General features: G+C 46.0%; 4 protein-coding genes and 1 long non-coding RNA gene across 5 annotated transcripts; 2 read left to right on the forward strand and 3 right to left on the reverse strand.

Moving 5' to 3' along the window:
* Nucleotides 1–14885: 14885 nt before the first annotated feature.
* TSEN15 (tRNA splicing endonuclease subunit 15) lies at nucleotides 14886–25716 on the reverse strand. Its single transcript, XM_080348502.1, has 4 exons — nucleotides 25660–25716; nucleotides 23924–24005; nucleotides 22848–22983; nucleotides 14886–15308 (listed from the first exon to the last, which is right to left on the reverse strand). Exons 1-4 carry the CDS (start codon nucleotides 25675–25677, stop codon nucleotides 15104–15106), a joined length of 441 nt encoding a protein of 146 aa, XP_080204628.1. The 5' UTR covers nucleotides 25678–25716; the 3' UTR covers nucleotides 14886–15103.
* A 5263-nt stretch (nucleotides 25717–30979) lies between these two features.
* COLGALT2 (collagen beta(1-O)galactosyltransferase 2) lies at nucleotides 30980–78283 on the forward strand (the record flags this gene model as incomplete). Its single annotated transcript, XM_080349109.1, has 12 exons — nucleotides 30980–31236; nucleotides 61417–61527; nucleotides 63071–63188; nucleotides 63867–64001; nucleotides 67390–67594; nucleotides 71260–71379; nucleotides 71823–71899; nucleotides 73739–73845; nucleotides 74859–74991; nucleotides 76162–76289; nucleotides 76769–76975; nucleotides 78007–78283. 12 exons carry the CDS (start codon nucleotides 30980–30982, stop codon nucleotides 78281–78283), a joined length of 1875 nt encoding a protein of 624 aa, XP_080205235.1.
* Nucleotides 78284–82643: 4360 nt separating this feature from the next.
* On the reverse strand, nucleotides 82644–84747 carry LOC308042923. Its single transcript, XR_013922432.1, has 3 exons — nucleotides 84700–84747; nucleotides 84062–84211; nucleotides 82644–83417 (listed from the first exon to the last, which is right to left on the reverse strand). It is a non-coding gene; the product is annotated as an uncharacterized lncRNA (long non-coding RNA).
* Nucleotides 84748–84762: 15 nt separating this feature from the next.
* On the reverse strand, nucleotides 84763–93571 carry LOC308042906 (ral guanine nucleotide dissociation stimulator-like 1; the record flags this gene model as incomplete). Its single annotated transcript, XM_080348675.1, has 14 exons — nucleotides 84763–84838; nucleotides 85120–85209; nucleotides 86039–86071; nucleotides 86372–86458; nucleotides 86848–86932; nucleotides 87083–87186; nucleotides 87414–87629; nucleotides 88284–88408; nucleotides 88693–88877; nucleotides 89321–89398; nucleotides 89985–90193; nucleotides 91096–91206; nucleotides 91838–92377; nucleotides 93536–93571. 13 exons carry the CDS (start codon nucleotides 93569–93571, stop codon nucleotides 85192–85194), a joined length of 1827 nt encoding a protein of 608 aa, XP_080204801.1. The 3' UTR covers nucleotides 84763–84838; nucleotides 85120–85191.
* Nucleotides 93572–95647: 2076 nt separating this feature from the next.
* LOC308042907 (ral guanine nucleotide dissociation stimulator-like 1) lies at nucleotides 95648–101001 on the forward strand (the record flags this gene model as incomplete). Its single annotated transcript, XM_080348676.1, is given in 13 exon segments — nucleotides 95648–95749; nucleotides 96034–96158; nucleotides 96759–96974; nucleotides 97202–97305; nucleotides 97456–97540; nucleotides 97934–98020; nucleotides 98321–98335; nucleotides 98337–98353; nucleotides 98794–98883; nucleotides 99165–99303; nucleotides 99791–99943; nucleotides 100588–100702; nucleotides 100883–101001. Coding segments are annotated over 13 exon segments (1341 nt in total). The 5' UTR covers nucleotides 95648–95673.
* Between the last annotated feature and the right edge of the window lie 7816 nt (nucleotides 101002–108817).

Consider the following 108817-nt stretch of genomic DNA (forward strand, 5'->3'; position numbering starts at 1 on the left):
TAAACTACCCAGCAGTAGGATGATCACTCCATTTGGATGCAGAGCACAGACTTCTTCTCACCAGACTTTTAATCCCAGCAAGAGTTTTCAGGGTTACTCATGCAAAAATAGCTTGTCTGCTCGAGTGAGTGTACAAGGGCTGTTCATCGGCATCACACAGAGAGCATGAGTGTTCGCCATCGTGAGCTGGGGAGCAGGTTGAGGAAAATCTGTCTTTTTGGAGCCGTACAAACCCATCTCACAGGGAACAGCTCATGGAGATCCGAGCGATGCGAATGAGCCCAAGCGTCGGCCCCATCTCCCATCGGCAGCGCTGGCTCGGCTTGCTCAGACCCAATAGATACTCAGATTTGCTGCTTTTGATAAAGCCACCCAGCAAATTTAAGGCTGGTTTAGTATTTTAAGGAGTTTTGACTCTCGTAGCAGGACTGTGCAGGTGAGACGTGAAGATGTTGCTTAATGGGGTTCAGTCTCTCTTTAAAAGGGTCTCCTGCAAAATTTGGGCAGCTCTATTCTATGATACCTGTTGCCTTTCCTATGCCAGCTATCCATGCGCAGGCATTGTAGGGAGCTGATTTTAGCAAAGCTTCTGGGCAAAAATATACAGAAAGTGGGTAAAAAGCGCAGGAATATCCCTCACAGGGAGAGCAGCCATGCAAAAAATAGGGAGCACAAAGAGTAAAACTGAATGATGAGAAGCAAGCCAAGAGCCCATGTTGGGAAGCTGCAGAAGCAGATAGCAGAGCTATAACATAATCGTGTCTTTTTCCCCTTAAAGAATTTGCCTTGCTCTCCAAGGGAGAGCATAAAAGCCTTTTCTCATCTTACTATGACAAGTTACAAATGGAGGTTAAGAAGCAGATTATGAAACCTGGCCTCTCACGTCTGCTTGAGGAATACGAAAAACCTTCAAAACCAAATTATTTCATGTAAGTAGGACGGTCCAACCTTTATTCTTTCCCAGAGGCTTTGTTAAACAAATTGTTTTCTCGGGGTGAAAAAATGAACTTTACAGTAAAATCTGCCAGCCAAAAATCACTTCCAATGGGCAAGCCATGGAGCAGCCATAGAGAAACATCCACGCATACTCAAGTACAGGGCTTTTTTCCTTATTAAAAGTCTGGTTTTGATATAAATAGCCCCCTCTCTCATCTATACCTGTGTGGTTTTATGCACACCCCCACACAGATGTATGTATAAATATCAGACTATTTATTCTTAAAACTTAAAGCAGCTTTTAAATCCCATTATGAGATGTAAATACTCATCGCACAGGCTGAAATATCAGGTCTGCTCCCACCTGTGTGGATGTGAATACTGAAATACACCTGGCTTGGAGCTGGTGCTGAACCTACCAGATCGCAAGCAGGGATGGTATAGATCTTGGTCCTATACATTTCCAAGTCACTCTAGCTAAGTCATGTTTCCTTGGGAGCTGAGAAGTGGGAGAATAAGGTTTCTACTCCAGAGCACCAGGCCTTTAATTACGCAAAGAACTAGAGCCAGCTTCCTCCTGCTTTTCCTGATAAGTGTTTTCACCCAGAGATTACAACCAGCAGAATCTGGCACCTGGTCCCTTGGCACAAAGGGGCTTTTAAAATATGTTATATTTCTTCCCACAAAGACTCCTGCCATGGAAATCGGTGCTTATCAAAGGATCCACCCCAGTGGATCCAGTTGCCGTGTCGGCAGATTAACGCCTACATTCAGCATCTCCCAAAGCCCGTGAGCCGAACCCTAAGGATGCTCATTCATCCTCTTCATCCCGAGTGGGAAAAGTTGGCTCAAGCCCCATTTTGCTCCAGTCCCTCCGGCTCCGGGAGCTGGAAAAGCATCGAGCAAACCCTCTTCCTCCTCCTCCTGAGCTGGGTGTTGCTGGTGGCTCTTTTCCTGAAGAACAAACTGGTTTTGTGCCTGTGAGTGATACCTGGGCTGTAGCAAATTGCAGAAACCACCAGAAATTCAGCAGGGTCTCTAATACTGGCTTGGCAGCCTCAGAATAACTTTCACTGTCTGGTAATTAGACAAAAACACAGTCGTGTTTTCCTCCTTTGCAATCTGGTTGTAGCAGGGCAGCCGGTAATTGAGGAGACGGGACCTTATCCATGGAGAATCGGGACACAGCTGCCTCCAGACACAGTTTCATATCCAGAGGGCTGAATTTAGCTGAAATCAGATCTATTAAAAATGTCTTTTAAGTTCTTATGGATACAGTGAATCACTGCACTTGCATGAAACACGTAGAAAACGTCTTCAGGGACTTCAGGAGAAGGAAACCCTGATTGTAGAAACTTGGGTGGAGGCTTTGGAAGTGGCCTCAGTGTTGGGTTAATGCTGCTAATTGAAGTGAACGCCGAAGCTAATTCAGACTTCAAGGGGAGCAGTTACCCCAAGGGTAAATCTTGAAGATAACTAGGATACTTTCTCCATATTTCAATGTTTACACGGAGGAAAGACTTCATAGCTGTGTATTTACTGTGACTGTACGGGAGGGAGAGTGACATCTGAAGAAACATACACAGGCTTTCTTCTCCAAAGAGAAAATTGGATCGAGACAAAAATGACCTAAATAAACATTGGAAGATCATAGGAAACTATTCCTTGGAGGCAGAGAGGAGGAATATATACATGCAGATAAGGGTTGTGTGCGAAAGTTGAGTATTGTTCTTTGGGGAATTGCAGTGCATCAAAGGAGCCTGATATCGGTTGGAATAACATCAGAAGAAACGTTGTCTGAGGAGAAGGAGTAGAGGGAGTAGAAGAAATTTATCTGGGCAGGGGAAGGTACAATGGGGTCTCCAGTGTTAAATTCTGAGGTGGTTTCTGGTTTTTCTGTGTTTTGCTCATTGGGCTCCAGAGAGTGTAATGCTTGTGAGCAATGGAGAGATGCATGAGTAGACTTTGTGGTGTGGCCAGGAAATTTGACAATAATTTATTGGGTCTGTATGTGTTCAGTCTTCTATTAAAAGTATAAGGTAACTGCGCTCATATCTGCTTTATCCCTATATTAGAAAGGTCTGTGTTGGTTGTCACTCAGGCACGGTGACAGACAAAACCCCAGCTTTGGGGAGAAATGGGGGTATTGATACGGCTTCTCCAGCCAGCACTAGGGAGAGGTGCATAGCTCTGCACTGTAAATATACGTTACGGATGGGGACACATTCTACCTTTCTGCACCCAGGAGCGCGTAGGGTCTATTTTAAGGTTGGAAATTAATATTTTAGCTGCTTTGCAGCTGAAACATGAGGGTTTGTGGACGTCTTTAACTGTCAAGGTACCAGGTGGTATCTGCAGGCTCTTTGCTTGAGATCCCAGATGGAATGACAGCCCTGAGCAAGGAAAACCCAAATGTGGCTACATCAGATAAGGGAACTGGTTGTCTGCCACGAGCCAGGGGGTTGTGGGTATACTGGGAAGCACTGGAAATGGGGTGTTCGTTCACCCTGTGGTCGGTCTGTGTACGTATCCTGTGTCCTGCAAGGAATATGAGACAACAGAAACAACCAAAAATCCAGAGGACAACCTAGGAAGGAAAAAAACATTGAAGCAAATAAGTGATGGAATTTGGGAATACTGCAAGAGGGTATACACCACCGGGCACTGATCTCAGGGTGCAGTTGAAAAGGATATCATAACAGGGCAGTTTTGGGGCAGGATTTAGGGTTTATTGTAAAGAGGAAAGGAAAATCCAGGGAAGAATTTGCTTGCCTCTCCCCACCTTTGTTTTTTTTTAACTGCAGGCAAGCCAAACTACAAGAGGGAACGTGCAGCTTCTAAAACTATTGCAAACCATCTGTGAACCACTGGAAAGCTGGTGATGCCCTTGTGGCTGAATTGAGCAGAAAAAGGAGGGTATCTGGAGCAAACCGCTGGCTCTCACGAGCAAATTCCCTTGTAAAAAGAGCGTAAGAACTAAACACGGCTTCACAACACCACCAAGTTGGATATATCATCTTCAGAGGCACCAGCACGCTTTCTATGTGAATGAATTTACAAGTTACAGAGAGCGAATTAGCTTTTAAAAATAGACTGGTGCGCCTCAGTTCAGCTCGGGTGCTTTTCCCCCTGGGCTGGGCTGGATGCTAATGGTGTGTCAGGCGGTGGCTTGTCCGTCTGTCCCGGCCCCATCCGCCCAAGAGGGCTCGGAGTAATTGCTGAGTTGTATTTTTAGCTTCAGGTTCCTCCGGTGCTTGTGCCAGCACTGCTCTGTTCACATATTTTGGGTGAGTCACTCGCTCATAGGGCTGAATTGCCCTGCTGGGGGCCAGCAGTTGTGCCAGGGAAGGTTCAGATTTGATATTAGGAACAATTTCTTCCCCAAAGGGCTGTGGGGCATTGGAACAGGCTGCCCAGGGCAGTGCTGGAGTCACCATCCCTGGAGGGTTGGACAGACCTGAGATGAGGTTCTGAGGAATGTGGTTTAGTGCCAGGGGTGGGTTATGGTTGGACTCGATGGCCTTAAGTGACCTTAAGGGTCTCTTCCAAACAAAATGATTCTATGATTCTATTCTATGATTCTTCAGACATTCAGAAAAAAACAAGAGCAAAACCAGTTTGGCTGGCAAAGGGGTTTGAGTGGCCCAAAGTGTTTGAATGGCCCTTTTTTGTGCAACTGCAGCTCCTGCTGGGCCAACCCAAGTCACTGAGCATCTCTCTAAAAATGTCCACCTCTTTCTTCAATCTGATCACTTGTGCTGGCATAAGCGAATATTTTGGAATATTCAGGAATACCTCTGACAGAGGGACCTATGAGAAAGATGGGGACAGACTTTTGAGCAGGGCTTGTTGCGACAGGACAAGGGGTGATGGTTTTAAACTAAAGGAGAGAGATTCAGGCTGGACATGAGGAAGGAATTGTTGTCCCTGAGGGTGGTGAGAGCCTGGCCCAGGTTGGCCAGAGAGGTGGTGGCTGAACCATCCCTGGAGACATCCCAGGCCAGGCTGGACGGGGCTCTGAGCAACCTGAGCTGGTGAAGATGTCCCTGTCATGGCAGGGGGGCACTGGGGGTGCTGGGAAGGTCCCTCCAACCCAAACCATTCTGCGATTCTGTGATTAAAAGAGGAGGGAATGGGTTGTGCATTGGTATCACACTGGTGGAGCTGCAGGCACCAGGTGGACCAGCACTGACACTGGGACCAGCACTGGTGTGCCAAGCTGTGCCCAGGGCAGGAGAAATCACCGCAGTCTCTGCTCAGCAGCACGGGTGCCGCCATCCACACACACAGCAAAAAACACAGCTCCCGCCTCCCGGTGCTCACACAGATCGGAGGCGGCTCAGCCTCTTTCCCAGGAAATGGCATTTACAAAAATAGAAAGCTGGAAATGCCGCTGCACGGCAGCTAAATATAGATATCCTCACCGGCTGAGGAGCCCTGGCAGGGCCATGGTGAAAACCACGGCAGCGAGAGGATTCCTGGCTCCTGCCGGGGAGAGGGGGATGCGGGGATGTGGGAATGCTGGGATGCCGGGATACAGGGATGCGGGGATACAGGGATGCAGCAACACAGGGATGCAGGGATACAGGGATACAGGGACGTGGGGATACAGGGATACAGGGATGTGGGGATATAGGGATACAGGGATGTGGGGATACAGGGATGCAGCAACACAGGGATGCGGGGATACAGGGATGTGGGGATACAGGGATACAGGGACGTGGGGATATAGGGATACAGGGACGTGGGGATACAGGGACGTGGGGATACAGGGATACAGGGACGTGGGGATATAGTGATACAGGGATGCGAGGATGCAGGGATGCAGGGATACAGGGATGTGGGGATACAGGGATACAGGGACGTGGGGATATAGGGATACAGGGATGCCGGGATACAGGGATGCGGGGATACAGGGATACAGGGACGTGGGGATATAGGGATACAGGGATGTGGGGATACAGGGATGCAGCAACACAGGGATGCGGGGATACAGGGATGTGGGGATACAGGGATACAGGGACGTGGGGATATAGGGATACAGGGATGCGGGGATACAGGGATGCAGGGATACAGGGATGCGGGGATATAGGGATGCAGGGATACAGGGATGTGGGAATACAAGGATGCAGGGAGAGGTGGCAGAGACTGGGCCGGGAGGACGTGAGCTGCGAGCGTAAGATGCACCGGCAAGGGAAGTGCTTGGAGATGGAACCCTGGCTCAGGGTGAAAAATGCACTATGAAATGTCTCAGCTTTCCACTAAAATAATGTCTTCTTCCCTAATGCGTTATACAATGTGATTAGAAGCCCTAGTTGTTGCTTTTTTTTTCCCCCCAAGACTGACATTTGTAATAAAATATTAACCTTTTGCCAAGTTAGGCATTTCTTTTTGCCAGCCCTGAAGTGGGGCAGCACCATCGCATCCCAGAGGAAGGGTTTCTGGGGCTTCCCGTGGTAACTGCTCCTCGATGCTGGGAGCACACCGGGATTTGCCGGGGCCAGGGCGCTGCTGGGTCTGCTTATCAGGAACACCAGACACAGGTTGCTTGTCCATAGGGCTGATAATTTTGCCATCGTTGGAGATGCCAGGCATTCCCCCTCCCAAAAAAACATTCAGTATTACAGTTATATTTTTGCCAAAACGCTGATTTGGGGGGCTAATTCTCCAAAGGCACAGAAGCCGAGGAGGGTGGATGCAGTGACCCCCCAATGCCAGTGGTGGGGCTGGGGGTCCCCACGTTTGGGAGCGATGTCCCCTCAAGCAACATCCACCTCGGGATCCGTGTGTCCACCCCAAGAGGGAATTTGTGTCTGTTATGGGAAGTTTTAGGGTTGCAAAGTCTGGCACCGGGAGATGCCAGAATTCAGGCTGCCTGTGCCACCTGGGCTGGATCTTCTTATCATCCTGTGCTTGATCTTCTTGTAGGTAAGTGTTAAAATAGTCTTTTGTTATACGTGTCAATACTATTTTTTTCCGTTCAGTAAATGGGGAGTCAATCTATAGTCCTCCTTATCCTTCTCATCAGCATGTTACTTCATCAGTTATTAATCAGAGAGCGTCAGGACACAGCACTGAATACAGAACTCTTACCTTCGGGGTGTTTCACCAAAATGATGCACAAGCATTAGTGAGCTGTAAGCATTGTAATCCTATATAATTAGATGAGGAAATTAGGCAGGGGTGGTGCTGTTCCCTTTTGCAGCTAGAGATCTGAAGAACAGAGTTTAAGGCCATAAGTGTCTATTAATTTCCAGTGCTCAGTTTCAGATAATGAAAGCTTAACTTTTTAATTTCATTTGATTTAATTGCTCATGCCTAGCAAGTCAACTGCACTTTATTGGTTCAACCCGGTGTGGAAGCAATAACCAAACCAAAACCACTCCACACCTTGAAGTAATCCTCATTTTAGGGGGCTGAACTGGGATCTAAAGATAAGGGACCTGTTCACGGCTCATACGTGCTCCCATCGCTTCGGGATACAATGTGGTTCTTCTCCTGAAAAGTCAAGACTCCCTAAGTCCACCTTGAAATAAATTCATCACAACGATAAAGCCCCACACCTCCTTATATTTCTTTTCATCTCAGAGACAAACCATGTGCATTAAGCAATGTAAAGATAGCTACAGGTCAAGGTCTCCACATGGGGCTTGGTGGAGCTCCTAACACTTGGTGTTTCTGGGATGGGGAGCTGAACAATTGGCACCTCAGCTCAGCAAACTGGCAAAAACACCTTTCCTGTTATTTTTTTAACTCATAGGATTGTCTTTCTGCCAATACACTCAAATCTCGTTGGATTTTTCAAGACCGTTCCAGCTCTGGTTGTTTTCTGCTGGATTTTCTGTACCCTTCTCAGATGGTGGCTGCTCAGTTTTGCTTGGCTCCGTTATTGCTTCTGGTCCAAAAGATCCACGCTAAATCACCTTATAATGTCCCACTGGGGTAAATTCCACTTTTTTCCCCTTTTCTTTCCATAAAACTTGCCCGATGTAATGACCATATGAGGGCATGGGACATGAGCAACAAGCAAGGCCGAGGCTGGAGCAGAAACCAAACAAAATATCCCAAACCCCAGCCCCCATCCTACTAAACTGTAATTTCAGACATCTTCAGCTGGATTCGACTTCAGAGCCTTGGCCTCACCTCTGTTGGTGATGTGCGTTGCTTTGATATACATCTCCATACATCTATTCGTGTATGTATATATATATTTATAAACCCTGCTCTTTAATACCTCCCACAGCACAAGCTGCTTTGCTTTTCCCAGAGTTTCCAGATGGTGCTGAAATCTTCAGAGCTTTGGGGGGTTTATTTGCTTATTTTTAGATAACTTCCCACACTTGGGCCCTCAGCAGGACGCCTCAGCACTCCCATTTACCAAACAACCTCACTTTTAGCTCGATTTTGTCCTCATCACCAGCCCCCTTCCCAAGTGGGTCTGCGACAAATCGTCGTGGTTTATTATTAGTCCCAGTGCTGAAGTTCATTTTCTAAATCTCTGTTGCTCTTCCCCAAATAATCTGCAATTTCCTCGGCGTTGTGATCTCAGTTATTTACTTACCTCCGCAATGGATTGAGACCGAGTTTCCCAATGCCGCTTGGCTGTTAAAAAATAGAGAGAACCACTCGTCCCATGTGCTGCTGGAAGAGTCCTGCGTAAATACATATGATACATATATTTCTCTATTTTCTTTTAGGCTCCTTCTTCGTTTGTTTGCATGTTTTCTCAAAATTCTGTGATTTTGTGGAACGGGAGGGAAATCTTGCTTTGACGCATGCCAACAAAATTAATGTCCCTGAAGCCCGCAATAGAAGCGCAGCACAATGCAACCACCCTTCCTCCAGCCCAGTTGTCCCTTCTACCAACCCACTAGAACAAAATGATTTGACTAAATAATAACTGTAGAAAAGGCCGGTCCCCGCAGACTCACAACAAAGGTGAGAAAAACACGAGGCTAATGATTATCTTCCTTTCTTCAAGCAGGTCTTTCTGCGAGGCTCTAGCAATTAAAGGCGATGCTGGGGAACACGCTCGACAGGAATCAGTCTCACTTGGGGAAATTACCACCCAGAGGTTTTCAGGATTTTTATGTTGCTATGTAAATTCCCTTTGCTCAGCTTAAATTCTTTTAAACAGATGCATCACTTTGGCAACACATTTTAATAGGCAGTAAAAATAAATATATATACACTTTAAAAATGTTTCCAGCTAGCTCAGATCCCAGCTTGTGTTTCTCCTGGTGGTCTTGAAACCAGGTTCCTGGAGGCAGATGCTCTCCTGACCCTCTCTCAGCTCGCTCAGCAAACCTCCCTTGCCAGTCACACAGAGCTCCAAGCCAGACGGACAAGCCAAGCAGGTAAATCTCCGCTCATTTCCCTTCCTGTGAAACAAACCCGTCATCCCAACATGAAAGGAGGTTGAAGCATGGAGGGTGTTGGTCTCTGCTCCCCAGGAACAAGCGCCAGGAGCAGAGGAAACGGCCTCAAGTTGCGCCAGGGGAGGTTGAGGTTGGATGTGGGGAACAGTTTCTTCCCCAAGGGCTGTGGGGCATTGGAACAGGCTGCCCAGGGCAGTGCTGGAGTCACCATCCCTGGAGGGTTGGACAGACAGACATGAGATTCTCAGGACATGGGGCAGTGCCAGGGGTGGGGTATGGGTGGAATCAATGATCCTGAGGGTCTCTTCCAACTAAAATGATTCTGTGATTCTAACACGACATCCCTGCTGTAGGAAGCACCCTGCATGCAGCAACTGTTTGTTCCTGCTCCAACCACGGTGAAGGTTTGTTTGTGTGTCCTGCAAGTCACTGTCTACTCCTCCAGCGGCACGAGGGGCCAGCTGAGTGTTGACCGTCATGATGTTCCTTGCTACGGTGTTGCCCAACATCTGTACTTAGATTTCCATGAGAATTTGCTTCAGTCAAACGGTGAGGAAGCCTTTGAGCATGTTCAGCTCTCTCCCAGAGGGCACCCAGCCCTACCCAGCCTGGTAATGGCACCTGGATGCCCAACATGGCCCAGGGTGTCCTCGAGACAGGGCAGGCTCCTTATTCAGTGCTGGCACCTCTTGGATTACCCATCTCTGCTGGAAGTATTTTGCCGCCGAGAGGTCCTAGAAATTGCATTTGTCTTTTCACGCCCATGTTATTTGGTGGCATTTCACTGCTACATCCAAAACCTGGTTTCTACCCCTCCCAACCAGCACACCAAAGTTTCCAGCATGAAGTTTGTACCTGGATGTGCTACACGGGGGTATTTCCCTCCACTTCTCAGTGCCATTTGCTTCTTCTCACGTGATTTTCTCTTCCCCTTTCATATTTTTTGCTGCTTTGACACTTAATTAACTTTGTGCTTGTGTTTAGTCTAACACCATCAATTAAAATAGTGATCAATAAGAGACCAAACATTAACCCTTGAACAAACCCCTGAGTAACCTCCTTCCACCTTGATACTTCCCTTGATTTGTACAACTCATTATTTCTTTCCTAAACAGTTTCTCATCTATCCCAAAACTGAAAGTAGAAGGTAAATGAAGATTTCCTGGGAGAATGACTGCTTTCTCTTCTGCCCTACTGTTTTCTGCAGAATGTACCATATTTTTAAGCACAGCAAGTATTTCTAGTCTCTCTCGGCCACTTCTTTTGTATGACATGGTATTATTGATGTCATCCTATCTTCTTCTATGTTAAATATGATCTTTTATGGCTGGTTTCCAGCTGGATTTTCCCCTCTAGGTGTTTATTTTAAGCTTTCAAAGAACGCATGTATGAATCTAGGAGGTTCTGTGCAGGAGGTGGGAAGCGGGGATTGACATCGTGCTGGAGTCAACTTCCTAAACACTGTGGATATAACTTTATATCTTATATGGGGGAATTAGATGGGAAAGAGTGAGGACTGGGGCAGGTTTGGAGAAACCTGCCGTGTAACAATCAGTGTCCTGAACACCCTACCAGCCTAATTAAGTCATGTAGTGCTGTTAATAAGTAAGGGGGGCTTAACAAAGCCTCTGGGGATTGCCAAAATCATGTTCTCTTTTTTATTTCTTTAAATAAGTCCATCGCGATGGAAAATCACATCCACCAAGCGGTGGTATCATAAAACGGTCAGATCAGAGCAGCTTGCAGAAGGGATGCTCATCTGTCGTGACAAGGGGGACATCAGGGTAAACCCAGTCTGAGCTGGCTGTTCTGGGCTATACTGGGCTTGGCTTGTCTATACGGGGCTTGGCTGGGCTATACTGGGCTTGGCTGGGCTGTACTAGGAGCATCCAGCAAGGATGAGGAGAGGGGGTGCTCAGGTCCACAGAAAGATTCTGTACCCCCTGCCTGTGGAAATCAGCGGCACAGCCAGACAAACACCTTCGGATGCTTTTAGTTTCCAACGAGTCCCTTTGTGAGAATCCAAAATTACTACAGCAGAGTCGCTTGCAGACCCCTAAATCAATGAGAATAACCGAGTTATTGCGGCCTGTGTTTTGCTTTCTCTCTCCTCTTGTTCACAAGAAGCAGGCAGTGGAGTTAGAGGAGAGTTTTGCAAAGCTCGGGCTTTCGCAGAAGCGAAAAGCTCCCAGCGCCCTCTGGTGCGGACGCAGCCGGCTCTGCCCTGCACATTTATCCAGCAAACAGCCCGAATGGGTGTTAATTTGAGTGTTTCGGGTGATGGAAAAGGTGGGCGACAGCCACGCTGCACCATGAAGGGAGAGCAGGTTGGGCATGATGCTCGTGAGACCTTGCTGAGGATTGTAGCTGGATTTTTGGTGGGATATGGGCTTGGTCTGGTGGGATCAAGACGCCCAGTTGACAAGCACAGAGAAGGGCATAGATGGCTTCTTAGAGACCATCTCAGCACCCTGGCAGAAGATTGGGTGGTAGCAGGATGGTTGGAAATAAAGGGGAGGTTCCAAGTAGCATGGAGAGAGAAATTTGAGGGTGATTAAGGGATGGGGTGCTCCCCATGGAAGTAGTCATGGCCCCAAAAGTGCCAATATTCAAGAAGCATTTGGACAATGTCCTCAGACACGTAGTGTGAATTTTGAGGTTGTCCTGGGCAGGGACAGGAGTCTGACTCGAGACCTTATTGCACCCTTTCCATACTTAAAAGGGATTGGTAAGAAAGATGGGGACAGACTTTAGCAGAGCATGTTGTGATAGGACAAGGGGTGATGGTTTAAACTCAAGGAGGGAGATTCAGGCTGGACATGAGGAGGAATTGTTGGCCCTGAGGGTGGTGCGAGCCTGGCCCAGGTTGGCCAGAGAGGTGGTGGATGAACCATCCCTGGAGACATCCCAGGCCAGGCTGGACGGGGCTCTGAGCAACCTGAGCTGGTGAAGATGTCCCTGTCATGGCAGGGGGAACTGGGGGAGCTGGGAAGGTCCCTCCAACCCAAAATATTCTGTGATTCTATGATTCTAAGAAAAGGCTGAAGCGTTCAACGCTACTGCTGCAGCCTTGCAAAGCACCATTTATCAGCAGGATGATTAAAATGAAAGTAAACTAAGGAAAGTGGAGGTGAAGGGCTATTGGGTTTGAGTCAGTAGGGCCTGAATTTATCTCAGTTTATTTACTTTGGCTTTATGACTTAAGGAAATTTTAAACTCTTGGGTTATAAGGGAGAACTGAAACATCCCCAGAGGACTGGGAGAGATTAACTGTAAAGCCCGTTTATGTAAAGCGGGACCTACAGCCTCGTTGGTGGAGTTCAGACTCTTGAAAACTACCAGGACACCTACATTAAACATCCAATTCCTATAGACCTGTAGTACTCACAGGATGATTAATAAATTCATGCATACTCTTTATTAGAACAAAAAAAATGATTTAAATAAAGCAAAAAAGCTTATTTGGGTTGCTGACCCAGAAATGATAAAGAATAAGATCGCTTGGCTTTAGTGATGTTACTGAAATTTCAATGTTGTGTCCAAGCAAAAGATGCTGTGGAAAACCTTGCCCAGCTTGAGAACGGGTGACAAGAGGAGACGGTGTCATTCTTCTAGTAATTTCTGAAGGACAGAGCAAGGCTTCCTGCTTCTTGACTGGTGTTTTTGCTGCATCAAAGGTTCTGTGTGCGTTACAAACAGTCAGGCTGAATATAGGACAGTTGGGGTGACGGTGCCAGTAGCGCTCAAAGGGAACAGTTTACATAAAGCAAAGTGGACGCGTGTTTATGTAACTGGGCATTGAGTCTCGCCCTCAAATCCTTGCCAAAATATCACTTTGCTTCTCTGTCATTCTTGACTCAGTGGGGAAGCTTCAATGCAAATATCTCTCTGAAGACAGAAAAGACTTGAAACAATAATCTACTGGACAAAGATATTCTTAAGGTTTTAAAATAACACCTTCTGTTGGTCAAGGGTGAGCAGTCAAACAAATCAAACTGTGCATGACAAATAAAACTTGAGAAAATCAAAAAGATGGCAAGATGTAAAATCTCCCAGACTGAAATAAGAGGTGGATTTGCAAAGGTGTCACGGCTGACGCTTCCACAGAGGCCTCACAAACATGTAAAGCACAGGAACATTTGGATGCTTTAGGCTGAGCACCAAGACGCTGTGGATTGAGGAATTTCAATGCGTTACCGTGCTGGACATTTCGTCTCTCTCCATCTTTATTCAGCACGCAAAGGGCCGGCACAGCTGGCTTCCCACTTATTTAACATACCCTTGTTTGCACTGCAATACATATGGGACAAACAGTGCAGGGATATTATTTATTATTCTTTTCTTTTTTCCTCAGAAATAAAGAACCAGCACAACCCAACAAGGCTGGAAAAAGGTCTGTATAATAACTATTCCTCAGTGGGACACATGGCAGAAGTCAAAGGCTCCGGGGACAGTCTCTCCAGCCCCTGGGTAAGCAGTTTGCAGTATATAGAACAGGAGGCTCATGTTATGTGCCGCTTTGCGTGCCTAGAAACAACAAAACGAAGGAGAAAAGCCAAGTTAGCATCAGCCACGCAGCAAACTGCACAATGGCAGCATTTCCCTGAAACTGAAGCAAATGCAAAAGCACTTGCTTCTGGGGTTGTGTGTCACTTAGGTATAAATTCTGCAATATGTAGTATTTCTCATAGCCTTCTTCACATATTTTCCCTGCACACACTGGGGCTGAGGCATCTAACACAATTTACCTGGAGGTTTGTAGCCCAGCAAAGTGCAAGGTTTACTTTCTAGAATAAGCTGTAGAGTGTATGACATTTTGATGTTAAAGTCAAGCCCAGCACAGCAGGAGGCAGCACACAGGTACCTTTTTAAGGCCGTATGGCATCGGACCAAAATAAGGTTACGTTTTTCCTCCATGAGGGGACGAAGACTGAGAATGAGAGGATTTTTCTTTGCCCTTCTCCATGACCAAAGCCCACAGACCCACGGTCTCGCCTTACTGTACAGGAAAGAAAAGCAACCAAAAAAGCATCCCAATGTACACAGCCTCACGTAGGGCTCGTTCGGTTCCTCCAGCAGCTCAGCGTTCACATCCACGGAGTGTGGACAGTAAAGCTTAACTGGTCTTTCATTTCCAACTTGTTTTTTTGGATTCCCTCCCGTTCTCATACCCAAGCACAAAAAAAAAAAGAGCTCTTGTGCTTCAAATTTTGAATGTGTGGTCCTTGGCCACACAAATGTCATACGGACCTTTTTGTACTCAAGAAACTGCTTCTGGGATGGTATTTGATTGCCAAGAAACTCTAAGTTTAACCTGAAGAAGATTTCTATGTTAAAGCCATGGAAAATTCCCATAGAAAAACTAAAAGTCAGGCTTTTTCCTCTTAATTTGCTCCTAGCTGAAGCACCTCTTGGGCAGCCAGTTTAAGGAGCAGAACTATGGCCAGTATTAAGGACAGAGTTAAGACAAAGACACTCTGTGAGCTACTTTAACCAATATTTACAATATGGGTAAGGATGTGTTTATTGTGTTAGATGCAAAGGAGACCAGCTTTGGAAACATCTCACAGGTATATTTATTAGTTGGGAATAATCTGTCTCAAAGCGCAACCCACTTCATATTTTAAATAGCATTTCATTACAGCACAGCTGCACAAGCCTTTCTTCTCCCGGACCAGATGTTTGATATGCAGAAGGCAGACTTCAGCACACTACTTATGCACATGCATAAGTTCCTGGATTTGTTTAGCTTTGAGGACAGTAGCTGAAGAAAAGTCCGTTTGTCTTAATCATTTGAAAAGCTTCTTTCTTTTCTTTCTCCACTGTTTATCGTCCACATCTTCAGCATCGGCAGGAGGATCTGGCATCACGAGGCCATCAGTCACTTTATAGTAGACCACTGTGGAATCTGTCTCAACTATGGCCAAGGTAACCGACAGCGGGGTGTCGGGATTGTCCGCTGGGAGAGACGCTTTTGTCAGGATTTCTCTTATCCTGGAAGAGGAAACAGGCGGTTAGAAAGGAGTCCAGAACCACCTAACAACGGCACAAAGGTAGAAATGCGGCATTGCTATTTTTATTCAGCCTAGTTTTGCTTTGCATGTTTGTCTTCACTAAAGAAAGTATAATATAAAAGAAAAATACCAAGTCCAAAAATCCAAATCTACTAAAAATCCAAAGGTATAGAATCAAGCAACAAAACCAAACAAATAATTTAATAAAACTAGAATCAGTTATATCCATCTCTGTTGGAAATGGCTCAACACACACTTCTAAGGTTTGCTTAGGTGTACGACTATGCACATGGCTCGACCATCCTTCCACTACCACGATCATAGCATGGCAATCTCTAATGGCCTTGTTTTCATCAGATTAAAAAAAAAAAAATATATATATATATATATATATCTAATTGAATAACACACGGTGTCCAATTAGAGAACAAAATAATTAAAGCTTGTTCCATTTGTAGAGATAAATCCTCCAGTCTCTGCGCTGCAGTTCTCTGCCAGGCTGTGATGACCCAGGAACCAACGCCAGGCTTCTCTACCTCCCCGTCTAGACTAGAAGCCACAAGACTAATGTTCTTCAAGACAGTTGGCATAAATAACATCTTCCTTAAAAATTCAAGACAAAGTTATGCAATTTTTCCTGTTCGGCTTATTTGAAGAATAACATGCCAGTTACTTTTCAGTTCAGAGCTGAAGACAACATTCATTTCTGGAGTCCTTGCGTTACTGTTCTGAGCGGGGAGGAAGTTCTGAAGCAGCACAGAGCAGTAACTCCCCATAGCAGCGTTTCATGGGGAGCTTTCTCCTTCACCCAAACCTTGGGTGCAAGAGGCCTTGTGTGGGATTGCCCGGCCAGGTTACAGCCTGTGGAGAGGTCAGCTGTGCAGTGGCAAAAACCGCCCCTCGCTTCGTGTGCCCCTGAGATCTCACTCATCAGAAAATGTCCATTTCTGAAGCTAGGCACTGTAGCTGAAAATAAGGTTCTTTGTAAATGCATCAGCTTTCAAACTTTAATCATCATCTTCCTTCCAAAGCTCTTTGATCTCTTAACAAAAGCCAAATGGGAAGTGGCAGAGAATAAGCAGCGGCCTGGAAAGCGTACGCTATTAAGCCCATGACCCTCTTAAGTATCCATCTGTGTCCTGAGCTGGTCATAATTCAACTGGGCTGAACTCAGTAGTGCCTTTTCTTCTGCTTTCACCACTGGCCCATATGTAATGCAATACAATAGAGTGAGAGAGATCCTAAGGCTGTGAAAAGCCATATTCTGCTCCTCCTGCTATCAGCACATTTCATAACAAGAGAACAAGTAAGCAAAGAGATACTGTATTGGCCACCAACAGGAGACACCTGCAAAAGACTCGTACTTCAAGCAATGTGACATTTTTTGTCGTCTTCAGCCTGCAGAAGAGAAGCTCTGGGGAGACCTTAGTGTGGCCTTTTTGGACTTAAAAGAGGCCGATAAGAAAGATGGGGACAGGATTTTTAGCAGGGCCTGTTGCGATAGGACAAGGAGTGATGGTTTTAAACTAAAGGAGGGAGATTCAGGCTGGACATGAGGAAGACATTTTTTACAATGAGGGTGGTGAAACCCTGGCATACCACAACCAGCCCTAACGCAGTGCAGCACATCTGCGGGTTCGTGAGAGGGGATCTTTTGAAAGAACAAGCTTCGGAATTCAGGAAGTCTGTATCAGGCGCCTGCGTTTCCTCTCCTCCCCTGAAGGCATCACTGTGAGCCTCTGCATCCTGCATGTTCACAAGGTTGCTCTGCAGCAGCGGAGATTTCAAAGGAGCCAGAGAACAACTGGGTTTGTGCCGATTTCACTGCACTTGCTACCTGCCATGAACAGGAAGATGAAATACTGCAGGAAAGGTGGAGGGTTTTTTAATCCTTTTGACATATCTAACACCCTATATGGAAAAGAAAAAAAAAAAGCAATAATTGTTCTTGGCCTTCTAAAACTCAAAGGAATGCACATCTGACCTCCTAAACAAGGTAAGAAGCCTTTACTTCAAGAGACACAGCCCTCTAGGCTGCCCATCTCACTCAAAGTGAAGTCCTAAACAAGAAGCCCACACGTAATGCCTCCCCCAACAGAGCTAGTGGACTTTGTTTACTGTTAATGGTTACAGATAAGCTCCTTAATGACCAGTACATCTGCTACACCATACGAGTGATGTCAGTAATAAAAGATGGCTTTTGCTTAAGTAGAAGTGGATTTAATGCTTCTGCAAGTGTCAAATATTAGAAGACTCTGGAACAGGAGAATTCAATACATCCAGTACTTTGGCATATGTGGAGTCTTGACAACCTCCAGTCACCAGCATCCAGACCAGCCTTTTCCTCAAGAGTCACAACTTCATTAGGACATATTCTGCAAACACTGATCCCAGAGATACCAAGGGGTCCACAATGACTCTGGGTTTGGTTCTCCAGCATTCACAGGCCATGCTCCAACAACATGAACCTCAAAGAAGCCCTGGTGTCAAGCGTTTGGCATGGACTAGCTCTACGTGGCTCCTCCTTTCCAACAGGCATCAGGTTTTAAGCAGAGCATAGAGATTTAACATGATAAAAGGTGCAGCTGAGTTCTGCAGTGTCTGAATAAAAGTTTAGCGAGTTTTCAGGCCAGCCTCAAGTAAAGCCTGCACTGGAAGAAGGCACTGTTTCACTTTGTCATCTCCTGAAGGACACTGTACAACACAATACTCAAATCACTTCAGTACATCTTCATCCACAGGCTCAGCCTTGTTCCTCACCTCAGACTTGCCCATCCACAGGCTCAGCCTTGTTAATACACAGGCTCAGCCTGGCGAAGAAGAGCACGGACAGTCAGCCCTGTACATGCAGCCTTCTCAGGGCTTATGCCACTACCTGATAAAAAATAAAAAGCATCTCAAGCCCCAAGAGAGCGAACAGAACAATCAGGTGTGCTGCATGCACAGCAGGAAGGCTGGGAGTTAAAATATCCTGCAACCACTCTTCTCCCTTCTCTCCTTCTCATCAAGAAAAGCCACTGAATGTTATAATTGGCTTTAGGTTTCCTACACAAAAAGGTACATTTCAAACAAAGGCACTATGAAAGGAAAACATACAGCAGCTAGGGGAACACATACATCACAAAAAACACTGGGAAGTTTTATTTAAGTCCCATAAATAGAAAAAAAAAATTAAATAATAATTCTCTTCTGTTACAGATCATACAGTCCAAAGTTTTCAAAATAGCTTGAAAATCTATCTATAATAACTGATGTTGTCTGCATGTTCGCTGCCAGCTAGGATCTGCTCCCACCATAAGAAACACAGTTTCAACCCAGGAAGCAACCTCACATACACCTCATTGCTGGAGATGAAAGGGATTTAACCTCAAATATGTGAAGGAGATGCACAAAAGTAAGACCTGGAATTTCTAAAGCATCACAGGAAGGACTTTAGAAAAGGCTTTCTAGATACCTATAAACTACGGTGAGTAGGGATTGCTTTTTTTTAACCAGAGAATTAGTCATAAGAGCAGGTTTAATTTATTTAACATCATGCAAGGACAACTGCAGCTAAGGTAACTGCACTATGAATGTCATCCTGCATCTGCCTTTACTGCTGCATTCGAACTAAATGGCAATGGTCTTATATTATTGTTGCAATTAATAGCTTAAAAACAAAAGAAAACCCAACAACAAAACAAAACCAAGAATCCATGCAAATCCATTCAAAGAAAATAATTTTCCATCTTTCCCCCATTTTACTTCTTTTTAACTAACAAAAGACTTTAATTCTAGGTAGGCCTTCAACACACATCAGAAATCTTAATGATCTGTTCCCAACAAAATAACATTGCCCTTTTCACTCCAGAGAAAGAAACTGGTATATCAAAATTCAGCCAAGTTCTACAAGACACACCAACTATAGGACGTTCCCTCTTAGTACTGCACAACCAACTCAAATAATGCTCATAGCAGAACAGCTGGGACAAAACTGTGAAGGGGATGCAAGATAAGGCACATGTGACACTTCCAGTGCATGTATGATAACAGTGCTTCTTAGAAGTAAAACACCTTTAGATTAGACTAAGGTCTACTTCAGACTACACATTTAAAAGAGGATAAATAATTTCCAGTCCTCAGATTTACTTCTAAGCATGCTTCTTGGCTTTATAATGAAACATTTCTGGAGTCTTCTTCCAAATTAGATTACCATTTTAACAAAATAATGCTTTCACTCTTCACCTAAAATAAACTTCACTTTCTTTTACTCCGTAACTTCATGCAGGGGACTTCATCCTTCATACCCAGCACTTGCATACAAAAAGCAAACAGGGCAGCGATGTATCATTTAATCTGATTATTTATTAGTAACATTTTGCTTGGACGATGTTCTATGTCTAGGACAGAGAGCATGTAATTCCACTAAATCCAGCATCTAATTCCCTGGTCCTTGGAAGGATGAAGGCTTTCAACAGTATCTAGAAAATCCAGCTGTCATAGAATCAACCTACAAATTCCTCCTGCAAGTGTGAATCAGTGCTAAATTCAAAGGGGAACAAACACAAGGTTCTCCTGACTTCTGCCAGCTGTGTGTGGTTCAGAGAGCAGTCCAAGACAGACATAAGCTGCATGTTATTCTCCAGATCTTTACTTGCAGAAGATTCAGCAATCTTCATTTTAAGAGCACGCTCACACAGCATGAAGCCACTTTTCAGACTGTACGAGGCTACACTGGTGATCCCTTTGCTCCAGAATTTTGCAATTCAGTGAGTTACTACACAGCCTTACACCAGTAGGGCAGGACAATCAGCTTCCATCAAGCCGTTTGTACAAGTGGACAGCGAGCTCAGTGAGCGCAACAGCTTCTGCCTCAAGCAATTAACTGTCACGCTTAAACTGGACATGATGAAATCTTCTAACAGGCTAAAAACCACTGAGCAGATTGGGGTTTTTTTTGGTAGGGCTCTTGTATTTATCATCTGCTCAGGTGTCTTGCTGGTAATTTCCACAGCAACTTTACTCTGGCCTTTTAAGGACACACTCCTCTGAGTGTCAGCCAGGACAGAACCTTGATGAGACACCTGGGAAGCCCGAGCCTGGCAGAAATGGCTTCAAGATGAAAACCACCCCTGCAGCCCCTCCCCAGGCAATCCTGCTTATACACGCTGCTGTTTGCCAGCTGCTTTTGCACTGAGCACATTTCCAGGCCCAGCAACGAGGACAGGAGGTTTTCACCTTCCCAACCCTTTCCAACGGCTTGTTTTCAACACTCAGGGAGCTGTGTTCACTCCTACTCATACCTGTTCCTCCACCTTTAATAGGTAACATGAAAAGCCAACGCATTGCTTTGAACAAAACGGCAAAGTAGCGCAAAGTACAGAAGCTTTCCTGTCAAGTCAAGTGAGAAAATATCATTTAAGACCTCAGATACCTAACAAGCCTCCTGCTATCAAGAATCACAACAACAAATATGTATCACTGTCAGAACAAAGAGGCAGCAGTACTGTAATACTGGTTCCAACTCCTTCTGCGGGATCCCTTTTTAATGGCCTCCCTCTGCGCAACATAACCTCAAGCGACAATTATTGTCTATACTACGTGTTTTCCACTTTCAGCAAAGGAGTCAAGCTGATGCTGTCCTTTCTCTACAAAAACAGACCAGGCCCTTCTGATCAGCGGTGAACTGCTAACAGAATTCCAAGCATGCATACGCACATTTAATAACACCAATACAAGCATATACAATCTTCCTGCCTGACAACATCTATGGGTGTTGAGCACCTACAGGCTTTAATGGACTCACCTGGCATTACAGCCCGGTATTCAGCTCATTTTAGCGACAATACACTCTGTGTAGTTGCCCCGTAGCAAAACTTAGTCACAAACTGTACTTTTAATCAATGTGACGCATTCACTCTTTGCCTCTCTAACACACATCCTTCCAGTAATGGATTCCATCCGTGCTGGTGCCAGCAGCAGAGCAAACAGTATCACCACAGTACAAACAAATTCAGAGGCTCCAAGTGAAAAGCTCCAATGAAACAGTACAAGATGGGACATACATGCAGTGCAATATCTCCCCGTCATTAAAAGCTAATTAGAACATACTTGCTGGCATTGATCCATAGCCAGGAATCAAAGTTTCCAGCCTAGGTGGAAATCTACTGCACTAAACAAGCACCACAACTCAGCACGTAGGCTGAGTTCTCAAAGATCCCATATCCTAATTTTCTGCCTTCTATTCCCACCTAAAAATCAAGTCCAAAACACAAATAGCAGTGTGTCCCATCACACACAAACAGCGCTTCTTGCAAAGAAGCCAAATGACACTCGGCATTGCATCTTGCAAGACCTCTCAGCAGCTTTCCTCTGTTGAGATCACACCATATTTCTCTGGAAGACTGAGACCACAACAGTGATCGACCAATATTTGCAAACGGAAGATTTTTCAGCAAGTGCTCAAATCCAGCAACACCTTGGAAGTCATTTGCTTCCCCCTCACAAGTTAATTTCCTCTGAAGATATCCTAAAAGGGGAAAACACATGGCAGAGAGACTGCAAGAGACTGATCTGTCACTTCCAAAACCTAAAAAACAAAAAAGGCAAAACCCATAGTATGTCTAAACCACCACTCCTGAAGTGCACAAATGCTCACAATGTCTGCAAGCGTAATATATCAGCTATCTGCTACTGTGTCAGGCTGCTGCCCACAGAGCAAGAGGGGACAGTAAACACTAATAAGATCTGTAAAGCCAGCCCTGAGCACAATCTCCTTGCGGGAGTAGGAACAGAACAAATTGGAAAACATACTACCAATATGCTGCAGCTGAAATAGTTCAGGTCTCCAGAGAGATCATAGGGGAGAAAGGCAAAAACCAACAAGAAAAGATGGCCAGGATCAGAGAGTAAATAACTCTGTGTTTGAGGCTGCTTGAAGCTTCCAGCCATTTAAAATATACTGTAAAATTACTGAAGCGGAATTTCTCTAAGCTGCAAATATCTGTAATATTACAAAGTCATAGCTGTGTTGTCCTCTGCTTGAGAATTATTTAGTCTTGCACGTGCAAAGAGAGTCAGGCAAGCTCAAAGGACAGTCACACATTAGATTCTAGATAAGAAAGAGGAATTTCCAGTTGAAAGTAGCCAAATTATACTTTCAGAGCAAAAAACAAACCAAACCAAACCCACCATGCTTATCCGTAAGATTAAACAATTTTTAGAAAGAGAACTTCTAAACAACTCAAAGCATTAATGAGCAGGAGGAGTCAGTTGCTGTGGGAAGCTGACACCAAAGGCATTACCATTTTCAAGGAGGAAGAAGCAGAGACAGCTGAAGCTCAGAAAATTAAAGAAAATGCAACTTTGCATGTATGTTTGCAGGCCAAAATAACTCTGCTCACAGGCTGAGATATTGCTTTCCTCTGATACTCCTTTGTTTCCTTCCCCTCATGACCAGGGCATCAGCAGCCCGTTAAATATATCTGTTCTTCATCTTATCTCATTGGTAACGCGAGCCAAACACCGACCACATCCTCACCTCTCGTGGCTTAACGATATGTGCGCAGGTATCGGCACCATCACCTGGAACCCATCCTGTTCTTTTTCACGTGCGTGTAAACAGATGAGCTGCAGTTCCGCTACTCCAACATGCTTCACTTCGTGCCAGTTTCTCCCTAGAAAGGTTCATCATCAATGAGAAGGATCAGAACACAAAACTCAAGTTTTAATCATTCAAATATTAAATTTGGTATTTAAGTTAATGTCTTAGGTCCTGTTTACCCTCCCTCTCCTCACAGATCATTTCCCATGAGGGGAAACTACCCCATTCAAATGTCAAGTTCCCCTTCTGAGAATCAATCCTGTTAAAGAAACTCATGGAATGGTAGCGGTCTGCTGACTCCAGAGCTGCACTGACAGTGAATAGGGATCTGTCTGACAAAGCTTTGTTCCAAAAATTAACTTAAAAAAAGAGGTAAAAAGAAGATAAAACACATGCAGCTTTAGTCATGTGCAGCATAGAAGTATAATCCAAATCAGTACCCTAAACTGTGAAGGAGCAGGTGCTAAAACCACGATTAATGATAATACACACTTCTTCTGTTCTGCTTGAAGGGATAAGGCTAAATGTTTTTGTTGCAGAACTATAGGAGACTTAACGCCTATTAAGGCATTTTCTTCAGATGTGTAACAATAACAGATACGGTGCTTTCTGGCTTGTAAAACCTGCCCTGACCTTGAGAATCACCAGCCTCCAAGAGAAATTCAAGTATTTTCATTAAGCTGCCTGCCTACAGACTGTCCCTTTTCAATAACACCAACACAGGAAAATCCCAGACAGCTTATAAATCTTATAACTCTGCTCGCTCCTACTCTCTACAATGCATTTGTCATAATTATTGCCACCACACTTCCAAATCATCGTTTTTCCTACAGAAATTCTTGCTCTTCCCAGAAAACAGCCATTTGCTAAATGGTAACCTTAGCGAAATGCTGTGATTTCGTAACTTTGAGATAAAGCTAAAAATGAGGACTCTATTGCCAGCACAAACTTTAACAGCAGCTAAAGGCAAACGGATTTGTTGAGATGTCTATCCGGTCGCTTCATTGAATTACCTTCCAAGAGGTCCAGATATACCAGAAATGCAACATAGATTTGAGTACTGTCAGATATATCGAGAGACATCATTTCTGTGAACTGAAACCAAAAAAGTAACGTTGGTGAAGCAAAGCCGAATTTATATTAAGAAGGCACAGATCAAACCCAGAATCTGTAAAGCTATCTAAGCCACTCAAGTCTGAAACCAGTTTTAAGGTCTAACAGGCAATTAAAAAGCAGGACTTGTTTTCTGACGGTATCTTGAAAGCTCTTTTTTCCACATTCCCCCTATTTTGGTGCTTCGGCAAGCAAGCCAAATAAACAAAAAACTGAGGAATCGCAACTATTTCTGGAACAGCTCTAGCTTTGTGGAGAAGGGCTATGAATTTTACCTATTTTCGCAGCAGTACATCAACATAAGATGACAGCCAAATTAAATACCTCTATGTTTTCGGTGTACTAAAAATTAAGACAGGGTTAAAGTTCAAAACAGTGGTGTTTTCCAGCTGTGATGTCAGCATTTACAACCTCGTGCCCTACTAATAGAGACATTCACAGGATCATAGAACAGTTTGGGTTGGAAGGGACCTTCAAATGCCATCTAGCCCAGCCCCACTCCAATGAAAAGGGAGCTCATGTAATTCTATACACACAGATTAAAAAATTACTTCACTGAAAAGCTGAAAATCTAATGTATTTGCTGCTGAAGGCCATGAGACGGCTTCCTGTTACAGATTAAAATGCATCAATGAGCAAGTGCCATACAATATTATACTTAGAGAAATTAGTTTTATATGTTGTTATATTTTAAATAGAAAATGTATTGTTTCTTTAGACTACTAAATAAAATCATCGTTTGTAGCAGAATGACAGCCTGAGGTGTCCAGGTAACTTATATAAGTGCTCATTAGCCAGCACAGCTGGTGTGGTAACACTGGTGCCTACGTTAAATGCTTTATGCGCACTAATGAACTTCTTAACTCTGTTTTGCAGATATAGCTTTTGGTACAAAATGAGAATCTGCCTTTCTGTTAAACATTGAGTAACATGCAGAAAAAATTGACTGTCAAGCTGTAACTGCAATAGTTCCAGACAGGTACGTTCCCCCAGCAACCTCCCAGCCTCTCAACAGCCCCAATAAAAAGACACATATTAAAATCTCCCCCCATTTCCCCAGCCCCTCAGCCTCGGGGTGACCACCAATGTGCACCCCCGGCCCGAGATGTTCCTCAGCGCCAAGGTGGGGGGATCCTGTCAGGGGCTGGGGCAAGGGTGGGGACTGGGACCCCGAGGGGCTGAGGGGACCCCAGGGTGACTGAGTCACCCCCGAGGGGGCTGAGGGGACCCCAGAGCGACTGGGTCATCCCCCGAGGGGCTGAGGGGACCCCAGAGCGACTGAGTCACCCCCGAGCGGGCTGAGGGGACCCCAGAGCGACTGGGTCATCCCCCGAGGGGCTGAGGGGACCCCAGGGTGACTGAGTCACCCCCGAGGGGCTGAGGGGACCCCAGAGCGACTGAGTCACCCCCGAGGGGCTGAGGGGACCCCAGAGCGACTGGGTCATCCCCCGAGGGTACCCCAGAGTGACTGAGTCGCCCCCGAGGGGCTGAGGGGACCCCGGCGGGAGTGAGTCACCCCTCGAGGGGCTGAGGGGACCCCGGCGTGGCTGAGGGACCCTCCTCAGCGCCGAGCCCCTGAGGAAGCCGCCTCGGCGCCCGGGCGCTGGCGGGCCGCGCCGCTCCCGCCCACACCTACCGTAGGGTGAACCGCCATCCAGTTGCCGCCGGCCGCCCCCGCCCAGTCCCCCCGACCCCCCGGCTCCCGCCCGCCCGCGGCGGTGCCCTCGGCGGGGCCGCTGTCCCCATCCTCCCCATCCTCCCCCTCCTCCCCCGGGCGGGCCGCCGGCTCCATGCGCTCCCGGTGTGACGCAGCGCAGCGCTCCCCGGAAACGGCGGCGGCGCCGCTCGCGTTCCGCCTCCGCGCCGTTCCCGCCGGGCCGGGGCTGGGGCTGGGCTGCTCCCCGCGCTAAACCCGGCTTAGCTCGTCACACCGCATCCCTCCGCAGTCACTTTAAGGTCTCATTTCGCAAGGAAGCTTGCAGATTTCAAGTAACTCCCTCGAGCAGGAAGCCCGGAGAGCAGCGCCCTGGGGCTGCCATGTCTGTGTGGAGACCGGGCAGCAGAGAGGAGCCTGGCAGAGAGATGTGGAGCTCGGACAGGAGGCGTTCCAGACCAGCAAGGCGGGCTTCATAACCCAGGCACAAATTTCAGCATGTTCGGGCTTAGAATGTTTTCTATGAGAGACGAGGAGCACTTCAAAAATACTCTATGTTACAAGAGCATCTCCACGTACTGAACATACCGTGTGCAGTTTTGGGCCCCTCACACCAAGAAAGGCCTTGAGGTGCTGGAGGGAGTTGGGAGAAGGGACTGGAGCTGGTGAGGGGCTGGAGCACAATGTGATGGAGCGGCTGAGGGACCTGGGGGTTCAGCTGGAGAACAGGAGCTGAGGGGAGACCTTCTGATCTCTGAACTGCCTGAAAGGAGCTTGGAGCCAGGGGGGTCGGGCTCTGCTCCCCAGGAACAAGCGCCAGGAGCAGAGCAAACGGCCTCAAGTTGCGCCAGGGGAGGGTGAGGTTGGATTTAGGAACAATTTCTTCCCCAAAGGGCTGTGGGGCATTGGAACAGGCTGCCCAGGGCAGTGCTGGAGTCACCAGCCCTGGAGGGCTGGACAGACAGACATGAGGTTCTCAGGACATGGCGTAGCACCAGTGTTGGGTTAATGGTTGGACTCCATGATCTTGAGGGCCTCTTCCAACCAAAGTAACTCTATGATTCTATGACTTAATGTGTTTCTTTACCACCTGCAGGTGCCACGCAGACACTTGTCCATCATTCCCTGGGTGTGGTGGCTTTGCCATTCTTACCACCAGGCCAGTGGAGCAGCCAGCGACGCCATCCTGCTGTTGTCCCAAAAAGCGGGATTGTTACCCAGCGTGCAGACACCAGTTCACACACAGGGTCGACGTATTTGTTTTATTTGCAATTCTGCACAGAAAAGGGTGCTGGCGATCTTTCACGAAGCTAGCACACTAGAAGCAGGTTAAGTTACATATTTATACATTTCAACTTTTAACCACTCCTAGCATCTTCTACATATTTATACCTATTCAAAGTCTGTTGGTCTAAACTTTTCTCGCCTTGGTTTAAAACATACAGTAAACAACATTTTCTACGTATGCTCAGTGAGTAGGGGTGTTGTGGAGGCAGGCAGCCTTCAGCGAGAAGGTGTGTGTTTGTATTAAAATGAGTGTATAATGAGCATAGTTCACCCAAGTTCATAACATGCCACCTGTCCTTGCCAAATGTAATAGTTTATTGCTATGTGCATATACTTCAAGCTTTATCACCAGGTTTGTCTTTCAGGTTCCTCTGGTAAGTAACCAATTCCTGTTCTGTTTGAATCGTGTTCTTTGTTTTATAGTCTGCTTTGACCTTCTGTAAAACTCCATTAAACTTAATAGAGACATGACTGAGGTGGGTGGGCCTGGGGAGCCCTGAGGTGGGAGAAAACCCGTGGATCGCAGGGTAAACGGGCAAGAGGCAGGCAGCGAGGTGTTCGTGTAAAAAAGGGAAGATTTTAATCTGTAGGGAAAGAGGGAAAAATAATTGTGGGGAGAATCAACTGCAGACGAACATAACAAACCTAATCTGAGTGAAAGTCCCTTTGGAAAGAGAGAGAAATGCCTGGAGGGGAAGTATGATGGGAGAAGAAGAGTAAAACAGAAACAAAAGCAAATGATGTGTTGTTAATATACAGTATCCAAAACTTTTATAGACTGGTTAGGAGATTTAGATTCAAGGTATTGTTATTTAATCATCTGGGACTGCTTTACTTAGGAATATCCCTGCCTTCCAGTGCGAGCATAGTTTGCCTAATGCAAAGTCTCCCAGGTCTGGCTTAGCAGCTCCATCTGTCTTGGCATCTCTTTGGATGAGTTTAAAAGACTGACTTAAATGAAGTCAGGCCTGTCTGTTACAGCACTTTGAATAGCTTCAAGCTGGCGTCCATGCACAAACAAAAAAGCTATGTGGTGTTTTAAACAGATACACAGAGCGTATTGTAACATGAGATGAGAAAGAGACTTCAAAGCCCTCGCTTGTACACGCTTGATCAGGCTACACCAGGAAAATGATGTTGGAAATGCCAAACAACACTGATGAGAGGAAACACCAAGTGTGATCTTGAGACTATGAGACTGATGCAGGGCCTAGTGAAAAATGAACAGTGTTGTCTTTAGCTCTTCCTATTATATAATCATTAAGCTCATAAACAAAGCATCAATGAAACTTAATCTGTATGTACTGAGTACGTAAATTGGTGTGTGGTTTGTAGCCACAGAAACTCATCTTTGGGGTCAATCTTATTCAAGCAATTTTGAGGAGGTTGGCTGGTTTTAAAAACCATTGTTTTAGCCAGCACTTCTATTCTCTGGGCTCAAAATAAAAATAAAAATAGGAAAAAAGAATCCAGTCTCTGAGACTTTCACAGAAGAATTGACAACAGAAGTTCACTTGGCTGATGGGAAGAGAACTGGATAGATTTGAGTCCTCAGAGGTGAAGTAGTATTACAAATGAAAGGAAATGGGCTTGTCTGTAGTTTCTTATAAGTCTGTGTGTATTATATGCTTTAGCAGAAGGACGGATCCTCTGTTTTTGGCTGCATGGGAAACAAGTCTAAATTAGAAGCAAGCTGCCTCTGAGAGAATTCATTACCTGCCAAACTGAGGGAGAATGTCACTGCCAGAGGCAGTTCTCTCAGCTAGACTGCTCTTGTTTGGTGCGGATATTTAGAGGAAGCTGAAACAAATGGCCTAAATTTATCTCTGTGGAACTTATGTCTGCAAAAAGCTGTTTCTTCCTCAAAGCTAGAATATTTCACCACAGGGTGGTTAGTTGTTCTGTTACAGCAGGATTGGGGCTGGGCTTAAAAAAACACAGGGTATAATTTTGGCCACTAATAAAGAAGTCAAAATGTAGGCAGACCTCTTTGTATATGCACATAAAGGTACATGCATTTATAGATGTAAGAATGACTTGAAATGAGAGGGTTGACCTCAGCTTTCCGAACTTTGACCTGTGCTTTGTGTCTTGGAGTAAGAAACTGAGTTGACGCCTTTCTGTTATGCATGAAGAAACATTTCATATTTCAGGCATCTGCTGTTCCCTCTCCAGGGCAAGGCCAGCAAAGTGAGTTGTTTGAGTGAGGGGAATGTCATTTTGAAGAGAAAATTAAGATTTGTGGGATGCTGCTGGAGGAATCACGTTTGCCCCCAGCAAATTTTTATGGTTCTGCTGCTGTTCACAAAACAAAAAGAAGGGAAGAACTGAAGGTACTTTGAATTTCACTGAAAACAGCAAGAACTGCACAAGCTCCTGCAAAACCCTAATCACTTCATACAGGCTACAAAGCTGCTCCTTCTATTTGATTAATGAATCCAAGCAGGAAATCAACATGTGGCAAACTAACCATGAAGTAAAAGCCTCATTAACGTATCATTCTGGAAGGACAATTATAAAGGTGTTGTGAAGGGCAAACAGGAGGGATATATTTTCACTAATTATTGAGGAAGATGCTTACAAATCATAGAAGCTTCTCAAATTTTAGTGCGATGATTTGACCTCTGGAGATTCTTTATTGAAGTTTACTCTTTTCCTAGGATGTTTCTTTTCGTGTTAGTTTTTTTTGGAGTCATCTGATCAGGAAACGGAGACAATAGAATTTGGTGTGGGTGATAAATTATATTCTATAGACAAAGAATGGTAATGGCAATGGGGCTGTTTGCTTGCAGCAGGTCTGTTCAAACTGGAGGAGCTACTGACCCACAGTAAAAACCAGATACGGCGGGATAAGGCCCTTAGAGTTAATTAGAGATTTCATCTTGAAAAGGCTTTAACACGCACAAATCCTATTAACTTCCAAGAGACCTGTGATTATTATGCCCCCTTTAAGCTCATGACACAATAATTTTAATTGCTGTAATATGTTTTATTTATGGTGTTGTTAAATTGTCATCAGTCCATTCATGGGAATGTTTCTGTGGTGGGTGGCTCAGTGACATACAGGTAACATCTTCATCTCCAAGCCATGTTCCAGCTGAAGACACTGCACCCAGTGCATCCCGGGGATTTTTGCAAGAGACTTTTTGACATAAAAGCACAAAGCAACTTCCACTCCTTAACAGGGGGGAAGGCTGAGGGCATCATGGTGGTGAAGCTGGTGAGGGGCTGGAGCACAAGTGTGCTGGGAGCAGCTGAGGGGCCTGAGGGGTGTCAGCCTGGAGAACAGGAGCTGAGGGGAGACCTTCTGATCTCTGAACTGCCTGAAAGGAGCTTGGAGCCAGGGGGGTCGGGCTCTGCTCCCCAGGAACAAGTGATGAGAGGAAACAGCCTCAAGTTGTGCCAGGGGAGGTTGAGGTTGGATCTGGGGAACAGTTTCTTCCCCAAAGGGCTGTGGGGCATTGGAACAGGCTGCCCAGGGCAGTGCTGGAGTCACCATCCCTGCAGGGGTTGAACAGACACGGAGATGAGGTTCTCAGGACATGAGGCAGTGCCAGGTGTGGGTTAACGGTTGGACTTGATGACCTTGAGGGTCTCTTCCAACCAAAATGATTCTGTGATTCTAAGATCTCCATGTAAGGAGCAAACTATGAGATCTCTGCGTTAGCATGTGCACTTAGAGGGCAGGCTGTAATGGGAACTGCCAAACGCCTCTTTCCAACCTAAACCTCGCTGGATAAATGTAGTTTTTTAGTACCTTTTACCGGGGCCGGACTCACGCAGGTGTGTGCAGCCTGCGCTAAGCGCAGCCATCCAGGTGCTGAGCCGATCCAACTTGGCTCACCCCGCCTGATGCGCAGGGGAAGGCCGGGGGGCGCGGGGTTGGGCAGGCGGCAGCGCTGCTCCTCCTCCTCCATCATCATCCACCTCCCCTTCTCCCCTCCGCGGCGCCGGGCGCGCTGCAGCGGCCGTCCCGCACCGCCGGCGCGGCTCCCGCGGCCGCCCCGCGCCCATCATGGCTGCGAGCGCCGGGCCCCGAGCCCCCCGGCCCCTTCTCCTCCTCCTTCTCCTGGGCGGCTGCGGGGCCAGCCTGCCCCCGGAGCCGCCTCCACCCCCGCCGCCGAGCCCCGAGCCGCAGCCCCTGCCCGAGTCGGCTGTGCTGCAGCCCACCGTGCTGCTGGCCATCATCGCCCGCAACGCCGCGCACACGCTGCCCCATTTCCTCGGCTGCATCGAGCGGCTGCGCTACCCCAAGAGCAGGATCGCCCTCTGGTAAGGTGATACGAGGCCGCCGGGTGCCCTCAGACCCCCGCGTTCCCTCCTGCTTGTGCCTGGCGGGGTGGCTCCGGCGGGGAGAGCGGGTGTTTTGGGGAGCGGAGAGTGAGGCTGTGCTGGGGAAGGGGGTGTCTCCGCTCCTCCGGCCGCCCCGTCCCGTCCCGTCCCGCTCTGCGGGGGCAGCACCGGGAGCCGGGGCTCGGGCACCGCTGCCCGGCCGAGCCCGGGGGGAGGCGGCGGCAACACTCGGTTGCAGCCCCCGCTGGTGGAGCCGAAGAGCCGGAGTTTGGGTCTCTGTGAAGGAGCTCGCCCACCCGGTGAGGGTCCCCCCGACCCGCGTGTTCGGGGAAAGGGGTCCCACGGCAGCCAGAGGACTTTGCAGTGTGGGAGGGAGAGGAGTTTTCGGAGCGAAGCTGGCCCGAAGCCTGGGAACATTCACCGCCTTAGTATTTGTCCAAATCCACAGACACGAAGGGCTCGGTGCGGCGAGCCGGGCTTTGCTCCCAGGCTGGTAAATACCGGGCTTTGTGGGGAGATGGTCGGGCTCTGGCAAGGCTGGAGAGCAGACGGGCCGGGGAGGTGCGGATGGGCATTGAAAAGGAGCATTGTTGTAAGGCTGTGGTCTGAAAGATGGACTCAAAGATGTATTCAGAAATCACAGCATGGGGGCAGCTGTGGCAATCAAATGTGTGTCCGCATGGAGGAATTAGGGCAGTTTGGGAACTGGTCAATTTCCCTTTATTTCTAAAGGTAAAAAGCAAGACAAAAAAACCCACAAAAACAAGCAAAACCCCAAACTTTCCCCCTCAGTCTGACATAAATGGTGGGAGGAATAGGAATTGCTTGGAGGGACCCAAAAAACTTTTAAGTATGGTAACTATGTAAAATAAGAAATGAAGCTATAGGGCCGAATCCAAAGTTCACTGGAAGTCAGTGGGGAGATTCCTGTTAACTTAAAAAGTCAATAAAGTGGTTTTACTTTGTATGAAGGGATGTGGGGAGCACCTCTCTGGATGTCACATCGTGGATACTAAAGTGTAATTAAGCAGACAGCACTGGATGTTTCTCTGTGCTTCAGGAACATGGCTGTTCCTTGAGTACTCTAAAGGTCTTTGCAGAAAATCAGTGGCTGATATAACCAGTGCATGGCTCCTTTTAGCCTTTTTTATCTTCCATTTTGAATATAGGATGCACAAAGCAAATTGTGGTATCAGCGTGAACATGGTGTACCACACAAATGTGGCTATGGAATTACAAGCTGGTGTATGGCAGCGGTTGAGTGCCAATCTCATCTGTGTTGTGCGTCCGTGACTCTGCTTTCATTTGTATCAGTAGGACTCTTGCTGGTTTGAATTTCATCTTAGCAGATGTGTGCAAGAATAGATATTGTCGAACCCTAAATATGGACTGTGATTCAGCTGAGCTTGGTGTCTATAAAATATAGTGAGAGTCGTAAACGTAGATCTGATCACCAGAGCAGGCTGAAATGCCTCTCACTGTAGGAATGCAGAATAAATCTGGCTTTTTTGTGAAGTCCTGCAGAGCACTGGTTGCCTCTACAACTATTTTAGTGTGTTGCTTGTATTATCCTTACTTAAGGTCTCTGAAATATTGTTTGAAATGATTTGTGGGGACTGTTCATGAAGTAACAGTGTAAGATCACGTAAAATATGCTATGATTCTTATATCAATCAATTTTTAGAAGGATTGCACAGACACAGGGCATGGTTAAGGCTCACATATGATATCCCTCTAGTTTCCTGAGGAAAGTGAAACAATACAATCCATTTCTGGAAGCATATTGCATTTCAGATGTTGTGCCTGACGGAATTTTCAACAGATAATTTCCAGGATGTAGCTGTGTCCCTGTCCCGTTGCGTAACTGGCATAGCTCGGTGCGAAGGGTTGTGAAGTGATGGTTGTCAAAGAGTCGTGTCCCTTCATTGGCACTTACATTCTGCTTCAAAATATTAAGTCAACACTTTGAAATACACAAATGTAGGTCTTGCGAATTAAAAGTAAAACCACGTATAATCTCGTTAGCTCACCTATGCTCTCTGTATTGCTCAAGGGCTTAAATTCAACAGCGGATTCCTCAAGCAGATTTATGGGGTGGAAGTTTTATGAGTGACAGCAATGACAGGTTAAGAGACAATAAGCGAGTTTGAACCAGACATTGAATTTTCTTTTCGTAACCTTCATCAACTAATCTTCGCTAGCCTGATACTGAGCAAAAGAGTTACACTGGGTGGTCTTGTACTCCCTTTGTTCCCTTTGGTCTTAATTCTGACTTATTCAGTTGCTATGGTTGTGAGAAACCATGAAGGACTCGAGCAGGCTGTTTGGTAGGAGGCCAACTGGCGCCTTGTGACCCATGTTCTTTCAGTTAAACGCTTCCTTCCTTTCTCCCTTTCCCCTCCCAGAATCGGGAAGCTGCACCCAAACTGCCTCCTGGCCTCTGTTAACCCCGGCCACCCTTGTCTGGGAGATCAGCCCAGATTGCACTAATGACTTAATGGTGGGGATTTCTGTGATCAAAGCCCTTGAGGTGCTGCAGGGAGTTGAGGGAAGGGAAAGGGCTGGAGCACAAGTGTGATGGAGCGGCTGAGGGACCTGGGGGGTTCAGCTGGAGAACAGGAGCTGAGGGGAGACCTTCTGATCTCTGAACTGCCTGAAAGGAGCTTGGAGCCAGGGGGGTCGGGCTCTGCTCCCCAGGAACAAGCACCAGGAGCAGAGGAAACGGCCTCAAGTTGCGCCAGGGGAGGTTGAGGTTGGATCTGGGAACAATTTCTTCCCCAAAGGGCTGTGGGGCATTGGAACAGGCTGCCCAGGGCAGTGCTGGAGTCACCAGCCCTGGAGGGTTGGACAGACGGACATGAGGTTCTCAGGACATGGGGCAGTGCTGGGGTAGGTTATGGTTGGACTCAATGACCTTGAGGGTCTCTTCCAAACAAAATTATTTTGTTACTCTGAAACAGTGCTCAGGTCTTTGTCCTGGCCCTGCTTAGCTTGCAAAGATAGACTTGGCCCTAGGCTGTGAGCCTTTGGTGCTGGCCACCAAGGTGGGCCCAGCAAAGACTCCTCACCTTCTCAGCAGAACCCAGCGTCTTTCCCTGCTCCTCAAGCTGGTGCTTGTTTAGCTGTGGAAGGGTAATGCTGGAGGTGACACTCGTCCCTTCGTGCATGGGAGGAAGGGGCCACAGCCCTCCCCACAGGTTCTTGTGCAAAGCCTGGCCAGCGGTTGGCTCAAAAAAATATGTAGTATTATGAGAAGCAGGCTAGTGCCCAGCAACAGGAGAGAGCCTTAACAAAACATGGTTCTTGGACCCAAGTCAAGCTATTTTTTTATCTAGGGAGTGTTCTAATACAGTCTTTGTGTGGCAGTGCTTGGTATGTTTGCTGAGTTGGGCCGAGCTGTTCTCAGGGCCGTGTCAGTGACGCTAAGCTGCAAACCCAGCCTAGCTGAGCTGGGGAACTTGGGCACGGTAGGAAGGCTTAGTGCGGTGTTTGCATTGGTGTTGGAGAACTGCAAAGGGAGGGAAAATGACCCAGAAGTTGCACAGTCGGCATGTCTCAGCTGTTTTTGGGTGGTTTCAGGTTCTTGTTTTGTTTTGAACGTTAGCAATGTTTATTTGAGATCCATTAAATTATAGGTGAGGAATATTTGTTTTCCAGACAGGTTCATCTTAGCTATAGTGGGGAAAGTAAAAGCATGTGTGTTCAGCAGTTTATCACACACTGGCTTACGCTTCCCTTAGCCTCAGGCTAGGTAATGGTATAGCAAAGAAAGTTGTCTGTAATTTCATCTTTAAATACCTGTTAGTTCATAGTTTGGTCTATCTGCTCTCTCATCTCTTACCAACCTGGGGATTAAGTGCCTGCATAAATGAGTTTGTGTTTGGAAGCAATAATTAGGTTCTTTTGTGCTTGAAAATCTGTGCCTGCTTTGCAAATTAGAGTATGCTTGTATTTCAGAAATGATAATGTGAACCATAGGTGAGACTGGTGGAAAGCTGGAATATATCCCAGAGGAGAGATCAGTGGATATACTGTAACACTGGCTCCAGTGAGCGAATAGTTTCGACTTAAACGAACTAGTCGTAGCTGAAAATAGAAGCTGATGAGATCAGTATAATAATTATAACTTTCCTAATTATATATTGGCAGTCTACAACTAGCCAATAGTACTTTATCTGAGCATTTTCTTATTCTTCAGTAGTTTACTTCTAAATGTGAAAATTTCTACGTAGAGGACAATTTCCTGTAGGACGCAGGGATCATTTGAAACTCTAATGGGTGTTATTACTCCCTGTGTATTGTTTTCTGTCCTTGTTTCCATTTGGGCAACAAGGTCACTTTAGTCTTCAGGGTCAGTACTAATCACTTTGGAATGCTGAAGTTCCAGTCTGCCAGCTCTGGTGCTTCTGTCCACAGGTGGTTTGGATCTATTTAAAATTTACTCAACCTGTGCTGTGGCTTCCACAGGACAATATTCAAACTTAAGTTTTCACTTGCCTTGTCGTTTAAACCTGGGGAATTTAGTTTCCCATTCATGTTTGTAGATATTTTAAATGTATTTATTATATAGCTTTAATAAGATAAAGTGGGGCTAAGAGCGAGATGGGACTTGCCCAGCCTTGGGGTTATGATTGATGTGATGATCCTGTTGTGCAAGATGTTGCGTAGAACCTTTCTTCCAAAGAACTTGCATTTGGATGACTACATCAAAAGAAAGAACGGGAATAAAATACTTCCATTTCCTAGCTGGGGAAATTGGGGAAGAAAAGTTAAGTAACCTGCACAAGATTCTTGAATGTATTAAGACCGGAGATAGAATTCGTAACTGACTTTTCTTGAGTCTTCTTGCTGAGGTCACTGTTACACTAAAGGGTGGTAAATTTACCTAAGAAATAGAAAACCAGGTCCAATCCCAATATCCATAATAACATTTTTTTGTCCTTTGGGTTTGTCTCCCTTATCTAATCCTGGCAAACTTAAGCTAATGACATCATGAAATTGTTCAGTAGAAACATTTGAAGGGAAGCTGAAAATTACTGCTGTGCTTCACTGAGGTCTGCATGGCAGGATTTAAAGTGCTTTTCAGCTAAAAACTTTGCAGGGAAACATGAAACATCATTTGTGTGCTGGCAAACATTTGCTGGGTAGCAGTAGTTTGTTTATTTTTCCTACTGCGCTCACAAATTGCTGGAATCTGATGCCTTTTTGGTGCCATTAAGGAGCATCTTGCCCTACACTTTTTGTCAAGGTCTGTCTAGAAGACCTGCATGTGAATATTTGGATCTTTCATAAAATGAATAAGGAGCCCTCCAGAGGTGAGAGGATTATACTGTAAAAGTGGCATCTTGAAATGTGTAGGAATTCTGTAAGACTAGTGAATATACAACACTGTGTCTGCTTGAAGGTTGCGGCTTTGTTTGTTTGAGGTTTTTTGTGGGTGTCTTTTGTTTATTTGGGGTTTTTGTGTTTGTGGTTTGTTTATTTGTGGTGGGGTTTTTTCATTTTTGGTTTGTGGTGGGTTTTTGTTTGTTTTTGATTTGGGCTGCTATCATTTGGCAACTGCATTTTGAGACGGGTTTACCCTGTTACCTGTTTGTCTGTCACTTGCCTAATTGTCTCCCTGGTGCCTTGTAGTGCAGGTGCTGTGTTTAGAGGTGAGATGCCAGAATCATAGAATCACTTTGATTGGGAGAGACCCTCAAGATCATTGAGTCCAACCATTAACCTAATGCTGCCACTGAACTGTGTCCCTAAGAACCAAATAATATGTTGTCACAAAAAAACCCAGCAGGATGGAGTTTGATATCAGAGCTGGTTGTTTATGATAAGCCTTTGGATGTTTGCAAAGATCAGGGAGAGCTAGTTTTTATTTTTTATTATTGTTATTATTTTTAATATGGCATTCGTCAGCCAGTTAAGGTTGTGCCTGGTGGTGTTTTCTGAAGCCAAGTGTGGGGGGGTTGGGGGGCTGCTGTGGGACTGAGTCAAAGGACCAGCTGCAACAATTGTTGGCTGTAAAGTGCTGGAGTTAATTTGCCCCTTAAAAAAAAAGGGCGATTTCACCTATACATACCTGGCATATAAACTGTTTCAGCTGCTTAACTGCTGGTGAAGCTGGAAGCAGGGATCAGTTAGGTCTGACCCAGGTGAAGTCTGTGTAGCTCCTGCTGTTGTTCTCTCTTTACAAGGACAAAAGCCCCTTCCCATCCACCCAGATGTTTGAGCACAGCTGGAGCGTAGTTAGTTCCTGGGACGTATGGCCAGGGCCTGCCTTAGGAGAGGAAAACAAGGAGATTTTGCTTGAGGGACCAGAGAGGGGCTAGCAGGGCAGGATGTATGCTAAACCATAGATTGAAGGGTATTTTTTTATGTTTATATAAAGCATCACAACGCCTGCAATTATTTATCTGAGTCCCCCAGGACTGAAAGTCTTCACGTACTGGGTCAGGATGCTCTAAAAATAGATGTGTGACACACATGGTGTGCAGAACTTTGGAGCTGCCTGTTGCCAGCACTCGCTGTTGTTCTTTGGTCCTGGGGGACTCCCTGACCGACCCATATGGGCAACAGTGGAATTTCCTTCCTGGGGGAGGATGTCTCAGGCTTAATATTATTTCAGTATATTTCTGTGCATTTAATTTCCTTTATTTTAGTGAAGCGTAGTGTACGTTGATGATGTTCATTGCCAAAGGTGGATGTGTACTTAATGGGGCCCACATGCATCAAAGTTTCAGGCTAAAGATAGACAGGAATAAGAAGATGTGTTGGCGTTCTCTACAAGGTGGATTTTTGGCCATCTTCTGCCAGCTCCTTCAGACAGGCACGTGGCACTGCTAATAACTCATCAGTAAAGAAAAAAGGACCTTTATTTTAATGGGACAGCACAATTTGCTGCACTTAGTGCCTGAATCCAGTTTTTAAACATAGAAACGATTGGTTTTGGTGATATCTATATCTGATGTTTGAACCTCAGTGCTTTTGTTACCATAGAATGGCTCAGTTTTTCTTCCTGGAAAGAAAGGGGACCTAAAAAATACAGGCTGATTTTAAACATTTGCCAGCTGGCTGTGAAACTGGTATGTGCTTTTAAATGGAGTTTAGTCACCAAAGTTTTCTGAGATAATATTTTGTAACGTGTTGATCCTCTTCTTGACAGATGTGGCACTGCTAAATAAATGGCTTAATTTTTGTACTAGAGGCTGAATAAGGAGTTTAGTTTCACTGCAGAGGGCTACAATGATGTTCACGCAGTATTTGTTATGTTGCTTTGCGAGATGTGATTGCTTATTTGAGATAAGTAAGACATGCTGGGAAATGAGACCTCCTAATTCAGGAGTGAAGGCTCGTCTATCTCCTGCTTTCATTCTGGCCAATTATTTACATAGTCAATATACCTTCCCCTCTTACTAATATATAACTACACCATTAGTTAAAACAGTATGACAAATATAATGTTGTTTTGGGATGGGAATGCTTTTTTGCCAGAGTTCTTGCTCCTTTTCCAGAGACTTTTGAAACACTGGCACTGGTGAGAATGGCAGCTTCAATGCTTTCCCTGATGCCCACGAGGTTGTGATACACAGAAATCAGCAAGTTTCTAACCATTTCTGTTTGTATGCACTGATAGGAATAACAGACCTCTTCTAAAGACAAGGAGATCTTGATCCAGGCCTGAAAATGCATTTAGCGTGAGGCTGGAGTTAATGAGAATCTAAATTAATGCTGAAGCAGAAGATAGTGGGAGTCCATGTAAACTACAGTGCCACGGTAGGGCTCATATAAGCTCTTTCACATTTGTTGTTGAAGGCTTCAGCTCCAATAGGGATTGATTTAAAAATATATACATAAATATATATGTATACACATATATATATATTTTTTTTTCCTCCCTTATATTTTTTTTTCCTGTAAGGAGGAAATATAGATTTTTATTTATAGGTGGGTTGGTTGGTTGTTCTTTCCCTGACAAGGTACAGGCTCCCCTTGGTTCTAAAAGGATTGTTTGCTTATTTTTGCTCTCTGATGAGGAAAGGTTCTGCGTGGCTGCCGTCTGCTTTGAATTTTGCCCAGTGGCAACCATTAGGTTGCATTAAGCCTGAAGTGTTAGTTTGTATTATCCTGAAGCTGATAGCAGGTGGTTATCTCTTCAGTTAGCAGATCAGAATCTTAGGTTTGCTACTGGCTCAAGAGCTGCTCTTAAAATGGATGCTGCTTTGTACCTTTGGGGGTAGAAGAAGAATTTGAGGCTGTAGTTTTGAGTTATTCAGTATTTTTGATCATTCGTGTCCTTACAAGGTACTTTGGAAAACTGGAAGAAAAGGCTGTTTTCCAGCATTTGTGCTTTGAACTGCTAATTGTGGCATGGAAACTAAATGTTAAACAGCTAAATGCAAATACTTTGATTTTTTTTTTTCTGTAATTTTTTAAATTGAATTATTCCCCACCAGGCTTCAGCGAAGTCAACTTAAGCTTAAGTTCCCCCATCAGACTGATGTACCCCCTGTGTCGTTATAGTAAAAAGCCATCTTGTGACAAGGCTTTAAAGGATGTTAATTAGGAAGCGTGAGCTTTAGACAACCAAGAAAAGCGACAGGACACTTTTTCTGCTTCTATATTTCATGTATAGCACGCAAAGAGGAAGACGGTCTATGAAGTTTTGGAGCAAGACGTTTATCTCATTTAATCATCAGCGTTCGTCAGTTTATATAAGGATGCAGAGATGTTGTATCATCTTTGTATTAAAAACAATAAACACAGCCCATGGAGAGGAGTGATGGAGAGCGGGCTGGTGTACTAATTTGGGAATGTCTCAGGGTGGCTGGTTTTGGTGTATGAAACCTATTTTTACATGCGAAATCCCAGTATCCTGGGATTTAGCTGTGGATTTGCTACTCAGTGGAGTTTCAGTGCTGGGGCGTGTATTAATGCTATTTAAGTTTACTGAGGGCTGTATTTTTGCTTTTGACATCTCTTGAATGAACAGTGTCTGTTCTTGTAGTCTAACCAGAATTTGTAATTGACACTATAACCCATAAAGGCAGTGACAAAAAAATATTAGAGCTAAGTGAAGAGCGCAGCAGTTATATGTATAAGTCACTACACTAGAATAGAAAGAATCCTCTCAAAAAAGACATATTGAAAGATGAAAAGTCAGAGTGGGAACTGTATGAACTGTATGACTATATGACTGTATGGCCATACAATTCCTCACTTCTGCAAACGGAGGGTTTAAGATGAATGCTGGTGTCTTCAGGAATTGGTGGCCTGTGTTTTTACTTCTCCTTAATTCTTAATGAGAATTGGCTAGAATTACTGGCAAGGGTTGGGAAAAGGGGGATTAAAGTGCCTGGTTTATTACTGGGTTCACCAGGACTTGGTTTAGTGTTGCTATATTATTGATATATTAGTATTATGTTGGTGTTGGCCTCAAATGGATGAAGACGTGAGAAGGGAGAGGCTGGAAACTTGGCACTCTGGCAACACAACAAGGCTCCTCACGCTTCACTGTCAGATTCGGTAGGGTTAGGAAAGAGTCAGTGTTGTGTGTTCCAGTTTAGCGTTGGATTTGCCCCCTCGATAAGGTCCCACTCCAAGGAAAGGAGTTGAAGCACTGTGCTTGTTACACTAGTCTACATCAACCACAGTGATCAGAAGGGGGCAGAGTCATGGTTGCAGTACATATTTGGGAGAAAAAAGCTTGAAGGGGGCAGTTTTAGGTGGCTTCTGGATAGATGAGAGAGGCTGTTGCTCATGGCACAAGGCACATACATTGGTTCTTGATGTAGTTTTGGTTCCCTGGGCATGATTAGAGTTATTAATATGATCTGAGGAGAGGAAAATAAACCATGTAAAGTGCTGGCATTATTGTTGTGTTGCGTCCTGGCTGTGAGAATTAAGAAATGCGTTGGTGTCCACAGGGGCCTGTGCCTTATGTTCAGTTTTCTGTAGACTCATCCCCTGGCTATGGTTAAGGTTAGCCCCTAGACATGGGCTGGGTTTAAGGTTTAGGAAAAAAAGATTCAAGTCTATTTGCCCTGCTTAGAGTCCAATCTTTTAGGGATTAGTCCCTGATATCAGTTATGGCAAGGTTTGATGTTTGGGAAAAATGTTGCTTTGGATCAATGTATTCTGTTTGCTTTTTTTTTTTGGTGGGAATTTGTCCTGCAGGAATAACTGAAATTAGGATTGGTGTTAGGAGTTAGAAGAGAGCTTGAAAAGGTACAAAAACCAGAGGTGGAGTTCAAATTTTCTCTAGAAATACCCATTGACTGGGATGGGGGTGAGGAATTGATGCTCTGTGGGAAGTGCTGCCACGGCCGGCACTGGAACTGGTACTTGGGTTTGGAAATCCAGCTCTTCACAAAATACGTTTATTGCTGATTTGTGCAGGGCCCACGGGGTTAGACGAGAGGCTGTTGCCATTTGGGGATGCTGCCTTGGGCTCTGATTGACTTTAGGGATTGCTCCGCTGTGTGCCAGCAGGATTATGAGCAGGTCAGGGCATTACATATGTGGTTGGGGAACGTGGAGTTTCAAGGCTGTTGAATTCAAGAAGGCTTGTGGGCTTGGCAAGGAGTCTGTGGTCAGCAGGAGGGCAACACCGTGTGGTCTTTTATATGGTACAGCTTATCCCTTATTTCTGATGATGGTGAGGAAATACAACAGTTCAGGCCCCCGGGTCACTGCGGGATTCCACTGCTCCTGCTGAGTTAAGAGGTTTGTCAGGGAGGGACCGAAGTCTTGTGCCCTTCTTGTACAGTTTGCAGAGTGTTTCAGTGTCTTGAATACGTTTATGACAAATTCCAAACAAATCCTAGTTTGAGAGTCCAGTCCGGATGCTGGAGTCTACAAGCTTTTCTACTTATTTTAGTTCTGCATTTGTCAGTACAGTGTGTTCTTTTCCCAACAGGTCTGCTAGTTAAAACTGAGGCTAGTGTTTGAGACACTTGCAGGTCCTGCAAAACCCAGCGCTAAGAGATGGGGAAAGGGTTGGTGTCTGTGGATAGTGGTGTATTCTCTTCCCATGTACGAAAGGGACCCCTGTGTACCACGGCTGGAATAGCTTGGGGCTTCGCTTCCAGGTTTTTACATCTAAGTATTCAAGAACCGCTTTTACTGATGGGTTGTACAGGCTTAAAAACCAGGAGAAGGAGTTGTGTCAATACGGCCCAATGTCTGGTAATCTCTTTATTGTGGAAATGATCTCTCGGTGAGGATTTGACTTGAAGTTACATCTTGGGAGTGGAAGATGTTGAGAAGCCCAGTTACTTCTGACCTGTGCAGTTCCTGCAGATGTAGAAAAGGGGCTTATATTGGTGGAGCATGTGCATCATGATCTTTTATTATAAAGTGATCCTCCGGGGTTGAACTGGGTGTTTTGGGGGCGTTGTGGTGAGATTTGGAAATCTGAATTTGCTGCTGGATTCTGTGTGGCCGGCAGAGCTGGGAAGAGGGTTGTGTTGACTTGGGTGCATTGCATTTTATTCTCTGACAGTGGATTTGTGGACTTTCTGGTAATAATTTTACTAGAGTTAATGCCTGGAACTCCATAGCTTCTATAGTTTGGCTGGGTGCTGTCTTCTTTGGTGCCTTCAGATGAAAATGGGATGTTGGTAGAGGTGAATTCCTTCTGTTCCCTTTTGCTGCATGGAACAGCCTTTGTCAGGGTTAGGATTTGGGAGTGTCAAGCTGCTACGTACTGAGATAGGAGCAGATTAGGCCAGGAGTTGGAACAGGCTTAGGCCTGACCTTTTCTTTACAAAGTAAAAAGCTTGACATTTCCTTAGGCCCGGGATGAAACGGGTCAGTCCTGGTTGGGAAGAGGCACCAGCACAACCAGTTCTTGTAACCAAGCAAGGGAACAACAGAGCAGTAGACCAGCACTATGCTCATTTTTCCCAGTCTTATGCCATTAGATTTATTTGACTCGCTCGCGTAAATCAGTTTCTGGATGCTGCCGGTGTTTGCTCCAAACGATACATCCTTCTTCAGTAGGAGGTTCTGGATGGCGTTTCCATTCAGTTGGCTCTGAGATGATGTCTCCTCCAGGGTTCTGGAGGAGCCTACCCAGACTCTTCTAAATAGGTTAACAGAGAATAATAATTGCTTTTGGGCCTGTTGCCTCTTCAAATATTTTTTTCCTCTGGCTCTGGATATCAGAGACTTTGGTTATACTCATTTTTCAAAACACTAATTTGAAATAAGTTCAGTGTGTGTGACTGGAATATGAAAATGTCACTGCTGCTCAATACCTTCTCTTAATTTATGATTTTTAAAAAGGATTTAGTTTTACTCAAAGCAGGGTTTAAATGCAAATTATTATTGTTAAGTCATGGAATGGGTTTGTGGCCCTTTTTTAATCACTCCTAGCACACACTCACTCCCCCCGGCTCCAGCTTTATTTCTCACACAAACAAGTCAGTTGTTGCTTCCCCAAAACCCCTTGTCAATGAGTTGTTATTTCAGACTGGTGAGCTCACAGCTGTCTGCTGGCAGAGCTCAGCTCTGACTTCATGCAAGCTGAGGCTATTGCCAGGACTTTTTGCCTCATACCTGAGCCTTGAAGGAAGCTCTGTTTCGCAGAACAAGAACCAAACAGCTATTGCTGGTGTTTCCAGAAGCCTTGATTATGAACATTGCATATGTTTTTATATATGTGCTGCAAACTTAAGGGGGGAAGAGTATGTGTCCAGAGCTAGACTGGGGCGGGTCTGAATCACAAATGATAACGAGCGTAAATTCAGCGTACCACATAGGAAACATGCTGAGGAGAAAGAGGGTTCAAGTCTCAATTATTTTTACCTCTCCAAGAGTGTGAGGTCTCTCTAATTGCATATTACATCTAACAGCATTAATCACTCGCCCGACAAATCCGACCAGCTCCCGTTGCTGCTGCAGGATATGTGGCCAAGTTGGTTACTACATATAGGTTTTTGGGACAGCCCACAGATAAAGAAAAACATCTGGTTATGACAGTTCAGGCACACAGCTGGACCAAAACTCCAGCCTTTTCTGCTCAGGAGGTTGTATTTCTTCCAGATCTACTAAACCGAAAAAGTCATATTTCTTCCAGGTCTCTTGAACAGACAACACAGATGGAGCTAAAAAGCTGTGCTAACTCTGGCATAGAAATTAAGAATATACTTAAAAAAAAACCAACTAAGGAGCTAAAGAAACTGAGATTTCAGCTTGCTAGATCCTGTATCAGGTGCTGTGATCTGAATAAGTTAATGAAAGACTTTAAAACAGAAGTCCTAGCCAACTGTTCCAGGGCAGAACTATTAAGTTCATGCTACAATGGTCTGTGAGGTGTCTGCTGCCTGTTTGGAGCCTGAGAAACAGAATTAGTCTCTCCCTTTCTCCATGAGGAAATCAACCGCTGACCTGTATTTCATTTATTTAAGAAATCCCTCTAGTGGCCAGTTACTTTGGTGACACATTGTCTGGTTGCAGCTGATCTTGCACATCAGTTGCTGCTGTCAGATGGATTTCAGATGAAACTCATGATGGATTATTTGAAGGTCTTCAGAAAATGAGCCTAAGAGAGTTTCAGATGAAAACAAGATTAAAAAAAAAGTGTTGGTGTTTTTGTTTGGTTCGTTTTGAGCGGCAAGCAGGTGATGCTAAAATCTTTTGCTCGTTCATAGGCACGTAAAGTGTTGCTTTGCCTGTGGTCTACAGTAGGTCAGATTAAATGACCTGTGATGGATTTGTCAGTTATTCCAAAACCCCAGTTTTACAGCCTTTGAAATTGCCTGAAAGCCCTGGGGAGCTCAAACATCCATGTATGGGAACGGTGCCCTGTGGGGACAGGCACATCTGATGCCTGCAGATGGCTGTGGGTCCCTTCTCTGCTGAGGTTATAAAGCACTTTATCTTGTGCACTTCATCCACTGGCAGTGGATGTATTTCAGCTGTGAATCTTTCCCGTTGGAGGTGGCGTAGTTGGGAACCAGGCTCTGCAAAATAAAGAAAATATCTATTTTTATGGGGCTTCCAGTTACCCAGAACGGTGGTTACTGAGGTTAAGCGCCCATCTCGTCTCTTTATTTACATCCAAGCAATGAAAGGGAAAGAATTAGCTATCAAACTATGCATTCGCAGCCAGGATTAAACCTTAAATATTTAAAATAAATTGTGCATTTGCATTCTTCTCCATGTGCAGTTACCACACTTGCTGATGCAGCCCTCTTGGCTCCCCCCAGAATTTGCACCTCTCCAGTGATGCTTCCCAAAACCCCCAAAGAGGGCAGACCAGCAGAAGTGAGAATTGCGCTGTTGTGTCCTGTCAGGGGGACAATCCCATACTTTAAATGTCACTTTTTTCTTCTCCCCTCAGTTGGGGATGAGAAATGCACAGCACTATTTACAGAAGGCTGCAGAGCTATTGACTTACAAAAGAAACATTGAGAACTCACTGTTTTTCTTTCTCTTCTCTTTAGAGTTCAAACAACCATTGATGCAGCACCAGTTTTCCATCAGTTTGAGTCCAGAGTCGGTCTTTTCCAGGAGAAAATGTGTTCTGACTCTGGCAGCTGCAGCGTCACATGTGTTCACCAAGCAGTAGCCATGTGTCCCGCACATGTGTGCCCGTGTGGGTTCCTGTGCGCCTTAGCGAAACATGAGATCGCAAAGGAAAGGGATTCAGGGTCGGAAATTTGAGCTACTCTCAAGTATTTGGGATTTAAAACCAGAAATGCTTTGCTTACGTGTAGCTCCGTCCAGTGACGAGGTTGTTGATTGTGTAGTGTTAATTCAGATGCCCATGTTATTCTGTGCTGTTGGCTGTATGTCAGCTCCTGCGTAAAGTTCATCTTCTTGCTTCTCAAAAGTGTGTGCAAAGTATTTCTAATGCTGGGGATGTTTGGGGGTTGGTTTATTTATTTTTATCCAATACGAGTGCTTCAGTGATTTAAAAAATTAATCTAGAACCACATCTCCAAAACTTCAGGGTGTTTGTTTTGTTTTTTTCCAGTGATGAAGGCAAAATGCTTGAACAGGAAAAGAGGCTTTGCCTTTGAGCTTTTGAGAGTTTCTTAACAGCAACGCGGAGGAAAAGTTGTTCTTGAGGTTGTCATGGCCACAAATTTACCACTAGCCTGACAAAAACCCCGTCAATGTGTTAAGTAAACTGCTCCACAAAAGCTGAGTATCTGTAATTTATTTCAGTGTATATTTTGGAAGGAGTGGAGGATTTTATCATTCCTAGCTGTGACACCCACTCCTTTTTTGTGGTGTGAGAAAATCCATTAATCTCTTTGCTTTAGTTTCACTCTCTGCAAAATAAAGCTGAAATGTCGCCTCAATGCAGTTCTTGGGCAGATTGAGACCTTTGCCATGGTTTTTGGGAGGCCTTGGCACTCTGAAGATGAGCACACTTGACCATTCGAAGCGAGAACACTGTAAAATCTGTCTCTGGTAGAAGTTAAGAAAATTGGAATTGATAAGTTGACTATTTCGTGCTTGCAAAGTGTTAATTTTCCAGCTGTTTCTTCACGATGGACAAAATTACATCCAGGAAAACTCTCTACTGCATATGTAAAGGTTGAATTTATTTTTTTCTCCTGCTTGGCTGCAGTGGTTGTTTTTCTGATTTCTTGCTTAATTACGTATAAAACATTTTCAGCCATTTGCCAGCAAATATGACATAATCCATTTATTTTGAAGCACTATACTATTCCGTGTAATTCAGACAACTTCCATTTTCCAGTATAACTGGCTACTTGAGAAAGGTTAGGCCAGAATTATGCAGTTTCAGGTTCCATGCTGGCTCCAGCAAAGTGCAGCTCTCAAATAACATACTGATGACTGTAAGGTTTAGCTTAATGTTGGTAAAAGCAAAATCTGACATTAACTGCTCTATGCCAAGTGAAACCTGTGCCAGTGAGAGGATGATGATCATAGAATCGTAGAATCATTTTGGTTGGAAGAGACCTTTAAGATCGTAGAGTCCAACTATAACCTAACTCTGGCACTAAACCGTGATCTTAAAGGGTCTTTTCCAACCAAAATGATACGCCGATTCTATGATAATAAAATCCACCGTGTTTACTGCAAATTTGCAATACAGCAAGAGAAATGTGAAGTCCGATGTCATTAGATGCTGTGTATGGTTAACTTCATCCTGTAGGTCTACAGAAATTATTGGTTGGGCTATTAAACTGCTTGTGGGGGGTGTTATTTCTGGAAGGGAAGGGCTGGTTGTATTGCCAGCATTAACACTTTGGTTTTGCTTTTTTAGTGCTGATTCCTTGATCCCAGAGTACAGGAAGGTTAATGACTTGTTTCTGGCTGTGTTCTTTTCCAAGGGTGCTCTCTGAAGCTCTAACGATGCCTAGACTGCTTTAGCCTTTGGCTGTATAAATTGCTTTGGCTGTGGTGGAGATCAAGATATGGGTGGTGGAGATCAAGTCTCGTGCAGGTGGTGAAGAGGAGGGTCTGCTAACCATTCAAAAGATGAACAGAGAGGAAAAGTCAGACCCAAAATGTCAAATTTAGCCTAACAGTGCAATGAAGATGTCAGCAGCAGCTGTTGGAAACACCTTCGATACCTTTGGAAGAACCTGGAGATGGTGTTGGGTGGATTTTGTACCTCCCAGGAGCATCTGGTACACAGATAATTTCTACTATTGTGTTTTGAAGTTTCTTTGCTTGTTTTTGATCCTGTGGGTCAGATCGAGACCTGTTGTAAAAAACCAGCAGCTCTTTGGTGAGAGGTGTTAGCCCTGTGATTTCTGGAGGACTGTGACATTTCCCACCAGCTGTGCACCTGAGTGGCCAAGAATGTGCCTCGGCACGTGGTGATGTGGGCTGCTTCTATACATTGGGGTGAATAATGCAAATCACACATCAGCTGTGATGTGACTTGCCAGTGAGATGACATCTGAAGCTCTCCTGGCTGTGGAGCTGTGCTGTTCCCAGTGTTCGTCTGGAACTATGAGCCCTTAGGCCATGACTTTTGGCTTCTCCCAGTCCGTTCCTGTTGGTGCTCTTGGTGCACAGCTGGCTTGGGATGCTCTAGACAAAGACTTTGACATGTCTCTTGGGTGTAGAAGCAAGGGTAACACTTCCCTCACCTGCAGACTCAAGACTGATCCTCCTTAAAGGCTGTTCTTCCAGAAATGTTGGAGTTGGTTGCTCCTTACGATGGGTCTAAGGGGCTTTGTGGTCTGAGCAAGACCAGCTTCTGTATGGATTTGCCTGTCGTGGTCCATGGTGGGGACACTACATAGATGAGCTTTCTGGGCCAGTGCCCGGATTCTTTATGAAGCACAACGCAAAAAGCATGGCAGCTCTCCTCCTTGTGAGGAGTTGGTTACAGGTCCCTGGTTGACTTTTACTTGCTGGACCTCCTGGCCTTATTTTAAAAGCAGATTCTCTGGTAACACTTTCCATCCCAAAGGATGCTCGCTTGCCCATACAGGGCCTGTAGAAGCAGCAGCCAAGAAATTTTACTTCTGTTTCTACTCCTTTCTGTCTGTACTAAATGTTACAAGCACTTGCAGCTTTATGGTGTTTACGTTTGCCTGGAAGCGCCCAGTAATTCACAGCCCTCCCCGGAAAGCAGGAGTGTTGATTCTGTGCCCTCATCAGCCTTGATCCTGTTATCTTGCACTGTAAGAATAAACTCAAGTTATTGTTAGTGTCAGAAGTTACATGAGGTTCTAGATGCACAGGTGGCTTATTGTGCTGAGGATCACGGGGCGAAGGTTGAGATGGGGGCACTGACTCTGATGGGGGGATTAGTACTGATCCTTCTAGCAGAACTGAAAGGGGAATGGTATTCTGTCGGCCAAGCGTAAACCCAACACGTTTTTCCTGTGGGGAATGCACACGCCTGCATAGCGAACTTGGACGTATGTGTGCTGGGCTTTTTTAAGTTACCTTTCACAAACACACCAGAAATAATTCACAGATGTCTGCTGATCACAGTTTGAAAACTGCTGTTCTCGAGCCATCTCAGAGTTGAATTCCTTGGAAAAAGTCTTGCCAACTTTGTTTCTGTGAGTCTGATACCCCGTACAACACACCAACGTACTTGAGATTGATCTGCTCCAGTAATTGGGAAGGAATTACCCTTCCTGGCTGCATTGAGATTTGTCTCTGTATTCTGTGTTACCTACTCCTGGAGGTAGCATTGCAGCTCATCAGAATGGGAAGAGTATCACATTGTATAAGCAATGGCAAAAAACTTAAATTAAATTGTTGAAATTGCTTTTGCCTATGCAAGGCAAGCCTGGAGCTCTGTCTCTGCGCCTAAACCTTTACACTTGGCCGAACTCTCTGCAAGCACAGCAAAGAGAGAGCTCTGCGTCCGACAGCAATGGGGTTTCTCCATACGTCTCTAATGATGTATTCATCTGGTCCACACTCCTACGCAGCCCTCACCATGCCCAGACAGGGAGTCCTTTCACGAAGGAGAAGTGCAGAGTCATATTTCTGAGTGCAAAGTTGGCCAGGGGATTTATTTGTAGTGTCAGCTTGGCCAAACTGGTTCTTCAGCCAAATGCTGAGCGTCCTTGACTTTGTCTCGGTGTTATTTGTGATTAGATGCTTCCTTAGGATGCTGCAACAGAAATATAGATGCCTTGCGCTGCGCTCATCATCCAGCCTTCTGGAAGCTGATGGATACTTTCTCGTGGTTGCTGGTATTGCCATTGGGCCATCAAATTTGGGATGGTGGCTGAGTCCAGACTTTCCTCCTGCCTGTAACTCTGCTTTTCCAAGCCCTTGTGGGCAAAACCGTATTGTTGCTGCTGGTGCAATGGATTTGTGTACCCACAGGGCATACGTATGTCTCAGCTTTTTCTGACTCTGTATGGGTCTTGATTGAAAGGTACCTCCTTAGGAGGTGGGCTGAGAAAAGCTTGAGGTCCTCCATTAGTCTGTGCGGGTTTAGTACCAAGCACTGTAACACAACTGCTGTCTAAAAGCCTGCACAGGTAGAATATTGCAAGATGTTGCTCAGTGCGTGTGTACCTGAATCCTCAAAGTCTTCCAGACCTGCTGAACTGGAAGATATCTCCTACCATTTGTGCCACAGTTTTCAGAAGTCGCCGCATGAAATATTTCACCATTTTCTTTGTCTCTGTGCACCTGAGTATGTAGACAGGTAACAACTTGTTGGAGACCAGATCTGGAGTGCTTGGTGCTGTTCTCCGATTGACAGCCCCGTTCAGCCTGCAGCAACAGCGAAGGAATTCCTCATCCGCTTCGCTTTGGAAGCCTGCACATCACTTGCAGAAATTCTGCAGGATGCTGAGAGTGCAGCACAACTCATCTTTGTCCCGTTTCGTGTCCCAGTGGTCTGGTTACACAGAGTTTTTACCTCTGCTTTCAATAGGAGAAAATCTGATTTGAAAAGAAATGCAGCCCAGGGACTTACTGATCTGTGACAGTGACCTGTCTTTATTACTTACGGTCCACCTGCATAGCTGCTTGAAGGGAAGTCTTATGCTTTTGGAAATAAATGGAAATTGTAAACGACTGGACGGAGTAAATAGCTTTCCTCGAACATCAGGAAGCTGGGGAGCCGTAATGTGAAGGTCACTGCAGGTCAAAGAAATGTGTGTATTTCAGTGATGCTTGCATCAGGCTATGCATAGAGATTGGAAGTTCCAGAATCTCCTACTGATGTGAAAATACACAATACCGTTGATTTTCAGTGACTATTTAGCTTTGAGTGTCTCCTGCTGTTCTAAACATATCTATTTTTCTCTTTCCAGAGGCAAAAGTCTTCCCGGATAGCCAAGCATCCTGTGCCACTCAGCTTGTTTCTGGCTTGTTCTTACATTTCTCTTGCGTTTCTTCCCTACTATGAAGCAGACCCCATCCCCAAATGCTAAATTTTTAGCCTCAAAAAACCCACTGTTCCTAGTTCTCATTGGCTTCTTCTTCCGTCTTGTTCTGGATTGAGATGCAAATCGTTGTGTTCTTATTTTATATTTTCTGTGGCCTCAAAGAAAAACCTTTGGGAATAATGTCTTTATTGTTGCGTATCAGCAAAGTTTTCCCATGGAAGGGTCCATTATTGTGTAAAACTCACTCAAGTTTCACACAAAACATCCCGGTCGTTTCCAGATCACAGAGCAGATTCTCAGCTGGTTAAAAACTTGAATTTTCCTTTGCTCCACAATTAGCTTGGTTTGGGTTTTTTTTAATTGCTGCTCAAACTCCTCCTAATTAGTAAAGTTATTTTAAATATTCTGTTTGTGTTTACTATTTTCTTACATTGTTTTTGTCAGCCTGCAAAGGACAAGTGACAACAGTTGCTTTTATTTGTAGCCATTTAATTGAACAGTATTTGGATTACTATCAAAAGCACTTGCGTGTGTGTTAAAAATGCTTTAAGTCTTGTAGGATATGATTAGAATGAAAATCCATAATGGAAAGGAAGTAATAAGTCAAGAGCTTGTCAAATTGTCTTGTCTGGAAAGGTACATTGTGTAACACTTTGGAAGAATGGAGCATACCTGTCTCAACCCCATAACCTGGCTGTGTTCAGTTAAGCCTGTTCTCTGCAGGGTGGGGTAATCCTGAGATAAATAATAGTGAAATAAATATTCCATTATTTCCTTGCTTTGAAGGAAAATAAGTTTGTCCATCCATACCTGAACTGTCAGCAAAACAGATGTTGGGCTGCAGTAATAATGACAAGCTTTGGACCTTTAAGCTCGGAAAGGAGGTGACGGTCAAGGGAAGGTAAAGGAAGATGTAGAGAAGCATTAGGTTTTCTTTCCTGATCACAAAACCTACTTTTTTGTTCTGAAAATCTCAGTATTGTGTATGTAGAACTGTAAGAAATGTAAGATCTACCTGTGGATGAAAGCTTGGCTGGGAGGCAAGTGCTGTGTGCTTACCGATACTTGCAGGGCATGATTCTAACTCTTTTTGGGAGAAAAAACATTAAAAAACAAAACACACCACTAAATTAAAAATGTAAGCCACTGAGTGCAATAAACTGGGTCTGCCTTTCACTCCAATATTGGGTGTCTAGTGGCAGCCTTGTGCTCGTTCTTCTGCCCGCTTGGTACGGAGATGGAGAGCTTTGCAGATGTTTCTGTTCTGGGGGACCCTTGGTAATTTGGTATGGGTCCATCTTCAATGTGCCCATTGAAAAATCAGTGGTGCTGGGCACCTAAATTTGAGCAGATTCTGCTCTTTGAAAAACCTCTCCATTTTGTGTGACCAGAGCCAAGAATATTTCTAAACGCCAGTGTTCATTCCCAGTGGCTTACTCACTTTCGCTAATCTTGAACAGCTGCATTAGCTGGTGTCTCAGTTAGCACTGGTGGGAACAAACTATCCCCTCAGAAATTACAGCGCTGTGGTAGTTAATTCTTTGTTTGAGCAGATTGATTTCAGAGGCTCGTCACAGCCCTGATCCTGTGCGTATGAGATTTCCTGGGCTTTCCTTATGGGAGTTGTTCCCTGGAAGCCAAGTCTGCTTGGAAATATTTACAAGACCAGATGCAGATGGTTTTTTGGTTTGGTTTGGTTTGGTTTTTTATTGCTTCTAAAGCTCTGTCTGCATCAGGGTGACTAGGGGGAGAACTAAAGCAAGATGAAGAGAGGACTTGGGGTTGGAGCAGCCAGAACCTCTGCTGCACTGCAAGACAATTCCCTTCGCACAGATGCCAGAGAAGCTGTTACATGGGGATTTTTAACTATGGGCATGAGGGAACCATAAGCAGCCCCAGCCTGATGGATTTTCTGGGGAGATGTTGTTTCCCTTGTGTCACAGAATCACAGAACAGTTTGGGTTGGAGGGGCCTTCCCAGTGCCCCCCTGCCATGAGCAGGGACATCTTCACCAGCTCAGGTTGCTCAGAGCCCTGTCCAGCCTGGCCTGGGATGTCTCCAGGGATGGTTCAGCCACCACCTCTCTGGCCAACCTGGGCCAAGCTCGCACCACACTGGGTGTAAAAAAAGTCTTCCCTGTGTCTGGCTTGAGGTTGCGTGGAAAGAGCCAAGATCCTGGTGTGTTCCAACGTACGTACGCAATAATGTACATCTGTGAATCATTCCCTTGGCTTTGGAAGACCATTGAAGGCTTTAAAATCACTGCTGCTGCCAGCAAAATGCATTATCCACAAGCTGCTGAAGGGCATAGGGAAAAAGTGGGAGAAGAGACATACTTGTTGCATTCCTGGGCTGTGAGGTCCTGTTCTTGTCCAGCTGCCCAGGCGGGAGTGTTGCTGCTCTTGTTGCTGGTTCCGCACTCCCACACAACTCCTGCCGCTGCTCGGGGCTCAGACCATCTCTCCACAGGAGCTGACATCTGTGGGACCAAGTTAAAATAATTAAAAAATAAAAGAAGGTACTTCCAAAAGTCTGTCCTTAATTATGGAAAACCCTAGAACAAATGCCAAGTCCCCACGAAGCCAAAAAGTCTTACGCATACATTCAGGTTTTTAGCAAGTTGATTAAATGCTTAAACAATATTTGAACTTGGGCCTGAAGGATCGGGCCTTATTAATTGTGTGAGTATAATTGTGATAAAATGAGTGGTGGCAAGGAAGGTTTAAATCTGCTCACAACACTGCGTTGTTGTGAGATAGCTCGGTGACATCTCGTGATGCCTTATAGAATCATATAGGTTGGAAAAGAGCTTTAATATAATTGAATCCAAATGTTAACCCAGCACTGCTGAGTCCACCACTGAACCACGTCCCTAAGCACCACATCTACGTGTGTTCTAAACCCCTCCAGGGATGGTGACTCCACCATTGCCCTGGGCAGCCTGTTCCAATGCCCCACAGCCCTTTTAGTGAAGAAATCTTTCCTTTCAGGCAGTTCAGAGATCAGAAGGTCTCTCCTCAGCTCCTGTTCTCCAGCTGAACCCCCAGGTCCCTCAGCTGCTCCATCACACTTGTGCTCCAGCCCCTCACCAGCTTTGTTATCCCCGATCTGTTGATATCTGCAGGATTTGAGGTGTCAAATCCCAGATTAATGCATGCAAGGTACGACCGGCACTCCAGGCACCCACAAAAATATCTACAAAGCAACAGAGTGTTTCTAATTAAAAGAAAATTGTTAATTGAGCCTCCTCGGTCGGTGCTGGGTGAACAAGAGCGTCATACCTGCCCGTTGCTGCGGGAGTGCTTGAAAAAATATAATGAACCCTGCTTGGTTTGCAGAATTTTGGGAAAGGTTCTGAGCTGGAGAACATAAGTCATGAGTAGTAGCAACGCCAGTTGTTGTTGTGTGGTAAAGAAGGACGTTTTCACAGCTGGAATAAACCATCAGAGTCTGGGAAATCTGGGTATACTGCCCAGCTGGGTGCTGAGCAGCTCTTCACTTGTGCATCAAGCCATGGGGTGAGTAGTGTGTTTTGTTTCTTGGCAGGAAGGTGATGCATCCAGACCTACAAAAGCTTTGTCTTAAGCCATTGTAATAGTACGGCTGCTTTTCTGGTAGCTCTCCGCTGCCTTGGCACACTCCCTCTCGCTGGATTTTAAAAGTGTTTTGCCTCCATCGTGTTTTGAATTTTTCTTTTATTTTTTTTCCCTTTAGGATCCATACCTTCTCTTCTAGGCTCTCCCAGCTGCACTGTTTCCTAGTCAAGCTAATTCATCACTGGTTCACAGTGGAAACTGCCAGTTTGGTGGTTTTTATGTTTTGAGTTAGTCTTCTAAGTCTGGCAGCATCCAAACACAAAGACAGGGAGAAATGACTCGTCTGTTACTTAATTTAATGCTTGTTTTGGGAAATCTAAATCCAAATGTGTATGCGGCTCGTGTTAGGACTCCAGTGCTGGATTTTAATTTTCTTTTTGTCATTGTTGGCAGGGCCGAATTCACCTCCTGAATAAGCACAGTCATCGGTCTGTGTGACACTGAGCTCGGTTCTCTGCTCGGACCAGGCGGCTCTTGGAGCTGCCCAAAGTGACTGGAAGCTGCAGTGGGCTTTTGCTGCAGCATCTAAATGATTCTGAGCATGCTAGCGACCCTTATAAAGCCAGAAGTACTTTACTGTCTTCTCTAGTCTCTCACAAACACGCTGAGTCCTGCTTTAGAGGGCTGAGCTCTCTGGAAGCATTGGGTGGGACCAGCTTTGGCTGTAGCCCTGATAGCAAGAGTGGGGGACACAGCTCTGACTCAAAGACCAAGCCATTTGGTGACAGTGACAGCACCTTTTTGTCTCCTAGACTTCTCTGGGGATCCCAGACAAGCCAGATTCCCCATAAGGGTTTATGCTTGTGTGAGGAAACTTCCTTAGAAATAACTGTAGAATTCAGCCTTTTTTAGTGGGCTGGAAGGTGGCAGGTCAATTGGCCTTGCCAAACTTTAACCAACAGCAAGAGAGCAGGGCCTGAGCTGCCATACCCTGTGGGTCTGTATTATTTCTAATAAAAGAGAAAAGATAGGGCTCTGCAGGTATCTCCTTCCTATTCTGTCTTGCTACTTCAAACATGTGCGGGCACGGAGGGGTTCAAGGTCCAACCTGAGTATTTGGGCATCTCTGGCATGCAGAGATACGCTTCCTCCATCACCGTTTCTTTTGAGACATAGACTCTCTCTGAATGCTTTATTGCCGTTCTGCTTTGTGGAGGATGGCCAAGGGGAGCTACCGGTGCTTTTGTCACCAGTTTCTGTGCTACGGTTGTTAGGAGTGATCTGCTAACAGGCTTTCCATTGACTTTGGGCTTCGCTTTGGACGAGGCTCTGCAGATTTAGGGCACGTGGCCAACTTATGGCTCTTGTTTCAGTGGAACTCAATATTGGACTACATCCCATAGCAAGCCTGGTGGGTAAACTGAATCTCTGGCTCCAAGCGCAGAAAAAGCAAGAGGGATGGCTAAACTGGATATCTGTGGCTTTTCCTGGGACTTGGTTACATGCCCAGCTCAGTCCTGCAGCGTGCAGGAGCCCTGGAAAGCCAAGGATGTCCTCGTCCTGGGAGCCGTTCTCAACGCAGCCCCAGCCATCAGCAGCACCCTGACCATCGTCATCCTCGGTACGTGCTTGGCGGGGCGATGGGAAGGGGCTGCTTGGACCTGGGGGGCTGAATTTGATGCTCATAGCAATCAAGGATTTGGGAGCAGATGACTCAAACAGTGCTGATCCATTCTCCGTGTACATTTTTCTGCTGTGTTACATTACACTGGGATGGGGGCAGAGCCCAACGCCCTCCTCAAGCCTTTACAGTCTTTGAAACATCATCAGGATGGGAAAGGATCCTCTAAGGAGCTTTAGTTTTCCATAGAATCATAGAAACTGCCTCCAGTTCTGGCTCTGCTTTGCAGGACGCGCTTCTTGAATGTGAAGTACTTACCTCTCTTCAAAGCCCTTTCTCCCTGCCTGTTTGCCAAAGGGAAGAACTGATAAATGTTAAATTCAGTAGCAAAATCACTGCAGGCCCCTGGCCATAGAGTTTCCCACAACTTGTGTTACAAGGTGACCCAGACTCTGACGATCCAGAGGCACACAGGGTTGGTTTTGTCCTGTAGTACTTTTCCTATACAGATGGTGAAGGTGATTTTTTTTCCTCTGACCCAGTGCCTGGGGTAAATAAACTGTAAATAGCTTGGGAGAGCAGGCTGGGATGTGGAGGAGTAAAAAAGGGTGATTTTTGTTCTTGAGGGTGTGGAGGAAAACAGGAGGAGAACCATCGAAGCCTAAATTAACTCCCTCTTGCAAACATAGTTTGAACAGACATTATCAGGCTAAATATATGAGCAGTCTGTAAAAGGAGTAGTTTTCCTCCTGTGCTACAACTCACATGTTACTTAATTAAAACAGTAGGAGCTTAATGTTGCGCTTACTTTTCCGCTATTAGTGGTACTTGTGTTTTTTTGGGAGGGGGCTACTTTACTGAACATGGACAATGAGGGCTTGTGTCCATGGTAAGACTACTGCTTAAAGCCAAAGTAAATATTGAAGTGGTTATAGTTCTACCGACATAAGCCCCTATATGAACATTCTCGCTCAAGCTTTTCTAAAATTTAACTTCTGTTTATTGGAAATAGGTTTAAATCTGAGTGGAAAAAGTTGCCGTGTTACTGGAATAGGTGTATCCATCTGGAGGGCTGTTCCAGTTTAATTTATTAAGCTTTATCTTCAGAAAAGAGTGGCAGGAATTTAATATGTATTTTGTTGTTGTTTTTTCCTTGTCACTTCACCAATCTTAAGTGGATGGGTCACACAGGCTGTAGGTTGCAAATCTTGCAGGAGACCTTTTTTCTTTAAACTTTAGCCTTTGTTAATCAGCTCTTGAACATGAAGTTGCCTCCCTTTTAGTGCAAAGGTTATGGATGTAACTGGTCTCTTTTGAGGGAATCCCGCTGTTTGAGTCATCTCCCCCGATTACTAGTTGTAGGCAGAGTTGTGTTGGCTTTGGCTTGAGTGGTGCCTGCAGGGAATCTCCTGAACTTCATCAGGTCCTACACCTGGGAAGGAAGGAAGAACCCTTCACGGGGATGTAGGCTGGGGACAAGCTAATCCACTCAACAAATGTGATTTACCTCACCTACCAGGAGCCTTTCCCAAGGGGAGTCAGCACAGGACACTGCCAACAGCGTCCTCCACGTGGTGCTTTCTTACCCTTGGTTTATCACACCTACAGTCTCATCCCATGGCCTCGTCTCGCTGTACCAGCCCCGGCACAGGTGTTGGCTGCTCCATCACTGCGTCTCAACCCTTCCTGACTGTCCTTGCCCAGGGAAAGGACGCTCAGTTTTCCAGAAACATGGGCAACAGACCACCAGTGATGATGGTGACATCTGCAGCAGAAATGGCCTTAAGAGTCTCCAAAATGGATTTAGAATCCAACTGGTCCATCTGAGTTACAACAATGAAGTTCTAACTGTCTGCTCAGCTTCTTGATGTCCTACAAACTATTACAGAAGTGTGTATGATGGGGAATGTCCTGATGTTCCTCTTATGGCTTGAGGAGCTCTTGCTGCCAGTGGGAAGTCCTGCTCTTATTTTTATTTGCCTGTTTTTTCTTGGGCGGGGGTTGTTATTTAAAAACAGAGAAGGAAAAAAGAAGTGTCTGTTTTTCCATACAGTGGTACCACAAACACCATAGCTGCTATTTTTTTTTCCGAGGGGATAGGTGGACTGGTTCAGATATTAAAGTAGGAGTAAGCGCGAATTTTGTTTGATTTTGAATGTGAATTTTTCAGAGACAAATAGTGATAGTTACTTTTCAGAATAGCTTGAGTCGTTTGTTCGGGTTTTTTTAAATGGTGTTGGTTTTGAGGCTTAAAGCTGGAAAAACAAAGGTTTGCCAATTTGCTAGTCATAGGGCATGTTTTGTCCAGGGTGTGACAAATTTTACTGCCTTTGAGAACTCTTGGGCTTAGAAATGCTGCTGGGTGGATAGTCCTGGAGACTTGAGTTATTTATTTGTGCCAGTTTTGTCTCATCAATGTCCTTGTTAAAGGTCTACTGGGCTGTGAATTTACCTTCTAAATAACACCACCATTACAGCCTGGGCAGTAAAATGCCATTTTTCTTCTGGCAGTTTCCTTGTGGGTAGATGTAGAGATTCCTTCAAGATGTAGAGATTCCTGTGTCTCATGTCTGTCTGGGGGTTGTCAGCTGTTGGGGTCTTCTGGGGTGGGTTGTGTCAAGAGCATGCTGCCCTACCAGGAGCAGAATGGAGAAGCCCAGGTGTGGTGGGTCTGGTTGTCCCCACTGATCTTACACAAGGATAGAAGGTCTGGGATGGGGCTTGATGAGGGAAACGGGCATGTACACCAGACCCTAGGATTTGTAGGCTTACTTTAAGGGTTTGCAAGAACTTTAAGACTAGGCTGGGCCTGGCAAAGAGGTGGTAAAACACCAGCCAGAACGGTGGTGGATGCCCCATCCCTGGAGACATCCCAGGCCAGGCTGGACGGGGCTCTGAGCAACCTGAGCTGGTGAAGATGTCCCTGCTCATGGCAGGGGGGGCACTGGGGGAGCTGGGAAGGACCCTTCAACCCAAACTGTGATTCTGTGGTGTAAGATGGACTCTGACGTTCTTCAGGAAGGCCACCATCATCTTTGCTTGGTTTGCATGACACTTACTTGCAGTGTGGTCCTACTGCGTGGCAGGAGCTTCCTGGTGCCACAGCAGCTCCAGCAATGACAATGAACAACAAACCCATTTTCACGGTTCTCTGGTATTTTAGGAATTTTGGAGCTGTTGACTGTGCAGCTGGCGTGTGGGAGGAAAGCAGAACGAGAGCAGTGAAACGCACAAGGGCAGCAGGAAGCCCAAGCCAGTGTGTTAGAACAGGGACGGGAGTGGAATCTGCGATCTGTGAAATACATGGAGCAAGTCAGACTTAGTCTGTTCTACCAAGTTAACACTATGACTGTTTTAGTCCAGTTAAACATCCTCGCAAAGCTAGATTTGCAGTGCAGTCCAACCCAGGGTCTTGGTCGAAAGCAAACCCTGAAGTTATGACTAAACCCAGCCTTGCTCTGGCGTAGGAGAGCAGCTAATAGCAAAGAAACCAGCCTTCATTCACTTGCTGAACTTTCATTATTTATTGTTTTGATAGACAGGAATAAATACTCAACAAATAAGCTTCCTGTCCTTAAATTATTGCATTCTTCTGAATTCTTGGTTCCTTTTTATTTTTTAAATTAAACCAGGCTAAACCCCTGAGACTGATGTCTTCTCATTGCATGAACTAGGAAGGGTTCATGGTCTGATTCTTGTCTGGAGGATCACACGATGACTTGGAGTGGAGGTATTTTCCTGAGATAGTTTGGAGTAGCTCTAGGGTTTGGGATGTGCCCCCTTTCTCCCCGCAGTGTCTCCCCTCCTTCCTTTCTTCCCTCCCAGCTACAGGTGTCTATGGCTTCAAGTAGGATGGAGGATGCTGTGGGAGATCCCGTTGGGTCTCTGGAGCTGGAGGACAAGAGAGGCGATTTAGAGCAGCTGATGGGGCCTTAGCACAGCCTTCCAGCACCCTCCCCTTGGGGATGTGTTCCACACCCTCTTTGCTGTCTCTCCACGAGACCTTTTTGGAGTATTTCTACTCCCAGAGGAATTTAAAGGGGTTGTAACTTCTCAGTGGAGCTGTGGCTGCACAGGTTGTGTCCTGCCATGGGGCCGTGCTGCCGTTTGCCTGGGGAAAAATGAGCGGCCCTTTGGCTGGAGGGCATTTTCTGTGGGATCTACCATGGCCATGTGTTGGATCCACAAAGTCACAGTCCCACGAGGCGCAGGCTGGGAATGAGGAGCCGGACTGTGCCGATGAGCTCGTGGCTCCTTTGGGAGCGTTTCCACGCGATTCCCGTCAGAAACGTGGATCTGTGCGTCCTGTTCCAGTTTGTGCAGCTACACAGCTCAACCCCAAGGAGAAATAAAAAACCAACATTCTTCAGATGCTGCTTTTGGGGAGGGTGGGGGAAGAAGCAGGCGGGTTCCTTCCACCCCGTTGTTAGAGACTGAGCGCTGTTGCAACATTTTAAGAGAGCACAGCATCTGCACAAAGCTCCTCTGTGTGTTTTTACAAACTTAGAACCTCCATGTGAGGAAACAGTAGCTGTCTCTGAGCCCCAGCCTTTTCGGCTTAAACACAGAGTGTGGGGACAATACAGCAAGCAGAACAAAATCCTGGTGCCTCTAGAGATAGGATCTTCACGGCTATAATAACTTACCTGCCGCCATTCATGTTGTGGTGGCCTGTCGTGTCTAGTCCAGTGGGTGAACTGGACATTTAAAGGGACATGGCTAGAATCATAGAACCATTTTGGTTGGAGAAGATGTTTAAGATCATCAAGTCCAACCGCTGACCTCACACCGCCGAGTCCACCTCTAACCCACGTCGCTGAGAGCCTCATCTACGCGTCTTTTAAACCCTCCCAGGGATGGTGACAGTCGGCAAGGAGAATTCGCCGTGTGGTCATTAAGAACAGAATTCAGTCCTGTACCTGCATGATGCTAAAGCTGCTGTGGTCCCAGTGAGGCAGGAGGAGATGAGCAGAGGGGAGAGGTGTGCAAGGATGCCCACGTTCTGGCTTTGTGGAGAATCTGGGCTTTGCTCTGTGCTTAAACAAGGACTTGCACCTCTATGGAGCTGCCCCGAGTTCTTCCAGGAGCTGGATGTGCCTGTAATAAATAGCTCCTGCCTCTGTTTGACTCAATTACCGGCTGGGAAAAAGCGAAGGACCTAAACCGTGTGTTAATGGGGCTCTTTGTGCTCTCACTTTTCCAGGGTGGCCACTGACCACAATGTTGACAACACCACGGCAATCCTTAGAGAGTGGCTGAAGAACGTGCAGAACCTCTACCACGATGTGGAGTGGAGACCGATGGAAGAGCCCCAGTGAGTACTGCAGTGAGGGGCTGACTGTTTGGTGTATATCTCCAGTTTTCTAGATTTTCTGCTCTCAAACAAGGAGGTGTACTTAAAATGTAGGGGTTTTTTGGGGGGGTGGGGTTCTGTCCCATTTAAATTGTGTTCCTATGGAGCCCATAAAAAGGTCTCTGACTTCGGTGAAGCAACTCATGCAGAACTTCAGCAAATATTTTCCATTCAGTTATTTAGCGTCTGCAGCTGCTCTCTGTGCCTGGTAAACAAATCACATCAAAAACTACAGGGAATAAAAACTGTCATTCTTTATTTTCAAGGAAGCAGAGAAATCGTAGCCCGTTCCCATAGTGTCTATGAAAGTTCTGTCCGAGACATCGAATACTCAGTAAGTTCTGAGCCAGAGAACTAGATTTAATTCAGTATATTATACCTTTGCATGACTTGCAGGATCATTGCTTTGAAATACAATGGTAGGTTTAAAGAGAATCCTCTTCTAAGGAACGAAAAGCAACACCTATTTATATGCAGAATTTCAAAGAGAAAGAACTGTGTGTGTTTGATTTGTATTGCTCTTTTTTTTTTTCAAGATAAGCTGTTCCTTTTTTTGTTCTGTTTTCTATTTCTTCCATCAGGGAATATTACATCGTTTTCCCTTTTCTTTAGGCTTGTTTTTACTTCCACGGTCCTCAGTGCAGTGGTGAGGCACTTGTACAAACCCACAGGGAATGCTTGTAATATTGACTTTGTAAATCCTTTCATTGATATTGAGTTTTCTTAATCCTATCAAACTTGACTTTTTGAAGTTCTGTCAGAAGTTTTTTAAATTCTTAGCTCCTTCACTGGCTTGCGCTGGCGCTGATTCAAAATCCTGACTTGTTATTCCACATAGGGCTCTGTCCCCGCATTTCCTTCCATCTTTATAACAAAGCGTTTGCTTTTGGACCTGATCCTGAGAACAGAGACACGGGTGTAACTTCACTCACGTGCTTGGGCCCCTGGGGTTGGGCGTTGGGTGTCTGTAGATTTAAGAGCTGTTAGCAGGATGTGTTAACGGTTACTAGTGATGCCCAGACCCCAAGGGAATCCAAATTGCCTTCATCTTCTCATCCTCCGTTCTGTTGATTCTACTGGGCTCAAGGAAGCTGCGTTTATAGTTTAAACTTGAATTGTAGCAGAGGAGAGATGACTTTCTACCGGAGGGTCAGATGAGGTAAATCAGCTTTCAGCTCGTTTTGGTGGTGTAACCTCTGCTTACATCAGGGCCTGATGCCGCTGAAGAAATTCCTGGGTTTGTTTGATGGTGCTGTTTTGCTTTCAGTCACTTGGTCAGCCCAAAACGCTGCAGCGCTGCTTGTTTTCCAGTGCCCTGTGTACACATGCCAGCACGAAACTTGGAATCTTTCTCTCTCAAAACCGCTCCTGGGTTGCCTGAGGTGACTCTAACACTGTTTTTATTTTGGAAAGAAGGTAGCAAGGGAACTTTTAATTTTCCTAACTAGTGCAATAGGTTTCTAGACATGGGTTGCAGTCACTTTCTTTGGTTTTTTTTTACTAGGTCTTACCCAGAAGAATTTGGGCCAAAACATTGGCCAAGCTCCCGATTCACTCACGTGATGAAACTCCGACAGGCAGCCCTGCGTGCTGCACGAGAGAAGTGGTCAGACTACATCCTGGTAAATACAAGGTTTGATTTATTAACTGTCCTCAGGCAAAAGCTTTTCGGTTCGTCACTCTGATAACTTGGGGCTGCCAAAAAGTTTCCTGTCCATCTAAAGACAAAAAGCTCTCTGCAGTGAGATGCTATGTGATGTTTCTTGGTCTGATGAGCAAGAGAGTTTGCAGCTGGAGAGAGAAGCCCATGGGTAAGCCCATGGACTTTTTTGCACAGCAGTCAGGACTGAACACAGTCCTGGTGGTGGGTAGGTACCTGCAAGGGTCCCTCAGATGGAAAACCCACCTGTTAGCGATGAAATGTAAGGGAAATAGTTCTACAGAAGAGTTGTGAACAGATATGTGGCTTTGGTCACTGCAGCAGCCTCTGAGGCCACTTTTTAAGAGTGATGCTCTTCGCAGGATAAACGCACCCTGAATGATGTTTTCCCTCGCAGCTCCGTTGCCCCAGTGTTGGAGGAACGTTCCGCGCAGTGCGAGGGAAACTCCGCATCTCTTCCCATCTCGTAATGTACCTTTAACAGAGATGTGTCCTACGGTATCAAAACCACCAGCTCAGTGCTTTTTGGGTTTTTTTGACAACCTCATGCCTCTGACTGCCTTGTTCCCAAGAAATCATCATGGCAAGCATATCATTTAATCTAATAACAAATCTATTTTTCTCCTCCCCTCTTCTCTAGTTTATTGATACAGATAACTTACTGACCAACCCAGAAACCCTGAACCTGTTGATAGCAGAAAACAAGACCTTGGTGGCGCCAATGCTCGAGTCTCGCTCTCTCTACTCAAATTTCTGGTGTGGCATCACCCCCCAGGCAAGTGACCTCCTGAACGCTGCGGGGTGACTGTGCGAGCTGTGTTTGCAAAGGCCTCTTGTGTCTGTGAAGTGGTGGGTTATGGTTTCTGTCCCGTGGGCTTTCCCCTCTGTTTTTGTAGCATCCTTTTTCTGAAAAGAAGCTGCTGTAGCTCGGTGACGAGCGCTCAGCTCAGCTTGCACCTCTCTGAGTGGCGGCATCCCAAATCTTGGTGGGTACCTTTGGGAAAGGTCGGTACATTTATAGGAAATCTGGGAATAAGGGCAGAGAGGACACTGGGGTCTATAAATGTTTGTCAGGCTTTGTTTTCTAACCGAGCCGTAGCTATGAGCAAAGCAATGCGTGTTCTGCATTGGGTGTGCAGGCACATAGCTGGAACTTGCTGCCTTGTCTGAGATTCCTCGCTTGAAAAAGCTGAATCTGGAGGAAGCTGAGCTTGTTTAGCCAAAAGTCCTGGCAAATGACACAATCCCACTAACTACATAGAAAATACTGATACGCACACCAGAATTTATTTGAGGTCGCTCCATATGTTTGTGTGATGGCCTTAAATCTCTTGGTACATAATTTTAGACAAGCTTTCCTGTGTAGTGATGCTAATCAGAGAGGAATTTGCTTTTCTTTCTACAGCTTTCCATTGTATATAGGTTGTTTTTCTCACACGTGAACAAGATCTATGTGTTGGGGCAACACTGTTTGCCTTGTAGAAATTAGTTTTGCGCTTCTTTGTCAAATCGTATGTACTGCAGTAAATATTGATACAAAGATGCTGCGTAGTAGGAATAGCATCATTTTTAGAGCCAGAATGACAAGTAGATCCACATCGCTGTGGTGAGTGTGGGTCAGTGGTGATTTTTTGCCTTTTTTCACTCTTTTTCTTTGGAATGTTCTTGACTAAGCTCTAGATGGGCTTTCTCAGACATTCAATCTTGTGGGATCGTTTCTGGAAACAAAGGGACGTCCGCGCAGTGAGCAAGACTGCATTGAGCTGATCTAGGCCACAAGTGAAGGGTCATTGAAAGCTCCTTGACCACACAGAACGGCGTAGAAAGTTGATGAAGCAAGAGGAGAATGAGGAATTAAAGTAGTTTGTGGCGAGACAAGGGAGGTGATGATGTCTAAGATAGCAACCAATCATGTATTAGCTAGAGAAATGTAAGCAGCGTGTAATCTAACTATAATTATCCAAGTATAAGTAATGTAACTACAAAATCAGCAGTTTAAGACTATATAACGTGATCAAACTTTACATTAAACAGCTTCAGTTTATAACTCTCATAGAGTTGTCGGAGTCCATTCTTCTCCCGCACAGTCTGAGGTGAGGACTATAATGAATGCTCATTTCCCCAAGTCCACAGGTAAACCTCAATAAGGAGATCAAGTTTTTGACCTGTTCTCTACTCTGCTGCTGGCAGGTGTTTCATCATCCCTTGGGGATGTTAGAGAGACTCCGTGCTCCAGCCATTTCCTACCCTCTTGCTTTACTCCAGAGAGCTAGCCGGTTACTAATTATTGTCATTATTGCTGGAGTGAAATGAAGAACAAACTCCATTTCCCACTTCTTCTGGTGTAAAACACCCTCTGGCAGTCTCCTTCTCTAGGATTTCTTGAGGAAGGTCTTTGTTTTTAAAGCTTTCGGTGATTATTTTTTTTCTTTTACAGAAATCACTGAATCTTTTCTTTTTTGTCCCCCACACCATCTTATGGCAAGGAATTCCACAGTTCGGACTGACTAATTGAGTAAAAATAGCAGGAAAAGGTCTTGGACTTGCCGAATTCTTGGGAAGTAAACACACAGATAAGAAAAGGGGTGTGTGGGGGTGTGTTTACTTGTTTCAGTTTTTGTTTTAAAATGGAGAAATAAACTTTATAGGAAAGGCATTGCCCTTTAAGTGTTTAAAGTTAAGTCCTGATGTAAATCAGCAGTTCTCCACAGCCTGACATGGGTCTCTGCCAGTGTGCGCCAGCCTCTGCTGTTACCTCTCCAGCAGAAAATCTCCGTCATTACCAGGATGACTGAGAAAAGGAGGGCAAAAAAACCCTAGCAGCAAATGCATCTTGCAGAATTTGCTGAAAAAAGCTGCTCAAACAAAGAGGAAAGTTCCCACTTCATTGTTTTTTCCTTTTCTCTTAGTTGCTGCTGCTTGTTTCTGTGCTCGCAGTCCTGCAGCTTCGTGCTCTCAGCCTTGCTCGCCCTGGGGACTCGGGGAGGGAGCAGGAACTGGAGAACGCCCTAAAACACAAAGCCAAACGCCTCTGCAGACAGCCTGACATTTAGCTGTCGTGAAGCTATCCTTAGGAGAGCACAGCAGTGCTGACAAGTTGGAGTCTTTCTTGGCTACAGGTGATTTATGAGCCGTGAAAAGCCCCACAAGCCCGTAGTGAGTGAGTGGAGGAGGACAAAAATTAAGTTTCCAGCATCTTTCACCTGTGGGCATTCTCGGATGTCTGTTAAAGGTTGGATGTTTTAACCCTTCCCGCAGCAGGAATGCCAGTGAGGGCTCTGCCCGCTCGCTGCTTTTCGTGAACATCTGAGATACCCAGTCCTCACAGTGTGCTCAGAAGGTTTCCAAAGGGCAGATCAGCAGATGCATAAACAGACAAATGCACCACACGGTGCTGCTGCGCAAAACCAGGGTAAAGTGGTTCTGCAGCGATTTGCTCGGCTGTTGCTAGGATGCTCTTGGAAAATATAAATCAAAAGTAACTTCAACTGTTTTTAGTGACTCATCATTTCTGTAAAGACCAGAATCCACTCCGGACCCAACCGTCAGCCGTGTTCAGATGTCCAGTTGGTGCATTAGGACTTCATTTCAGGGGGAGTTCAGTGTATTTATTTCCAAATCTGATAGCTTTAGACATACAGCACCTGCAGAGCCAGCCGTGAGCTGCACAAGGTGGGTGTCGCACCCAGAGTGCCGGAAGGTTGGCAAAGATCTTTAGGTCATGGCCAGAAATAATTTGCAGGTCCTGTTTGGTGAGACACTGAATGTCCTTTGTGCCTGTTGAACACAGAGGATGCCACAGATGCTCAGCAGCTTCCAGGGTCAGACCTGAGAGTCTATGTGCAAAAAAAAAGGTTTCTGGAGAGCCAGGGGAAAAAAAATCTGAGATTTGAAGCTCTGTTGCAAGGGAATTTTGCAGCAGAAAGGCTTGAATTTCCATTAGCTGCTGAAAAGGAGAGAGAAGGTCATATTTTAACCTTTTGGGTTGAAGATTGTTTCTGAACGCTTGACTGAGCCCTTTCCAAAATGAGGACACTTCAAAATCTGAGAACTGGGCATTGATCTGTCTCTGCTGAGCAGGACTAAGGGTGGGAACTTTTGCTGGGGAGCAGCTGTGAAGCCGAAGTCTCCTGTAACATCCAGCCCTCTGCTTCTGTTTGCAGGGCTATTACAAAAGGACCCTGGATTACCCCCTGATCCGGGAATGGAAGAGGACAGGCTGTTTTGCTGTCCCGATGATTCATTCCACCTTCCTCATCGACTTGAGGAAAGAGGCCTCCACCAAGCTGACGTTCTACCCGCCGCATCAGGACTACACCTGGAGCTTTGACGATATCATGGTCTTTGCCTTCTCCAGTCGCCAAGCAGGTATGTCTGGAGCCTTTGCTGGACAGGATTCACTCGTAGAGACGTGCAGATCTCTACTTTTGAGTTCACAGACCAAAAGCCATGTTTTGGCTTCAGTGGGGAGTTGAGACCCCGTTCCCTTTTCTCTTTTGGATCTGGCCAGGGACAACCAGCAGCAAGTGGCAGTGCAGTTTTGAATCACAGATAGCTTCAAAAGACATGGGAACTATTCTATGGACAAAGGCAGTGTTTCAGAGACAAAATTAGTGGCATCTACCTTTGTTTTTTGTCCCAGCGAGATGGTAGCGAGCACAGGTGAAAGCTGTGAGAGTGGAGGGCACTCTAATTGTCTAAAGTCACCACTTCCAGGAGACTCCATGAGGAAGGGATGAGGACAAGAGACACTTTTTAGGCGTTGCAGCGCTTGTGCAAAACAAAACCCAAGTTGCTTGCCCGCAGTGCTTGATGAAGCTTCGCTTTGTGGCAGCTCAGCAGGCGTTGCCTGAGAGTTAGGAGGTTTTTCTTCTGTTGGTTCTGTTTGCTTTAAGCAAAATCAGTGCAGCTTTCAGGGAATGATGTGGGGTCTGTGGGCAGCGCTGAGGGGAAATTTCTTGCTGGTGTGAGAGCAGTAAAATCTCCGCAGACTTGACGCCTCACTGGGACTTTGGGAGAACCAGTCAAGAACCGGTCCTTGAGATCTTTGGGGCTCCAGTTGGTACTGGGACCACTTTCTGCCAGACAGTGGGAGGATTTCAGTTAGATCTGAAACACAGGAGTCCTTTTGGGATGAGGCACCACCTCAGTGTCTTCTTTTACTTGGAATGGCTGTTGGTGTGTGCGGAGCTCCCTGTGTCTTGGGGGAATCGCTGTCTCTTAGTGCTCGATACCACTGCTACAGCCCCTTGTTCTTCTGCTGAGGTTGTCTAGTCCTGTTTATTTTTGGATCTGGTGGGTATTCTGTCTCCAGCAAAGTCCTGGCTGGCAGAACTGTGTCACATCTATGAAAGGAGCTCCTGGGAAGGATGTGTTTTTAATGGCCATCCATATTGTTCTTTTCCATCCTGTGTTGAAAAGGGCAAAGTTTGGGGCCTTATAAAGGAAAAAATGGCTGATGAAACCTCAGCGGCGCTGATGAAACACGCTTCTGTTCAGAGCTTCACGACTGGTTTGCTGGATTAGTGAGGTGAATTACTTGGGAAAAGTCAGGTTTTGGGTCTACTGAGTGACGTGCAGCTGGTGTTATCTGTCCTCTGCTTGTAAAGGAGGCAAAGTTAAGGTGAGAAGGAAGGGCTGTTCTTGGGGTGCAGACAAGTAGAGGGAAAGTGAAGAAGTGTGGCTTGTCAACAGCAGCTTCTGGAGAAGAGCCAGGCTGAGAAATCTGCCTTTCCCACCGCTTACAGAGCAGCGCAGTGGCTGTTCGCAGCTTTCTTTTGAGTCATCCTTCTTGTTGCGAAAGACGGTGTTCTTGGCATGATAAGCAGGGCTTTTTAAAACTCAGCTTCAAGGGGATGTGGAGCATGGGTGAGTGGGAGGGGAGACGCAGCAAGAGCTGAAATTGGGCCCTTGGGAGGTAGAGGAAGATGTGAGCTCACAGGGCACCTTTGAGGCCCTGACCTTTTGAGTCAGGACATGGGCATGTTGGCTCCAAAGGAGAACTGAGGTTTAGGTCCGGTGGGCAAAGCAGGTTCCCTCAAATCTACCTGCCCCTTGTTCCCTCTGACAGCATCCAATTAGTCTGGGAACTGCATTGCATTAGCTCCAGCTGCTTCAGAAATATTTCAGGGATTCAAACCCATCATTTTTTCCTTCCATCCCAGAACACTTTAGCTTTTTCCAGAGCCGACCTCGGCAGTCTGGCCCACTGATCTTCTCAGATTGTTGGGTTGAGTCCTGGGCTGAGTTTTGTCACCCAGGATAAAAGGATGACATCCAAGTTCAGAAATGTGAAAAATGGATGGACTTTGAGGTATACTTCTCTTCAGAGTAATTTCACTTATTTCCCTGAAGCCATAAACAATGTTGGCTTTTGTCCGGGCCAAGTACTGCACTTAACGCCTCAGATCAACCCATCGATTTTCCCAACAGCGAATCTTCTGCTCGAAGCAGGTGGTTTGTGATGCTCCACAGAGACCGTCCCACTTCTGCCCAGAGGACGTGGGCTGCGGAACACAGAACAAAACCCAGCACAGGTGTTTTATTGAGGAGGGCGGTCTCCGTAGAGCCCTTTGCACTGGCACAATAATGTTTAGCTGGCCAGACCTTCTGAGTTTCCTTCAGCCTGAGCCAGAGAGCGAGTCCCCCTCCCTGTTTTAAGGTAGCTTTACCATTTTGAAGTAACTTTTATCCCAGAAGAAACAGAAATACTGGTGTGAATCTATGCAGATGAACTGTGTTTAAGCCAGCGGAAGATAAAAACGGAGATCGGTGAGCCAGATAAGATTAGTTGATTAGATCAGTGCCAAATCCATTAATATCAGCAGGTAGTATTTTTTATTTTGCCATTTACCTAAATTGCAGCTGACAGCTGAATGTGTTTTGGAAAGCAGTGTAGCCAGCAATTTCCTTGTAGAACTTAAAACAGTAGAAACACCGGGGTCATTAGTGCAGATAATTCTGCCTTGCTAAAAATACCAGGGATTTAGGAGGATTAATACATGAAAGCACCAACTCTCACCAGGTAGTGTCTGCTTTTCATTTATTTCCTAGAGGGACAAGGGTAGTTCTGCTTGTTTAATTAAAAAAAAGAAATAAAAGTTATAATGAGCAAACTCCTGGTGAGTCTGGAGGGAACAGCATCTTGCCGATCACACACTGGGACGTTCCCAGCATTGTGTGGGTCTCTCCCTTGCAAACGGATCTGCTCCGAAGAGAAGCTTTGCATCTTCTCCTCGTTCCACGCCTTCAGATTCAGCTCCTTGAACAAGCAGTTGCAAAAGCTTATGAGCAGAAGGAAGTTACGGTATCATCTATTTTTGGAAGCATCTCTTTCTCCCTGCTGCTCTCTCTCTCTCTAGGATTTGAGGCTGGTTGATTTGGAGGGTGCAAACCTGCTCCTGCTTTTGGCTCTGTGAAGGGATTGCGTCGGGTCTGAGCGGTGCAGGTGGGGTTTGGGGGATACGGGGTTTCTGGGGTGCTCCCCAGTTCTCCCAGCAGATCACCTGTGTACATCAGACATCGCTTTGCCAAAGGCTGTTTCTGCCCTCTGCTGTGAGATTGTTTCCATAGCATGAAGGCAAAGGCCAAAAAAGACCTTTTCTCTGGGCTAAGAGGGAGTTTCCAGTCTCTCCTAGGAGAAAACTGATGGCAATTAAAGATACCTTCGGTTAGGGAGCAACTGGAAATTGTTTTCAGAGGAGAGACCACTTGCTGCCAGCCAAATGAAACAGAAAATAGCACTATGATGTTCTTGAATTTCATAGAATCATTTTGCTTGGAAAAGACCAAGATCATCGAGTCCAACCATTAACCCACCCCTGGCACTAACTCATGTCCCTGAGAACCTCATCTCCACATTTGTTCAACCCTTCCAGGGATTTAAGTTAAACCCCTTCATTTGCTTATGAAGCAGAACTTTTGGGGACTGGGCTCCCGGCAATGAATTTGATTGTGGCTACATAGCAACGGAGCAGCGAACTCCTCTGTTAAGAGACCTGACTCTATTTTCTGTTTTTTCCTGTGATCCCCAGGGATACAGATGTTCATCTGCAACCGTCAACACTATGGTTTCCTTCCCATGCCCCTGAAATCGCACCAGACGCTGCAAGAAGAAACTGAGAACTTTGTGCACACCCTCATCGAGGCAATGAGTAAGTTACTGTGCCCTGCTGTGATGGACACCCCCAAGTTAAGGTCTGTAGAGCTCTCTTACACCTGGGAGTCTGCCTCCTGATCCAACTGCTCTCATCCTGGTTTGACACGCAGTTTCCCATTTTTCCACTGCTCTTCTACCTAGAGATGTAATTGCTTCATGGTCAGGTCAGCTCCGTTGACAAAACCCCTTCAGCTTCCCCATATCAAATGCAAAAATGCATCTTTAACGTGGCGAGGATGCTGCAGAACCTCGTGTTTCTCCTGAGCTCTGTGTGGCAGATGGCTGCTGGCTTCTGTTCTGTGACGTGGATGCTTTCTGCTACACACACTCCTGCCTGATGAAGTCCCTGGGGCTTTAGGTCCAGACATGCAAACACACACACACATGCATTATTGTCAGTGCATGAAGGTGATGCTTGAGATCTCTCCTCTCTTCCAGTTGATCGTCCTCCTGTTGAACCCTCGCAGTTTGTCTCTGTTCCACCGAAGAACCCTGACAAGATGGGATTTGATGAAGTAAGGAACGTGTCTTGTCTTCCTGTTTCTCACCTACAGGAGCTGGGATCTCCCTGTAACTGACCTTCCAGCCATTTCCCTTTCTCATCTTTTCACACATTTAAGCTCTTTCCCAGTCACTCATCTGTTGGACTTCAGCTTTTTGCCAGGAGCAAATAGCCGTCCTTACGTGGGGAGAACTTCTGAGGTGGGGGAAGCAAAAGGGAAAGGGCTCCGGGAGTGTTTTTGCCCTCTGGCATTTGCTGGGGAGAAATGAGGCCACTCAGGTCTGTGGGCATTTCATACCTGCTACAAAACCCCCGATTAAGGTTGGTGTGCCGGGGCAGTGCCCAGCAAATCTGTGGGCTTCCTACATTGATGGTGCAGATGTTTTAATCCAGCCAGGAAGAGATGGCAGAAGTGAGGGTGAAAAACACGTCATTTAACTCCCTCGATTCTTGTGCTGTTCCCTCTACGTCTGACTCTGTGGGGCAGCTTAGCCATCCTTCCATTCTGCAGCAAAAACTGGTCTTTTGGGAAACCTCTCCTGCTTTCCACTGAGAGACGGGAATGATTTTTCTCCCCTGGGGAGCCCGGAGAAGCTGGGGGAGGCTCTCAGCCAAGTTCTGCCCAAGATAGGGATGTCTAGGAGGGATGGAAACCACACGTGCTCCCTCCTTATTGGGGCAGCTCTCCCCCTGCCCTGCTCGGTCACCGCATTTTTCTGCTACGGCCTTTAAAAGTGCATTAGAAAGGTGGTTCCTGACAGCGGTCCTGCCCCAAAACCCCACAGAAATCCCTCTCCTCCCTGTTCTTCACGTTACGGAGGGTGCAGGCGTTGAGGGGAAAGGCTGGAGAGGGATCTGCTGTGCTTTAATTAACCAGGAGTTGTGTTTTTATGCAGCTGCCAGGGTGGCAGTTGTGGAGACCAGAGAAGCCTTTGTTTTCTTGGCTTATTCTGCTACATCTGTTTATACGACCCGTGAATTCCGAACACGATTTGTTGGAGCGTCTGTGTTTAGGGCGCAGCTGTTGTAGGTTTTTTTCCGTGTTGTCCTTTGTGGCTGCGCTCTATTTATCCAATTTATTATTCTTGCATTTGTGCTGACCTAGAATTGGATCTGCTGCTCACTGGCTCGAGGTTTTTGCTCCACAGGCTACAAAGCTGCACTTGTCTGCCTGGGACTGAAAAACATCCCTGCCCCTTTGCAATTTGCCTGCGAATGAGGGTTTTGGTCCTCTGCCTCCCACCAAAAACTCTGTCTGCTTAGGTTTGGGCAGAGCCTGGCCCAGACATCTCTAGTCCCGATCTGGGCTCTGTGCTGGGCTTTCTGCTCTGGTAAGGGAAGCAGCAGATTTCGTGAAAATCCTGTGATTTTTTGGTGAAAATTCTGTGAATTCTGAAGTAATTTACAAAAATTCTCTCTTTGCTGTGTCCTTGTGCTTGGGTGGTGACCCCACAGATAATCCTAAATACAGGCAGTGGTGGCATTGTGGAGAAACACGCGGGTCGATGTTCCTCTGGGACTGTGTTTGACTGTGTTTAATATAAATCAAAACATCCTATATCTTTGGCAATTATAGACTTGACTGTAACTGGTTTGCTCTCACCTTTATTCATCATTGACGAGCAGCGTTTCCTTGTGACATAAAACGTCCTTAAAAAGTAGTTGTTAGACAAAGAATGACCCTCTAAGCTTCCAACTCAAAACCAACCCCAACTTTCTGACAAATTCTACGCAACATGGAATAAAATCACAGCTGGTATTTGAAGATCTGCTGCTGGAGGAGTGTGGATGAGAAGTCACTTCTCCTCCTCGCTCCCAGGCTGTGAGCTTGATGTCTCTCTCCTCAACCCAGATTTTCATGATCAACCTGAAGCGCCGGAAGGACAGGCGGGATCGGATGCTGCGGACTCTCTACGAGCAGGAGATTGCGGTCAAGATAGTAGAGGCCGTGGATGGGAAGTGAGTTTGGGCTGGGGTTGCTGATGTTTGCAAAGAGGGGGTTGTGCTGGGCACCATCTCCTTGGGTGCCCTGACTTTCCTCCTGCTGGGGATGGATGGGCTGAGGGAGAGGTGGACATCACTTCTATTTATCCAGCATTTTATTAACCTAACTGCCCCTGCTTTGGGGCAGTTTTACTCTGTTTGTGTCTTCTTTTGTAATTAGTCTTCATGGGAGAACCAGGGCGGTGTGGGTCAGGCTAATAGAATCATAGAACCATTTTGGTTGGAAAAGCCCCTCTAGATCATTGAGTCCAAATGTTCCCCACCCCTGGCACTGCCCCATGTCCTGAGAACCTCATGTCCGTCTGTCCAACCCTCCAGGGATGGTGACTCCAGCACTGCCCTGGGCAGCCTGTTCCAATGCCCCACAGCCCTTTGGGGAAGAAATTGTTCTCAAGATCCAACCTAAGATGAAAATCAGGTTAAAATCATACTCCTTTCTGTGAACTATAACACTTGCACACAATTAGAAAGCAGCAAAAATGTGTGAGAGCAATTATCTCCTGAGAGGTTTGTCCGTCCTCGTGCTACAAAGCTGTTGGGCTACAGTATTAACCCTGACATAGCCCTTACTTTAAGGTGTGTTAAGATGCTTTTATCATGAGAAATCAAGGCAGAAATTTTTGGTCTGGGTCTTGCAAAAAGGGAAGTGGGAACCCACATGCCATCTAGTGGTCTCTGAGACTTGGGCACCCATCAGGACCTCTTAGGAAAATATTTGAAACCAAACTCCTGACATATTGATGGTCGCACAAGAAGTCGTTGGCAGAGTTAGGGATATAATTTATAAGCTTGATTTAGAATGTAAATCAGTAAGTTAATTTTTCTCCCAGTTTTTGAGCGAGACAAGTGCGGGAATTTAATGAGTTACGGCTCATCTCTGAACATCAGTAGCGCTTCCCCCGTTGCGCCTGCGTCCGACTTGAATTTACTTTCTATTTAAATGCTGATAGGTGTTCTCTCTTTGTCAGAGCGCTGAACACGAGTCAGCTCAAAGCTCTCAGCATCGACATGCTGCCGGGTTACCGGGACCCGTACTCCTCGCGGCCCCTCACCCGGGGAGAGATCGGCTGCTTCCTCAGCCACTACTACATCTGGGAGGAGGTGAGGGGGTGCGGGGGCCCTGGGGAGGGTGCTGAGGGCAGGAGCAGCGGGAAGGCACACGGACAGTCCCAGGACCAACATAATACCAGTTTCTGGAAGCGTAGGATGGTTTTCCTTGGTTTGTAGGGGATTGCGTACAGGAGTTCTCTTGAACACATTGCTCAGCTTTCTCAGCTCTGCTTTGCGTTTGCCGAGTGATTTTTATCAGAATGCTTTCACGATTGGTTTTGCAGACCATCCGATAGCCTATTTGGAGTGAGTTTGCTTAGGAGAAAGGCAAGAAGGTTTTGAAGAACAAATGGTATTAAAGAAACTCCTGTTTTATTTCCCTGGTTCTTCATGTGTGCTGAAGCAAGTTCCAGTGACTCTGCTAATTGCTTTTTTTTTGAGCTGGTGTATCATAAATAAATTTAGCAGCAGGGATCTCTGTTACTTGAGCTAAGAGATACTGTTTGGGTGGTAATAGCTGTAGCTTCCATCTGTCCCTGGTCACCTGGGGAGTAACACTTGAGAGGACCTGGGTTGTGCTGGTTAGAGGTGCTGGAGTTACACAGCCCAACGGGAGGGTATATTTCGAGCAAGGTGGGATGTGGAGGCAGGAAGAACAACTTGGTGCTTAGAGAAGACTGGGCAAAGGCAGGAGCTGCCCAAATGTGACCGTGATGGTTGGATGATCCAAATACCTTTCAGCCAGCAGCAGAGACTTCAGCACTGAGAAATCAGGCGATGATTTGGGGCTTGAGACTTCTGCATCACCAATGGTCAGATGGTGGCATGGGAACCCACTTGCAGGATGCCTTTGCATGTGCGTTCTTTAAGTTGTCAGGGCCAGACTTTGGAGATGCTGGATCATCCTCCACATTCCAGAAACACTTTTTTTCCCAAAAGAAACAGGTTTTTCTGAACAGCAGCTGTGTTGTCAAAGGAGGAGGCGGTTGTGCTAGGTGGTAGCTCACGGGTCTAGGTGCTGCAACATCACATGGAGGGTTTTTCTAGATTGCAGATGCTCAGCCACGGGATATTTTTGGGCAGCTTGTCCCAGCTGAGCTGTGAATCTGGGGCTGGTTCTCCAGCCTCCCTACCTGTGTGGTCCAGAGGGCAGGGCCAGGTCAGGATGATCCCCAGCGATTTTGGGGCCACTATGATCACTTCTGAACCCTCTTGTTTCAGGTGGTGAACAGAGAACTGGAGAAGACGCTTGTTATTGAGGACGATGTCCGCTTTGAGCACCAGTTCAAGAGGAAGCTCATGAAGCTGATGGATGACATTGAACAAGCCCAGCTAGACTGGGAGCTGATGTAAGTCACTGGCCCTCGGGAAGCTCTGGGCACGCAGGGAACATCAGCAGCAGAGATGGAGGGTGACACTGGAGTGCAGGGGAAGGTGGCAGAGGCTTCTCGGCGGCTATTCCCATCAGGACGGATCTGGTCCTGGGCCAGGCTGGTGCTGGGGTGCCCCAGCTGTGTTGGGTGCCACTGCTGCGCTTTGTGGGCAGCGTTGGTCATCTGGAGACGCTGCTGTGACAAAGGAACTGCCACAGCTCAGCGCTGAGGCTTGGACCGTGTCATCTCAGCTGCCTTACCGAGTCTTTCACATCTGTACCACCTGCTGGATTAAGATTTGGATGTCTGAGAGTGGTACAGGATAGAAATGTGTCAGGGATTGCTTCTTGGATCCACCCTTTGTCCTTCCCCGCTTGACATGGGCAGTTGTGCGCTCCTAACTGCTGCACATTCGCATTTCGGTTCCAATTTCTGTGGTCTTTTCCCCCTTTAAGCTACATTGGCCGGAAAAGGATGCAGGTGCAGGAGCCTGAGAAGGCAGTTCCCAACGTCATGAACCTGGTGGAAGCCGATTACTCGTACTGGACCCTGGGCTACGCGATCTCCTTCCAGGGGGCTCAGAAGCTCATTGGAGCGGAGCCTTTCGGCAAGATGTTGCCGGTGGATGAATTTCTGCCAGTCATGTACAACAAGCACCCGGTGTAAGTAGGTCGGATGTCTTCATTACTCAGGTTCACGTGAGCTTGGTCTTGCTGAATGATTAAGATCTGGTTCGTAGATTTGTGTAGTGTATATCATATGTGTTAATATCTATATATGCCTGTGTATACCCTTGTTTATGTGTGCACACTTAGTGTGGTACATATAAATGATTAATTTTGGAGCTTGGAGTCCGAATTATTCACGTTACAGTTTTTCAGCAGATTGATGACTTGAGTGCTCTGCGGGGCACTTCAGAAAATGGAGCTCACTTCATGTTCTTCAGCTTCATCTGCAAAAATGTTGATTTATCAATCAGTACTGAGATCTAAACCGACAAAAGACCAGGTTAATAATCATTCAGTTCTTTAGTGTTTTAATGCTGTTTGACTCAAGCTATGCAAAACCTCACAGTGCTTAGTATGCAGCGTGTAACACTGTGATGCTCACGTTTTATTTTTCTCAAGCTGAATGTAGTTGGTAGAGGGTCAGACTCTACCACCACAACTACCTGTGCTGCTTGGGACATGTTAACTCAGTGGATGGGCTTGTATCACAGTATCACAGTATGTTTGGGATTGGAAGGGACCTCAAAAGATCATCCAGTCCAATCCCCCCATGGAGCAGGAACGCCCAGGTGAGGTTGCACAGGAACATGTCCAGGTGCGTTTGAATGTCTCCAGAGAAGGAGACTCCACAGCCCCCTGGGCAGCCTGTTCCAGTGTTCTGTTACCCTCACTGAGAAGAAGTTTCTTCTCAAATTTAAGTGGAACCTCTTGTGTTCCAGCTTGATCCCATTACCCCTTGTCCTATCATTGTTTGCCACCGAGAAGAGCCTGGCTCCATCCTCGTGGCACTCACCCTTTATGTATTTATAAACATTAATAAGGTCACTCCTCAGTCTCCTCTTCTCCAAGCTAAAGAGACCCAGCTCCCTCAGCCTTTCCTCATAAGGGAGGTGCTCCACTCCCTTCAGCATCTCGCAGTTATAAGCACTTCACTCTGTTCCTGGTGCTTTTTCTCTCCTCTTTAGAGCAAAGTACATGGAGTACTACGAGTCCAGAGACTTGAAAGCCTTTTCAGCAGAACCCCTGCTCGTCTACCCCACGCACTACACAGGGCAGCCCGGCTACCTTAGCGACACGGAGACCTCCACCATCTGGGACAACGAGACCGTGTCGACGGACTGGGACAGGACGCACTCCTGGAAGTCGCGGCAGCAGGGCACGATCCACAGCGACGCCCAGAACAAGGACGCCCTGCCCTCCCAGTCGTCTCTGGACGCGCCGGCCTCCAGGGACGAGCTGTGACTGCCCGCGGCGCTGTGGGCGGCTGAACCTGCCTCGCGCTGCGGCTTTTCCCCTCGGCAGTGGCGGAGCAGCTCTGCGCGCCGTCCCCGTCCCGCTGCGCCGAGTGGCGGAGCACAGGGCTTGGACCTGACGTGTCACCGACCGGGACGCTCGGGACGGGGCGGGAGGTGAAGGAGGAAACAGAACGAGTGATGCAGACTGGTGGGAAAAAAAAGCAGAGGTCTGAACAAAAGCCCTCGCAAGCTTTTGTAAAAGAAAAACCAAACCTTGAATGACGTCTTTCTACAGTTCCTTGTGTAGAATACTGTATTTATAAAGATTAATATATAGAGGTGTACAAGTGTTCATACCTTTCTGGATAGCTGTAACTAGGCTGCTGTGTAACTGTTAGTCCTCGTAGGTTCGTAGGCTTTTTATAACCCTGTTCGCTGAGAGAAGCTGCGCGCGAATGTTTGGGTATTTGGGTTTGTTTTTTCAAAGGGAATCAAAATGGTTTCCAAAACCATCCAGCTCACTGGAGCAGCGCTCCTCTGTCAGTCGGGTCATCTCCTTCATCGCACCGCGATAGAAAACTATCGGTGTGCCTAAAATCCTGGGAGCCGGCAGCAGAAGTGGAGGCTGCAAAAGGGAGGAGTTGGTCCATGTCATGTCCTGCTTCACCCCCTGCGCCTCCACTTGTTCCTTCAGGAAAACAAAGCCTGACAGCCTGTTTGCCGGCCTGTTTGATTAGGCCATAAAACCAAGTGTTAGGACTTCTAGGGACTTGAAAATGTTTGGTTACGGACTGCTTGACATTATCCTTATCAAACCAAAGCAACTTACCGAGATGTTGGTGTTGTCAGCCGTACTGTCCTCGACAGCCTCGATAGAATTATTGCGCGTTACGGGACGGAAAGGCAACTTGTCTGGATATTTTTTCACGTGAGGAGCAAACTTGTCTCTTTTTTTGGATGGGTTCTGATGTGCTTGCTGCAGAGTATGGTGTTTATTCTTAAAAAAGAACGATTCTCAGAGGGCAGGTGTTGCTGGCCCGCACTGCCTGGGTTGGCTGGGATGTTCTGCGCCTCCCACCGAGAGACTCACCTGCTGGAGATCTGTACGGCTGGGTGTGTGTGCCTGGGCTTTCCTTTGTGTTTGTTTTTTAACAATTCCTGACGGATGTTGTGCTTTGTGCTCAAGAAGACGTGTTCTTACCTGTCAGCCGGTCTGATAATACATAGAACCTGGTGCAAGATGGCAGCTGTGTGTGTTGTTCATGGGGTGGGAGCAGGGCTGGCAGGGAGGCCAGCGCAGGGCGTGCGGCTCTGTCGCTCCACCACGGCGTCCCTGCGGTCCTTCTGTGCCGCGGGGACATCGCTCTCTGACAGCTCCTCTCCTTCCCTCCTCAGCTCTGGCTTTAGGAGCGGCAACCCGGAGCCGTGTGAGGCGCGGTGGAGCTCGGCGCTGCTCCGGACGGCAGCAAGGCGCTCGGCGTGGCCTTCGGAAGCGGGAGTTCTGTTTAACTTTGATTTCCCTAAGTAGGGCAGTAGCAATTTATTATAAACTACTTGACACCACGGGTGGGGTTTTGGCTTTTTTTTCTTGTTTGTTTATTTCTTTTGGGGTGTGTGTTGGTTTTTTTTTTAGTTGATTTAGGAAGCGAGTTATTAATAGTACAAGGGGTTTGATGGTTTCAGGGGCGGGAGGGAAAAAATTAAGGATTAAAATGTAATGAATTAGATGAATGTGTCCATTTCATGGCCTCGGTCGAGCTGACTGTTCTTTCACCTATATGTGTGTGTAGATGCAGTTTTCTATTGATTTCCATCTGCCCAGCGGTTCCACAGCTCTGACAGGTGCTGGTTCCCTGTCTGCGCTTTCAGCTCCTGGGCCGGTGTTGTCCGGGCGTTCCCTGCTCAGAACTGCCTGTGTTTTGGGAAGGCAGGAGCCGGTGCAAACCCTCCTGCGCGGCTCTGCTCTGCTGTGTTCCCTGTGCTGTGCAGCGGCTCGTGGCTCCGCTCGGGCAGGGCCGTCCCTGCGCAGCCTCTGGCGGGTGTTGCACCCGCAGCCCCAGCGCGGAGCCGCCTCGTGTGGGGTCACGCGTGAGGCTGTAGCTCTGGGGAACGAGATGCTGTCAGCAGAGCTCAACAGGGACGTTCGCTCGGCTGCTTCAGGAGTTACTGTGTTCTCCTGTGAGCGTGGGGTTTGTCCTCGGCTGTGGAGCACGAGAGCGAAGCCCCCGGAGCCGCGGCTGCTGGAGACCCCGCAGTGGGGGTGACAGACCCGCAGCCAGGAGCAGTTTCCCCAGGGGAGCAGCAAGTCGAGCTGCTCACACCAAGGTCACAGGCAGGGCTGGTGCACATCACCGGTTCCAGGCTGTCACCATCACCTGACAGCTCTCTGTGTGCTGTTGTAGCCTCGGTGCTCACTGTGAAATTCCCGGTGCGCAAATAGGTTGTGTTTATCTGAGGGAGATGGATTAAGGTTGTGTTGGGGTGTGTTGTCCCCCTGGGTAGTTTCAGTACAACCAGAAAGCAAGAGGCAGCTGAAATTCGGGGTCGGCTTTTTGCCACGAGCAACAAATGGCGTGATGGAGACAATGGGGAAAAGGTGGGAATTCTCAGAGCACGGTGACATCTCAGAGAGGAAAAGAGATGAACGCAGAGACTGCTGAGCGGGAAAAGCTGACATATTTATTATAGAAACAGTAAAGGTTATGTAGAGATTGAATGTTACATAAAGATCAAATATGTAAATACATTAACTCCAGACACAAATTCATGGTAAAAAGATTATCTATTTATTATAGACACATTCAGTATTATACAAAGCTCACACATTATATAAAGATCAAACATTAAAACATACTAACTCCAGACAAGAACTGGTGGGAAAACATTTCCATATTTATTATAGAAATATTAAACATTAAATAAAGATTAAATAGAATATAAAATCAAACACTAAAATATATTAACTCCAGACAAAAATTAGTGGTCAAAAGTTAAACTATTTATTATAAAAATATTAAATATTAAATAAAGATTACATAGAAACAAAATCAAACATTAAAAAGTATTAACTCCAGACAAAAATTAGTGGTCAAAAGTTAATCTATTTATTAAAGAAACATTCAATACTATATAAAGATTAAATATCATATAAATATCAAATATTATCTAGAGATCAATCATTAAAATATACTAACTCCAGACAAGAATTGGTGGGAAAAAGTTAAACTATTTATTATATAAATATGAAATAAAGATGATGTATTATATAAAGCTCTAATATTAACGTCTATTAACTCCAGAACAAAAAATAGTGGAAAAATGTTTACATACTTTTATAGAAACATGAAATAATAGATAAAGATTAAATATGACATAAAGAGCAAATATTAAACTATATTAATTCCAGACAAGAACTGGTGGAAAAAAGTTTGGGTATTTATTATAGAAATGTTACATCTATATAAAGACTAAATATCACATAAGGATCAAATATTAAAATATTTTAACGCCAGACAAGAATTGGTGGGGAAAAAAGTTCACATATTTATTATATGAATTAAGGTTATGTATTCTATAAAAGCTCAAATCTTAATATACATTAACTCAAGAGAAGAATTAGTGGAAAGAAGTTACATATTTATTAGATAAATATTATATAAATAAATATTATATAAATATAAATGTATAAATATATAAATGATCTATTATATAAAGCTCAATTATTAATATCTATTAACTCCAGAAAAAAGGGTGGAAAAAAGTCTGTTTATTTTATATGTATATCTAAATATTATATGAAGCTCAAACACTATATACAGACCAAATATTAAAATATATTCACTCCAGACAAAAATTGGTAGAAAAAAGTCGATATATTTATCATATAAATATTAAATATTCTACAAAGATCAAATATTATATAAAGATGAAATAATGCATCAACTCCAGAAAAAATTATTGGGGAAGGTCTATGTACATATAAATAAATATTAAATATTAGTACATTGAGTAAAAATATAAAAATAAATATTAGTACATTAAATAAAAACATTAAATACTAAATATTAGTACATTAAATAAAAATATTAAATAAAGCTCAAAAATTATATACAGATAAAACATTTAAATATATTAACTCCTATGTACATATTAAATATTAGCACATTAAATAAAAATAGAAAACATACTAAATATTAGTACATTAAATAAAAATATTAAATAGATATTAAATATAAGTAGATTAATTAAAAATATTTAAAAATACTAAATATTAGTTCATTAAATAAAAATATTAAATAAAGCTCAAATATTATATACAGATACAACATTTAAATATATTAACTCCAACTAGAAATTAGTGGAAAAAAGGTTATGTACTTATTCTATAGATATTAAATATTATACAAAGCTAAAATATTCTCTAAAGCTAAGCTATTGAAATATAGTAACTCCAAGCAGAAATTAGTGCAAAAAAGGTTATATACTAATGAATGTTTCTATACAAGTAGGTAAAGATTAAATATGATAAAAACATCAAGTATGAAAATATATGAACTGCAGACAAAAACTGGAAAAAAGGTAATATACTTGTTATATAAATACTAAATATTCTACAAAGCTCAAACATTAGATACAGGTCACATATTAAAATAGATCAACTCCAGACTAAACCTGGGGAAAAAAACGTTAGATACTTCTAACATAAACAGTAAATCCTATCCAAAGCTCAACCATTAACATCCATGACGCGCAGGCTCCTCCTGTGCTGCAGCTTTCCTCCTCAGGATGAAGTGGAAGTTGCCCTGGGTGCTCATGGCGTAGAACACGTTGGCCTTGGGTGGGATCGCCAGCTCTGCAAGAGAGGGAGCAGAGCGAGCGTCACCTGGCGCACCGCTCAGCGCGAGGGGTTTGTTCTCACCGGCAGCTGTGACAACGTGTCCACGGCGTTTCTGACGTCGCTTCGCGTGTTACTCTCGCCGTCAAAACGCAGCAGAGCCGGTCAAGCAGCAGAGTTCTGCTTCCCCACCTTTGTCCTCGGAGATGATCTGTACCAGCTCGTAATCCCCAGCCGAGCCGCACTGCAGGCTGTGCTTCTCCAGGGCTCTCTGGATGACAGCAGGAGCCTTCTCTTGGTTCGTTAGCTGCAAACACAGAGTCCCAAGGAGTCGTTGGTAACTACGTCCTGGATTCTGCCAGATACTAAAACGTGCTCTTTGTGACACCTGGTGGTTGATTTAGTTCAGGACAACAGCCGCTGCTCTAGAAACGCAGCAGGAAATCACAGCCCCTGCTCTCCAGAGCAACCACTTGCAGAGGTGAGACCTTGTTCTCAGCAGCCGTCGGATCCACAGCAATAGCTGCCCCAGCTGCTGTTTGCTCACATCCATTAATCCACAGTGTCCTGTGCTAAACACTTTCTTGATGTCCTGCAAAGATTCGGGGCCTTGTAGCTGGGTTTGCTGGGGAAGGGGCCCCTTGTGTCACAGTCACACAGCCCAGGGCTGAGCTGGACACACAACAGCCGGCGCTGGCACAAGAGCAGGGGCAGCAAAGCCGGCACTTGCTCAGAGTGCTTCACTTGGCACTGTTGATCAAAGACAAGCTTCGATTTCAAGAGCAGAAACCTTGAGAGATGCTCTTTGCAAACCTCTCACTCATCCTCTGCTCCACAGGTTTTGATTTCTAACATTTGTCATTTTCCCTGCCAAGGAGGTTGGATCAGTGAATAGGTGTTTCCAAAACTAAAAGCACCATTCAAGTCACCTGGGCTGAAAACATCACCCACCAGGATGCTCCTGTAGATGGTGCCACTTCTGTCCTCTTCTACGCTGGTCCGGATGATGCAGCTCTCTCCGTTCTGCTGGTTGTAACGTGGCAGGACTGGCGGCACTTCTGTTGTAATGGGAGTCACGGAGTCGGGGCACTTCTTGGAGCACTTGTCATCAGATGGCAGCAAGGGGGGAGACGAGATCAAACACATTGATTACCATTTAATTGAAAAGGTCCAAAAGCTAAAGATGACACTCTTGAGCACAACAGCCTTAACAAGGGCTTCAGCGGCCCAGTGAAGGCAGTTTAGGTCAGGAGAGCAGAGTCTGTAGGACAAAGCTCCCTGGGAACACAACCCAGCCCAGACAAGGCTTGGTCTGGGCAGTTCCTGGCAGCTCAAACCCCAGGGCTGGCGAGCTCTGGCCTCACCTGCTTCTCCCTTGCTCAGCTGCTCCGCCTGCCCCACAATTAGGCTGGGCTGATGCAGATGAGCTTTCCCCCCAAAACTGCCTTTCCCAGAGCTCAGGGCCCTCCATTCCACTGCACGCAACGCTCTAGTCAAGACCCACAGGCTTGGGCAAGCGCCTGGGGCCGCCGGCAGCGTCAGCAGCCTCGCACAGGCTGTTTGTGCTGAACACAGGGCCCAGGCCCTACCTTGTGCTGAGGCTCCTCGGCAGTGGCGCTGGGAGGGACGATGGTGACGGTGCTGTCCCCAGAGCTCCCACCTGGAGCAGGTTTGGGCTGCGCGTTGACGGGTGCGCTGTGGGCGCTCACCCCCAAGCCCAGGAACGGCCTAGGGGAGAAAAGAAAGCACAGCAGAGCTGGGCTGAGCAAAGCTGCCACTTGCTTCAACAACTTGACCTGCTCTTGTGCTTTCCTGTCTCGAGTGGCCTATTCTTTGTGTGTGTATTGCAAATTAGACTCTATCCTTGTTCACTCTGTTTTGCTGCTGCAAATTTGAATTGGATTTATAATCCAGCACTAAAATCCATTGTTCTGGATCCCCAGCCAGGTTTGTCAGCTGGTGTTTGATTTATTCCAGTTCATATTCAGGCACCAAACCGTTATACTCACAGGCTGAATCTCTTTACCACGCTCCTCTGAGCTTTGGCCGATGCGACACTCTTGTCAGCAGCTCCTTCAATTTCACGTGAAAGCCGGAAACTGCAGAACAGGCAACAGCATGAGTTAAATATCTCAGAGTGGCCATATTTGAGCAGCCCTGGGTCATGCCCACGTCCCAGAGGGCTGCATCCCCACAAGGAGGAGGCAGCTCTGTGCGTGTGTGTTTCCACTCTCCGGGAGCAGCTCCCGGCAGCGCAGAGCTCAAGGCTGAGAGAACCTGAACCTGCGTGCGGGGCAGAAAAGCTGCTTCGCCAGCCGGGCTGAGACTCTACCTCTCCTCATCACTTAAATGCCGCTGCCTCCTAAACCACTGCACGAATTTCTGATCAGCTGACATGCAATAGCTGTTACATGAAGACTGCAAGAGTTTAATTTGTGCGATTACTTCAAACTCCTAAGAAAACAAATAATAAAATAGGAATTCCAATTAGAAAAATAAAGCCAGTCTCGTTAATATCCTACCCACACACAGCAACAGATCCAGGACAAACTGAGTTTGACCCGCAGGGCGGTTTCAGTTGCAGAAGTGACTCTTTCAAGAACCGCTGTTTCAAACAATGCAGCTCTGCAGCTCACTCTTCCCGCTCAGCCCTGCGTGGCCAGAGCGGCGCCCAGAGAGGAATCCCGCTCTGCACGGAGCTGGTTCTCAGGCACCAAGCAAGGGAAATAACTAGAGGTGCCTGTGATGACAGCAGAGCCTGATCCTCACCGGCTCTGCACGGCGTGCGCTCACACTCGCACTCACCATCTGCAGTAACGTGAGCGGCTGTTGGATACGCCCGAGCAAGGACAACAGACCTCACCAAGAGAACGCTCCAGCAGAGAGCGTCAGCAACTGACCATCACAGAACAGTCACCGGCCACTCACCCTTCGCCGCTTCTCAAAGTTGATCAGGCCGCCCTGTTGGAAGGACAGAGAAGGGATCAGAGGAGAAGAGCACGGGCTGGCTGGAGTCAACCACAAACAGGATGAAGTAGCGACACCAAGGGAAAGGCCAGAGCTGCCCTGAGCAAAGGCTTCTGCAAAGACCTGTTTCCAGCTCTAGGACAAACCACAGCACTCGTGTACCTGAGTCTATTTCTTAAATAGATTCCTCTATTTTTAAGAACTGCATTAGAACCCGGGGGAAGACACAGGACCAGACACAGTGTCTGGAAGGGAGGGAGGATATGTAGGATTCCAAAAATTGCCCCAAATTACCTCGAGATAGTCCTGAAGGGCTGTGTCCAGCATGACGAGGTCTGTCAGGAAGGTACCCAGGTAAGGTACCGTGCCTTGGGTGACTCCCTGCAAATGGTCAGAGCAATGGGGAATTAACTGACTGAGAAATAATAATAATACTAATTAGAATGCCAGAATACTCCTGTGTAAGCAAACAAAATACAACTCGTCTGCTTCACCAAACAGTGCTCTGGTAAATGATGCTTTAATGACACCATCCTTAGGATCCCAGCCAGCGGTTCATGTCTGTCCAGAGCGGCATAAAGCCAAAGTGCCCATGCGTAACTCATCTGCGTCAAATCTCGCTGTGCGGCACCTCTCGCCCCAGCAGAAAAGCCCGGGATTTACAGACCCGTCTTCCCACAGCACCGCATACGGGAGTTCATTGGGTAGGAACAGGGCTGAGCTCGGCTTTGGGTGAGATCACCAGCCTGGCAACTCAAGCTCATTCCCACCTTCATCAGCAGCTCCCTGCTCGCCGCAAAGTTGTCAGATTCGGAGAAGATTTCGGAAAGCTCTTCAAACATCAGCATTATGTCCCTGTACAGGAAAGGATTAAACCATTTAAGTTGTTTGTAAGCACTCTGAATCAGATCAGGGTACTATTTTTTTCTCCTGAATTGTTAACGGTTGGGCACATAAAAGATAAAAGCATCAAAACACATCCAGAGACACACTGCACAGCCTTACTTTGGAACGCAGGCCCAGGTCTTCTTCAGGCGATAAACGGAGGTGGACTGCAAGGCAGAAACAATGGCCTTCAAAGAGGAAAAGCTGTTCAGGATCCTACATTGCTGTGAAAGGAGCGGTTAGAAACACAGGAGCATTAAACGTCAGCACCACCAACAGTCAGTGCTCTTCTGTCTGCCCGTGTCCTGCTTGCTGCACATTCTCCCTGCTAAGCGGGCAGCTCTACAAAGACTGAGCATCAAAAATATCACTCCCCATAACCCCCCTGTCCCCTCCTAGCTCCGCGGCACCCGCACAAGGAACGTTAAACAGTGGTGAATAAACGCTTTACACGTGCGATACGGATCCACTTCTCCAAGATCTTCGCTCGTTGCCGGGTCTTTAATCCTTTGCTGTCCAGGACGGTGCTGACCACGCAGTTGGTGACGGCGTTGAACTGCGAGATGGTGGCTCTGATGCTCTGTGCCAGCTGTTTGTTCTCTTGCTTGTCCCTGCGGGACCAGATGCAGCCCAGGCAGTGGTGGGGCACAACGTTCTTGAAGAGTGTCTGCAGGGAACCAGAGGTGTCCAAGTCAGCCTGGATCGCTATTGCCCACAGGAAGAAACGTGTGTTTACAGTACAAACTGCATCTGAAGCTAATATGGTATTAAAGGGGAAATATTGGTTTTCTCTTAGTTTAAAATATACACTTGGCTATAACTCTTTAGGCCTGATGCCCTAAAAGAACTGTCAGCTAAACAGTCCTGGCAAAAGAAGAGACACCTTTCTATCACTTACATTATCAAGGGGATAAACTTCTATATATAATGATAATTTTGAAAGAGATTGATACAAATAAACCGAATTGGAGCACTACAGTTAAAAGTACTTATGCATCTTCAGGTGAGGTAGCCTAAAATACAGTCAAAATACGCTATTTCTGAGGGGTCAAATATTAAACTTTTTGCAAAAGAGGCTACACAGTCTACATTCACACTGTAAATAAAAGACAAACACCTTCAGGAGAACTGATGGAAAAGCCCAATGAGAGAAGCGAGTTTGGATAACCAAGCAGAGCTGTGCTCTGTGTCCCAGCAACAGAGCGGTTCTGGAACGCCAGAATGACATTGATTTAAGTTAAAAAACAAACAGACAAACAAACAATGAGAAGCCCAGAACTATTTCCCCGAGCATTTCAGGTAATACGTATGATCGACACACCGCGTCCATGTACGTCAGCTGTTCTGCCACCAGCTCTTCTTGGAACAACGAGAATTCTGCTGCCCCGCTGATTTCCAGTTCCTCTTTCTCATCCAGGTCGCAGGGAGAAAGACTGTGGAACGCGTCTGGCCAGCGTGGAAACACGAGTCAGTGAATTTATACAGAACACAATTAACCAAAGTAGATATTTGAAAAATCACTACATACAATAGCAGAACATGCAAAGGGACCTGCCTGGTGTAACGGCCTCACTGTGCTGCATATTTTAGTGAGAAAGAGAAGGACCGGAAGACTAAATTGGCAAAGAGACTTTTTGGCTCACGGCACAGGAAGCTTTGTGCCCTGGATCAGGGGACGTGGCAGGCTTGACGCTGGGAGAACACCCAGACAGCACAGAAAGGTACTTTACCATCCTTCTCCAGTTGTTCTCTCTGGAACTGCTCCAGGAGGTTCTCTGCCCTCTTCTCTGGGTCAGAGCCGGGCATGTTCTTCTTCAGATAGCTCAGCACCTTCAGCAGACACACGTAGTCGGGCGGCTCTTGGAAATCGTCGGCACTTTGGTCGAGCCAGGCTTGTAAAATCGACGCGATCGCACTGTGAGCAAATTCAGAGAGAGCACATGGGTTGTATGCAGCAGGTACTGATGCAATCACATGGATCTGTACCTAATGTAACAACGGGAACACTGAGACATTCATCCCCCGCGTGAAGGCACTATGGACACTTCTGTGAGCAGAGAATTTAATTTGTTCTTTTCATGCAAGAAATATTATTAAGACAATACTTCATAGGAAACTAATGGCCGCTTCTTCAATTACACCTTGAGAAACCAGCACAGTCATTCAAAATATTTAAAGATTTTCTCTGCGTTGTATTACTGGATGTGTTATGAGACACCTGATACTCGGCCTGTACACAAGCTCCTTGAAGCAAACAGGCTGTGAATTGTCAAAGGAAACAACAGCTCTGCCGCCCACGTCCCGCTCCAGCACCGAACCCTGACTGGGGCTCGCTGGGCACTGCAAACCCAAACTTACGTCCTGAGCACTGTGCTGGATCCGGGGCAATTCTGGTTTCCATGCTCTTCAGAGCCCGAGATCTCCAGGTTTCCATATCTGGAAAAATGAGATGGCTCTTTAGAGGAACCGCTACTGAGCAAAAGCAAAATCCCAAATAGTGTAACCCATATACAACTGGCATAAACGTATACACATTGGCATATTCATATCCAGTTGGCATGAAGACGGGTGACGAGGAGTTCATGGGACATCTGAGTGTGAGCATTTTAACGGCTGCTCAGAAAACACCACAAACCCATCAAACCCAGAACTGACTGCAAGACGGAACAAGTAGGAATCTATTCTAGCTGTGACTTTACGGCCCACACATATTCTGGTCTTTTTTTAAGGGAAAAGCTGTATTGATTGTCTTGTGTCAGTCCCAGTTTGGTTCCTTAGTGCTCAGACCACGCACACTTTCCCCACCTGGCGCTTAAGCTTTAATGAGAGCTGGGGTGTGGGCAGCGTGCATTTACACATGGTGTGTTTATGCTGAAACCCTGAATTTGGCAGGATTCTTGACCTCTGTCCATCAGGTTATTAACTCCATGTGCACTAAAAGTAGGGGAAGAAATTCCTGTCAACGTCCCCCTGTCGTGTACAATAAATGATGGCTCAGTTTCCGTTCCGTCCTGGCTCTCACCTGTCCAGGAGCAGCTCCAGGACTGTGCTGGTGGAAGCAAAGGCCCTGTACGTGGAGAGGAAGGTGTTGATGTATGTAAAATCGTTATCTGCAAATGCCATCGGAAGCATCTCCACCAGCTTTTCCAAAGTTCCAGCTTTCAGGGCCCTGCTTTTGCACGTCTCGTCCGGGCTGACAGTGTGTTCTGCAGGTAACTGGTCTCCTTCAGCCTACAAAGTGCAAACAAAGACAAAGCACATAATCAGACAGAAGCCAGAGCCCCGACACAGCTTGCACAATGAAACACAGATTCCATTCCACCTTTTCACGGGAATAGTCCATCTCTAGTTACTAAATAACGCTGTCAGTTTTGGCTCTCCAAATACCAAATGCTGTAGCAAATACTGGAGGACAATAAAGACATTTCTTATTTAAACAGGCAAGTGTCTCCAGTGCTTAAGCTGTAATCTCATGGTTGGCTTTTAAACTGACCATTCCCTCCTATCAGGGCCAACCATTCAAAAACCCCGGATGCTTTCTTAGCATCAAGAAGGTTAAGAAAGGTTTATTAGACTACCTGAAGCATGAAAGATCTCAGTTCCTTCAGTTACTGGTACCTCGACAAGAAGTTACTAAGCAAGATTTCAAGCTTCTCAGTACTTAAAGGAATTAGTAATGAAGCCCAACTCACTCAACACGAACAATAACTGTTGTATTCCTTTTAACAAGGGTTCTGTGAAATTTTCAGTTAGAGCTGCATTTCTTTCTGAAGTGTCTTTGTGGGACACAGACCTGCTCAAAATGCTCCCCACCTCTTGCACAAACCCATCAGCTGGGAAATGTACCGCAGGTCAAAAATACATCCTAATATTTCTCCTTGTAAAAACAGAAGGCAGAGATAGGAAATCTGCCGCTCAAAGTCTCTATACTACCAACCTGGACACTACACCAAAGCAAGTTCTTATATTATTGCCTTTGATCCTGAAGAAAATGTAGAAACATCACAACATAACAGGAAAGTTCTACCCACCTCCTGACCCTCTGGCTCAAACTGCCACAGCTGCACTGATTGCAATGAAGTGAGGACACTTGAATCAGCTGGGGACTTGGCCACCACGCCAGCTTCACTTACCCCGAGCCATCTTGCTCCTTCACCCTCAGTCTGCTGGACCTGCGCTCTTCTCAGGGGGTCGCAGTCAACAGCTCCTTCTTGTGCGTCTTCAGCTCCATCCTCAGTTGTGCTCTGCCAGGAAAGGGCCAAGAGAAACAAGTCAGAGAGAAAGGAACACGGTCCCTGCACAAGCGCAGGCTGCAGACACCAGCATGCCAACACTGGGATCTCACAACACCTCAACAACGCTCACTTTAGGTGCCGCGTTTTAGCTGCCTTTAGTTACCTGGGGATTTTTGGACTTTTAACTGAAAGCAGAGAGGAGCTGAGTGCACAAATTACTGCACAAGCCAATGAAAGAGGTAAGAATTAAACCAGAGAGTCCAGATCTCCTGAACCCCAGCACTAACAGCCTCTGTATTAACATGATGATACATGCTGAGGAGCAAAGCACTAGAGAATAGAAAATACACGTATCAATTAACTTTAGAAATACATATACTGGTCCCCCTGCAATCTCATAATGTTTTTTCATCATACATATCACTTGAATAATTAAAGTTTCAGGGCTTTACTAACTACCACAGCCTTAAGCACAGCAACAACTCCATTAGAAAGGATCTGAATGCAGTGCAACCAAATCCCGGTTTGGGGAAACCAGGATTTGGGGTTTTTTGGGGGTTGCTTTTCTGTTTGTTTTTACCTCCTTTATGTCTAAAATATCCCCTAGTCAGACAGAACTGTCTATACAGCAGTGACTTGCCTCTTGAACGCTCTGTGGAGCCTCCACATCTTCCCCAGGCTGGTTCCTCACATTCTCTTCCAGGCTCTGTGGAGTCTCCATGTTTTCTTCAGCTGGCTTGCTTGGAGTCTCTTCTACGAACTCTGCAGTCTCAGTGTCTTCCTCTGTTGCCTTGCTTAGGCTGTTCTCAATGCTCTCTGGAGTCTCCATCTCTTCCTCTGTTGTCTTCCTTAGAGTGTTCTCAGTGTGCTCAGGAGTCTCTGTGTCTTCCTCTCTTATCTCGCTTGTGGTCTCATCAACGTGCTCTGGAGCCTCCACATCTTCCTCTCTTGTCTTGCTTACAGTCTCCTCAACGCACTCTGGACTCTCCTCAACGTGTTCTGGAGTCTCCTCAACGCGCTCTGGAGTCTCCACATCTTCCTGGGTTGGCTTGGGCACAGTCTCCTCAAGGCTGTGCAGAGACTCCACATCTTCCTCATGGCTCTTCCTCCTGGGTGTCCTCCTCCTTGGTCTCCTCCAACATCTCCAAACACACAGGTTCTGAAGGGGGAAGTTCCGAGCCTGTTAGAAAACAACGGAAAGGCAGTTTTGAATTGCAGATAGCAACACGTTTACTTTTAATGTCCTTGCAGAAGTTCCAGGACAAGATCACGTGAACCCTGAACTTTAGGCACTATTACAATGCAAAAGATAGACTGTACAATAGGATCATTGTAGCAGGATGTAAAGCCCCCTCTCTCCCCCGTCTCCTTCAGTATGGAAGGAGCAGGCACATCTCCCTCTCTCTCTGCTGTTTGAGGCCAACAGCTGCTTTTGTTTGGCCCCAGAGCCCCTGGCCAGGGCCGTCAGGAGAAGGGAGCGCCGAGGCGCCAGGAGCCGCTGGGCGCCCGCAGCCAGTGTGGGGGGTGTTTGGAGGCTTCAGGGGCACCCACAGTGTGAAGTTACTCCTTGCATAATCGCGGGTGTATTTATTTAAGTCACTTTCCGAGTGCTAAAACCCCGTTTCCCAGCGGTTTAATAAAAGTTGTTTTGGAACCTGTTGTCCCTTAATCTACCCTCGGGGTGCCCTTGTGACAACCATAGAATCAATGCGGTTGGAAGAGATCATGGAGTGCAACCATTAACCCACCCCTGGCACTGCCCCGTGTCCCTCAGAACCTCATCTGTGTGCCTTTCAAACCCCTCCAGGGACGGTGACTCCACCGCTGCCCTGGGCAGCTGCTCCAATGTTTAATACCCATTTTCCCCGCCCAGCTCTCCAGCCTGTCCAGGTCTCTGATGGCAGCACAGCTTCCAGTGTCAGCCACTCCTCCCAGCTTGGGGTCACCAGCAAACTTGCTGACAGTCACTCTGTTCCCTCGTCCAAGTCATTGATGAATATACTGAATAACACCAGCCCCAGCACTGCCCCTGAGGCACTGCACTGGACACAGGCCTCAACTGGACTCTGCCCATTGACCACGACTCTCTGGCTTCTTCCCTTCAGCCAGTTCACAGTCACCTCACTGCCCGATCATGTCCCTCCCATTTCTGGTAGGAATTGTTCCCAACAGCAACCTGAGCCTCCCCCGGCACAGCTGGTGCCGTTGACCCCGCCCCGTCACTCGTCACTCGCAGCGTCACCAACGCCCTTCTCTGGGCACTCGGAGCTGCCGCCCCCGGCCCCGTGTCCCCCGCAGCCCCGGGGCAGGGCGGGCGGCGGGCCCGGCTCGCTCCTACCCGTCCGCAGCAGGGCCCGCAGCTGATCCCGCACATGGCGCCGTGTCCGCAGGCGGCGCTGCTGCCGGCCCCGCCAGCCCCGCGCTCCCGCTCTCTGTCTGTCTGTCTGTCTGTCTCTCTGTCTCTCTGTCTGTCTGTCTGTCTGTCTCTCGCACCGACCGCTCGCCCCGACGCCAACGGCGGCAACGGCTCCGGCGGCACCGCGGCCACCGGACGCGGCCTCGCGGCAGCACGTGCCGCCCGCCGCCGGCCAATCGCGGCTCGCCGCCGCTCCCGCGCGCGCCCCCTTGCCCCGCCCTCAGGCACACGTGCCAGCCCCGGGCCGCCAGCACAACCGCCCCGGGCTGCGGCTCGGAGGGGCAGGTCAGGGAGGGGAATATGGAAATGGTTATCGGAGACTCATTTTAATAAAAAGCGGGAAAGGTCATGAATATGTATAGGCGTTTCTGGGGTCATTATGAATATGTAACACCTTACTGTATTTAAGCACACTTCTTATTGTTCAAAGGTGTGCGTGTTTGGCGGAGCGAATCCCCCGCGCACCCAGCACTGTTTTGCTTATGCTCTAATGAACACATGTTTAAGGAATACAGTTAAGGAATTGGATTAAACGTTGTTTATCCATAGAAAAAGCTTAAGTTATTTATTTCAATTATTCCCCCTTTTTCTTTTTATCCTATTGATTCGTGCTTTGGCTCCAACGTTAGCCAGCACCTGCCCAGCGGCGGCTAGGTCCAGTTTGGTGTTATCTTTTACAATCATTAATTTATACCCCGTTCCTTTTGTTGCCATTTCAGGATCTATAGGCACGGCTGAGATTTGCACGCCTTGGACTACTGAGTGTGTTAACCGAATAAAGCACGGGATCATACATGGCACAAACAGTAAACCCAGAAATGCACATACTATCATGAACCCTATTATCTTCCACTAGACTCCCCCAAATAAGTTCTCCCACCAGTGGGATAGGTTAACAGTAAAGGTTATGTAGAGATTGAATGTTACAAAAAGATCAAATATTGAAATACATTAACTCCAGACAGAAATTACTGGCAGAGAGTTTATCCATTTATTATAGAAACAGTCAATATTATACAAAGCTCAAACATTATATAAAGATCAAACATTAAAACATACTAACTCCAGACAAGAATTGGTGGGAAAACGTTTGCATATTTATTATAGAAATATTAACTATTAAATAAAGAGTAAATAGAAACAAAATCAAACATCAAAATATATTAACTCCAGACACAAATTAGGGGTCAAAAGTTAATCTATTTATTAAACAAACATTCAATACTATATAAAGATTAAATATCATAGAAAGATCAAATATTATCTAGAGATCAATCATTAAAATATACTAACTCCAGACAAGAATTGGTGGGAAAAAGTTAAACTATTTATTATATAAATATGAAATAAAGATGATGTATTATATAAAGCTCAAATACTAATGTCTATTAACTCCAGGTCAAAAAATAGTGGAAAAATGTTTACATACTTTTATAGAAACATGAAATAATAGATAAAGATTAAATATGACATAAAGATCAAATATTAAACTATATTAACTCCAGACGAGAACGGTTGGAAAAATTTTAGGTATTTATTATAGAAATGTTACATATATATAAAGACTAAATATCACATAAGGATCAGATATTAAAATAGTTTAATGCCAGACAAGAATTGGTGGGAAAAAAAGTTCACATATTTATTATATAAATAAAGGTTATGTATTATAGAAAAGCTCAAATCTTAATATGTTTTAACTCAAGAGAAGAATTAGTGGAAAAAGGTTCAAGTATTTAAGTATTAAATAAAGATGATGTATTATATAAAGCTCAAATAGTAATATCTATTAACTCCAGAAAAAAAGGTGGAAGAAAGTATATCTATTTATTTTATATGTATATCTAAATATTATATGAAGCTCAAACACTATATACAGACCAAACATTAAAATATATTCACTCCAGACATAAATTGGTAAAAAAGTCTATATATTTATCATATAAATATTAAATATTATACAAAGATCAAATATTTTATAAAGATGAAATATTCTTGATTTCCAAGAGCCGCCCGACTACGTGTGTCTGCTGAATGTGCTGAGTTATCTGAAGAAGAACATGCCCGGCTCTGACCCGGAGAAGAGGGCGCAGAACCTCCTGGAGCAGTTCCAGAGAGAACAACTGGAGAAGGATGGTAAAGTACCTTTCTGTGCTGTCTGGGTGTTCTCCCAGCGTCAAGCCTGCCACGTCCCCTGATCCAGGGCACAAAGCTTCCTGTGCCGTGAGCCAAAAAGTCTCTTTGCCAATTTAACCTTCCGGTCCTTCTCTTTCTCACTAAAATATGCAGCACAGTGAGGCCGTTACACCAGGCAGGTCCCTTTGCATGTTCTGCTATTGTATGTAGTGATTTTTCAAATATCTGCTTTGGTTAATTGTGTTCTGTATAAATTCACTGACTCGTGTTTCCACGCTGGCCAGACGCGTTCCACAGTCTTTCTCCCTGCGACCTGGGTGAGGAAGAGGAACTGGAGATCAGCGGGGCAGCAGAATTCTCGTTGTTCCAAGAAGAGCTGGTGGCAGAACAGCTGACGTACATGGACGCGGTGTGTCGATCATACGTATTACCTGAAATGCTCGGGGAAATAGTTCTGGGCTTCTCATTGTTTGTTTGTCTGTTTGTTTTTTAACTTACATCAATGTCAGTCTGGCGTTCCAAACCGCTCTGTTGCTGGGACACAGAGCACAGCTCTGCTTGGTTATCCAAACTCACTTCATTGATTGGGCTTTTCCTTCAGTTCTTCTGAAGGTGTTTGTTTAATATTTGACCCCTCAGAAATAGCGTATTTTGACTGTATTTTAGGCTACCTCACCTGAAGATGTCTAAGTACTTTTAACTGTAGTGCTCCAATTCGGTTTATTTGTATCAATCTCTTTCAAAAATATCATTATATAGAAATCTTTCCCCTTGGTAATGTAAGTGATAGAAAGGTGTCTCTTACTTTGCCAGGACTGTTTAGCTGACAGTTTTTTAGGGCATCAGGCCTAAAGAATTATAGCCAAGTGTATATTTTAAACTAAGAGAAAACCAATATTTCCCTTTTGATACCATATTAGCTTCAGATGCAGTTTGTACTGTAAACACGCGTTTCTTCCTGTGGGCAATAGCGATCCAGGCTGACTTGGACACCTCTGGTTCCCTGCAGACACTCTTCAAGAACGTTGTGCCCCACCACTGCCTGGGCTGCATCTGGTCCCGCAGGGACAAGCAAGAGAACAAACAGCTGGCACAGAGCATCAGAGCCACCATCTCGCAGTTCAACGCCGTCACCAACTGCGTGGTCAGCACCGTCCTGGACAGCAGAGGATTAAAGACCCGGCAACGAGCGAAGATCTTGGAGAAGTGGATCCGTATCGCACGTGTAAAGCGTTTATTCACCACTGTTTAACGTTCCTTGTGCGGGTGCCGTGGAGCTAGGAGGGGACAGGGGGGTTATGGGGAGTGATATTTTTGATGCTCAGTCTTTGTAGAGCTGCCCGCTTAGCAGGGAGAATGTGCAGCAAGCAGGACACGGGCAGACAGAAGAGCACTGACTGTTGGTGGTGCTGACGTTTAATGCTCCTGTGTTTCTAACCGCTCCTTTCACAGCAATGTAGGATCCTGAACAGCTTTTCCTCTTTGAAGGCCATTGTTTCTGCCTTGCAGTCCACCTCCGTTTATCGCCTGAAGAAGACCTGGGCCTGCGTTCCAAAGTAAGGCTGTGCAGTGTGTCTCTGGATGTGTTTTGGTGCTTTTATCTTTTATGTGCCCAACCGTTAACAATTCAGGAGAAAAAAATAGTACCCTGATCTGATTCAGAGTGCTTACAAACAACTTAAATGGTTTAATCCTTTCCTGTACAGGGACATAATGCTGATGTTTGAAGAGCTTTCCGAAATCTTCTCCGAATCTGACAACTTTGCGGCGAGCAGGGAGCTGCTGATGAAGGTGGGAATGAGCTTGAGGTGCCAGGCTGGTGATCTCACCCAAAGCCGCGCTCAGCCCTGTTCCTACCCAATGAACTCCCGTATGCGGTGCTGTGGGAAGACGGGTCTGTAAATCCCGGGCTTTTCTGCTGGGGCGAGAGGTGCCGCACAGCGAGATTTGACGCAGATGAGTTGCGAATGAGCACTTTGGCTTTATGCCGCTCTGTACAGACATGAACGGCTGGCTGGGATCCTAAAGATGATGTCATGAAAGCATCATTTACCAGAGCACTGTTTGGTGAAGCAGATGAGTTGTATTTTGTTTGCTTGCACAGGACTATTCTGGCATTCTAATTAGTATTATTTATTATTATTTCTCAGTCAGTTAATTCCCCATTGCTCTGACCATTTGCAGGGAGTCACCCAAGGCACGGTACCTTACCTGGGTACCTTCCTGACAGACCTCGTCATGCTGGACACAGCCCTTCAGGACTATCTCGAGGTAATTTGGGGCAATTTTTGGCATCCTACATATCCTCCCTCCCTTCCAGACACTGTGTCTGGTCCTGTGTCATCCCCCGGGTTCTAGTGCAGTTCTTAAAAAGAGAGGAATCTATTTGAGAAACAGACTCAGGTACACGAGTGCTGTGGTTTGTCCTAGAGCTGGAAACAGGTCTTTGCAGAAGCCTTTGCTCAGGGCAGCTCTGGCCTTTCCCTTGGTGTCGCTACTTCATCCTGTTTGTGGTTGACTCCAGCCAGCCCGTGCTCTTCTCCTCTGATCCCTTCTCTGTCCTTCCAACAGGGCGGCCTGATCAACTTTGAGAAGCGGCGAAGGGTGAGTGGGCTATTATTAAGGATATTAACGAGACTGGCTTTATTTTTCTAATTGGAATTCCTATTTTATTATTTGTTTTCTTAGGAATTTGAAGTAATCGCACAAATTAAGCTCTTGCAGTCCTCATGTAACAGCTATTGCATGTCAGCAGATGAGAAATTCGTGCAGTGGTTTAGGAGGCAGCGGCATTTAAGTGATGAGGAGAGGTAGGGTCTCAGCCCGGCTGGCGAAGCAGCTTTTCTTGCCCCGCACGCAGGTTCAGGTTCTCTCAGCCTTGAGCTCTGCGCTGCCGGGAGCTGCTCCCGGAGAGTGGAAACACACACGCACAGAGCTGCCTCCTCCTTGTGGGGATGCAGCCCTCTGGGACGTGGGCATGACCCAGGGCTGCTCAAATATGGCCACTCTGAGATATTTAACTCATGCTGTTGCCTGTTCTGCAGTTTCCGGCTTTCACTCGAAATTGAAGGAGCTGCTGACAAGAGTGTCACATCAGCCAAAGCTCATTGGAGCGTGGTGAAGAGATTCAGCCTGTGAGTATAATGGTTTGGTGCCTGAATATGAACTGGAATAAATCAAACACCAGCTGACAAACCTGGCTAGGGATCCAGAACAATGGATTTTAGTGCTGGATTATAAATTCCATTCAAATTTGCAGCAGCAAAACAGAGTGAACAAGGATAGAGTCTAATTTGCTGTACACACACAAAGAATAGGCCACTCGAGACAGGAAAGCACAAGAGCAGGTCAGGTTGTTGAAGCAAGTGCCAGCTTTGCTCAGCCCAGCTCTCCTGTGCTTTCTTTTCTCCCCTAGGCCATTCCTGGGCTTGGGGGTGAGCGCCCACAGCGCACCCGTCAACGCGCAGCCCAAACCTGTTCCAGGTGGGAGCTCTGGGGACAGCACGGTCACCATCGTCCCTCCCAGCGCCACTGCCGAGGAGCCTCAGCACAAGGTAGGGCCTGGGCCCTGTGTTCAGCACAAACAGCCTGTGCGAGGCTGCTGACGCTGCTGGCGGCCCCAGGCGCTTGCCCGAGCCTGTGGGTCTTGACTAGAGCGTTGCGTGCAGTGGAATGGAGGGCCCTGAGCTCTGGGACAGGCAGTTTTGGGGGAAAGCTCATCTGCATCAGCCCAGCCTAATTGTGGGGCAGGCAGAGCAGCTGAGCAAGGGAGAAGCAGGTGAGGTCAGAGCTCGCCAGCCCTAGGGTTTGAGCTGCCAGGAACTGCCCAGACCAAGCCTTGTCTGGGCTGGGTTGTGTTCCCAGGGAGCTTTGTCCTACAGACTCTGCTCTCCTGACCTAAACTGCCTTCACTGGGCCGCTGAAGCCCTTGTTAAGGCTGTTGTGCTCAAGAGTGTCATCTTTAGCTTTTGGACCTTTTCAATTAAATGGTAATCAATGTGTTTGATCTCGTCTCCCCCTTTGCTGCCATCTGATGACAAGTGCTCCAAGAAGTGCCCCGACCCTGTGACTCCCATTCCATCCAAGGAAGCACCGCTAGTCCTGCCAGTTTACAACCAGCAGAACGGAGAGAGCTGCATCATCCGGACCAGCGTAGAAGAGGACAGAAGTGGCACCATCTACAGGAGCATCCTGGTGGGTGATGTTTTCAGCCCAGGTGACTTGAATGGTGCTTTTAGTTTTGGAAACACCTACTCACTGATCCAACCTCCTTGGCAGGGAAAATGACAAATGTTAGAAATCAAAACCTGTGGAGCAGGGGATGAGTGAGAGGTTTGCAAAGAGCATCTCTCAAGGTTTCTGCTCTTGAAATTGAAGCTTGTCTTTGATCAACAGTGCCAAGTGAAGCACTCGGAGCAAGTGCCGGCTTTGCTGCCCCTGCTCTTGTGCCAGCGCCGGCTGTTGTGTGTCCAGCTCAGCCCTGGGCTGTGTGACTGTGACACAAGGGGCCCCTTCCCCAGCAAACCCAGCTACAAGGCCCCGAATCTTTGCAGGACATCAAGAAAGTGTTTAGCACAGGACACTGTGGATTAATGGATGTGAGCAAACAGCAGCTGGGGCAGCTATTGCTGTGGATCCGACGGCTGCTGAGAACAAGGTCTCACCTCTGCAAGTGGTTGCTCTGGAGAGCAGGGGCTGTGATTTCTTGCTGCGTTTCTAGAGCAGCGTCTGTTGTCCTGAACTAAATCAACCACCAGGTGTCACAAAGAGCACGTTTTAGTATCTGGCAGAATCCACGACGTAGTTACCAACGACTCCTTGGGACTCTGTGTTTGCAGCTGAGTAACCAAGAGAAGGCTCCTGCTGTCATCCAGAGAGCCCTGGAGAAGCACAGCCTGCAGTGCGGCTCGGCTGGGGATTACGAGCTGGTACAGATCATCTCCGAGGACAAAGGTGGGGAAGCAGAACTCTGCTGCTGCTGCTTGACCGGCTCTGCTGCGTTTTGACGGCGAGAGTAACACACGAAGCGACGTCAGAAACGCCGTGGACACGTTGTCACAGCTGCCGGTGAGAACAAACCCCTCGCGCTGAGCGGTGCGCCAGGTGACGCTCGCTCTGCTCCCTCTCTTGCAGAGCTGGCGATCCCACCCAAGGCCAACGTGTTCTACGCCATGAGCACCCAGGGCAACTTCCACTTCATCCTGAGGAGAAAAGCTGCAGCACAGGAGGAGTCTGCGCGTCATGGATGTTAATGGTTGAGCTTTGGATAGGATTTACTGTTTATGTTATAAGGATGGAAACTTTTTTTCCCCCAGGTTTAGTCTGGAGTTGATCTATTTTAATATGTGACCTGTATCTAATGTTTGAGCTTTGTAGAATATTTAATATTTATATAACAAGTATATTACCTTTTTTCCAGTTTTTGTCTGCAGTTCATGTATTTTAATACTTGATGTTTTTATCATATTTAATCTTTACCTACTTGTATAGAAACATTCATTAGTATATAACCTTTTTTGCACTAATTTCTGCTTGGAGTTACTATATTTCAATAGCTTAGCTTTAGAGAATAATCTTTCTGAAGTGTTTTTGTGGGACACAGACATGCTCAAAGCGCTCCCCACCTCTTGCACAAAACCATCAGCTGGGAAATGTACCGCAGGTCAAAAATACATCCTAATATGTCTCCTGGTAAAAACAGAAGGCAGAGATGGGAAATCTGCCGCTCAAAGTCTCTGTACTACCAACCTGGACACTACACCAAAGCAAGTTCTTATATTATTGCCTTTGATCCTGAAGAAAATGTAGAAACATCACAACATAACAGGAAAGTTCTACCCATCTCCTGACCCTCTGGCTCAAACTGCCACAGCTGCACTGATTGCAATGAAGTGAGGACACTTGAATCAGCTGGGGACTTGGCCACCACGCCAGCTTCACTTACCCCGAGCCATCTTGCTCCTTCACCCTCAGTCTGCTGGACCTGCGCTCTTCTCAGGGGGTCGCAGTCAACAGCTCCTTCTTGTGCGTCTTCAGCTCCATCCTCAGTTGTGCTCTGCCAGGAAAGGGCCAAGAGAAACAAGTCAGAGAGAAAGGAACACGGTCCCCGCACAAGCGCAGGCTGCAGACACCAGCATGCCAACACTGGGATCTCACAACACCTCAACAACGCTCACTTTAGGTGCCGCGTTTTAGCTGCCTTTAGTTACCTGGGGATTTTTGGACTTTTAACTGAAAGCAGAGAGGAGCTCAGTGCACAAATTACTGCACAAGCCAATGAAAGAGGTAAGAATTAAACCAGAGAGTCCAGATCTCCTGAACCTCAGCACTAACAGCCGCTGTATTAACATGCTGATACATGCTGAGGAGCAAAGCACTAGAGAATTGAAAATACACGTATCAATTAACTTTAGAAATACATATACTGGTCCCCCTGCAACCACATAATGTTATTTCATCATACATACCACTTGAATAATTAAAGTTTCAGCGCTTTACTAACTACCACAGCCTTAAGCACAGCAACAACTCAATTAGAAAGGATTTGAGTGCAGTGCAACCAAATCCCGGTTTGGGGAAGCCAAGATTTGGGATTTTTTGGGGGGTTGCTTTTCTGTTTGTTTTTACCTTCTTTATGTCTAAAATATCCCCTAGTCAGATACAACTGTCTGTACACCAGTGACTTGCCTCTTGAACGCTCTGTGGAGCCTGCACATCTTCCCCAGGTTGGTTCCTCACATTCTCTTCCAGGCTCTGTGGAGTCTCCATGTCTTCCTCAGCTGGCTTGCTTGGAATCTCCTCTACGCACTCTGCAGTCTCAGTGTCTTCCTCTGTTATATTGCTTAGACTGTTCTCAATGCGCTCTGGAGTCTCTATCTCTTCCTCTCTTGTCTTGCTTAGAGTGTTCTCATCATGCTCAGGAGTCTCTGTGTCTTCCTCTCTTATCTCGCTTGTGGTCTCATCAACGCGCTCTGGAGCCTCCACATCTTCCTCTCTTGTCTTGCTTACAGTCTCCTCAACGCGCTCTGGAGTCTCCTCAATGTGCTCTGGAGTCTCCTCAACGCGCTCTGGAGTCTCCACATCTTCCTGGGTTGGCTTGGGCACAGTCTCCTCCAGGCTGTGCAGAGACTCCACATCTTCCTCATGGCTCTTCCTCCTGGGTGTCCTCCTCCTTGGTCTCCTCCAACATCTCCAAACACACAGGTTCCGAAGGGGGAAGTTCTGAGCCTGTTAGAAAACAACGGAAAGGCAGTTTTGAATTGCAGATAGCAAGACGTTTACTTTTAATGTCCTTGCAGAGGTTCCAGGACAAGATCACATGAACCCTGAACTTTAGGCACTATTACAGTGCAAAAAATAAACTGTACGATAGGATCATTGTGGCAGGATGTAAACCCCCCTCTCTCCCCCCTCTCCTTCAGAATGGAAGGAGCAGGCACATCTCCCTCTCTCTCTGCTGTTTGAGGCCAACAGCTGCTTTTGTTTGGCCCCAGAGCCCCTGGCCAGGGCCGTCAGCAGAAGGGAGCGCCGAGGCGCCAGGAGCCGCTGGGCGCCCACGGCCAGTGTGGGGGATGTTTGGAGGCTTCAGGGGCACCCATAGTGTAAAGTTACTCCTCGCATAATCGCGGGTGTATTTTCCTCCCGAGCTTCCACATAAGCACGTGTGACTTTCCGTGCACATTTGCATGTGTATTTCTCCTCGCAGGATTGCGAGTGTATTATAAATTTACCCTCACACAATCGCGAGTGCACACTTTGCGTGCTCAATATGAGTACGTGTATCCCTTTAAAATAACCCCACACCGTGTTCAGGCAAGTGTGTGCTCCTCTTGGACTCAGAGACAGGTCTGGCTTTGTTTTGGGTGATGATGCCATGTACATGCACTCTGTGGACCGGCTGTTGTATTAATTGCTGCCCCTTAATAATTTCCCTCAACAGATATCTGAACCTGTATTTAGGTCACTTTTGGAGTGCTAAAACCCCGTTTCTCACCAGTTTAATACAACTTGTTTTGGACCCCTGTTGTCCCTTAATCTACCCTCAGGGTGCCTCTGTGACAATCATAGAATCATTGTAGTTGGAAGAGATCATGGAGTGCAACCGTGAACCCACCCCTGGCACTGCCCCGTGTCCCTCAGAACCTCATCTGTGTGCCTTTCAAACCCCTCCAGGGACGGTGACTCCACCGCTGCCCTGGGCAGCTGCTCCAATGTTTAATACCCATTTTCCCTGCCCAGCTCTCCAGCCTGTCCAGGTCTCTGATGGCAGCACAGCTTCCAGTGTCAGCCACTCCTCCCAGCTTGGGGTCACCAGCAAACTTGCTGACAGTCACTCTCTTCCCTCGTCCAAGTCATTGATGAATATATTGAATAACACCGGCCCCAGCACTGCCCCTGAGGCACTGCACTGGATACAGGCCTCAACTGGACTCTGCCCATTGACCACGACTCTCTGGCTTCTTCCCTTCAGCCAGTTCACAGTCACCTCACTGCCCGATCATGTCCCTCCCATTTCTGGTAGGAATTGTTCCCAACAGCAACCTGAGCCTCCCCCGGCACAGCTGGTGCCGTTGACCCCGCCCCGTCACTCGTCACTCGCAGCGTCACCAACGCCCTTCTCTGGGCACTCGGAGCTGCCGCCCCCGGCCCCGTGTCCCCCGCAGCCCCGGGGCAGGGCGGGCGGCGGGCCCGGCTCGCTCCTACCCGTCCGCAGCAGGGCCCGCAGCTGATCCCGCACATGGCGCCGTGTCCGCAGGCGGCGCTGCTGCCGGCCCCGCCAGCCCCGCGCTCCCGCTCTCTGTCTCTCTGTCTCTCTGTCTGTCTGTCTGTCTGTCTGTCTCTCGCACCGACCGCTCGCCCCGACGCCAACGGCGGCAACGGCTCCGGCGGCACCACGGCCACCGGACGCGGCCTCGCGGCAGCACGTGCCGCCCGCCGCCGGCCAATCGCGGCTCGCCGCCGCTCCCGCGCGCGCCCCCTTGCCCCGCCCTCAGGCACACGTGCCAGCCCCGGGCCGCCAGCACAACCGCCCCGGGCTGCGGCGCCAGCCGAGCAGCGCTGGGGGGACACGGCACGGACCCGCGGTCCCGCTCCAGCAACGAGGTGCTTCTGCAGGAGCGCTGCGGCGTCAGTCGGGTTTTCACACCAGCCGCTTCCCTAACAACAGAGGGGTTGGACACACATACGTGTGTGTGTGTATATATGGGTTTTTCTAGGGCTGCTGCCTTCCGTGAGGAGGAACCTCAGGATCATCTCAGGCTACCCGATGCTGGTACACTGCAGCTCTGGTCTGAGACACTTGTCTCACTATGGGATTCAGCGCCCCAGCTGTCCAGTTGCTTACTAATCCCTTGTCTTTTTGCCTTATTTCTTCATACCCATCACTGCTTTTCTGTCCCAATCTCTGTTGCTCTTGCTTTCCTTTTGATTCCTGAGTGGCACTCGTAACTGACTCCTCCTTATACTGACCTTGCAGTCCCCTCCATCTGAACAGCCCCCGTAGCAGCTTGTGTAAAACAGACACTGTTCTCCCCTGGGCAGGAGACAGAGCCCACACCGAGTCCACCTTTCCCTGGGGGGAACTCTCAGAGCACGGTGGAGTCTCAGAGAGGAAAAGAGGTGAGCGCAGACACTGCTGAGCAGGAAAAGCTGACATATCTATTATGGGTTATTAGTTATTATAGGTTAACAGTAAAGGTTATGTAGAGATTGAATGTTACAAAAAGATCAAATATTTAAATACATTAACTCCAGACAGAAATTACTGGCAGAGAGTTTATCCATTTATTATAGAAACAGTCAATATTATACAAAGCTCAAACATTATATAAAGATCAAACATTAAAACATACTAACTCCAGACAAGAATTGGTGGGAAAACGTTTGCATATTTATTATAGAAATATTAACTATTAAATAGAAACAAAATCCAACATTAAAATATATTAACTCCAGACACAAATTAGGGGTCAAAAGTTAATCTATTTATTAAAGAAACATTCAATACTATATAAAGATTAAATATCATAGAAAGATCAAATATTATCTAGAGATCAATCATTAAAATATACTAACTCCAGACAAGAATTGGTGGGAAAACGTTTGCATATTTATTAACCAAATAGTAACTATTATATAAAGACTAAATATAATGCAAATTAAAACAATATATATTAACTCCAGACTAAAATGGGTGGAAAAAACTTTACGTATTTATTATAGAAATATTACATAGTAGATAAAGATCAAATTTTATCTAGAGATCAATCATTAAAATATACTAACTCCAGACAAGAATTGGTGGGAAAAAAGTTCAAGTATTTATTATATAAATATGAAATAAAGATGATGTATTATATAGAAATGTTATATCTATATAAAGACTAAATATCACATAAGGATCAGATATTAAAATAGTTTAACGCCAGACAAGAATTGGTAGGAAAAAAAGTTCACATATTTATTATATAAATAAAGGTTATGTATTATAGAAAAGCTCAAATCTTAATATGTTTTAACTCAAGAGAAGAATTAGTGGAAAAAGGTTCAAGTATTTATTATATAAGTATTAAATAAAGATGATGTATTATATAAAGCTCAATTATTAATATCTATTAACTCCAGAAAAAAAGGGTGGAAAAAAGTGTATCTATTTATTTTATATGTATATCTAAATATTATATGAAGCTCAAACACTATATACAGACCAAACATTAAAATATATTCACTCCAGACAAAAATTGGTTAAAAAGTTGATATATTTATCACATAAATATTAAATATTATACAATATATCATATAAATATTAAATATCATACAATATTATACAATGATCAAATATTATATAAAGATGAAATAATGTATCAACTCCAGACAAAAATTATTGGGTAAGGTCTATGTCCATATTAAATAAATATTAAATATTAGAACATTAACTAAAATATTAAATAAATATTAAATATTAGTACATTAAATATAAATATTTAAAAATGTTAAATATCAGTACATTAAAAATTTTAAATAAAGCTCAGATATTATATACAGATACAACATTTAAATATATTAACTCCTACGTACATATTAAATATTAAATATTAGTATATTAAATAAAATATTAAAAATATTAAATATTAGTACATTAAATAAAAATGTTAAATAAATATTAAATATTAGTACATTACATTAAAATATTAAATAAATAATAAATATAAGTAGATTAATTAAAAATATTTTAAAATACTAAATATTAGTTCATTAAATAAAAATATTAAATAAAGCTCAAATATTATATACAGATACAACATTTAAATGCATTAACTGCAACTAGAAATTAGTGGAAAAAAGGTTATGTACTTATTCTATAAATATTAAATATTATACAAAGCTAAAATATTCTCTAAAGCTAAGCTATTGAAATATAGTAACTCCAAGCAGAAATTAGTGCAAAAAAGGTTATATACTAATGAATGTTTCTATACAAGTAGGTAAAGATTAAATATGATAAAAACATCAAGTATTAAAATATATGAACTGCAGACAAAAACTGGAAAAAAGGTAATATACTTGTTATATAAATACTAAATATTCTAGAAAGCTCAAACATTAGATACAGGTCACATATTAAAATAGATCAACTCCAGACTAAACCTGGGGGAAAAAAAGTTAGATACTTCTAACATAAACAGTAAATCCTATCCAAAGCTCAACCATTAACATCCATGACGCGCAGGCTCCTCCTGTGCTGCAGCTTTCCTCCTCAGGATGAAGTGGAAGTTGCCCTGGGTGCTCATGGCGTAGAACACGTTGGCCTTGGGTGGGATCGCCAGCTCTGCAAGAGAGGGAGCAGAGCGAGCGTCACCTGGCGCACCGCTCAGCGCGAGGGGTTTGTTCTCACCGGCAGCTGTGACAACGTGTCCACGGCGTTTCTGACGTCGCTTCGCGTGTTACTCTCGCCGTCAAAACGCAGCAGAGCCGGTCAAGCAGCAGAGTTCTGCTTCCCCACCTTTGTCCTCGGAGATGATCTGTACCAGCTCGTAATCCCCAGCCGAGCCGCACTGCAGGCTGTGCTTCTCCAGGGCTCTCTGGATGACAGCAGGAGCCTTCTCTTGGTTCGTTAGCTGCAAACACAGAGTCCCAAGGAGTCGTTGGTAACTACGTCCTGGATTCTGCCAGATACTAAAACGTGCTCTTTGTGACACCTGGTGGTTGATTTAGTTCAGGACAACAGCCGCTGCTCTAGAAACGCAGCAGGAAATCACAGCCCCTGCTCTCCAGAGCAACCACTTGCAGAGGTGAGACCTTGTTCTCAGCAGCCGTCGGATCCACAGCAATAGCTGCCCCAGCTGCTGTTTGCTCACATCCATTAATCCACAGTGTCCTGTGCTAAACACTTTCTTGATGTCCTGCAAAGATTCGGGGCCTTGTAGCTGGGTTTGCTGGGGAAGGGGCCCCTTGTGTCACAGTCACACAGCCCAGGGCTGAGCTGGACACACAACAGCCGGCGCTGGCACAAGAGCAGGGGCAGCAAAGCCGGCACTTGCTCAGAGTGCTTCACTTGGCACTGTTGATCAAAGACAAGCTTCGATTTCAAGAGCAGAAACCTTGAGAGATGCTCTTTGCAAACCTCTCACTCATCCTCTGCTCCACAGGTTTTGATTTCTAACATTTGTCATTTTCCCTGCCAAGGAGGTTGGATCAGTGAATAGGTGTTTCCAAAACTAAAAGCACCATTCAAGTCACCTGGGCTGAAAACATCACCCACCAGGATGCTCCTGTAGATGGTGCCACTTCTGTCCTCTTCTACGCTGGTCCGGATGATGCAGCTCTCTCCGTTCTGCTGGTTGTAACGTGGCAGGACTGGCGGCACTTCTGTTGTAATGGGAGTCACGGAGTCGGGGCACTTCTTGGAGCACTTGTCATCAGATGGCAGCAAGGGGGGAGACGAGATCAAACACATTGATTACCATTTAATTGAAAAGGTCCAAAAGCTAAAGATGACACTCTTGAGCACAACAGCCTTAACAAGGGCTTCAGCGGCCCAGTGAAGGCAGTTTAGGTCAGGAGAGCAGA

Source organism: Nesoenas mayeri, assembly GCF_963082525.1.
Source record: "Nesoenas mayeri genome assembly, chromosome: 8".
NCBI lineage: Eukaryota > Metazoa > Chordata > Aves > Columbiformes > Columbidae > Nesoenas > Nesoenas mayeri.

Bases quoted from the DNA above. Each gene is read 5' to 3' on its own strand.
- TSEN15 (XM_080348502.1), bottom strand. The intron at 22,984-23,923 runs GTAATTCAATGA...GAACCTTTCTAG, and splicing joins ATATCTGGACCTCTTGGAAG to GGAGAAACTGGCACGAAGTG. The intron at 15,309-22,847 runs GTGAGGATGTGG...TTCCTCTTCCAG, and splicing joins ATATCGTTAAGCCACGAGAG to GATAAGAGAAATCCTGACAA.